Source organism: Cornus florida, unplaced genomic scaffold, assembly GCF_030987335.1.
Source record: "Cornus florida cultivar Cherokee Brave unplaced genomic scaffold, ASM3098733v1 CherokeeBrave_3.0.0_Hap2_Chr07, whole genome shotgun sequence".
NCBI lineage: Eukaryota > Viridiplantae > Streptophyta > Magnoliopsida > Cornales > Cornaceae > Cornus > Cornus florida.
Genome location: NW_026775577.1, coordinates 20,076,957 through 20,221,135, shown reverse-complemented (window position 1 = coordinate 20,221,135; position 144,179 = coordinate 20,076,957). Strand labels below are relative to the sequence as shown.

At 35.0% G+C, this 144,179-nt stretch overlaps 8 protein-coding genes and 2 pseudogenes across 22 annotated transcripts in view; 5 read left to right on the top strand and 5 right to left on the bottom strand.

The window, feature by feature from the left end:
• Positions 1-14,625: 14,625 nt before the first annotated feature.
• On the bottom strand, positions 14,626-16,300 carry LOC132267548 (transcription repressor OFP7-like). The gene has a single exon (XM_059768698.1). It carries the CDS (start codon positions 16,261-16,263, stop codon positions 15,205-15,207), a length of 1,059 nt encoding a protein of 352 aa, XP_059624681.1. The 5' UTR covers positions 16,264-16,300; the 3' UTR covers positions 14,626-15,204.
• Positions 16,301-30,180: 13,880 nt separating this feature from the next.
• Positions 30,181-32,322, top strand: LOC132266729 (probable polyol transporter 6). Its single transcript, XM_059767716.1, has 2 exons — positions 30,181-30,472; positions 30,822-32,322. Exons 1-2 carry the CDS (start codon positions 30,367-30,369, stop codon positions 32,189-32,191), a joined length of 1,476 nt encoding a protein of 491 aa, XP_059623699.1. The 5' UTR covers positions 30,181-30,366; the 3' UTR covers positions 32,192-32,322.
• Positions 32,323-52,026: 19,704 nt separating this feature from the next.
• LOC132266730 (uncharacterized) lies at positions 52,027-60,736 on the top strand. 2 transcript variants are annotated; one of them, XM_059767717.1, is made up of 3 exons: positions 52,027-52,449; positions 52,566-52,781; positions 57,078-57,663. In XM_059767717.1, exons 1-3 carry the CDS (start codon positions 52,189-52,191, stop codon positions 57,141-57,143), a joined length of 543 nt encoding a protein of 180 aa, XP_059623700.1. In that variant the 5' UTR covers positions 52,027-52,188; the 3' UTR covers positions 57,144-57,663. The 2 variants fall into 2 exon arrangements, with proteins under 2 accessions (XP_059623700.1, XP_059623701.1); XM_059767718.1 differs by lacking the exon at positions 57,078-57,663 and adding an exon at positions 60,237-60,736 and having other exon boundaries at positions 52,029-52,449.
• Positions 60,737-62,290: 1,554 nt separating this feature from the next.
• On the top strand, positions 62,291-68,421 carry LOC132266727 (plant-specific TFIIB-related protein 1). The gene is made up of 3 exons (XM_059767715.1): positions 62,291-62,980; positions 66,881-67,039; positions 67,468-68,421. Exons 1-3 carry the CDS (start codon positions 62,378-62,380, stop codon positions 68,290-68,292), a joined length of 1,587 nt encoding a protein of 528 aa, XP_059623698.1. The 5' UTR covers positions 62,291-62,377; the 3' UTR covers positions 68,293-68,421.
• A 1,364-nt stretch (positions 68,422-69,785) lies between these two features.
• LOC132266725 (pentatricopeptide repeat-containing protein At1g73400, mitochondrial-like) lies at positions 69,786-82,331 on the bottom strand. 12 transcript variants are annotated; one of them, XM_059767704.1, is made up of 16 exons: positions 82,054-82,331; positions 79,549-81,676; positions 79,332-79,452; positions 76,463-76,505; positions 76,248-76,344; positions 76,058-76,107; positions 75,825-75,935; positions 75,376-75,441; positions 74,717-74,790; positions 74,128-74,179; positions 73,917-74,008; positions 73,710-73,754; positions 73,458-73,570; positions 72,372-72,445; positions 70,707-71,085; positions 69,786-70,622 (listed from the first exon to the last, which is right to left on the bottom strand). In XM_059767704.1, exon 2 carries the CDS (start codon positions 81,488-81,490, stop codon positions 79,754-79,756), a length of 1,737 nt encoding a protein of 578 aa, XP_059623687.1. In that variant the 5' UTR covers positions 81,491-81,676; positions 82,054-82,331; the 3' UTR covers positions 69,786-70,622; positions 70,707-71,085; positions 72,372-72,445; positions 73,458-73,570; positions 73,710-73,754; positions 73,917-74,008; positions 74,128-74,179; positions 74,717-74,790; positions 75,376-75,441; positions 75,825-75,935; positions 76,058-76,107; positions 76,248-76,344; positions 76,463-76,505; positions 79,332-79,452; positions 79,549-79,753. The 12 variants fall into 12 exon arrangements, with proteins under 12 accessions (XP_059623687.1, XP_059623686.1, XP_059623685.1 ...); XM_059767703.1 differs by lacking the exon at positions 75,376-75,441 and adding an exon at positions 71,803-71,851; XM_059767702.1 differs by lacking the exon at positions 75,376-75,441.
• A 2,683-nt stretch (positions 82,332-85,014) lies between these two features.
• Positions 85,015-85,872, bottom strand: LOC132316370 (pentatricopeptide repeat-containing protein At1g73400, mitochondrial-like; annotated as a pseudogene).
• A 6,646-nt stretch (positions 85,873-92,518) lies between these two features.
• LOC132316369 (glutamate decarboxylase-like) lies at positions 92,519-94,913 on the bottom strand (annotated as a pseudogene).
• An 11,371-nt stretch (positions 94,914-106,284) lies between these two features.
• LOC132266724 (DEAD-box ATP-dependent RNA helicase 1) lies at positions 106,285-121,335 on the bottom strand. Of its 3 annotated transcripts, XM_059767699.1 has the most exons (12): positions 121,057-121,334; positions 120,411-120,549; positions 118,315-118,549; positions 114,575-114,829; positions 113,783-113,937; positions 112,818-112,995; positions 111,949-112,011; positions 111,014-111,201; positions 109,624-109,828; positions 109,157-109,262; positions 108,150-108,321; positions 106,285-106,559 (listed from the first exon to the last, which is right to left on the bottom strand). In XM_059767699.1, the coding sequence occupies exons 2-11, from the start codon at positions 120,533-120,535 to the stop codon at positions 108,212-108,214; spliced, it is 1,620 nt and encodes a 539-aa protein (XP_059623682.1). In that variant the 5' UTR covers positions 120,536-120,549; positions 121,057-121,334; the 3' UTR covers positions 106,285-106,559; positions 108,150-108,211. The 3 variants fall into 3 exon arrangements, with proteins under 3 accessions (XP_059623682.1, XP_059623683.1, XP_059623684.1); XM_059767700.1 differs by lacking the exon at positions 111,949-112,011 and having other exon boundaries at positions 121,057-121,333; XM_059767701.1 differs by lacking the exon at positions 106,285-106,559 and having other exon boundaries at positions 108,283-108,321; positions 109,170-109,262; positions 121,057-121,335.
• Positions 121,336-122,381: 1,046 nt separating this feature from the next.
• On the top strand, positions 122,382-128,799 carry LOC132266723 (proline-rich receptor-like protein kinase PERK15). Its single transcript, XM_059767698.1, has 9 exons — positions 122,382-122,610; positions 123,199-124,053; positions 125,167-125,616; positions 125,801-125,887; positions 125,975-126,045; positions 126,152-126,228; positions 127,164-127,311; positions 127,428-127,589; positions 127,783-128,799. The coding sequence occupies exons 2-9, from the start codon at positions 123,288-123,290 to the stop codon at positions 128,125-128,127; spliced, it is 2,106 nt and encodes a 701-aa protein (XP_059623681.1). The 5' UTR covers positions 122,382-122,610; positions 123,199-123,287; the 3' UTR covers positions 128,128-128,799.
• An 11,654-nt stretch (positions 128,800-140,453) lies between these two features.
• Positions 140,454-144,179, top strand: part of LOC132266722 (U1 small nuclear ribonucleoprotein 70 kDa-like) — a 6,775-nt gene continuing 3,049 nt past the window's right edge. Inside the window, exons 1-6 of the mRNA XM_059767697.1 lie at positions 140,454-140,785; positions 141,320-141,434; positions 141,542-141,621; positions 142,804-142,879; positions 142,966-143,030; positions 143,116-143,178. Coding sequence (XP_059623680.1) covers positions 140,690-140,785; positions 141,320-141,434; positions 141,542-141,621; positions 142,804-142,879; positions 142,966-143,030; positions 143,116-143,178 — 495 coding nt within the window. The 5' untranslated portion in view covers positions 140,454-140,689. The remainder of the gene's footprint in view (positions 140,786-141,319; positions 141,435-141,541; positions 141,622-142,803; positions 142,880-142,965; positions 143,031-143,115; positions 143,179-144,179) is intronic.

Below are 144,179 nucleotides of genomic sequence, written 5' to 3'. Positions count from 1 at the left end.
TGTCTTTCACTTTTGCTGCTTTGGTCAGTCAGTCGCACAGTGAGTTGAACACAGAGAGCAAGAGAGAGAGAGATTCAGACTGATAGATAATACATTCAGACTGATAGATATATTACAGTACATTAGATGATAGCTGTGATGTGTTTTTAGTTGAACTCTGAAAAGGTGCCCTAATCCAACATGATGAAGACAATTTTGTCATGGATATTGATTCTCGTACAGGTGACGAGTCTGATTGAGAATCCCATGGATCCCATAAAAATTCTTGGATTATAATTTTCGATTAAATTATTAAGTCTAAATGGAGTGTAATTACAAAAGAATCAAACCGACTCCCGTGTGCAGGGACGGAACCAGGGGGACAACAATGTACTTGGGGAGCAATAGTGTAATTTAAAAAAAAATTTTAAAAAGGAATGTAATATTTAATAGGTATATTACTGAAAATAAACAAAATTCAATGGGGGCCATTGCCCCCACTGCCATGAATGTATATCCGTTCATGCCCGTGTGAATTGTAAAATGAACAATTGAGTCGAGTGGCGTCAAGTATTGAATGGTTTGAGTTGGACTAGCATTTGAATATTTAAATTTGGTCTTAGAATTGTAAGTGTTTGACGATAATTCAAATTTTGAATTTAGCTTGAATATGGACGCATTTAGCTTAATTCACCATAATGAGTAACGAGAATCCAATGCAATAGGACACTGGTGTTGTAATGCAAGTAATTTCAACTCGATTAGGTGAGCTCATTCTTGGGAACCTGAATTATTCTATTGTTATAAGACATGCTTTAGTCATTTCATTCTTACAAGATGGATAAGAAAACACAGAGTCACACACACATTAGATGACAGTGTCTGTTGGATGAAAAGTTACGCAATGGAGAGGTCATTATTCGTGTTGTCACCTTGTGGACTTGGAGAGCAACGTTGGAAGCCAAATGTTAGAGGGGCTAGCCCCAAAACAAACGAAAAGGATTAGTAACACTGCTGACATGTGGACCAACCTGGTTGGGTTAATTCTTAATTCTCATGTTCTAGAGAATAATTATGATCTATATATATTTTATTTCTTTCAACCTTCTGAGAATTGCACTATCATTGGAATGGTCAACGAGGTGGGGTCCTAATCCACTATAGTGATGCACGTGCTAGTCACGCCTACAGGAAAACAAAAAAAAACAAAAAATTTGGCAATTGATTAAATTTGCTCATTCATTCCACCAACCTGGGTCCCACTGGATCTTTGAATGGTTTACATTTTTTATTTTTTTATGGCGGGAGATAAATACATTTTCTAATATTGATATTTCATTCACATAATTTTCTATCTTCTATATATAACTCCTATAACGCGAGATCATAAATATGTGCATGTCAACTCGACTATTTTCTAAATTTTTTGTTTTTTTTTTGAAAGTTTTCTACTGGGAGTTGAATTGCATGTTATAGACTTTTCAGTTGAGTTGATTAATTATTCGGGTTTTTTTTTAATATTTTTTTTTATATATAATAATAATGCATTCTTTTAGTAGAATGCAAATGAAAATTTCTTCTCTTCCCGTACTCTTACAAGGAGTAAATATTAAAAATGTGAGAACTACTCAGTTGTCATTAGGCACGGACCATGAAGAGTTTAGTGGGGAAAGCTGCCCCACTGAATTTTTTTTTTAATTTACAAATTAAAATCATAACTTAGCCGGACCGGCTATGTTGTGATGATTATCTATAAAATAATTATTCTAAATATTATGAATAATTATCTTTTTATTGAATCATCTGCGCTGGACTAATTAAATAATTTAAGTGGACCAAGTTTGAACCAATTAAATAATTTAATTAAACATGAGACCTATATTTGATGGGTCAATTTATCAAAACAAAAGTCCATAAAATTTTAGTGTCTACAAATTGTCCCCACTTCGAGTTCCATGTTTGACAGGACTTGTCTCCTTTTTCAAGTAGGACTTGAAGTGTCCAACTTGGTCTTTGAATTGTAAAAGACTTTCCTATCCAACTTTGGATTATAATTTTACTTTCCCATTTGAACTGAATTATACAATCCCAGTACAAATAGAAGATATTTTATTGTCTATATATATCTATCCATACTATAGAGTTAGACATTAATTCCAAAACCTCCGAAGACTTGTTAAATTGCGGTATCTGCTCGAACAAATAATGAGTATTACTTTTCTCTCTTCTTTTTTTTTTTTTTTTTTTTTTTTCTTTTCTTTTCTTTTCTCTCTCTCTCTCTCTTTTCACGCATTTTTTTTTCTTTCTTTTTTTTTTCTCTTTTTTTTTCACTCATTTTTTTCTTTCCTTTTTTTTTTTTTTTTTTTTTTTTTTTTTTCACTGGATCCACTGTTCCGTTGGAATACATCTTTACTAGTCCCTCTGGGACCCATTGTTCAGTTGGAACGCATCTAGTCCGCCAGGACTCATTCTTCCGTTGGAAGACATCTTCATTTGCCCTTTTAGGACTCATTGTTCCGTTGGAAGACATCTTCATTTGTCCTTTCAGGAGTCATTGTTCTGTTGGAACACATCTTCATTTGTCTTTCGAGGACCCTCAGTTCGCTGTTTTTTTTTTTTTTATTTTGTATTTTGTATTTCTTATTTTATTGCTAGGCAATCAAATTTTGACCAAGATCCCAAATAAAGTAAACTTGACAAATTTTTTAGCAAAATTCCATCAAAATCTTGACATGTTGCACAAACATGCTTATGCATCTGCCTTTGCATACAAAAACTCCACCAAAAAGTTGACTTCATGTTCTTGTGAATCTAGACATCACTCTCGAATGTGAAATTTGACTTGAAGTTAACAACTTACGCAAGTGGGCTTGAACATAATCTTCATAAGAACTTAACTATGTACAAGTGCACTTATGCATAAGTTTCGAAGACAAAGCTTGATTTGGAGTTGACGGCTTGTACTAGTGTAATTCTCTTTAAAGATGGAGCTTCACTTTATCTTGGCAAAGCCTTATATAATCCAAGCTTGAGTTCGGTGTGGACTGGCCTGAAATTTGAAGATAATATAAGCTCATATCAAGGAGCGTTGTTGATTTTACCTTCTTCAAATTTTTTTTTTTTTTTGAAGGCTTGGAAGTAGTCCAAGTTTGAGTTTGACATGGATCAATTTGAAAATTGAAGATAGTTTATGCTCGTATCAAGGAGCATTGTTGAGATTTTTTTTTATTATTATTATTTTTTTTCAGATTAATAGTTTATACTCATATCGGGGAACACTTCAACTTTAATCATTCTTCAACTTTGCAAGAATCAGACGACAATCTAAGTTTATACTGGAGGGCACGGACTATCTCGTCGTCACTTTGAGGATTTTCTTCTTGGTTTCCTTGACTTAATGCCCTTTGTGATTTTGCAGTTTCGATTGAAGTCATTGTTATAGCATGGTACATTTCTTAATGCAAGTCTTTCGAGATGATGCTTATAATGAAAGATGAAGTTATTTCGTCATCCGAGTTAGGAAGTATATTATCTTCTTCTTTGGACTCACTTCTCTCATCTTCTTGAAGGTTGTCGAATATATCAGGAACATCTTCTCTAGCACCATGATTTTCCATGTTAAGCTCCATGTTGTGGGCTCGAGTAATAAGCTCTTCCAATGTGAGGGGTTTAATCCCTTGTAGGATGTAAAGAAGCTCCCAGCGCATGCCTTGCATACATGCTTCAACTGCAGAATATTCAGACAAACAATCCTTGCAGTCAAGACTTAGAACTTGCCAACGGTTGATGTAGTTAACCACGGGTTCACCCTTCATCTATTTTGTGTTTGTAAGCTCCAGCATACTTACAGTACGACGAGTGCTGTAGAAACAGTTGAGAAATTCTCGTTCTATCTGCTCCCAACTGTCAATACCTCTAGCTTTGAGGTCTGTACATCAATCAAATGCATTCCCTTTAAGGGAACGAACGAATTGCTTGACAAAGAGATCTTCGTTTGTACCAACATTGCCGCAAGTTTCTACAAAGTGTGCGATATGTTGCTTGGGATTGCCTTTTCCATCAAATTGTTGAAGCTTTGGAGGTTGATACCCAACCGATATTTTTAAGATGTCAATTTTTTCCTTGTAAGGCTTTGAGTACATGCGAGCACTTTGAGAAAAACCACTATATTGTTCTCTTATGCAATTCACTATCATGTCTTGAAGTTGTTGAACAGAAAGTGAGGTGACGGAGGCAGTATCAATTGTTGGATTGGCGGACACGTCATTTTGATCATTAATTGGAGTGTTCACTGGCATGGAATTAGAATGAGGAATTTGGCATTTGCTTAACTCAGCATTGTCGTCACGCAATTTTAGCTTTTCTGTCAGCAAGGCAATTTTCAAATCTTGCTCCTTGAAAGAGTGTTGTAATCTTTCAATTGTACGGGCCATAGTCATCAATTGTTCTTCGTACGAGGTAGTACTCGTCATTATGACTGGCATAGTGATGGAGTTCGAAAAAATCTTTGGCCTTGGGTGGACCACCCTTGAACTTGAACTTGTGACTGGAGCAACCTTTGAGGTTGTAGGAACTTTCCTCCTTGCCCCCAGCGAGGTGAAGACAGTATGCGTTTAAGTTGTTACTTTGACATATTTGGCGTAATCTACTCTTATTGCATCGTGCTGTCTTTTGGCAGGAACAGATGTTTTGACTATGCTCCATATCATTGAACTTGCAGAGTTGTTTGTATCACTTGACGAAGTTGTAACCTTCTTGCCACCTTTTGTGGTGGTGATGATGTTGTTTGTCATGACTGTAATGTCCGTAGTGGTATTCTTACTCTTCGTCCGAATCTTGTTGGAAGTTATACAATCTGACGATGAATTTGTCGAGCATTTGATGTAGAAGAAAGATATGAGAGGCAGAGTATGTCCCACCGGGCGTGCTAAAAATTTGTACATATAAATTTCGTAGTCTGCAAATTAAAGATAGAAATAGGGAGCAAATAGTAATTTATTAATTTATGAAATTTGAGTACAATCATCTGAGATATTCTTTACAAAAGAAAGAAAATATCCTCTGATTTGATTTCATTTGTTGGTTGGATGCAAGGATTGTTGGAGCTTGATCTTGAATCGAGGTGTTGACAATTTTCTTCAAGTATTTGTAATTGAAGAAGATCGCCGATGATTTCTAATCGATAGCAGACGAAGCTTGATCTCGGATAGTGTTATGTGGTGATTCGTCAAACTTGTTGAATTACAGAGAAAAAATGGCACGATTTTGATATGCTTGTTGTTCTTTGTTGAATTTGAGGAAAAAGGGCACGGCTTTGGATGTGCTTGTTATTCTTCGCTTTCAGAGAGAATTTGTTGAATTTGATGAAGAATGGCACGGTTTTGGATGTGCTTGTTGATGATCACCGTGGCATATAGATGAAGAACGACACGATTTGATGTGCTTGTTGCTCTTCGCCTTCAGATTTGGATGTTTGGGATGAGTATTGGCAGAACTTCTGTATTTCCCTTTGGAATTCTAGATTTCTAGAATTCTCAATTTCTCTCCCTTTGGATTTCTGAGTCTCTCAATTTTTGGACCTCTTTCCTCCATCTTCCAGGCCTTTATTTATAAACTTCTTAAATTAATAGAATGATGACATGTGTCCTCTCCTGATAAGGACAAAATCATAACTGGGCCGGGTCGGCTTTGTTGCAATGATTATCTATAAAATAATTATTCCAAATATATTTTATTAGAAATAATTATCTTTTTATTGAATCATCTCGGCTGGGCTAATTAAATAACTTAAGTGGATTAAGTTTGGGCCAATTAAATAATTTAATTAAACATTAGACCCATATTTGATTGGTCAATTTGTCAAAACGAAAGCCTATAAAATTTTAGTGTCTACACATCCAATCTAATCCCATTTTACTAGACTTTGCAAATCTAATAATTTTTTTCTCTGACTCTTTTTTTGTTTTTTTAAAAAAAATAGTCAAGTAAATTCTTAAGCTTTTGCTTCACAAAGTTCAAAAAGACAGAGACACTTTTTCTTTCTTTCTTTTTCTTTTTTGTTTTTTTCTTTTTTAACAAAGTGCCATTAGACCATCAGCTTTACCACTTTATCATGACTCTTTCTTTTTGTGACAATTATTATTAACTTTCAGTGTCTCAGGCTCCCTGTCTGTTTGAGTATAAATTTTTTTTCGAATAATATATTTTTTGTGTTTGTTTAGTATTTAATTATCGTAAAATATTTAAAAAGAAAAAAATATTAAAACATAACAAAATAATTTATTTAGCAATTTATTACAAATTATTACACTACAGCGAACTAAACCATTTTCAAATTTATTGAAAAGTGCAAGGACGACATACTGAGGCATGCTGATTTATTTGATTGATTTAGTGCAGAACTATTTTGATAATGGTGTTGTAATCATGGAACTCTGCCAGTGTATGGAAGATTAGGGTTCCTTTCATTGTTTTGAATAAATTGGAAAATAAATTTTTAGTGTACCAATAACGAGATAATCATGTAGATATAAAGTTTAATTATTTTCTTATCTACTAGTTTAATATAATCTCATATCAAACCTTCGCTTGCAACATTTGGTTGTTGCTTGGTGAGTATATATAACCGTAAGGATGGCTAGGATATATATAAGTGTCAACCATCTAATAGTTGGGAGAATTTTAGAATGTGACTCTACAACATTCTCAAAATAATATATATACAATGTTAAATTACTTCATAGAGTTCTACTTCTCTACGGAAATCTATAAAATTCCAAACATGTTGAAAAATCTAAAATTTCAAATTCTCAATTGTATAGACAAACTCAATTGTGTAAAAAAAAAGGTCCAGAATGTTCACACTCAGACAAATTCTGATTACTCATGTACCTATCTAGATTTAGCAAAAAGTAGGTGATTGAAAGGGTTTCACATTGTCAAAACAAAGAAAACAGACCAAGCATCTAAAATCACAGTGAATCATCACCAATTTCGTGTGTATCTCTATACTCAAATTGGGTATTTTTTGTGCAAGACGTATCATATTTACAAAGATGACGTGTCAAATATTGCATTCAAAAAATAACAAAAAAATCAGTAACTGCCAAGCGCATGTCCCATTTTATTTCGCATATCAAAACATTAGGGGAGGCAAATGAGTGGGTTGGGCAAGTTTAGATTAAGTTGAAAATAGGCGAGTCAACATGGATCAAGACACATATTCAATCCACTCAAAATGGATTAAAAATGACGCGGGTAAAAAATTTATAGAGTCAACCCATGGACCCATTAATTATTATTATTATTATTAATTATTTTGTTAAAATTATATTTAAAAAATGTAAAGGGTCAATTCGTTAAGACCCATATTGATGTTTAAAAAAAAAAAAAATTGACCCGCGAAACCCATTGACCCCCCCAAAATATTGATGTTTAAAAAAAAAAAAATCTTAAAAATTTTGATATTTACAAACATGGTGAAACCTGCACGACCTGCCCAAAATATTGATGTTTACAAACATGGAAAAGGAAAATGTAATTTGCATATTTGAAAAAAAAAAAAAAAAAAAAAAAAAAAAACACTGACCCATGAAACTCGACCGACTCGCCGAAAATATTGAAGTTTAAAAGATAAATTTTTCTTAAAATTTTCGATGTTTACAAACATGGAAAATGAAAATGTAATGTGTATAAAAAAATAAAAAAAATAAAAAAATGACCCGTGAAACTCGCACAACCCGCCCAAAATACTGATGTTTTAAAAATAAAATTTTCTTAAAATTTTTTATGTTTACAAATATGGAAAAAGAAAATATAATTTGCATATTTGAAAAAAAAAAGACCCTTGAAACTCGACCGACCGCCCAAAATATTGATGCTTTAAAAATAAAATTTTCTTAAAAATTTTGATGTTTACAAACATGGAAAAAGAAAATGTAATTTGCATATTTGGGGGCAAAAAAAAAAAAAAAAAAATTGACCTTGAAACCTGCCCAAAAAATTCAGACTGGGTTATAGACATAACCCATTTTGGGTAGAATTCGAGCTGGCCCAACCTAACCCAACTCAATTTCGGGTTGAGGTTGGGTTGGGACTGGGCTGCGTTAGGCCAACCCAACTTGCAGCCCCTTATTCAACCCATCTTGACCCTCAAATTAAGTGGTTAAAAATTACCTAATCCATTTTTGACCCATCTTAAATATGATTCACCTATAATTATTAAAAAGCGGACGAATATGGGCAAGTTGATGGGTTGTGACCTATTTTGCTACACCTACAAAACACTAGGGATGCACAAAAGAACAAGAACCGAAATCATGAGAACCGGAACCGTTTTTTCTAGTTCTCATGGCTCCGGTTCTTAATTTCGGAACAGTGAGTGTACGGTTCTGGTTCCAGCCCGTGGGAACCGGTAAGAACCGGAACCGTATGTATATATATATATATATATATATATATATAATTAGTTATTTTAAACTAAAGGCCTACAAGCAGCCACGTGTCAAAAACCTCATCTAACCATCTAAAGATTCTAGACCAATCGCCTCCATCTCTATTCTCTCAGATCTGAATTTGCCCCTCTTTCTATTTTCGTTCTTAGATCTGAACTTGCCCCCCCCCCCCCCCCCTCGCTCTCTCTTTCTCTCTAACAAGTTTAACAGAGAAACCTTCAGGACAAGTTGAAATAATGTTGAATCTTGGCAAATTTGGAACCCAAGGGTCTGTCCATACATTAACACCATCACCTGTACCCACCCTCCATTGCAAACCTCTCTTGAGATCGTCTCTGCAACTACACATGCTGTTCCAAGCCCAGCTGGAGCTCTTTCTTACTTTAGCCTCCAAAAAAGAGGTCTCTGAAAAATATTTACCTTTCAAAACCCATATATTTCAGATTTGTTTGCAAGAATCAAAAGTTCAAAACATATATCGGCATATCATTTCATATTGTTCAAAAGCATCAAAACCCATATCTTTCAGTTTCCATTGCTGCTGTTCCAATTCGGGTTCGCAAGCTTCAAGCGCTCTCAACTCATGGTTAACGGTTCTCATCTACGGTTCGATTCTAGTTCAGTTCTAATATATACGATTCTGGTTCTGGTTCCGGTTCCGTTTTTTAGGAACCATTGTAAACTGTTCCGATTCCGGTTCCGGTTCCGACCGAAACCATGAGAACCAGAACCGTGTGCACCCCTACAAAACACACACACACAAAGATTGGACCCATCACCCATGCTAACTTTTAACTTTCCATAAAGACAAAAATGAAACCTTCCTCTTTCAATAGCACTCTTGGGAGTACTTCTCATGAATCTCTCGTACAAATCTCTGGGTCGTCACTGCTCATCATCATGTGGCACGCACTTAATCCATCATCAAATGTTTAATTTTTTTTTTTCTTTTTAAAATTAATGAAAGTTTTCGACTAGGGGTTCAATTGCATGCTATAGACTTTCGGTTGAGTATTGTAATACCCCGTATTTTATTAAAGAGTTCAGTTTATTTAAATTCAATTATGTGTGGATTCCTTTACCTATTATTGTGCATGCTTCATTGTTATATTAAGTTCATTTAATGGTGCATGTAAATTAATTGTGTATGTTAAAATAGTAAATTTATTCATTTAAATTGTGCATGTATTATTATAATTAATTTTATTTGTTGATTATGTTTAATTAAGCAATATTAGTTAATTAAAGTATTATATTTGTGTTATAAAGTATTATGATGATATAATGTATTATTATGTAATAATAATAATAATAATTATATTAGTTTAATAATAATAATAATAATAATATAATAATAATAATTATAAAAGTTTATTAATAATAATATTAGTAATAATAATAATAATAGTTATAATAATAATAATAGTATTAAAACCAATGTAATGATGAAATTAGAGATTAGGATAGGATTTCATCAATGTTTATGGGTGGAATTGAAGCCATATGGTTGGGAAGGTGGTTAGTAAATGTAAAAATTAGATATTTGTAATATTTATATTATATAATTTGTATATAAATTAGCTAGCCTACCTTAGAAGGAAAGAAAGGGAGTTAGAAACAAATTATAAATTCTAGTGAGCCATTGTAAGAGTGTGGAAAGGAAGAGAAAGAAAGAAAGGAGCTTGGACCGGTGTAGGGAATTTACCCGACTACGCGCAACCGGCGGATTTATTTTAAATCCAAAAAGGCAAGTTATTATCTATTTTTCCCCTTTGAATCCATAAATTAATTGTTTAAATTATTTAGATTATGATGGAGCATTGAGAGCATGCTTAGATTTTAATAAATGATTTTTTTTAGTTTATTAAATTAATGAATTTTTAATTATTTAGGATGGTAGATAATTAGTTATTATCCTATGAAGTTAAAAATAGCTAAAATATTTCCTTAAGGCGTTAGGGATTTTTTTTAGAATTTTTAGGAATTTTTCGGGCATTTTCTGCAATTTCCGGCGAGCCTCCGGCGAGGTTTCCGGCCACCGGCAGTGGAGAAGATGACCGGAGTGATCCGGTGTGATGCGGCGCATGGTAGGTTAGTGCGCGCGTGCATCCTGGCCATTAGTAGAGTCTGATTGATCCGGTGCATCGCGGTCCATGTTACCGCGGTACACCCGGATCCGTGAGCGTTGGATGGAGGGAAGGTAGATGGATCAATCCAGTGTAGCGCGCCCACATAGAAATGGTACAACCGACCAACCAGCACACGCCGCGTCATCAGGATGCATTAGTGCGCGCGTGGCAGCGCGTGTGCGCGCGTGGGAGGTTCTAGACGCGCGTGAAGGCGCGTGTAAGCGCGTGCGCGTGTGAGAAAAGTGGCGGCGCGTGTGGGAAGCTCTAGGAGGCGCGTGAGGGCGCGTGTGGGGTCTCTACAGCTGCTGAAAATTACCAGAATACCCCTAGGGCCTGTTTTGTAAATTCCAGAACCTTAAACGTGGATTTTTAGGTACTGTGTTGGTATTTACGGTTTTAACGGGCCACGAAATTATTATTTTAATACCCGTTAATTATTCGTATGGCCAATTAATCTCTTCTAAGCATCTATTGGCTCGTTTACGGTACGGATATTAATGTGATTTATTTAATGACATTGTTAAATATAAATAGTGTTAATATCTTACTAAATGGAATCAAACATTACTGTTAAATTAAATAATGCCATGTTTTAGTCATATAAATTATCCAATATATATTATGGGATATTTATACTGTTAATCATATATCAACCATGATTATTATGCTGTGTGCATTTCAGGAAATAAATGGACTGCTTAAATTATGTCGCATTTATATTATATGGATGTGTTGCCATATAGAACCATGTGAGCTGGCTAATAAGTTTAGACTCATTTATACCTTATGCATTCGTTGCGATAGACAGATGTGTAGCTGTCGGGGTATGTGGTTTAATATTATTGGCATGTGTTGCCTAATTAACATACTCGGTATATTTATTAATATTGCTGGCATGTGTTGCCTAACTTATATGCTCAGTATATTCATCAGTACTTTGCGAGGTGTTATCATTGTGTAGTTCGTTATAGTCTGTGTTGTCAGGACCGTGCACCATGTATAATAGCTGATTTCCCGGGTGGGGAAAGGCGACACTTAACCACCTAGTGTGAGTCTAAGTGATCACCGTCTATTCTGGTTGAGGTCATGTTATACATGGGATAGTTTCCTTAGGATGTATACAGATATAGTACGCAACCGATTCATAATGATTAATTTATTTGATTCTCTGATTCGGGTCATAGTAGAGAGGACTTGCTCGTGGGGTTTACCCACTATTGTTGTTATTTCAGGATACGGTCAGTACCCGTTCCAAGGTTGAGGTTAGCAGTGTGGGACCACCATCCGAACTCATCTACTCTTACGATCCAGTTCAGGGTAGAAGTTTTATGTATTACTTCAGTTTCAGTTTTTATTTACTTTTGACGTTGAACTCTCAGGGTTATATTTAGGGATCCTTGACATAGGATTTCCAAGTTGTAATGAAGTACTGTATTAAATAAAGGATGGATGGATGTTGTATTATTTAGTGTTCCTTTCTTGTCTAAATTCTTTTATTATCATCATTTTGTATTCCATGCTTGTATATTGCCAATTGTTTTTAATATCCCTCGTTTTTCGTGTATAAGCCTGATCAACTTATGCGTGGAAAATGTGGGGGTGTTACAAGTATTATTCGTTTTATTTATTTATATATATAATAAAAATGCATTCTTTCAGTAGAATGAAAATGAAAATTTCTTCTCTTCCCATACTCTTACTAGGTGTAGAAATGTGATAACCATCCAGTCGTCATCTGGCACGGACCCATGAAAGGCTTAGTGGGGGTAGCTACCCCACTGAATTTTTTTTTAAAATATTTTTTATTTTTACAAATTACCTATAGATTTTGTAAAAATCTTTAAAATGTACCTATTTTTTGTGAAAATTTTAAAAACACCCACATTCAATTTCTAAAGATTTCCCACCATACATTTATTATAGTTCAACGCAGCCCCCTCTCACACAAATCTCTGGATTGTCAATGGTCATCATCAGATGGCATGCACTTGATCCACCATCAAATTTTAATTATTAATTCGTCCATTTACTCGTGTTAATTTATTCATTTATTTGTTCATTTCATTTTATACTTATTACAAACTTCCTCTACTTGATCTTATCAATGAATGTATCAAACTACACGAGGCCCTCGCCACACCCAACCTATGGCATTGATCCAGGGCCAAAGGGTGTTCTTATAGTATGTCGGGACTCACATTCATATCCTTAGTGAAATTTGCAGGTGCACTCGTTATGAAAGATAAAGCTCCATGGGAACTGCGACACCTTCATAAGCAGATTTCTTATAACTGAGCACGAATAAGTCTCAGAACTGGCTAATCTTTTCAAGGAGTTCTTCTTTGCGGATAAACCTCTTTTTGAGTTCGGGAGTTCCTCCCTACGTATAAAACCAGATTGGAGACACCCATCCGGGAGGATCATTGTCTACGAGTAAGCCTATTCCTGATGGACCTCAACGGGTCGAAATGGAGCATAATCCCATGGATGGGAACAAGTTAGGAATGTGAATGAGCTGGATCCAATTTTACAGGTGAATGTTTCACGATTTGATTCAAAAGCCTAAGCTATTTGGTGGGCTAACATTTAACCCATATATACCTAATTACTCTTCCATTCAAATTCAACATGGATAAATTCTCCTTATTACACTAACCATTTAGAGTGTGACAACTTATATATTAATCAAATATTATTAACCATCAGGTAATCACTTGGACCAGCTGTCTTTGTCCAATCATGGACTAGTGCTGAACCCCACCCCATCTTCCTCGCTCCTCCACATGAGGACCCTTGGGACAACTTAGTGCTCCAATTAGACCTCTATTTATTGATTTTCTCATTGCCATTGAAGTAATTCCACATATCTTATAACCTGACACTCGTTTTATGCGCTGGCACATCAGTAATGCAATGCGTTGCATTACAATGCAACAAAATAGTTACATTACAAAGTACAACATGTATGCAACAATGACGTAACAAGCGTGCAACACCTTTATATAAAAAGTACAATATCTATACAATTCATTACATAGTACGTTATAATATTATTAAATTAAGAACTTAATAAATTTATATAGTTCATTTGCATTAATAATTTGAAGTTAGTGTGGTATAAATGTAAAATTATTGCATTACCCCCCCCCCCCCCCCCCCCCCCCCTTCTCTCTCTCCTCTTTGTCTTTCATGGTGCTAATAACAGTAGCTCTCGATCCAACATGCATGTTTGATATAGACTAAACAACCTATAACAAAAGGTACATCTATGACTCGTTTCACAAGTTTTGCATGGTCCGTGTTTCCTGGGATTGCATTCATTCATGGTATTTTTATTATTTTTTTATTGAACAGGATTGTAGATGAGGTTGAGGAGTACTATTCAGGATTGATCGATTCCAAGAGCCATTAACAGCCATGATGTTAGCGATCTCCACATATATTGACTCCCTTTGAAGCTATAACTAGGATCCTATGACAAGAGACCTATAACTAGGATCCTATGACATGAGAGATCGAGAAAATATTATTGAATTGAGATTCAAGGTATACGTACATAGTACATACTCGATCAATATTTGATTGAGAAGTTCTGTACGGTTTAGATCGTTAGAAGGCCAAATCACAAGGCAAACGCGTGTTTTCTGTGTAATTTTTCAATATCATAAAAAGATTGTAGATTTTTTCATAATTTTGTTGGACGTAGGAATGGACTCGAATTATTCGATTGACAAGTTGTGTACCTTTTCGATCTTTTTTTTTTTTTTTTTTTTGGTGAATAAGCAATTTGATCATCGAATATATATATATATATATATATTATACTTTTTATGTTGTTTTCAAAAACCTATCAAGGACGCTCTTATTACAAGTACTATGTTTAGTCGTTGGATCTAGAGACTTTATTCTATTGGATTGAATCAATACTTCAAATAAAGTCTCTTCATCTAGCTGTTTACGTATAACTGTATAAGGACGAGTGATAATTAAGTAAAGTGTTGAGAAGTACAAATTCTTCATAAAACTGCAACTCGTTCAAGCGGCCATTCTGTATTAATTCATCTGTGTATATATATATATATATATATCCTATATGTGTGCACCTACCATGCTACCAGTGAACTAAGAGTAAAACCATGAATGAGTGGAGATAGTATGATCCCTTCAAAGAGAGGTTGAGTGTCCCCCCTTTTTTAAGGCCAATCTCCTCTATGAGGAGGTTGAATATTGTGTAATTCGTATTCATTTATTTGAACTTTTGAAAATAAATAAATATAAAAAAAACTAAAAAAAAAATTCCTGATAGGTTAATATCGTGAAATATCCACTTGCCTAATTACTAGAGTATTTCATTCTCCAAAAGAGTATGTCTTTATTCAAGTCTCAAGTCCCGGGAGAAATGGCTAGTTTATAATTTGTTTGAATTTTTTGAAATAAATAAATAAAATTACTTAGAAAAACCTTTTTACTCAATTAATTTTTTTTTTCTTCATAAACATAGATGAAATCACCATCAATCCATTAATATTCTACATATCAACTTACAATAACTAACTATTACTACAAATAAAATTACAAAAAAAGAAAGAAAAAAAAAAAAAGGGTACATTATTATTTCAGTTTCACCATTTGCAACCACAGAGCTAGCTCAAAGAAACAACACGCTGGTGACGACGACGACTGGAACTGTTTCTGCAAAACATGGCCTCCCAAATCTCAGCGAAAGCCTCAACGATGACACCATGGTGTTGCCGAGAGTTCAGCGACAAGAAGCACTGCAAAAGCTGCTCCAATTCTCTCTCCTCGAAAATCTGCTTCTCCAACACCATCTCCATCATCGACCTCTTGAAATCCTCAAATGGGTCCTCCGATTTCTTCACCACCGCGTAGCTCTCCCTCACTTTTCCGTCCACCGTGCACGGTATCAGCTTCTTGAACACCGACAGCCTCGCCGGCGACGACCCCTCCGGCGAGCACCCGGACGACCTGCACAGCATCTTCACCTTGTAGTCGCTCTTAACATGTCGTTTCGATCTCTTCGATTTTTTGGTGATTTTTTTCTTTTGAGGCCTTGAAATGGGGGTTTCAATGATGGGTTTCAACTGGGGGTTGAATTCGGTGGACGAGTCGGTGGAGAAGCTTCTGGAAGATGAGTATGACATTAGGGTTTCGCTCTCTTCGTCGACTTCTCTCTCATCGCCTCCTTCGCTGCTGAAGAGTCCAGAATCAGCCGACGAAGTACTGGTTCGGAGTCTGGGTGTCGTTCTCTTCTTCTTGCTTCGTCGTTTTTTCTTCTCCGGCGGCGGCGGACGAGCCAATGAGGATTTGTTGTCGTCGGACTCACCGGAAACTGATGAGTTGTAGATTTTCCGGCGAGGCGTGTGGTCGTCGTGGACCATCGCGACCACGTGCCATTTCTCCTCCTTCTGCCACTGAACTTCCGGGTCGGAGTCGGACTTGAACCCGAACCCGCATCCGACGGAGTTGAATGCAGAGGACACGTGGCGCTTGAAGGAGGAGCGATGATGGTGGGCGGGTTTGGGGGTCGCCGGAGGATCAACGGCGGGAAAGTTTTGGTTGGCCGGAGAGAGTCTGAGGAAGGAAGGGACGGGTTCTTGTGGGAGAGTGGAGGGGTCTTTGGAACGACAAGAATGGAAGGAGGTGATGACTCTGGAGATCCGAAGCTTGAAGGGTTTGGACATTGTGTGTGTGACTGTGTGAGAGAGAGAGAGAGGAGTGAGAAAGTGTCAAATGTGTGAACTGTTGGTGTGAGCAATGTGAGTTTATATAGGGAGCCTGAGATGTTAATGAAGAGATATTCTCCTGATCCAACTAAATAGCTGCTGTGATCAGTGGACATTAATTAATATGGACATTAGATTTGACTATAATTGATTGAAATATGATACTCCATAATTAACACCAATTAGGAATTTCAACTTTTAATCATTTGTTATTAACTAAAAAAAGAGAAAACTTTTAATCATTTGTTCAAGTTTTTGCTTTATGAATAAAATGGTTATATAAGTAGCTGTATTAATTCATTGGACTTGTATATAAGATTGTTAAAAGTAATTTTATATGCAATTGGAGTTTAATGTATAATGTAATTCTAAGAACTACAGTAGTTCATTCAAATAAGTACTTTCTCTTTCTATATCAGTTTAATGGATTTATTTGCATTGAGAAAATTTCTAGATATATAGATATATATATATATGGACACACACGTCCAAACATAGCGAAGTGATAAGCAAGAAATATAAAAAAAAGGGTGCTATTACCATCGCATCCAACGGCTAGAAACTTCAGGGTATGCGGTATCTTTGAGATATTATAGATTTTTATCAAGTTTGGAGTAAGTCTATAATACCTGGGGGTACGGTACCCTAGTGCCTTTCAGTCATTGGATTATCTATTAGGTAGGTCTTATCACCATATCCAACGGATGAGAACTTTGAGAGTACGGTATTCCTGGTGCCTCTTTACTGTTGGATCATCTATCAGGTGGGTCCCACCACTGTCACATTCAACAGTTGAATACGTTATTCTGAAGTATTGTAGACTTTCACCGAGTTTTGAATGATCATTATCATGCTAATTATGTTGATGATATAAATATTAAAGTTATACTTTATATAACAACTTAAATTTTAGAGTAAAAAGTTGTCAACATGGAAAAATTGTTATATGTCCAAGGGAACATTTGAGCAAATTCAGTTTTATGTCGCTTCAATTAATTTTTTACTTATGTTTTGCTTTGCTATTGGCCGGGTCCATTAATATATAGTTTCAGAATTAAAGGTCTCAAAATATACGTTGGACCAAAAGAAACAAAATGACCTCCCTGTGTATATATGGCCTCTCTGTGTGTATGTATGTACATAATAATATATATATATATACACAGAGGTATGGAAAAATAAATTATAATGAGCCGTCTTCAAAGGAAACCAGGGTAGAATTTCTAAGAGAGACCAGATTATATCCAATAATCCCAGGTGTATCCAGAGGGAGGCTGACGGATTCTTTTGCCATACGACAAAATCATTTGACCACTAAAAATCTTGAGGACTGAATAGCGGAGGTTACCACTTGGAGCTTTCATGACCTTTGCCACATTAATATTATACATCTATAAACAGGTATGAATGTGTGTGTATTTATGTGATGATATTTGCAATCATTTTTTTCTCTATACACACACCTGTGTCGCACAATGCCACTGTACTTTTGAAGGGTGATTTGGTCCTTTCAATCATTTAAAAAATTCAAATAGAGTTAAGCAGTGAAAACTGGACTGTGGGCAATTTTTTTTTTTTTAATTACATTCTTCATTTCTTTTCGAAAACTACTACAATATATGTGATGAGGTGTTCAACCGAAGTGTGTGGCTACATTAATAAAGGAGAAACAATTTTGCAAAAAGAACAAAAAAAAAATAAAATAAAATAAAATAAAAGAATAAAAGTTTCACAAATTCTGGTTCAATCATGAATATTCAATATGTATATATATAATTGTCTTATAAACGTGTTAAGACACAGTACACAAGTAGTAGTAGCACATCTTTTGATCAAGAAAGAACAATATTCTCCTCCAATCTCCATATGGTACCCTGTGCCTAAGGCTATGAAATATATATATATATATATATATATATATATATATATATGTATATAAGAGAAAAAGTGCACCATATTTCAATTTGAAATACAAAACTGTTCATCTGCATAAACAATTCAACAGATTTATTGGGAAATGCAAAATTGCAATTTTGTCAAAAGGGTACGAACATGCAGAGGAGCCTAACATACTGTCCTCTCAAATTCACAGTGTCATTCTTGAGATTGCAAAGAATAACATTGACTACTCTTTTTAAGTTATCTAATTATTCCAATACAAATTTATTTATTTATTTTAATGGATGTCTAAAAAGCCTAAGTTTTCATTTCTCATTAGGTCCGACTATGATACCAACTACAACAACCATGATACCAACTACAACAACCATCTGAATTCAACGTGGGACAAATTCCCCTTTGTAACACTAGTTGTAACAGGTGGACATTTACTCATTTACCCAAAAGTTCAAGCTGTTGTGTACTACTGCATACCTATCAATTTATACACAATCACTTTCCCATTCAGATCTGATGTGGGACAAATGACCCCTTGTTACATTCTCCCCCACCTAAATTCGTAATGCCCTCGTTACGGCTTGGGCCACCCTGCCTACTCGGGTGAGTCACTTGAATGACTTCTGGACTGAGCGCTTGACGTGGCATCAGACCAATGATTGGATTGTGCTCTGATACCAACTATAACGGATGAAAGTTTGTCCATTTACCAAAAAATTCAAATTATTGGGTAGTATTGTATACCCGCCCATACCCAATCACTTTTCCATTCGAATCCGATGTAGGATAAATGACCCTTGTTACACTAGTCCAGTACACGAGTCCCATCCCTATAATTTTAGGAGGGTTTGATGTACTCAGGTTTATCTTTTGAGAACTAGTGACCTCCAGATGATGATTGAGTAATTTTACCATTATGCCAAGACTAACAAAAGACGATGAATATTACGTGTTGCAAATACTGTATAACCGATGACATTATTCAAGTAAAATGGAATGTATTTCCACCCTTAGTGGTCCAAAAGTTCCAAACATTATCATTGCACAAAGGGACACACCTACATACAAGTCAATTCAAATGGACTAAGATAGCCCTAGACAGTCAATAAAAAAGTGCAATAAGTAAATAAAAGCAACTTTTTGTCCTGACCATGTTTTGGCATTTACATTGTTACACTTGCAAAGCATGGGATTAAAAAGGAGACTAGCTTTGTAATGTAAAATTACAACTTTTAGCCTATAGTAAAACAAAACCCTAAAAAAAGAAAAGACAATCCAAAGAAGCATCCTTTGAAAGCACAAGGTGGGGATCCAAGGGAACAAAATCATCTATGCATGCAAATGTCTTCTCTTTCTTTCTCTCTCTCTCTCTCTCTATACACACACACACACACACACACACACACACATATATATATATCTCCTTTTTAGGGACACACTCATTTGGCTAAAGTTAAAGCTCCTTTCTACACTCAATTGTCCCAAACATGGTGCGCTCTGCAATAGCTAGTAAGTGAGATTACTTACCCTATTCCCATCCTGTCCTTTTGAGTTGCTTTTAAAATTTGAATCTTTATCATCTTGGGTTGGGTGAAAAAGTTTACATGTTGAAAAACATGGGTTTAAAAAAGCCCATAATTGATCTAATATTTTATTTTCCAAACAAGGAAATAATCTCATGGGCCGACCCAAGTATATTCTTTTAATGGGCCTAATGGCCCATCCTATGGTCCTAACCTATTCTCAGTGAGCCCACTTGGTTTAGTTTTTTCTTCTAGGCCCAAATCCTCCTTTGGATGACTTTCGGATCTATGGATTTAAAATTCACTTTTTATAATAGTCAAGTGGTAAATCCAGGATTTGGAGACATAAAATTTGAACTGCGGCATGTGGTTAAGTGGTATCTCATCTTCTTTTAAAGTAAGAAAAAAAAAATGAGGGTTTTGAGTCTTTTAAAAAATTTTGAGAGAAATTTTTATTTCCGAATCCATCCATCGTCCCATTCCCCCTCCCATCTTATTTAGTTTATATATCCATCCCTGTTTTCATTCTATTTGGTAAAATAATATATTATTAGCTAATATACATTTTTTAATAAATAATTAAATTCAATAATTATTAATTTATTTTTATTATTTGCATTTTTATAAATGTGTATATAAATATATCTAAAGAATTGAATAAACTAGTGGAGTCCACTTTCATTTCAAAATAAGTAGTCCATATGCCAACAAACTTGATATTTAAGGCAAAAATTTGAAGTTGTGGATTCGAATATTGCATCAAATTCTCCGTCTCAATCACCATGTCATCACTTTCTTATCCTGAAAATTGCGTCACTTTGAGTGCAACCCCTTTGTTTAATTGTGTTTTGGACTCCACAGAGTTGACTATTTTTTATTCAACAATTCCCCAAATTCTACTCCACGTGCGTGACTTTAAATGTCTATTTCAACATCAATGTGAAATGAGTTTTAAATTGTGATACATGCACACAATAAATTAGCCGAAATGCAAGACTGATAATTACAAAAATATGTGAATTTAACGTCCTAACTTTTAATTCATAAAAATTTCGTTATGCGAAGAATGATATTTAACATCGAATTCGAATAGAAAGTAAAATAAATATATATAAATTATTGTTAAAACGTTGTGATTTGTACAATTTTTATTTTATTTTTCTTTCTTTCCTTCTCTCTTGAAACCAACACTGTATCTATAATTAATTACTAGCATATAGTGGTTCTAAAATTTTATAATGGAAAAAATAAAAATAATAAAAACTGGCCACCTCATGAACCAAATACAGTAAACAAATGAGCATGTGCGGCAGTCTCAGAATTATTTTGAGGTGGCAAATCTCAAGTTGATCTTTACATTTAAGTAGGCAATCTCATTTTGATCTTTACTATATATATATATATATATATATATATATTAGTTACCTTTTCCAAATCTGAAGCAGCCGACGAATTTGAATTTTTATACATACCTTCAATTTGGCCACTAGTAATAGGATTCCCTTGGGCCTTGGTCTTGTGCTACGTGTTGATGATTAAAGCAATACACTATCTCGTGATGCAAGAGATATATACAGAGGTGGTAGTTGTTATGTAAGTGATATATACAGAGGTGGTAGTTGTTATATAAGTTATATAATGTAAATTTGTTATTAGCATTGTTTGTAGTTGGGGTATTGGTGTAACGAATTTGGACCAATATCAATATAAATTAATTTATTTATAAAAATATGTAACAATATCAAATTTTTGAAATTTTTTTACAAATAGACTGATATGACAAACCACAATTACTAACACAAAAAGCAACCCAAAATGAAGAGAGGATTTGAGATCCTACTAATTGAATATATTGATAGTAATATACTAATAATATGTATGTTAATTTTCAGTAACTTTGAACATCAACTTAATAGATATTGATTGTGAAAGGAAAAAAATATATTTTTGTTCATAGAGCTGTCAAAAATTGTAGTAAAAAATATCTTAAGTATTATTAGTATCAACAAGTGTAATCTAGTAGTAGATGGTGATGTGCAATTATTTAAAATAATTTAAATGGTTGAAAAGCAATCTCAAAATATTAGGTTTACTAAGATGTGTCACCTCCTATTCAACAATAGAAATGATTGGTCGCATATTGTTGGTGGAAAAAAAAAAAGTGATGATGAAAACCTAACTTGATCAAGATTTCAAGCCCACCCACAATGTGGTGTGTTTCCCAAATATATATATATCCTTTAAAATTGGTTTTCCAAATACTTAAATTAATTATTTTGAATAGGATTAATTGATGTCATCCACTACCGCAGTGGTAATGTATATATATATATATATATATTCACACACACACATACAATATTTTGATAACATTTTTTTTTTTTGCTTCAAGTAAAAGTTAAAAATGCAAAGTAGTGAGATTTTAGAGAGAATGATGTTGAATTGAGGGATGGATCTAGAAATTCATATGATGGGGGACAAATTTATATAGAAGAGTTTTTTCATAATTTTATTGAGGGCAATTTCAAAATTTTTTGAGTATAAATGCAAAAAATTACAAATTTAGTGATATAAAATGAAATAACAAAAAATTTCAGTAGGGGTGGAAAATGTTATGATTAAAAAAAAGGTAATTTTGTAATTACTTAAGCGTTGGCTGCATCTGAATAATAGAATAAGTATCACCGAATACTTGCAGTCAAAGTAAATACTAATAATTTTTAATTGGTTATTTATACTAAATACAAGTAAGTGGTGGATTCCACTTCTTTCTTTTGTTACATAATTAATCAATTAAAAGAGTATATTTAGTAATTTCACTGCAATTATTAGGTACAAGAATCATTTTATTTTATTTTATCCATATATACTAGTCTCTATTTTATTAATCCAACTAAACCCAAAGTCCAAACAAATTTAGGATTTTTGCCTATTTATTACAGTATTTATTTATTTTTTATTATTTCTTATTTATTTATTTTTATATTTTTTAATTAGGGTATCCTATTCTGAAGGGTTACTTCAAACCCTCCCATGAGAAGAAATCGTTATTGTCAGTTGTCAATGTGCCGACTTACCCTTATAATATTTGTAAGGCCACATAAATGGCACTAATGTAGTGGTCAAATAAATGGCATTATCTCAAGTTGATCATTACAATTAAGTAGGCTATCTCATATTGATCTTTACATATATATATATATTAGTTATCGTTTCCCAAATCTGAAACAGCCGACGAATTCGAATTTTTATATATTCAATTTGGCACTACTAATAATATATTTGCACTACTAATAAGATTCCCTTGTTCCTTGTTCTTGTGTTATATTCGCAATGGAAGAGATACGTACAAAGGTGATTGTTGTTACATAAGTTATATAACGTAAAGTTGTTACTAGCATTGTTGCCGTATCAGTTTAATGAATTCAAAATAATATCGGTATAAATTAATCGAATCGGTCTGTTTATGAAATTGTGTAATGGTATCGAATGTTTAAAAAAATGTTATGAATATATAACGAACCATGATTGCAAGCATAAAAAGTAACACATGATGAAGTGGCATCGAAAAAAAAAGTGAGCATTCGAGATCCTACTAATTGAACATATTGATAGTAATATGTATATTAATTTCCGGTAACTTTGAACATCAATTTAATAGATATTTATTGTGAAAAAAAAGTTTGGCATTGTTATTAAAATGAAAAATATATATATTTTTTTGTTCATAGAGTTGTCAAAAATTGTAGTAAAAAATATCTTAAATATTATAATCAACAGCGGTAATATTGTTGTAGTATATGGTGAGAATTTGAATCCTTGTAAAATTGTACTGAGCTAAAATTATAAGATTGTAGTCATTAAAAATATTTTTAATAGTTATTAAATATATTTAAATGCAATTATTTAAAATAAAAATTATTTTAAATGGTTGAAAAGCAATCTCAAAATATTAGGTTTACTTGGATATGTCACCTCCATTCAACTAAGGCCAACCAAGGACAAGAATGATTGGTCGCATTTTGGTGGTGAAAAAAAAAAAAAAAAAAAAAATTGTGAATGATGAAAACCTAACTTAATTAAGATTTCAAGCCGACCCACAATGTGATTTGTTTCCTTAACAACTGGGGAATGTGTTAAACACCTTTGCAAATCGAAAAGACAAAAGTATCCATTTAAAAAACTAACCACTGCGTTAGTGAATGACATCAGATTAATCATATTCAAAATAATTAATCTAAGTATTTGGAAAACCAATTTTAAAGGATATATATATATATATATATTATATTGTGATAACAATTTTTTTTTTTTTTTTTTTTTTTTTTTTTTTTTTTTGCTTCAAGTAAAAGTTAAATATGCAAAGGAGTGAGATTTGAGAGAGAACTGTTTCTTGCAATGGTACCGAAAATTTAAACCAGACCTAATTGAATCGGACAATTTGGTTCGGTTTATGAACGGTTTGGTTCGGTTACGGTTTCAAATTTGTGAAACTATAAAAATATGATTTAGTCACAGTTTGAGATTCTTTAAGTTCGAACCTTATCAAACCGAACTGTTAAGTCATGTGTGTGTATATATATATGTATGTATAATAAATTATACATATAATATAATTCTAGTGATTAAATATTGTTAGTTTTCTAAATGCAGTGTTTGTTGTTGAATTAGTAATTTTAAATGTATTTGACTATTATCGGTTCCGAAGGTATTCAATCATTCACTTTTTAAATTTGACAGAGAAAAATGAATTAAAATTTTAAAATTTATTAGTAATTTTGAATGTATTAAGTTATGTTCTAGTATTAGATTAACTAGATTTATTGTTTGAATTTTGAAATATAAATATTTCTATTACAGTAAAAAAAAAAAAACGTGAAACCGAACCCAACTGAACCTGTGTTTCGTGGTTTGACTTGTTTCGATTTTTTTGGTCAAATTTTTTGGCTTGCTTCTTGATTTTTTGAAACCGTTATAAATAATTTGGTTCCAAAAAATTTTAAAATCGGTTCAAATCGAACCATATGCACCCCATGTGTGGCGAATTCCATGATCCACATTTTGGTTGTAATTGAAATTGATAACATCAAGTTATAGAAGGAAATAAGAGATTGATAAGGAGATTAAATATCTTAATTCAAGTGCAAAGATAAATATCCATTCCGATTTACAGAAAATTTACCGAGAAAAGGTTACGACTGAGGAAAAGGTATTTTTGTAATTACTTAAGCGTTGGCTACATGTGAATGCATTTCATAAGTTCTGCAAATCATTTTATCATGATGATTCACGTTTCTTGCATTTATTTTATCGATATATAGTAGTCTCTATTTTTCTGTTAATTAATAGTAGCACTACAATTCAAATTTATTATTTTTATTTTTATTTTATTTTACTGTTTGGAGATGATTTTTAAACTTCTAAGTACAAAACGTAAGGTATTGGAGAAAACTAAAAGTAAATCACCTTGTAACCAAGAAAGAGTATATCACAACAGAAATTGCAGTTATTATGTAACCAAGATTGAAGAGCAGATAATATTATATCATTAAAAATTAGAATTGATTATATAAAATATAAATATAAGTTGAGGTAGATACATACCACTTTTAATATATTTATTGTTTAGCGTGTCAAAAGAGAATTATTCCTAGAATTCAATTAAATCTATTCAGTTAAATTTACAAATTCTTTCAAAATTTCAAAACCAAAAATAATACTAGTAATCAAATGTTATTAGAAGAAAAGTGTTGGTGAAATTGTCAATTGCTTACCAAAATGTTACAGAAATACATATATAGAGACGTGTGGAGAAATTTTTTTGCAGTTGTAATAGAGGGTGAACATAAGGATAATGTTTAGCTACTCATAGGTGAGTAGTTTCACCCTACCCACCCCTCGTGTGTTCCAATAACAATTTACCACGTCTAAAGAAATAACCCACGTTTATTCAATAATTGATCCGAGAAAATACAGGAAGACATGGGTTATTTTTTCTATTAAAACTGATGTGGTAAATTATTATTGGAATACAAGAGGTGAGTAGGGTGAAACTACTCACCGGTGAGTAATTAAGCATTATCCCGAACATAATGGGCCTATAAAGAAGTAATTTAAAGAGATTGCATGCGACAGGAAAAATGGAACATATTGAAAAGGTTTATTGTATAATTTTACAGATTCATTACAGATTTTTTTTTACCAGATATAGATTATTTTATAGACTGTGTGATAACATTTGTTCAATTTTCTCCAGCTTAAGATAAGTTCCACTGTCCTGAAGTAGAAATATAATGCAAGAGAGAGTGGAAAATAATAAAAATAAAAAAATTAGCTATTATAGGCTAACCCAAAAAAGTATTCAAAATTCTTATTTAGATGAAAAAAAGAAATTTGAAACTTCATATCCCATGTAACCATTCATCACAAAATATTTCTAGATAGTAGAACATCTAGATAGGTCCCCGACAAGCATAAGCCAAAAAAACATGATATTTGCACCTTCATAACTCCAAATATTCGGAATGGTTATAGTCGCTCATGTAATGCTTCAACCAACTCATGAATTAGTTATTCCTAATCGAGTCATGAAAGATATAACGAGCAAATCATGTTTTCACATTGGATTGAGAATAAGGTGAAAGGGATCAAGGAACACGATATTTGCCCTGACCACACATTTCATAATTCCAAACACTCAAATTGGTTGTATCGTGTGATGTTCCAACCATTCTACACGAATTAGTTATTCCTAAATGAGTTATGGGTTACGGTACAACGAACATACCCTGTCTCTACATTAGAACAAGAAAGGCTAAGAGGAATCCAAAACTACTAATTCATATGAAGCCATTGAATCGACAATATATGTTAAGTAAGAAGAAACTTATTGTTAAAAGGAAGATTTGTTCCACATCAAATCCGGATAGAAAAGTGAATGGTATATATAAATTGTGTATTTATCTCACATAATAGTTTAGGTTTTTTTTGGATCAAATTATAAAACCCTCAACCCAAGTGTCTCCGGGTAGACAGAGTCACCAACCCCAAGGTACCCAAGGTGTCCACGTGCATTCTCTTTATTAAAAGGAAAAATAATTGTTATTATCCTCGAGCACTACGTTATTATCATCGTATCAATCATCATACTATTGTTATTATTGCTTAATAGTTAATACAATAAACACAAAGCTAATAAAAAAAATTAATATAGCAGACGGTTTTATGGGAATGGAGAAGATATTATCTCTTGCTCTCATAAATGCGACAAGCATTTGATTTTTGAATAATGTATCATAACTCATCTCAAATGTATTTGATTTTCAAACAATGTATCATAACTTATCTCAAATGAGAGATAAATTAAAAATACAAATTCGGAGTACATATATAATATGATATGTACGGATACTATAATATGATAAAATAAAAAACAGAATACGGATATTACGGGGTATGACAAAGAATAAAAACAAAATTATATACAAAAATTGCAATGTAATATTATGCATTTAAATAAAATCATTAATTTAATTAATATAAGAATTCATTTCACAACACATAAAATAAACATTCTTAGATATCGCTTAATAAATTTTGAACTTGTTAAAAATATATTGTGAAGTATCCGACGACAAGTAGTGAAAGTATCTAAAGAGTATAGAGATATGGAGATTTGCTGTGTATATATATACACACGGGAGATGGAGAATTGCTGTGTGTGTGTGTGTATATATGTGTGTGTGTGTGTACGGGAGATGGAGATTTGCTGTGTGCATATGTTATACATATGTTTGTTTGTGTGTGTGTGTGTTGTGATATCCTCTGTATGTTGCGCTCGTAGTAGTTGGGAGAAGATAGGATCCACCTCACAAATTGGGCAAGAAGATAGGATCCACCTTACAAATTGGGCAATAAGGTCAGAATGGCGTTGTCTTCAGTGAGATTAAAATGGCATACATATATATATATATATATGTTATATTTTTAAAACCCAAGGAGAAAAAATTGACCAATGACCGTGCTTTTATTGGGCCACTTTTTGTGGGCCTCGATCGTCTCGTGACTTAGTAGTCCACTTTATGAGTGAGCCCATATGACGTGGTTTAGTCAAACATTTGATTCGTTTAGAACCCAAGTTGAGTATATAATATAATACTACATGATAGACTTGATTTGTTTTGCTAATTAATTTCTTTGTTCTTAAGAAAAGGAATAGTTTGATTGAGAAATTTTATTTACTGCCGACACAGTTGTCAACTTGTCACTTTTGAAAATGAAAGGTATGGTTTAGATTTCAACATTATATTAAAAAAAATAAGTAAAAAATTTAAACTTGCCAGCTTAAAATTTAGGTGAGTTTTATAACTTATATGATTAACTTGATTATATTGCCAAGGAATAAAAAGGACTAAGTTTGATTGAATTTTTTTTTTTTTTTCACTCCCGACATAATTGCTACTTTGAAAAACAATAATGCTTCCAAAATATAACAAGCGGATCCCACAATAAAACATCTTACGGATACAAGTTACTCGGCAGAAAAACAAAAATGTTTTTGTGTTAAACACGCAAACATAATCTTAAAATAATAATAATAATAAAGTTGTGTTTAAATTTTTTTTTTTTTTTTTCTACACCTTTAAGGAGGACTAATCTAGTTTTATCTTGTAGGCAAAATGAGTTGTGATTTTTAAGGTAGACTAATCTAGTAATCTCCTCCTGACAAAAAAAAAAAAAAAAAAAAAAAAGATTTAATTAAGGTTGTATTTATTAATTTTCTTTTCACATGCTTAAAGAAGACTAATTTCATATGAACGTACCGATGTCTTGATAGCTCAGTGGTTAGTGTCTCCGGTGAATTTTGGAAGTGAGCAACGAAGACTAATCTCGCACAGTCTAGTCCAAACATTTTATTCATAGGAACATGATGCAATTGTATACTTGTCACTTTACCTAACTCTTAGTTGAAAGTAAAAATCCAAATGTTTATTATGAAAAATAATTCTTAGACGATTTCTCAATATGGTTCGCAGTGTATTAGTCACAATCACGATATAACAGATTTACTTTATTAAATCGATAAAAACATTTTCAATTAGGCAAGGAAGTAAATAACATTAATTACTCATTTATTATTAGTCATAACTTAGATGTACTATCTCGTAGTATTAGGCATACTAGTTAAGCTTAATTATAGTCATGATGGTCTATAATGGGACCACGTTTTAAGCCCCATTTCATGTCATACCTTTATTATTTTATTTTGATAGTCAACTAAATGAATATAGCGTATAAACAGGCTGAACTAGCTGATATATCATGTATGGTTGATAAGGCGAACCTATTTGTGAGATCCTAAAGGTTTATATTATAGTGAATGGGATCCACGTTTGAATTTATCCACGGCATTAAATGGATAAAAACATTTTTCATCAGGCAAGTAAGTTAAATAATATTAATTACTCATTTATTATTAATCATAACTTAGATGTACTCCTATCACCTCTACCTTCTAAGGAAAATGATATTAGGCATACTTAGTTAAGCTTAATTATAGTCCTGATGGTATGCAATGGGACCCTCTTTTAAGTCCCACTTCATGTCATCAATGACCTTAATTATTTTATTTTGATAAACAAGCCTAACTAGTCATCTAAATGAGTATCATGATTTTTTATTTAGACTCAATTTCAAAATTATTTAGATTCAATTTCATTCTTATTTCTAGTTATATTAAAACCCTAACTTGATACGAAAACAAAAGAATATATGAGAGTCTGGGAAGGTTGTTCAGAATTCTATTGAGAGTTGAACTTTTTTAAATGAGAGTTCAAATATCTTTATAAACTCTTTTATTCCTCAATTTTGAGATTAAATGGAAATCACTTTCCTTTTAAAATAAGGATCAAATTGTAATTAAAATTTGTTACTTAAAATTAGTCAGATTTTTTGAGAAATAAGTCATATGTAAAATTCAATCTCAAGTCAAGATTTTGGTATGAACCCTTGAATATTATATGCAGTTGTGTGTATATATATATATTGCTCCCTCCATCCCAATTTAAGTATTCTGTTTTAAAAAGTATGACTCATATACATTTTCAAAACAAGACACTTAAATTAGAACGGAAGTAATAATATATATATATATATAAATGTTTGGCACACGTCCAAGTTCAAAGAGGTAGGTAGAAGCGGCGTCTAATACGGATATTATTAGGTAATTAATACTCTATTTGTCCTCGTTCTTATCCATATTGTTCAAGCCATTAAAGATAATGGCTATTAATATCCCGAAAATATGGATATAAAATTTTCAAAAAATGTTTTTTAAAATAATAAATAAAAGCACCTTATTATTTAATTTTCTTGTCTGTCATATTATCTATACTTGATCCCTCATACATGCAGATGTAGAAAAGGAAGATAAAGAAAAATCTCTCCCATATTTATCATATCATATTCCGTAGTGGGCACCACGAGAGTTGTACATACTTTAAAGCGTTTACTTCCTTTTTTTGAGTGCGTATAGATATAGGCCTAGGCTATCTCTCTATATATATATAAGTGTGTGTTGAATTAATAGATTAATTCGCAGTTGAAGGATTGAGGATAGAGAGAGACAGTTTCTGGATTAACAATGGTTTCATTGGAGGGTGGCAATGGAGAACCTGATAAGAAACTCAACAAATATTCTGCTGGCTGTGCTATTGTTGCCTCTATTATAACCATCATATTTGGTTATGGTATGTATATCTCTACATATATATTTCTCTTATTCTACACACACACACACATAATTACACATCTTGTAATTAATTCATCTTTTGAGATGATGAAATGAACCAAATTGATGCATGACATAGAAATCTGTCTTCAAATTGAAAACTTCAAAAATTAGTTTTAATCACTACAGTTTTTTTTTTTTTGTGAGTTGGAACTTACGAATAAGGAATTTTGTTACCTTGTACCTTTGCCAAGTAGGCAAGTATTAGTCCCAAATCAACTAATTTGTTATCAATTTCAAAACATCAATTTCATGCAACAAAAAATGGGAAAAATAATTTTTTCTCCGTCTATGTATAATTTTTGCAGACACTGGTGTTATGAGTGGAGCTATGATCTTCATAAAAGAGGAGCTCGATATCAGCGAAGTCAACGTAGAACTCATCGCCGGAATTCTCAACCTGTGCGCTCTGGTGGGTTCCCTTTGCGCCGGGAGGCTTTCGGACTTCATCGGACGGCGATACACCATCGTCCTAGCGTCCATCATCTTCATGACAGGCTCAATTCTAATGGGATACGGACCAAACTACCCCGTCTTGTTGGCCGGCCGATGCGTCGCAGGCGTCGGAGTAGGCTTTGCACTGATGATTGCACCGGTCTACTCCGCGGAGATCTCAGCCACCGAACACCGAGGCCTCCTGACATGCCTACCGGAGCTGGGCATCGCCATCGGAATCTTACTCGGCTACTTATCAAACTACTTCTTCGCAAAACTAACCCTCAAGCTCGGGTGGAGGCTGATGCTGGGCATTGCAGCCATACCATCACTCGGCTTGGCAATCGGAATACTCAAAATGCCCGAATCTCCCAGATGGCTGATCATGCAAGGCCGACTCGGAGAGGCGAAAAAGATCCTATACCTAGTATCAAACACAGAAGAGGAGGCCTTAACAAGATTCCGGGACATAAAGATAGCGGCCGGGATCGACGAGAACTGCGACGACGACGTAGTCAAGCTCCCCCGGAAGAAACAGGGGCAGGAAGCGTGGAAGCAGCTGATTCTGAGGCCGTCCCCCACCGTGCGCTGGATGTTACTCGCCGGCGTCGGCATCCATTTCTTCGAGCACGCCACCGGAATCGAAGCCGTCATCTTATACGGCCCAAGAATCTTCAAGAAAGCGGGAGTCCACAAGAAGAGCAAGCTCTTACTAGCGACCATCTTTGTTGGAGTGACGAAATTGTCCTTCATAGTGGTGGCCACATTTCTGCTGGACAAAGTAGGGAGGAGGAAGCTGTTGTTGACAAGCGCCGGGGGTATGATCGTCTCACTATTGGCGTTAGGGACAGGTTTGACCGTCGTGCAAAACTCCAAAGAGGAGCTGTTTTGGGCTCTGTGTCTTTGCATTGGGTCCACCTATGCCTACGTGGCCTTCTTCAACTTTGGGTTGGCTCCTGTAACGTGGGTCTATAGTTCTGAGATATATCCCTTGGAGTTAAGGGCACAGGGTCATAGTATAGGGGTGGCTGTGAATAGGATCATGAATGCTGCCGTCTCCATGAGCTTTATTTCGATCTATGAGGCTATTACTATTGGTGGGACCTTCTATATGTTTGCTGGTGTATCTGCGGTGGCCTTTGTGTTCTTCTACTTCTTCTTGCCTGAGACTAGGGGAAAGTCATTGGAAGAGATGGAGAGCATCTTTAGTAGGGCGAAGAAGCCAAAGAATGTAGGCAGTTAGAGGGCAAAACAAGTTGGAAGAGATTTGCTGGCGGCAACAGACTCGCACCATCATTTTTATGCGGAATTTGAACCCGATGTAATTAGTGTTAATTTTCATTGTAATTAATGAAAAAAAAGTTATTTTCTTAATAGCACTGATTTCATGTAACCGAATATAAACAAAATATTTAGTAATTTTTTTTGTTTTTTTTTTGGATTAGAAAAAAAGAAAAGAAAAATGGAAGGAATACCAGAGAAAAAAAAAATACCAGAGAAACTAAGGTGGGAATGGAGAAAAATTAACAGAGAGAGGGAAGAAAAAAGTCACTAATTATCTTCGGATCCAATAAAAAAAAAAAAATATCTTTTTAAAAGTTGGAGGATTGAAGATGGAAAACATTTCCCCTTATTTTCCTGACATTTTCAACTTTAAAAAATATTTTTAAGTTACAAAATGGTACAACCTTCGTCCTTTTTTAATGGTCCATTTTTTATTTTATAACTTTTTTAAGGAGACTTATCAAATTATTATTTTTAATTTAAATATATATAGTTATAAATTTTAAAATTTTTTAAAAAGATAAAGAATAATGATGAAAATATAAAAGAAAAAAATTTTGACTTTTTAAAAAAGATAATTAACTTGAAATATGTAAAAGAAAAAAAATAGACGAGAAAGTACGAATCTAAGGGATCCCTACTTGGGTTGCGTTCACACATCAAATCAATATTAGACGTTTACGTTTGACACTTCAACACCAACACACATCATGCATTATTTAGTCATTTCTTTGTTTTATTTAATTTGACTTAACCAAACAATACAACAACCTATTAAATAATGCAACCATAGCTTTCCTTTCCATCTTTTTCTGTTTTTCAGCTTTAATAAATATCTACGAAATACACTATATGATACAAAACAACACCAACACAGTCATTTTTGTACACTATACGATACAACACCACAACACTACCAACATTTTTATAAAATTAGGGCATGAACGCCGCGGGTCACAATTTTCAAATCGAGATATTTTTTTTTTTGGGACAGATAGTAATAAATAAAAATATTTATATATATAATATTATATTTAAAAAAAAAAAAAAGTAATATTATTTTTTATCAATTTAACAATGAAAAAAAAATTGTGCTAAGATTAAGAAAGATGAGAAAACAAAGAAACATAAATATGTAAGCTTTTGAACTAAATATAAGTATATGATTGTTTAATATAAAATTATTTTATAAAACAACATCTTTTAAATAATTATATAATGACCATCATATTATTAAAAACTATTAAAATCCTCAAATGCCTTACTTATCAAAATAAAAAATAAAATATCAGTGTTTGTGCCATCTGAATATCTATGATGTGTCCACACCGTGTCCGAATATCTATGGCATGTCAATTTTGTATTCACGCGAATATTAAAAAGACAAATATTTTTTTTTGACGTCTTCGACTCATATCAATATGTTCCTGTCGTGTATATGTGTCCGACACAAATTATTTAACATTCTAATTAAATGTGTTCGCGCTACCAAACTAAATATTAAAGCATCTAAGGACCACGTATGTTACAAGTTCAAACTAGAGAAGGGTGGGGCTGCATTTATGGATGTGACATGGGTTTCAATGCGTGTAAAATTTAATAGGCACCAAAACTATGCAGGCTCCATTAATATGAGGACACCAACTTCTCAGTTTAGCTATACATGAGTGATACATACAATCCTGTGTTTTTCTTCTTTTCTTTTTCTTTTTTTTTTTTTTTTTTTTTTGAAAGGTTAAGCACAAACGAATTCTCATGCCTCTTCGAACACTCGAACTCCCCTTTCGGGGAGGAGGACTGGGCTATTGCGAGTTCGTTTGACATTAACTTTTTAAGCAATCAAATTAAGAAAGGCATATTTCTAAGGATTAAGGAATGTATACATTCAAAAAGTTCAGGAATTGAATTCGATCTCTCAGCTTTTCATTTTTCCAAAATACTTATACTGTAATAAGTATTGTTTGAGGAATGTTGTCTAGTTCAGCAATTAAACCCTTAAAAATAGAGCCCATGACCGGAGAGAATTCGAGACTAGCCTGTCAGAGTAATTTTCAGATAATAGTTTTTGAGAATATATATATATATATATATATATATTTCAAGAGAGACTCGAATGCGGACACATTCAGTTGGGGGGCCTCGACCAACTAGACCATTGCGTAATGTTCGAGAATTTTATTGTTGACCAAGAACTTGTAACCATGTCCTCTAAACAGTGGACAATGGTGTTCGGGCAGGTCCATAAAATTTATTGAATTGTGCTAATCGACATGAACCAGTTGATGGTTTTGGGCATATTGGAAATTTTATTGATCCAAAAGCCCAGATTGTAATCCAAAGAAAATTTTACGGCCCATATCCAAGCCCATACATAATCTGCTTAAGATTGTCTACCCAAATCTAAACTAATTCGAAATTCAATTTTAAGATAAATAAACATCAAGCTCAAACGGCAAAACATATATTTAAGCTATAAATAACCTTATTTCTTTTATTTTAAGAGATATATATAACATTAGTATTAATTAAAATACGAAAATTATAGCATATTTTTAATTTTTAAAGAAATGTAACGTGAGAAAACTATATACTGTTTATTTTAATTTTTTAAAAAAGAGATTGTTTAAATTTTGTATATCAAATGATTAATTTAAAGAATTATAAAATAATAAACTTCTTAATTAAATAAAGTAAAACTAAAAAGTATTTAGGCTATGTTTGGTGCGCAGGAATGGAATGAGGCAGAAATGGAATGTAAGTGGGAATGGAATGATGATTCTCATTCCACTGTTTGGCCGCAAACAGAGAATAATGCAGTAATGGAATGACCATTCCCATTCCCCTGTTTGGTTAGATCAATTAATAAGTTGGAATAGAATAACTTTTAAATTAGTTTCTCCAAAATACCCTTACTTATAATATATCAATTATATTAACAAAATGGCATATTTTATTATTTTAAAATGAAATAAAATATAACTAGCTTATACCAACTAATGCATTTTTGTAAAATCTATGAAAATTATAATTATATTACAAAATGTAAGAAAATCTTCATTCAAGAAAATTTATTAAAAATTTAAGAAAAAACTAACAATTTGTTGTGAACCCAAGACCTCACAAATAATTGCTTTTATTTATTGTGAACCCATCGTATTAGAGCCCTAAAAAGTAATTAACTTTTTTATAAGTAATGAAATTTGTAGCAATTTTGAAAGGCTTTGAGAGAGCAATTACCTTTTTTTAAAGAAAAATACTAAGCAATAATAAAAGACAAAACTAAACTTCTTGTTGTCTAAACTTAACTAGTATTCTATAAATATTATATTAAAGTAAAAAAGACATATCAAATATTGTACAATTTCACTTAAAATATGGGTGCTGATAAAAAATGTTTAGCGGTGGTATTCATTAGAAAATAAAAATTATGTAGAAGATCCTTAAACAATAAATATATCATTGATAACTAAAATGCATAAGCTGGGAGTCAACAATATTTTTAAATAGCTGCTAAACAAAATGTCCTCCTGGCAATTCAATATTACACAAACTGTCAAACACCACTAACATGCATCAAAAACCATATTCAAGCTTGGGCTAGAGATCAAGTCTTGACAAGTTGGTACATTTTTTGGAACATAAGACCAAATTAATGGCATTTGTAGATTCAAAAGTGTAGCACTACCAAACACCACAAGCATGAATCCGAAACAAGGAACCATAGTTTACTTAACACCATAAAACTAAATCCAAAAGTCTAAGTAGCATTTATAGAACAACAAATAAGTACATGGAACACAAACACATACTAACATTTCAAGTAACATTACATTTCTTAAAGTGCAACTCAAAATCTAAAATGAGATAAGAAAACACAAGTTTTTTTTTTTAAAAAAAAAAAAAAATCATCTCCCTTGTCTCCTCGCCCTCCATTCATCAAACATATGAGTAGCTAAGTTATCTCTCCAAGTACTCCATTCATTTGATGTTTCGATCGTTGTAATAGTTTCTCCATGTGCTTCAGTTATCACTTGTTCCTGAGCTTCTAAACTTTCTTCCAATGGGTCTATTGGCATCTCTTGTCTTATAAGATTATGTAAAAGACAACAAGCTAGAATAACCCGAACTTGTATCTTAATTGGATAAAACGAGGGACTCCTTAGAATTGCCCAACGTAACTTGAGAAGTCCAAAACATCTCTCTATTACATTTCTAGCTGCCGAATGCTTCATGTTGAAAAATTCACGAGGGGTAGTAGGTTGGTGACCCTCCTTCCAATCATTCAAGTGATACCGTTGTCCTCTATATGGTGCAAGAAATCCTTGACAATTTGTATATTCAGCATCAACAAGATAGTAGTAACCTTAATAATAACATAAGTTTTAGTGATAATTTTTTATACTTAAGCATAAACTAAAGTGTAAACATTGTTGTATAAACAAGTTTCTTACCTTGAGGGACATTGAATCCATTTCTCTTATCCATTGCCTCTCGAAGCACTCTAGAATCTCTTATGTAGAGAACGCTTTTGGATATAAAACACCATTAAGTAATAAATTAGTTGAAGCCACCAACTCACTGCATACTCTATGTTTGACCATATTGTTCCTAGTGCCATAACTTTCTTTTTTCTTGTCAACTTCATTGTTGCTAAATTGAGTCGTGCCATTGCTGCATTAAAAAAAAAAAATTATAACTTGTAAACTTTACATATAACAGTCAAATTATAATTTTTTGAAGATAATATCTAACAAAATTTGAATGCGTAAAAGGATTAAAATATAGTAGTATTCACTATAATTCTGCAATTATACTGGAAAAATTGGAATGACACACACTAGTCAAATGACATTAACAATTTCCTGAGTAACCATTTATATAGAAAACAGCAGCACAATAGACACTAGAATGTTGCAGAAATACCTTTATCTTCTAAGCAAACACATCAAACATATAGAGATTAGAGCACATCCTTTTCCATTCATTTATTCAAAGTTATGTTCCCAGATTTTTTATTTTTATTTATTAGCCTCTGAGTCTGAAATGATGGTTACACCTCTGAGTTATATCTATATATGGATATTTATGTTCCATATTGTATTGTACCTTTACTTTCAATTTTGTGTTTCTGTTGTATATATCTTGTGATTGAATCTACATGGTTGCCAAAAGTTAGAAGAAAAGAACACTGGGAATAAAAAACACCTAATTTGCCAAAAATTTCTTTTCTTTTCCTCTCCTTTTAGCAATCATACAGCTGAGGATTCAAAATTTTCTCCCATTTTTTTCATGTTGTCTCCTCCATGAAAGAATTTACTTTGTCTAATTATATATTGTTGATAAATTGGGTTATGTTTCTCATGTACCCTCTTTGATAATTGAAAATTATTTCTTATGAAGATTTTATATGCTTTGTTGTTCTACAGTTACTGCAGTTTCGGCATATATTGGAGTTCCACTGTCGTTCTGTCTTTGAGTCAATTTCCCAAACAAATAGAATACTAAATGAAGCATAATCTAGTTTCTAGACTTCCATGGCAGAAGATAAAATCTATACTAAAGATGGACCGTAATCGCGGCCGAAGATGACATCTATACGAAAGATGGAACAGTGGATTACAAAAATAATCCAGCTGAAGCAATTTATACACACAAACACACAATCAAAAAGTAGATCATAATCAACTAATCAAACTCGACTAACCACAAATCAATCATTAAAATCATCAAACTGCGAAATTTCACAGATATAGAATTAGAAAATCATAGCATATCTAGAAATTCAACACCTAAACCCTAGTGAAAGAATCAGATCTCGTGTTTTCTTCTATCAAAATGATTCACAAAAACACAAAATGAAACTACTCGGATATATAGAAAGATATATAAATAAATGTATATATATGTGTAAAGAAAGTAATTGAACGTGCCTTGATCTTGAAAGAGAGAGGGGGAAGAATGATGGTGCCCTTCCTTTGGAGGATTTTGACGATGTTGTTACTGGCAGTAGCCGTAAGCGTTAGGCAGATCGACTCCCACAAAGAGAAAGAGAAAGAGAAAGAGAAGGTGTCGTAGAGAAAGAGAGATCAACCTTGTAGATATATTTGTCTGAAATAAATCCAAAAGGATTTTTGGTATAGCAGAGAGAGAGAGAGATCTTGGTGGTAGATCTTGCTTGAAACGAAGCAAAAAAAAAGAGGGTATTTTTTGTCTTTGATTTTTTTAATTATTTTATTATTGGGAATGTAATGGCTATTCCATGTCTTAGAAAGAGGAATTGGCATTCCACCTTTTTGATGGAATGGGCATTCTCTGGGAATGCCTTAGAATGGCCATTCCACTTTAATGTGACACACCAAACAAGGAAATGGGAATCAGAAAGTGGAATGGTCATTCCATTCCAGCCACTTCCATCACACCAAACTAGGCCTTATATGCTCTGTAATTTGTTTGCAAATATTTATGCGCCTATTTAATTAATATTTTTAAACTTAAATAACAAAACAAAAGTGTTCAATATTAAAGCTAACAATATGACAATGATGTGTCATAGGTTCATTCTTAGTTATGCACATTTCAAACTGTTTTTATTTAGTATTAGGTGCATTCGGATAATGCCATCAATAATAAATGTTACGTTTAGTTGTCAATAATTTTAAAGAATGTGAATTGTTGCAAATTCAATGATTCACAAATTGAATTCAAGGATTCACAAAATTAAATTTGCAAATTACGGAAGAATTCATAAAATTGAATTTGCGAATTACGGAAGGATTTGTCCTATGTTGATTCTCTTGTGGCGTGCGAGAATTACTCCACTTTGAAAGAATTGCACAACTTAATTCAAGTTTTCATAGAAACTGTCATGCCCCTAGACCGTAGTCAGGATTGTGAACACAACACGTAAACAATTACAGTCTCACAATCACTAATATCCCTGTAACCTGTCTCAACCACACATCCACCTATCTAATTCTTTTTTTACAAAACCAAGACTGAAAGTAAATAGGTAAGACGCACATATTTCAACTTTAAAGTTTTAATGTCTGAAATAACATTTATTGCATGCCAGGAATACTCTAAAGAAATATAAACCAAAACATAGTCTATCATGCGGAACAAAACACAACAACACCAGCCCCGACTCTGTCTACAGCTGAGGAGGAACACCCTCCACACCATCCATGCCATGACCTGAAAAGATGTGTATAAAATAGGAATGAGCAACTACAGCTCAGCGGGAGTTACTTAAAACGCACTCCTTAATACCTCCGTGAATTCAGACAAAGAATAGACAAAGGGTAATGGGATCATACAAGCTCGGGAAAAACAGAATATAATATGAGATAATAAAATGAAGTGTCATGCAATGCCAATGCCAATGCTAATGCCACTAACACTTCTCACTTTCCAAAAATCCCATTTTCATTACAAAACAAGTTAATGTAATCCGCCTAGGGCTGCTTCCCAGTACCACGAGAAGAGAGTTGATCATCTATCCCTGATATAAGGCCACTCCTTGTGATCATTTGGGGCTCTAGTGACACAACTACACGTAGAGCCACTCCCTACGTCTCTTCTAGATTCCCATTAACTACACAGACAAGGCAACTCCTTATCCAGTTTTCAAATCATTGATTCAAATCCTTTTTCCAAATTCACAGATACAAGACACCTTCTTGTTATCCAGTTTTCAAAACCATTTAGTGAAACATTTTCACTTCCCTTTTCATTTCAACATCATCCCCATGCTTATGTGAGATGCATGTACATTTGTATAATACGATATACAAGTAATGAAATAAATATGGAAATCTAAACTCATTTACAATATCATGGTTGTAGGTGCAAAATTTCGCCCAACCAATAATGATTGAGAAAAATAAAACAACTCACTCAAAAACAATAAAAATAAATAAGAACAGTGTGTAGAGAAGCGTAGAATTGCTTGATCCTTTATTGGAGGTCTTAGCCTCTATTTATATACAAACGATTGCAAAATTATGGTAGGACTCGCGTTGCTTGCCCTCCAATTCTTTCTATATAACCATTCTTTTCTAATAGAGTTCTTTCCATTGTCGAATTTTCCATACATAGAAATTGCCTTGTACAGAACTTCCTATCCGAATTTTCCTTCTACAGCAAATCCTTCAAATAGTAGGATTTGTGCATTTTTGGGCTGAATATATTTTGATCCGGCTGGGCTTGGGTAACAGGTCGGATGTTAAATATTCATACGCTGGACTGACGACAAGCTGGGCTGATGACTTCTTGATTAGGCCTTGATGGAAGTTGGAGGACAAATAACAATGGTCTTGGGCTGTAAATACCCTCAACTTGGGCTTGAGCATGATGGGCCTTATATGTCCTTGGAATGTAGATATGGGTAGTGGTGACGTGTGCGCTTTTTATTGGAGGGAGTTTTTTTCCCTCCACAATGGTATTGCATTTTAATCCACACACAAGCATGTTGAAATAACAGGCTAACAAATCCATGGTTGCATAACATAGGAAATATGTTTTCTATCTCACATTTACCATATAAAAACTTCTACAGTGCTTTATAATATTAATAAAACAAGTACAAAACTTCCCATTTCAAGAAATATTATAACTACCAATATTGTAATTTTCAGGTAGCAGCTTATGTTTACAGGGTCATAACTTTTTCCAAAGTTGGAATCTAAGGCTAAAATTGGTATCATTGGAAATCTTGTTTCGAGCTAATCAATTTAGACTCAAAAATTGCTCAATTTGGATGTAAAATGAGGAAGTTATGGTCAGTTGAAATTCAGGTTGCTGTGCAGAAAATTCTGTAGATTAAGGCGCGAACCTGGCAGCATATGTTTGAAGGGTCATAACTTTTTGCACAGTTGGAATCTAAGGCTGAAATTGGTATCATTGGAAATCTTATTTTGAGCTAATCAGTGTAGACTCAAAAATCGCTCAATTTGGATTTTAAATGAGGAAGTTATGGTCAGTTGAAATTCAGGTTGCTGTGTAGAAATTAAGGTTGGCAGGTTCGTTTTTCAACAATGTTTTAAGCACAAAACACACAGAATTGATTCCTTAAAGGTAAAGGATGTGAGAGTTAAGTAATCTAACCTCAAAGAAGCTTGAAAATCCTTGCAAGAACAATTTAAAAGCCCAATGATTGAATCAAAGTTACCAACTTTGTAAACAAAATGAAGAACACCCTCTTTGAAATACAACCACCTCTTCTCTTTTTTTAAATCAAATTTTGATAACCCCATAGGTGGAAAATGCTCATAACTTCAACATAAAAAAGGAAGTCTATGATCTTATGAATCTTTTTCATTCACAAACCCTCCCCAAATTCTCAACACAAGCATCCCAAATTAAGCTTACAAAGAAGATAACTAGGGAAAAAAAAACAAAGGCACGAAATGGTTCTGCAGAATATTTCTTTTGTGTATATCTATTGTACTAGATGACACATATCATAGATTTACATGAGGGAAGCCACCAAGTACTAAGGTGTTAAGCCCACACAATAGTCAAAATCTAGACCATGCACAAAGACTAAAACACCCCTCAACAAACACAAAATCCTATTCATGCCATTTGTATGAAAATGTCCACAACACCCTTTCACAACTAACCAAATGCCAATTATGCTATTTTGCATAATAAAATTATACTTTTCCATTTATATCCTATTTGCAAAACAAAAAGTCCATAATACCCTTTATGAAACAAATAATGACATTTAAATTATTTAACCACATTTGCAACTTAAATCATAATTTCTAATAATAATAAAAAATAAAAATAAAAAAACTAAAATGTATGAATGCCACCATGTGCGGAAAATAATAAAAATGCAAAACTGCAAGTCCTCACAGTCTCCCCAACATACAAGGATTTCGTCCCCGAAATCAAGTCGTACCTGGGGAAGAAAACAAACTCGGATACGCAGAACGAACATCCTATTCCCGTTCCCACGTAGCCTCCTCAACACCGTGATGTCGCCATAAAACCTTCACAAGAGTCACCGTTTTACGCCTTAACACTTTGTTCCGAGTGTTAAGAATCTGAACGGGTCCCTCCTCATAAAAAACATCCTCATCAATGTCAATATCAACCCAACTCAATACATGTGATGGATCCGGCTCATACTTCCGCAACATCAAAACATGAAACACATTATGGACCCGGTCCATCTGTGGTGGCAATGCCAATCTGTAAGCAACCTCGCCCACTCGATCCAAAATCTCAAATGGCCCAATGAAACGGGGTGACAACTTGCCACTCTTTCCGAATCGTATCAATCCTTTTCACGAAGAAACCTTGAGAAACACGTGGTCTCCCACCTCAAAGGATAATGGTCTTCTCCGTCTATCTGCGTAACTTTTCTGTCGGCTCTGAGCAGTCAACAACCGCTGCCGAATCAACTTAATCTTTTCTGTGGTTTCCAATATAATATCTGGCCCTATGGTGGCTGTCTCACCCACCTCAGTCCAACAAACAGGAGAACGACAAGGCCTACCATACAATGCCTCAAAAGGAGCCATCTCAATGCTCGACTGATAGCTATTGTTGTAGGCAAACTCGACAAGAGGTAAATGATCCTCCCAACTACCACCAAAATCAAGTACACAGGCCCGAAGCATATCTTCTAAGATCTGGATAGTACGCTCCGATTGGCCGTCCGTCTGCGGATAGAATGCTGTACTGAAATGCAACGGTGAACCAAACGCTGCATGAAGCCCTTCCCAGAACTTTGATGTGAACTTAGCATCCCTATCCGAGACAATGGACAATGGAACCCCATGTAATCTGACGATCTCCCTAACATACAATCTGCCCAGTGCCTCAGCAGAATCTGTCACCTTAACAGGCAAAAAGTGAGCGGTCTTAGTTAATTTGTCAATAATGACCCAAACAGACTCATTCCCTCTCGGTGACGTCGGAAGTCCGGTCACAAAATCCATAGCAATACACTCCCATTTCCACTGTGCTACTGGCAATGGTTGCAATAAACCTGCAGGTCTCTGATGCTCTGCCTTTTCTTGCTGACAGGTAAGACATCTAGCAACAAATTGTGCTACATCTGCCTTCATCCTATTCCACCAATACTGGCGTCTCAATTTATGATACATTTTAGTACCACCTGGATGCATAGTAAAACGAGAAGTGTGAAACTCCCGTAACACATCCTCCCGACAAACTGTAGGAACCACAAGCAAACCTCTGAACCGTAAACCACCATCCGTATGCAAGGTCCAGTCCTTTACTGTGTCCCCACCTGAAATCAACTGATGAATGGCAGCTAAATCTGAATCCTGTCTCTGTGACTCAATCACCCGTGTAACAAGAGTAGGTTGAACCACAAGACTAAACAGAAAAGCTGATTCATATCTAACACTGTCATCACAACACTGCAGTCCCATCTCTGCCAAATCCTCCAACATCTTCCATTTCCGAATGGCTAACCCAGCCATAACTCCACGAGATTTTCGGCTTAAAGCATCTGCTACCACATTCGCCTTACCTGGATGATACTGTAAATCAAGATTATAGTCTTTCAAATACTCAACCCATCGCCTCTGTCTATTGTTCAAGTCCTTCTAAAAGAAAAAGTACTTGAGACTTTTGTGATCTGAGAACACCTCAAATCTCTCACCATACAAATAATGCCTTTAGCTTTTCAAAGCAAAAACAACTGTTGTTAACTCCAAGTCATGAGTGGGATAGTTAAGCTCGTGAATCTTCAATTGTTTAGATCCATAAGCCACTACCTTGCCACCCTATATCAACACACAACCCAAACCATCCCGAAAAGTATCACAAAAGACATCATAACCCAAGCCACGCTCAGGTATCACCAGTACTGGAGCTGTAGTCAATCTCATTTTCAATTCCTGACAAGATGACTCACAAGCTTCAGTCCAATCGAATCTGATCCCCTTTCGGGTCATCCGAGTCATAGGAGCGGCTAAGTGAGAAAAGTCCCTCACAAACCTGCGGTAATAACTCGCTAAGCTAAGAAAACTCCGAATCTCATACACATTTTTTGGACGTTCCCAAACCAGAACTGCTTCAATCTTCGAAAGATCAACTGAAACCGCACTGCCTGAAACAACATGTCCCAAAAACTTTACCTTTTGGAGCCAAAATTCACACTTTGAATACTTGGCATACAAACGGTGCTCTCAGAGCATCTGTAACACTATCCTCAGATGAATCTCGTGATCCTCTCGAGATCGTGAATACACAAGAATGCCATCCACAAACACTACCACAAACTGATCCAGATATTTGTGGAAGACACGGTGCATCAGGTCCATGAATGCCGCTGGCGCATTCGTCAACCCAAAAGGCATTACAATGAGCTCATAATGACCATACCGCGTACGAAAAGCTGTCTTCGGAATATCCTCATCCCGAACTCGTAACTGGTAGTACCCAGATCTCAGATCAATCTTGGAAAAGCAAATAGCTCCCCTCAACTGATCAAATAAATCATCAATCCGCGGTAAAAGATACTTGTTCTTGATGGTTGCATGATTCAATTTCCGATAATCAATGCACAACTTCATAGAACCATCATTTTTCTTTGCAAATAACACTGGTGCGCCCCATGGTGAAACACTAGGCCGAATAAAACCCTTCAGCCTTAAATCATCCAACTGCTTCTTTAATTCCTCCAACTCTGCTGGTGCCATACAATACGGAGCCACAGAAATCGGTGCAGTACCAAACATCAAGTCAATCACAAACTCAACCTCTCTTCTAGGAGGTAAATCCAGTAAGTCATCCGGAAACACATCCAAGAACTCACAAACAACTGACGGATAAACTGTTTCCACATCACCATATTCTTCAGCTAAAATGCTAGCTAAGAAAAAATCACAACGGTCCCGACCACGAACACCATAACAAGCTGAAACCAAGGAATCACTTCGATCTCCTACAAACACAAAACAATCTCCCTCCAGCGTACACACTGAAACTCTCCCACTGAAGCAATCAATGGTGGCACGAAATGATGATAACCAATCCATTCCAAGAATGACGTCAAACCCTGTCATCTTAAGAAAGATAAAATCAAAAACCAAAGTCCACCCGGCAATCACAATGGTGCAATCCCGCACCACTCTGCTCACAACTAATGAACCACTGAACGGCGTTTCAACACACAATGCTCGGTCCAAGCAGCCAACCTCCAATCCCGATTCAAATGCAAATGTGCATGAAATAAATGAATGAGATACACCGTAATCAAATAAAATGCGAGCCCAAAATTCAAAGACTGGAAACATACCCCTCACCACTGACGGTCCCGAAGATGACTCAGGAAGTGCATACACTCGGCCCTGGGATATCTGAGCCAGTGAACCTCCAGCCTGAACCCCGGACTGCTGACCAGTCCTTGAAGAAGTACCCCTCCCAGCTGGTCTAGATCCCTGTGAAGATACAGCTGGCTATGGTGGTCTAAACTCAGACTGTACTGCAGCAGTCTGAGATGGTCTCTATTGTGTACCACGACCACTCCCAGAACCTTTGCCTGAGCTACCAGTCCTCCTTGGACAGTCTCTAACCCTATGGCCTTGCTGCCCACATCCAAAGCAAGCTCCCGTAGAAAAAGACTGTGGACAATCAGACACATAATGACCAGGCTACTGACATCCGAAACATATAACCTCACTCCTACCTGCTCTGGATGGTACGGAAGTAGAAGGAGTAGGTCGGCCTGACTGCTGTCCTCCAGACCTAGATGAACTCCCTTTCTGCCTCTTGTTAGACTGACCCTCAACCCCTGAATCACTGGCTCGTCTTTGCTTCCACTGTTCCCAAGTCTGATTTTTATCATTCAGCTCAGCTTCAACAATTAATGCCCTTTCTACAGCCTCAGGATAAGTTTGTAGGCACTGTGCTGCCACAAAAGTCCTAATCCGATTATGGAGTCCCTCTACAAACTTATGGACTTTATCTGATTCCTTACTTACAATCTCTGGAGCAAAACGAGAAAGAGAAGTGAATTTATTCTCGTAATCTGTCACTGTCATAGAGCTGTTCTGAAACAAAGAGATAAACTCCTTGTGCAACTCTCATCTTTTAGTCGCAGGAAAGAACTTATTGTAAAATAACTCTTTGTAAGCATCCCACGACAATGTCTTCACATCCATTCTGTTAGACACTGACTTCCACCACAATTTGGCATCCCTAGTAAAGTTGTAGGTAGCCAACAAAATCATCATAGAATCATTTTCAACTGCCAGAGCATTAGTATGCTTTTCCACCTAGTCAAACCAATCATCTGCTAACAACGGGTCAGTCCCACCCTCAAACAGTGTAGGCATAAGTTTAACAAATGTAGAAATAAGTTTGAGACTTCTTTTTGTCTCATCTTCCCCTGCAGACATCACTGGCAATGGCAAACCTCCCTGTCCCATAGTGTGAGATGCAGAACTTTCCCCAGATCGTCCAACTGCAAGCCCAATCTCTTGGCCTCTCGGTGCCTTGTCCTTCCTACGAGGCGGCATACTACAATGAAATGCAAGTCAATAACAATGTCACTATCCACAGTCCCAAACTGACTCATATGAATAAAAATCATTAAACACATAGCATGCTTACAAGACAAATACCAGATAAACATGTAAGCACATAGGACAATGCAAACCCCTACACACACAGCTGTAGACAGACCTCTACCCGTCGTCCCTAGGTTATAGGAACCATACTCTGATACCACAACTGTCACGCCCCTAGACCGTAGTCAGGATTGTGAACACAACATGTAAACAATTACTGTCTCACAATCACTAATATCCCTGTAACTTGTCTCAACCACACATCCACCTATCTAATTCCTTTTTTACAAAACCAAGACTGAAAGTAAATAGGTAAGACGCACATATTACAACTTTAAAGTTTTAAAGTTTGAAATAACATTTATTACATGCCAGGAATACTCTAAAGAAATATAAACCAAAACATAGTCTATTATGCGGAACAAAACACAACAACACCAGCCCCGACTCTGTCTACAGCTGAGGAAGAACACCCTCCACACCATCCATGCCATGACCTGAAAATATGTGTATAAAATAGGAATGAGCAACCACAGCTCAGCGGGAGTTACTTAAAACGCACTCCTTAATACCTCCGTGAATTCAGACAAAGAATAGACAAAGGGTAATGGGATCATACAAGCTCGGGAAAAACAGAATATAATATGAGATAATAAAATGAAGTGTCATGCAATGCCAATGCCAATGCTAATGCCACTGACACTTCTCACTTCCCAAAAATCCCATTTCCATTACAAAACAAGTTAATGTAATCCGCCCAGGGCTGCTCCCCAGTACCACGAGAAGAGAGTTGGTCATCTATCCCTGATACAAGGCCACTCCTTGTGATCATTTGGGGCTCTAGTGACACAACTACGCGCAGAGCCACTCCCTACGTCTCCTCTAGATTCCCATTAACTACACAGACAAGGCAACTCCTTATTCGGTTTTCAAATCATTGATTCAAATCCCTTTTCCAAATTCACAGATACAAGGTACCTCCTTGTTATCCGGTTTTCAAAACCATTTAGTGAAATATTTTCACTTCCCTTTTCATTTCAACATCATCCCCATGCTTATTTGAGATGCATGTACATTTGTATAACACGATATACAAGTAATGAAATAAATATGGAAATCTCAACTCATATACAATATCATGGTATTGCATTTTAATCCACACACAAATATGTTGAAATAACAGGCTAACTAATCCATGGTTGCATAACATAGGAAATATGTTTTCTATCTCACATTTACCATATAACAACTTCTACAGTGCTTTATAACATTAATAAAATAAGTACAAAACTTCCCATTTCAAGAAATATTATAACTACCAATATTGTAATTTTTAGGAAGCAGCTTATGTCTACAGGGTCATAACTTTTTTCACAGTTGGAATCTAAGTCTAAAATTGGTATCATTGGAAAGCTTGTTTCGAGCTAATCAATTTAGACTCAAAAATCGCTCAATTTGGATGTAAAATGAGGAAGTTATGGTCAGTTGAAATTCAAGTTGCTGTGCAGAAAATTCTGCAGATTAAGGCGCGAACCTGACAGCCTATGTTTGAAGGGTCATAACTTTTTGCACAGTTGGAATCTAAGGCTGAAATTGGTATCACTGGAAAGCTTGTTTTGAGCTAATCAATGTAAACTTAAAAATCTCTCAATTTGGATTTTAAATGAGGAAGTTATGGTCAATTGAAATTCAGGTTGCTGTGCAGAAATTAAGGTTGACAGATTCATTTTTCAGCAATGTTTTAAGCACAAAACAAACAGAATTAATTCCTTAAAGGTAAATGATGTGAGAGTTAAGAAATCCTACCTCAAAGAAGCTTGAAAATCCTTGCAAGAACAATTTAAAAGCCCAAGGATTGAATCAAAGCCACCAACTTTGTAAACAAAATGAAGAACACCCTCTTTGAAATACAACCACTTCTTCTCTTTTTTTAAATCAGATTTTGACAACCCTACAGGTGGAAAATGCTCACAACTTCAACATCAAAAAGGAAGTCTATGATCTTATGAATCTTTTTCATTCACAAACCCTCCCCAAATTCTCAACACAAGCATCCCAAATTAAGCTTGCAAAGAAGATAACTAGGGAAAAGAAAACAAAGGCACGAAATGGTTCTGCAGAATATTTCTTTTGTGTATATCTATTGTACTAGATGACACATATCATAGATTTGCATGAGGGCAGCCACCAAGTACTAAGGTGTCAAGCCCACACAATAGTCAAAATCTAGACCATGCATAAAGACTAAAACACCCCTCAACAAACACAAAATCCCATTCATGCCATTTGTATGAAAATGTCCACAACACCCTTTCATAACTAACCAAATGCCAATTATGCTATTTTGCATAATAAAAGTCTACTTTTTCATTTATATCCTATTTGCAAAACAGAAAGTCCATAATGCCCTTTATGAAACAAATAATGACATTTAAATTATTTAACCACATTTGCAACTTAAATCATAATTTCTAATAATAATAATAAAAAAAAAAACTAAAATGTATGAAGGCCACCATGTGCGGAAAATAATAAAAATGCAAAAATGCAAGTCCTCACAGGAACAAACAAATGCATAAATTTCTTTCCAATGATAAAGAAAAAAATTCATATATACGAACGAGAGATATGTTCAGGGTGACAAAATCTAACTTAAATTTGGGTTAATTTAGTTTCATTGCACTTTATTTTGAATTGTGTTCAGTTAAACTATTCAACTTCCTTAAAATTTAAAAATATAAAAAGAATTCCTTTATATTAAAATAAATAAAAAACCGTTAGAATAAAATGAAAGTGTTGTGGGGTACTATCTATTGTCATTTTAGTCTTTTGTCTTTGTTATGTATAATGTATCAATTTTAAATTGTCTAATTATACAAGTACATTAAATTCTTAATTTAGTTTAGTAGTACTATAATGCTAAAGTAATATATTGAATGTGTGTAATGTATCTTTAATAAAAATGTGTTGCATCATTGTTATATAGTGCAAAATGGGTGCACATGATTCTATTTAAATTTTGAATTGGATTCAAATCCGTGAAAAAATAAAAAGAATTTTATATTTGTCCGTTCAATCCTAATTCACACGATTGTTACTCTTATGCTCCGACGCACTTTAAGCGTTATATTTTTTTTACATAAATATGAGGACCCCAACTTCTCAGTTTAGCTATCATACAATCCTTTTTTTTCTTTTTTGAAAGGTTAAGCACAAAGGAACGCTCATGCTTATGGAGGCTCGAACACCCTACCTTTCTTTTTGAGAAGGAGGACTGGGCTATTGTGAATTCAATCGACATTAACTTTTTAAGCAATCAAATTAAGGAACGCATACTTCTAAGGATTAAGGAACGTATACATTCAAAAAGTTAAGGAATTGAATTCGATCTCTCTCAGCTTTTCATTTTTCCAAAATACTTATTCTGTAATAAGTAATGTCTGATGAATGTTGTCTAGTTCGACAATTAGACCCTTAAAAATAGAGCACAGGACCGGAGAGAATGCTTGAGTCGGTTTTCAGATAATAATTTTTGAGAATATATATTTCAGGAGAGACTCGAACGCAGACACACTCGTTTGGAGGTTAGAGAGCCTCGATCAACTAGGTCACCGGACAATGCTCAAGAATTATTATTGTTGACCAAAAACTTCTAACCATGTCCTCTAAACGGTAAGGGCACCAGTGTTTGGGCAGGTCCATAAATTCGTATTGGATCAGTTGATGGTTTTGGGCGTATTGGAAATTTTATTGATCCAAAAGCCCATATTGTAATCCAAATAAAATTTTACAGCCCATATCCAAGCCCATACATAATCTTCTTAAGATTATCAACCCAAATCCAAACTAAAATTGATCACTTTAAAGAATTATAAAATAATAAACTTCTTAATTAAATAAAGTAAAACTAAAAAGTATTTATATACTCTATAATTTGTCTGCAAATATTTATGTGCCTATGAATACATTTAATATTTTTAAACTTAAATAACAAAACAAAAATGATCAATATTAAAGCCAACAATATGACAATGATGTGTCATTCTATAGGTTCATTATTAGTTATGCACATTTCAAACTTTTTTTTATTTAGTATTAGGTGCATTTTGATAATGTCATCAATAATAAATGTCACATGTAGTTATCAATAATTTTTTTTTTTTTTTTTTTTACAAGGCAAGAAGGGTTAGAAATTAGATGAGTAGGTGCAAAGAGTCGAAACCTGGCACTCCCAAAATTCACCGAACGCACTAATCACTGGGCTATCAATAATTATTAATAATTTAATGAATGTGAATTGTTACGAATTAGATGATTCACAATTTGAATTCAAGGATTTACAAAATTGAATTTGCGAATTATAGAAGGATTTGTCCTCGGAATTACTTTATTTTGAAAGAATTGTGCGACTTAATTCAAGTTTTCATAGAAATAAACCAGTGTATGAGTTTCTTATCAATGATTAATAATAATAATAATAATAAAAACCTCATATATACGAACATGAGATATGTTCATTGTACAAGTACATTAAATTCTTAATTTAGTTTAGTAGAACTATAATGCTAAAGTAATATATTGAATGTGTGTAATGTATCTTTAATACAAATGTGTTGCATCATTGTTATATAGTGCAAAATGGGTGCACTGGATTCTATTTTAGATTTTGAATTGGATTCAAACCCCTGAAAAAGATAAAAAGAATTTTATATTTATCTGTTCATCCTAATTCACACGATTTTTTTAAACAAGTGTTACTTACATAGTTTGACCCACCTTAGATGTTATGTTTTTTTGCAATATCAAAACAACTGTTTTGTTGTAAGAGTATTTTGGGTATAAATAGGAACCATGTTTGATAACAAAATTTTATTTTGAAAAATTCAAAAATTTGCTTTTAGTTTCTCGTTACAATACCAAAAATACAATATTACCAAGTCGATGATATAAGTTTTGACTAAAAAAATCTGATATGTTATGAACTATTTCAAACTAATATCATTCATTCCAAACATAATATAAACCTAAATTTAAATATTAATATTAAAAAAATAATATGATAACACTTCCCAAACATACCTTTAAATTTTGTCATGGACTTCCCAGATGTGACTTAGATCCAATCTGCGGACCTAGTCCAAATAAAGTGATCCACTTATCCCCATGGACCATCCAAACCCGAATGTGGAACTTTGGCCTAATGTTCCGACCCGCAAAAGAAAGAATTCCACTTCGTAAAACTGCGAATCTCTGTGCGTGAATCGAATCTCTCTCTCTCTCTCTAAATCGACTCTTCTTCCGAAGTCCAAACCCATCAGAGTTTCTGAGAGTGAGAGAGCTTAATTCAACCCCTAAACAGATTCAAAACACTCTCTCCCTCTCTCTGGAAATCAAAATGAGGGATGATGATGTCTTACCAATATCGACACAGACCACAACATCATCATCTTCTTCGTCAACAATTTCAAAGAAAGAGACCTCAGATTCGAACCTATTATTTGGCCGAGGCCGATACAAGTTCTGGGCATTGGCCGCCATTTTGCTCCTCGCCTTCTGGTCCATGCTCACCGGCACCGTCACCCTCCGCTGGTCCGGCAACCTCAACAATTTCTCCGACCACTTTGACACCCCCTTCCACGACGATCTCGACGTCCTCGTCCGTCTCTCTCTCTTTCTCTCTCTATATATCTATATTCAAACACACACACACATGCATATATATATGTGTGTGTATTCAATATTGTGACTGGTTTGAGATGTTGATTGGGATAGGAAATGGAGGAGAGAGAGAAGTTGGTGAAGCACATGTGGGATGTGTATACGAACAGTCGACGGATCAGATTGCCGCGATTCTGGCGAGAGGCTTTTGAGGCTGCCTACGAGGACTTGACCAGCGACGATTCTGGCGTTCGAGAGGCTGCAATCTCTGAGATCGCTAAGATGTCTATTCGATCGATTGATATCGAACCGCCTCCTCTTCAATCAACGGTTCGTACCACATTCTTTGATTTTGGGTTTATGATTAAATTTCATTTCATCAATGTTTGTGGATTTGTGTTGGGAGGAATTTTAGCTTGCTGTTTCAGAGCATTGTGTGAATTAGGGTTAACTTATAACTTATTTCTATAAGCATTAATAGTTCTAATTTATCAACTTGTGTACATAGTATGTGTTGAGTTTTGTTGATGTGTTAATGAGTTAATAGGGATTTACAGTTCTGTAGAAGGACTTGATAACATACATATATTTAAAGGCATGAATAACTTTGGAAATGTAAGAATTGAATGACGACCAAATTTATTATTAAATAAAATTCTAAAAGAGACATGATTCAAAATGAATGGAGAAAAGGAACTGTAGTAATGGAATATTCAAAAACTGCGAGAATTATAGAAGTACTAATTTAATGGATCATATACAATGAAATTATGAAAAAGGAGTTGTGATGGGGATAAAGCGCTGGGTCCAGATGGTTTTACCACTGCCTTTTTTCGAAAGAACTGGGAGGTATTGAGGATGGATGTTATGAGAACATTGGACACTTTCTTCGTGAATGGCTCTTTCGAAAGAAGTTTGAATGCAACGTTCATTACCCTAATCCCTAAGAAGGGAGGTGCTGTGGAGGCCAAGGATTTTCGCCCCATAAGCTTGGTGGGATCAGTGTATAAAATTATAGCTAAAGTTCTATCCATTAGGTTGAGGAAGGTATTGGATGGAGTGATATCGGAATCCCAAAATGCCTTTGTAGGAGGAAGGCAGATTCTTGACCCGGTACTTATTGCAGGTGAATGTATTGATGCTAGAATGAAGAGTGGGGAGCTGGGGATTATATGCAAATTGGATATTCATAAAGCTTTTGACCATGTCAACTGGCAATTCTTAATGTATTTGTTGGAGAGGCTGGGATTTGGTTGGATCTTTCACTGTATTGCTACAGCCTGCTTTTCCATTTTAGTAAATGGGACTCCAGCAGGCTTCTTTGCAAGCTCAAGAGGGTTACGTCAAGGGGACCCTCTTTCCCTTTTTCTTTTTATTACTGTTATGGAAGCATTTAGTAGAATAATGAAAAGGGCTGAACAGCTGGGTTTTATTCAAGGCTTTTCAGTTGGGAGCATCTCACACCAGATTACTACATCACACCTTCTATTTGCAGATGACACTATAGTTTTTTGTGATGCAAATGTAACTCAGATGAGACATTTGAGATGTGTTTTGGCATGCTTTCAAGTGGTCTCAGGACTGAAAATTAATGTCGGGAAAAGTGTAATTGTACCAGTAGGGGAGGTGCCGAATATCCAAGAACTTGCAGACATCTTGGGATGCGGGGTGGAGTCTTTGCCGATTTCTTATCTACGATTGCCTTTGGGAGCTTCTATGAGGAGGGTGACTATATGGGATCCTGTTATTGAGAGATTCCAGAAGAGGCTTTCTGGGTGGAAGAAACAATACTTGTCAAAAGGAGGCAAACTTGTCTTATTGAAAAGCACTCTCTCCAATTTGCCTACGTATTTTATGTCTTTGTTTCCGATTCCCAGCATTGTGGCAAAAACACTTAACCGTATTCAAGCGAATTTTCTGTGGGGTGGCATGGGGGAGGAGTTTAAATGTCACCTTGTAAATTGGGAGAAAGTCTGCACCCCTATTGTTAAAGGGGGGTTGGGGATTCGTAAGCTGGTTTGGGCAAACAAAGCTCTCCTGGGTAAGTGGTTGTGGAGATTTGGGAACGAGAGGCATGTGTTGTGGAGGAGGATTATTGCTTGCCGTTATAGAGAAGAGGGGGGTGGATGGAAGTCTAGTGAGGTGACTCATTCAGCGGGTGTAGGTGTTTGGAAAGGAATTCGGAGAGGATGGGATGAGTTTTCAAAACGAGCGATTTACCCTTTGTCTCTTGGTACTATGGATAATCTAAGGAAAAGGCGCCAGATTGCTATTAATTGGTGCTTGTGCAAAGATGCAGGGGAATCTGTGAATCATCTTTTATTACATTGTCCTGTTGCATTGGAAATCTGGGCCTTGTTCTTGGTTTTATTCGGTGTGGATTGGGTTGTTTCCAAGGACACAAAAGGGATGATAGAGGCTTGGCATGGTCGGCAAGTGCCTAAGAGATTTAGAGATATTTGGAGGATTACTCCTCTATGATTGTGCTGGGGTATGTGGTGTGAGAGAAATAGGAGAGCTTTTGATGGAGTTGAATCTCCTATTGGGGTGATTAAATCAAACATTTTGCACTCTATTTATTTCTGGGTGATCGGGAGAAGCTGTTCATCAACGACTTCTTTGATGGACTTTATGGACAACTTCTCACTATTGTAGTGTCCTTGCTATCTTTATTTTTTGTAAAGGGTTCGCTCCCCTTTTTCTGCTGAGCGATTTTCTTAATAATAATAATATTGCTTGTGTTTACCTATCAAAAAAGAAAAGAAAAAGGGTAATGGAACAGATGTTAAGGAAATAATCAATTTGAATTAAGCTAGGAAATCCACTATGGAGGCGATTCACTTAATAAGACAAACAGTAGAAAATTGTAAAATGAACCAAAGGATCTGCACATGATTTTCATAGACTTAAAAAAAAGGCATATATAAATTGCTACACTTTACAAAGAAAACGGATTGCCATAGAACTTGCAAAAATCATTTAAGAGATGTATGCCAACTAAATGTGGAAGGTTTAATAATTTTTCTATAATAGCAAGATTACACCAAAGATTAGTGCTGAGTCCATATCTATTTACAATGTTAAATAGGACTCAGTTTGGATTGAAGGATTTGAAATAATGATTTTTTTTTTTTTTGGATAAATAATCACTTTATTCAAGAAGAAAAACCAAGACAAGCATAAGAGGGGCATACCCCAATCAAGAACAAAGCAAGCCCTGCTAACTACCCTAGGGACAGCAAGGGGAAGCAGGGACAAACAAAAGCCAAAGAAATAGAACATAAGAAAGACGCTGCCAGGGCATTGCCCATACAAAGTATTATTGGCGTTCTTCAATCTCTAACCATTTTATGTGTTTTTGTGTTCATTACTTTACATTTACTTGAAACTGGACACACACACACGAATCTACCATGTGTCTCAGATCCTATCTCCAAATTGGAGACAGTGCGTTGGGCTTGTGCAGTTGACGATATATATATATATGTATGTATGTGGGTCAATTTTACAAAGTATCTATGTGTATTTATGTGGCCTAGTTGATAGAGTGCCCAGCTCCCCGAGCGGGTGTGCCTGTGTTCGAGTTCCCCTTCCTCTAGTTTGCCAGGATAAAAAAAGAAAAAAAGAAGAAGAAAGACTCTGCTGCTGGACTAAGAACAACATGGCATAAAAAGAACTAAAAAATTCCAAAATGGAAGATACCTAATAGAGCTGCCATGAGTGATTATAGAATAAACTTGAATGAGTGATTTAGTTTAAAGTTTTAACAATGATTTGAGCCTTATGTGTATGGATTTTAAATAACAACATGGAAAGGAGTTACTTGAAATCCACGCCAACAACGATCTAAACCTCATTATGATTGCAATAAATATGTCTCTCCTACCTTAATTTAATAATTTTTTTGAGTTTTGGGATCCAACCTCAATAAACAATCTTCTGTTTAAAATCATTCTCATTTATTAAAATGGAATCTAACTATAGACATCTCGTAATGTGCGTTGTTTTCATTGACATACTAGAAATTTAAAGAAATACATTGGAGTCAAAACTCAAAATGGTTAAAAATTAGTAGTACTAAAACAAATGTATAGAATGTTCAAGGAAGTTATAAAAAATAACAATATACTGATAACAATTTAAGATCAAAGGATTACTCAAAATATACATTCGATATTTATGGTTAATAAACAAAGACAGGGAGATAGATAATGATGGAATTAGTAGGATTGAATCAGTTTGACTAAATAGATGCATGTTAATGGTATCTCACGTGATAAAAATTTTACAGGACGGTCATTAGGTCAGCTATCTTATATGGATTGGAGTACAAAATGATAAATAAAAAAAACAATAAAGCACAATGCTTTTATGTTGTTGGAATGATAATGCTGAAACGGATGATAGGAGTAATAAAAACTTATCAGGTGAATCAGGTTAATAATAAACTTTGTGAGGAAGAAAATAGAAGTGGCACATATTGTTGATAAAATAAAAGGGGTGGTCTTTACTCTTAAGTCTTAAGTAATATGGACATATATAATGTAGACACTTAAATGTATCCGTCAGAAAGGAAGAAATATGAGATTAAGTAATTGGAATTGATCACCTCCTTTTACATTGCAGCATGGCCAGGGAGGATTTGATGCTTTGTTTATTTGGGGTACATTGGGCCATGCCTTTTTCCTGTAGAGGGTTGATCGAGGTTTGGAGAGGCGTCTCTGTTGGGGCTGGCATTAGGGATGCTTGGAGGGCTACGCCGCTCTGTATCTGGTGGTGTATTTGGCTTGAGAGAAATAGGAGATATTTTGACGGGAAAAAGAAGCCTGTTTCTATGCTTAAGTTCTCTGTTATTTCTACTTTTTTTTGTTGGGTTTCAGGGAGAGATTATAGATCTATGGAGGAAATTATTGTTTTTTTGGCCTCTCTGAAGGTCTAAGGTGCCCTTTGGCCCTTGTGTTCCTTTTGTCTCTATGGGCTTCGCTCCCCTTTTTGAGCGTTTTTAATAAAATCGTACTTATCAAAAAAAAAAAGTAATTGGAATTGACTTTAAAAGATTGAATATATTTGGAGAAATGACTTCTAATAGAAAAGAATGAACAAATATACATTACATATGTGGTTGGCCCCATTCATATGGGAGAAACACTAATTACGATTAGTATTAATAAACAATTATAAGTCCCAAAGAGACTGTGTGAAAATAGATCTAATGCTCTACTTAATATTTATTTTCTATGTTAAACTTCTTTTGAAGTTTAATGTTGTTTTAACTTGCAATTTATGTACGTACAGTTGTAATCTCCTTATTCAATAAAGCTTACGTTTTAACTTTTTGTAAATAGAAAAGAGGAGGAAAAAAAACAAGTTAAATTGCCTGCGTATATTTTTTTTTTTCCCCTTTATGTTGGGTTATTTTATTATAGTTTTATTTTAATTTACCCTTTTTTAGATACCAAAATTAGTTTTTTGATTTCTTGATTTAGTCAATATTAATTAGTTTTTTGATTTCTTTGAGAAATTTCCATCTAGTGCTCTTTGAATGTAAAACACATCACTTCCCACCTTAAAAATCACCTTGCAAATATAACTGCTCTTTCAGTAGTAAAGTGTGTCTCGGTATATCCAATTTTAGTTTTCTTAAACTGAGGATATGGAATTATGGAATTTTGTCCCTAAAATCTTTTACCAAATATGAAGAGGAAGAGTAGTAGTTGTTGTAGTGTAGGCACCTTTGTTGTATCACCATTCTGTGGCAATGAAGTAAAACATCCACGGTCTTCAGTAGAACCCCATTTTCTTAGTTCCAAGTCCTAATGGCTTTGGAAACTTTAAAGCATGCTTTTTTTTGTGCCATAGAAATTAAGTTTCTTTTGAATGAACTACTGAACCTAGTAAGATCTTGGTAAAGTTTAGTAACAAAAGAATCCAATTTAAACAGGAAAGCTCGTCACTATCTTAATCTGACGAAGCTTGACTGATCCACAGTTTTAGTTGAATCAATCCATAAATTTCTGCTCTAAACTTATCAGTTGAAAGTAATCTTGATTAGTCGAATAGTTATTTACTGGTCACATCTTAAACCATTAATCCTTTACTCATTGGTCAAATAGCTACTGAGAAACCTTGTATCTATTAATAATTTTACTCGATCTATCCAAGGTCAATTTCTTTTGATATTAACTCGCCAAACACACTTAAAATTCATTAATTCTTTATCTGGGTTTCCACTATGTCTTTCCGAGGTCCGCTAAATAAACTATCGATGATCCTAACACGTATTTATTTATGTCACTTCTTATTGAGCTGGGATCAGGTGCAGTACAGCACATCTGACAATTGACATCACACGTGTGAGTGTTGAGGACCCTCGGATGCAGAACAGCACTTGTGCTGTACTGCAGAGGATCCGGACTCCTCATTATTACCTATGTGCGAGTCAAATTGTTGAAGAATTAACCATTGAAGCACCCTAAAAGTCCATCTTTGACTTTGATCAGGCCTCTTTAATCTAAAACTATCATGCAGTGACTTAGTCCTGATCCCTAATTTCACTAGTTTTCGTTATAACTTTGTTCATGATTTTGATCGTGGAGTAGCCAATATGTGTTACTAAGGACATCTATGCCATGTATCCTCCTTGTGTACCTTTTACCCTAGAATATATCTTATGATGAATATACTTGAGGTTGGTAATTATGTTACATCAAATAATTTAGTTATGTTTATCTCCAATGCGTTGGCTACATCTCCTTTGAATTGGCTTCCAGAAATTTAGTGTCATCTTACTTCTAAAAAAAAAAAAAAAAATTTGTGTCATCATGGAAATGTTGACAAAAATAATCAATATAGGGGTCATGGCAATGAAGATGAAAGTAGTTTTGTTTTTTTTTGTTTTTTTGTTTTCTTGTTTTTTTAGGATAAGTAAATATGAAAGTAGTTGATATGGATATGCCCATTCAGACACATTGATAATACATTGTCAAACAGCTTAACATGATTACTTTCTCGCTGATGCATAGGCTTCCTTTGAAGCATGTTGGCCTTTTGCAGCCTATACTAGGATAGACTATTGTGTGCCAAAATCTGTTCCTAGAGGTGTGCTTGCTCTTCCAATTTTCTCATTAATGCACAATTTAAGTGGGAATTGCCAGATGCTCCAATCTGAGGCATTTGTGCTTATTGCATTGTTGGTTCTACCGATGAAGGAAATGTCTCTCCTTTTATCATAATTACAAGTCTCAATTTGGAAGAAACAAAGTGTTCAAAATTAGATAATTTATGTAATGCTTTTTTAAACTGTATCTTTCGAAGTTGATACCAGAAGCAAGAGGAAAGAATTGTTTTATTGTTAAAAAATTGAATTAAAAGGGGTTCTAAGCGGCAGACATTCTAGCTCCCTGTAGACTACAGTATCACTTGGTCAGATATAATATACACGACCAATAAACTGGTGAAATTATTATGTGTGGTGCCACTGCTCCTTCTTCTGTGTCTGGGGTTTGGTATTCCCCCAGCCATATGGTTTCTTCTTGTTATTTTCTGGTTAAACTCTTAATATAAATGAAATTGCTCTGATATATATATATATTTTTTTCTTAAGCCTTGTGCTATGAATTTAGTAAATGTACCTATGGAGGGAAGACCAAGAAAAAATGTATTTTTTGAGATACATACACGTTGTCCAATTCTTGTGTTTGATGTTTCTTTTTATATGGTTTGCACCAAACATCTAGGTGATACTAATAAAGTATTGTGGGCTTTACTTTGTGTACCTACTTTCAGAGTGTGGGAGAATTCAATATGATGCAATCGGAGAAAGGCAAGATGGCCGTGACTTGATGATAAGCAACTGAGGGAGTAGGCTATGACTTGTGTACAAAGTTCAGGATTGAAGCCTGCGAGTTGCTGCTCTTTAATACTTGATCCCACAATTGTTGATGTGTGCTGCCCAAATTTAGTAAAAGGTAGTGTTGCAAAATCATACTTGGTTCCTCTTGTTTCTGCAACAGGGACAATGTATTTATTTAGGTTCTCATTCTTCCATTTTTGCTATCATAACTTCACAAATGTGGGTGGTAAATTGAAATGACCTTTTTAGTTGATGAATTCGATTGAGATTTTCTTAGTGAGGCTTCATAAGTGAATTTTTTTTTTTTTTTTTTTTTTTTTTTTTTTTTTTTCTCTCTCATGTATTGAATTTCCGTGCTGTACATTGAGGGCATTCACGAGGATAGTCGAGATTATTTTTTTTTCTACAACAGAAAAGCACATTTTCGTTTTTCCTTCTTTCTCCAATGACTATCTTACTACATTGCTTTGTTGTTAACTTTCAGCAGTGACTGTTAATAAGTGACACATTTTTTTAGCCATGCTGAAAATATGCCTTGATAGAGGGGTTTGATCTTTTTTTTTTTTTTATTATTTATTTTTAATTTTAATTTTAATTTTTTTTTCCTGCAATTCAAGCACCTGTTTATAAGTCGTATCTTCTTCTTCTTCTTCCTCTCTTCCTTCTTTTCCTGAAGTAGGGTTTATCGTTTTCAAATTTTCTTGTATCAGATAGGTGTGTGAATGTTGTTCGTATCAATTGTGAATTTATAATCACATTGCCCATATCATATCATAAGTAACTGAAATATAAATGTATTTCGGTTATGTTCGGTTGTATAGAATTGAAGTCTTGGAATTGGAATTGAAGCTTTAGAATTGGAAAAAAGCAATTTAGAAAATTGAATCAAATTTTTTTCCAATTCTACCAATTTCAATTTCAAGGCTCTTATTCCATGTAGCCGAACACAACCTTATTTTTTTTTTATCACTTAAGAGCCGTGTGAGATGAAAGTGTCATACACGGTTTTGAATGAGAGGGGTGTAATAATCCACAATGGTAAATCTCAGGTCCCACCTCCAGTCTAACTAATCTCCGAAATTTAATTTTATCCCGATTACAAAGGCGCATTATTTTAGGTTATATGCATATATAAAATGAGTTACAAATAGGCCAACTCATATGAATTCCCTTGTTTGATCCGGTGACCTTAGTTTAATGCATAATTGAACTGGAAATGGGGATTGCTTTACCATGAAATTAACATAGTACTACTGCACAAAGATTAACCTGGTGAAATGGCCGTTCTTGGAGAGCTTCAAATTGTAACCCTAATTTTATTTTTTTTTTTCAACAGGAATTTCATTACAAATATAAACCGACTCCATCATAAGTTCGATCTTTTTTGGTGTTAATTGAAAAAAGAAATGTAAGATTAACAGAGAAAATACTTTTTAATTTGCCCATGAAGATTCAATTTTAATACACAAAGCAACTTGAATTATTACTTGAAAGTGGTATGTCATAGATAAGACAACTTAAAAACGATTTGGAATTGAAATAAATTGATGTTTTTTTAGAAGTATTGAATCGGTGCAATGAATTTGGAATCGAAGGAAATTTACAAATTTTGTCTAAAAATTCTTCTAATTCCAAATTTAAGGCACATATTCAGTACTACCAATTATAGTACTGAAATTAAAATTTTATTAGGAAACTACTTTTGCGTGATCCATATTGAAATTAAAAATTGATTAGGAAACAATTTTTGGGTAATCCATATTTGTGAGCTAAGATTTTCAAACTACCCATCCTCTTGACTTAAATAATACTGTGTTATGAGACCGATATATATATATATGTCATAAGAGTTGCACCTTTACATTACAAATTATTTCAATAAACACTTAACTATGTTAACATTATATCGAATTATATAATGGAATATTAATTTATAATTTCACCTTTGTTACACTTTTTTAAATTTACTACGTGCATATCATCCAATAGTATCCATGGACTCATTCGGATCACAAAAACCATACCATTCCCCAAATAAAATCCACCCACCACAATCCCCACCGAACTAAACGACATGCGGTGCACATACTGCTCGGCGGCGCAGGGGCGGTGCGCCACCACCTCCTCCGGCCGATCCGTGACGGAGTGCACCTCCTGCGGCCGGGTCGTCGAGGAACGCCAATCCCAACCGCACCACCTCTTCCACCTCCGATCCCAAGACTCCCCTCTCTGCCTCGTCACCTCCGACCTCCCCACCCTCCCCACCGCTGCCGCCACCACCGCCGCCGCCGACCCATCATACAAAGCCGACGAAGACCCATTCGAACCCACCGGCTTCATCACCGCCTTCTCCACCTGGTCCCTCGAGCCCTACCCACTATTCGCCCAATCCTCCTTCTCCTTCGCCGGCCATCTCGCCGAGCTCGAACGCGTCCTGGAGACCACCTCCTCCTCTTCTTCTGGTTCGTCGGTGGTTGTGGATAATCTGAGAGCGTACCTTCAGATCATCGATGTGTCGTCGATACTGGGACTGGACTACGACATAACAGACCACGCGTTTCAGCTCTTCAGGGATTGCTCTTCGGCCACTTGCTTGAGAAATCGGAGCGTCGAAGCACTTGCCACTGCTGCTCTTGTTCAGGCGATTAGGGAAGCCCAAGAACCCAGAACCCTCCAGGTACATATATATTTGCTTAGTATTTCATATGTGTCTATATAGATATAAATTTTTGGATTTTAAAGGGCTTTTGGGTGGCAGTGATGCAAATGTTTAGATGTAAGTTAGGGTTTTTATTTTTGAGTTGAGTATAATTCTTAATTGATCATAAGGATTCCTTAATTTTTTAATGTTTTACAGTATATGATTCTTGCATATTGAGGTATATGCTTATTTGAAATGTGAGACCGTTGTTTGTATTTTCCTTAGAGGAGTGTAATTTTGAATGAATTAAGCTGTTGGTTATTAGATGGCCAAAATAGAGGAAGCAAGAACAAAAAATTTCAAGTAAATGAAGCAATCATGTAACATTCAACCTATCAGAAAAAGTTCTCATTGGAATGGCATAAAGAGCAGAACCTGCATATTATCTCTCCTCATATAATTTTAGTCGTTGTCTTTGTTTAGTGCATCGGAAATGGAAGAAGGGAGCATTGCCTCCACACTAACTGCCAGCATCTAGACCGCCACTAATGTTGTAGTAGGATTGTCACTGAACTAAAGGCAAGAGGTTGAAGGTTATTTACGACTTGATGAAGTGTCTAGGAGCACAATGTTTTTGGTGAACCTGAACAAGTCCGACTTCTCATGTGCTTGGCAGCATTTGTAAAACTCAGGTGGAGACTGGGTTAAAGAATTTCAACCCAAATTTAATTTGGATTGAGCTTGGGTTGAAGTATCATTTTAAATGAACCCAACCTTTCCACCTAATTCTAAACCGACTAATGTGTTTCTATTAAGCTTGTGTTTCCTCACTCAAGCCATCCGGACACAACTCCTGTACAACTTGGGCGAGTTTGGGTTGGAAACTGACCCCCACTTGTAGTTCTACCTACCTTGCATATGAAACCACTGCAATATGGCAAATAGCTATTCTTAGATACTTATTCATTATTTCTTGTATTCTTTACCTTATATACAGTATGTTTCAACGGAAGTCTTCTTCTAAAAAGAAAAATCATTTCAAAATTGATTATTTACTACTACTTTATTCTGTGTGAAATTCTTGCAGTAAACAGAAACCGTTTACGGTGAAACTCATCCACTATTAAGTAACAGATAATAATGCAGTCACTGACTTCTTAGATGAGCATCCAAGTAGCTCAAGTCTTGTCTTGTTTTAGGCTGAGATTCATTGTTAATTGCATCCCCTTGTAACCTTAATCAACTTATTTCTGTGGTCATTCCTACAGGATCTGAATATAGCTTGTGCATTTTATTGTAGATCATTATAGCACTTATCAAGGATGAGATTGTGTTCTCTTTTCATTGAATGCTCTTTTCTTTTTTCTTTATTTATTTATTTATTTATTTTTTTGAGGGGGTGTGTTTGGTTGGTGGGTTGGGGGCTGCTGTGTGCTTAACATTATGAAGTTCTTTGCGCAACTTCATGACATTGCAAAAGATAGAAAAAATGAGCTCTTCAATATAGAAGTATAGAACAAGAGGACTGGTGTTGAGCTCAAGCATTGCCTAACCAATTTCATCAGGCTAGATACAAGGGACTCAGGCAAAGAGGTTGTTAGGGCAGCCATATGACTATGCTTCTCTTGAGTCGTGGGCTTCCCCCGTGGTGATAGTCAGCCATTCTGTCTTAGGTTATGATTTAAATTTTTAGTTTACTGTTCCTTTTTTCTTCCTCTTATGAGTGTGTGCTAAGAAGAAATTTTTAAGTATGTTGGTTGATATGCATTGTCCTTAGCTGTAGGCTTTATCTGTTGTGGTAATCACCCACACTTTCTGAAGTATCTCTAACTTAACATTTCTGAAATTCAATTTTGCAAATTTCTGATTGTAAGCGAACAAGCAAGCTATTTTAGCCAAAAACATGGACCAGAAAATTACACAAAAAAAAGAGGCAGATCGAGATACAGAAGATATCAATGGAACAATCGATCAAGATCCCGATTCGCTGCGATATGAGATGCTAGCAATTTGGGGGCGTGTGAAGGTCACACAGCTAAAACGCGTGTCGTTCAACCTCCCCCAAACTCCCAAGTCCCAAATCTGATACCCCAAATGAGCCCACGTCAATTTGTTGAAAAACAAACCAATTGGTGAGGACGTCACTCAACTGGGTCTCAAACCAATCTCATGGGCTGGAATGGTGAAAAACAACAGAAAATCTAAGCATATTCTTAGGTCGAATAGCCGTGAAGCCTCCAACAACGATTCCAGAGTGAGGTAAACCTTATCGGTCTGCATGTCTGGTTGGATATTTCATTGACAAGAGGCTCCCGTTTCCAAAGCAAACTATGAAAACTGATGGACCACAGTTCTTAATTTTGGACATTGAGCAGCCTGACCACAAACTATGGACAACATTGTAGCATTATTTGTGTTGTCATGCCAAGTGTCTTGCTTTGCATGGAAATGATGCAGGGGAGAGCTCTATTGCTTTCATTATTCAAGAAGCTTCTGTTTTCTTCCAATGAGGCTATTCAGACTTCTAGCAGCTTGGCTATATCTTCAAGATTCTTATTTCATTCATTTCCAAAGCAAACTATAATAGGTACAGATGATGTAATGGAGAGTGTAGCATCTGCTCCTGTGCCTTCTAATATTACACTGGTGGGAAAACTCAGGTCATGGTTGAAGAAGTGGCACAGTACTGTCCAATGCATGCAATCGCAAAAATCAATCCGTGTCCACTGAATGCACACCATCAAAGTTCAATCCATGGACAAACAGTTGACCAGGTCCAAGACTCCAAGTTAGTCTTGGGTCCAACCCATCAATCCATTATTTTTTTAGGGTAAACAGTGGACCAGGTTCAAGTTAGTCTTGGGTCAATCCATTATATTCATTAATCTTTTGGGATAAACAGTGGACTTTTCACTAGCATAATCATTAATCTTGGTCTATAGATTGCTATCCATTAATCTTTTGCTATAAATAGTCCTTTCTTATTGCTGAAATCATGAATGCGAGGGTAGTGATCTTGACTGATTTATTATAGTCAAGATCTCGTGAAGTTGACAGCAAGACAAGTTCAAAGGCGTTCTGCCCTTCCAAGGAACTATTATACCAACCGAAACAATGAAATACAGTACCAGGGTATAGGCAAATGGCTGTCAAGAGAACCCTTAACCAATTTCATCAGGCTAGATATGAGGGACTCAGGCAAAGAGGTTGTTGGGGCAGCCATATGACTATGCTTCTCTAGAGTCGTGGGCTTCCCCCGTGGTGGTAGTCATCCCTTCTGTCTGAGGTTATGAATTAAGTTTTTAGTTTACTGTTCCTTTTTTCTTCCTCTTATGAGTGTGTGCTGGGAAGAAATTTTTGAGTATGTTAGCTGATATGCAATGTCTTTAGCTGTAGGCTTTATCTGTGGTGGTAATCACCCATGCTTTCTGAAGTATCTCTAACGTAACATTTCTGAAATTCAATTTCGCAAAATTTTGACTTTGTAAGAAATAGAACAAACAAGTTCTCCCAGTATTGTTTCAGCCATTAGGGAATGTATGATTGTTTGCTTCTTCCATATGTGAGAATGGAGGTTGTCAAATTGTGCTTCATTGCGATGGAAGCAGACTGGTGTTAAGCTCCAATATTTCCTATGCAATGTCATTTGACCAGATATAAGAAACTCTAGCAATGCGTTTGTTAGGCAGCTATATGAAAAGGCTTCTGTTGAGTTGTAGGCTTCTGTGGTGGTAGTCAACCATTCTTTCCGAAGTTTAAAGTATATTTTACTTTTTATTCTCCTTCTGTTTTCATGCGTGTGTGAAGAGAGGAAAATTTTAGTATCTTAGCTGATATTGCAACGTCTTGAGTAGTAAACTTCACCTACAGTGGTAATCACCCGTACTTCCTGAAGTTTTAAGTGTCTCTAACTCAGTATCTTCTTTAATATAACAGGAAATCTCAATTGCAGCCAATTTACCCCAGAAGGAGATTGGGAAGTACATCAAGATACTGGGAGAAGCTCTACAACTAAGTCAGCCCATTAATAGCAATTCCATATCAGTTCATATGCCGAGATTTTGCACACTTCTCCAACTCAACAAATCTGCTCAGGTACCTTTTTTGTAAAACTAGAATGTTTGGTCGGTCTCACAATGAAAATGGCATCTTAACCTTGTCGTACAAGCGGCTAAAAGTTTTGCGACTTCAAATAAATTCAATATTCTAAAATTTATTGTGAAGACCTTCTAAAATCCTATTCCGGGGACAATCTTGTTCATGAATGTTTTTAGAGCTCTTCAACATTTCTGAAAGAATTAGTGGTTCCCAGATGTTTCTTAAACTTATGCATACTTTTTAGCTGTCTTAGAAATAAAATTTTAATATGTGTTATCCTCCTGTAGAAGTTTTCTACCAACTTTTTATGACTGATTAAATTGTTCTATTCTTAAGTTATAGTACTGCATGTGGTCTAAAGGGTGATGCTGTTTGTTTTCTTTTGATTAAATGTTATTATAACGAACACCTAGTAACTTGTTCAGGAGCTGGCAACTCACATTGGAGAAGTTGTGATCAACAAATGCTTCTGCACACGCAGGAATCCTATTAGCATCTCTGCAGCTGCTATATATTTGGCGTGCCAACTCGAAGACAAGCGCAAGACCCAGGCAGAGATATGTAAAGTAACGGGACTCACTGAGGTCACTCTCCGTAAAGTTTACAAGGAGCTATTGGAGAATTGGGATGATCTGCTTCCGTCTAATTATACTCCAGCTGTCCCTCCAGAGAAAGCATTTCCTACAACTTCAATTACCTCGGGCCGTTCTTCAACAACAACCAGAGCTGATCTAGTTGAAGGAACTTCTTCGGATAGAGAGAAGCAGTGTGAAATTAAGCCTACTAAGCCTAATGATGTTTTGGACACAGACCATCAGACCAGAGGAAAAGAAGAGACAGAAGACAAAGGAAATTCACGTGGAACCCTAACCCCTGCGTTGAATCAGGCACCAACTTTCTGGCAGCCCCAGCTTCCGTTTGGGTCTTCTGGTACTAGGTTTGCTGGAGAGAAGAATCAGAATGTCAGTCAAGAAATGGAAATTGACGCGAAGATTCTCTCTCAAGAGCAAGCGAAACAGGTAGATAAAGACACGAAGTTTGCTACTAGCTCTCAAAGACCAAGCCAGTTTTTAGTTCCTCCAACTTCAAATGCGAGTTCCACAGCGTGGCCATTTCGGTCCTCGGTTTCATCAGTACCTTCACCTGTTCGATTTGTGCAACCACCGAAGGTGGCGTCAGGTATTGCAGATCTTAAAAGAACTGGAAATCAGAATGCGAGTAAAAATGCTGATCAGTTTGGAGATGCATAGAGGCAGAGCCAAAATGGTTGTGTTTTTTTTTTTTTTTTTTTTTTTCTTTTCTGATGTATATAATTGTAAAATACTCCATCTGAACTTATTGTTTGTTGCAATTTCTTTTAAATGTTCTTTTCATGTCTTTGTTTAGTCCTAAAACTTCCTTTATGTTATATATATATATATATATATTTCAAAAAGTTTAAGTAACTGATATAAATAGTTCATTTAGTCTCAGTTGTTCAAATCTGACGGGATTCGTTCAAATATGTAACCCACTTGTATTTCTTATTAAATTTGATGTAATATTCCTAAATTTAAATAAATTTGTTTGAATAATAATAATAATAACAGCACCTTGCTATTGTATATATATATTGATTTTTTTATTCCTGTATATATATTGATTTTTTTTTATATATTGCTTAATGGATGAAATTATCACTACCTGACTTGTGATAATTTCAGATCATTCATCTAAAACCTCTTTGTGACCCAAGTGGCAACAATAGAGAGGGCTATTCCATTAGTGGGCTATTGCTAATTTGGGCTTTCTTTGTAAGGTCACAAGGCCCATCACTTAATTGTCATCTATAATGAAGAGCGTCACCACTATCATCTGATTTCATTATATTTTTCAAATTTTGTAGTTAATAAAAATTAATGTCATTTAATAAAGAAGAAGAAGAAGAAAAAAAAGGAATCCATGAACATAGTTTTAATAAAATTAATTGTAAAAAAAAAATTAATAAGGGGGAGATGTGATTGAAAGGAGAACTATGGTGATCCAAGGGCGGATCCTGGAATTATCAATAAGGTGGGCTAATATTTTTTTGGGTGGCCTAATACTAGTAATACCTTCTTGGTTTTTTGGGCTAGGCTAAAATTACCTTAAAAAAAAAAAAAAAATTGGGGTGGGCACCCTTAGAACTACCTCATGTCAAAGGAGATTTTGGAGTGGATACTTATGGGATTGTTTTTATTTAGTGTCTTGTACCCTAAGTCACATGAAGCAGAAACGAAAGCAATAGTGGCAATTTAAGTCATGCATAGAAAAAAAGGGAGTAAGAACGTGTGTGTTTTTTTAGTATCTCATACCCTAAGTTATATAAAGCGAGAACGGAGGCGAGAGGAAAAATTTAAGTCACGCATAATGAGAAGGAGAACAAGAACGTTCACAAAGTATAAGAACGAAAGCGTGAAAGTAACACCAATTGAATATAACTGTAACTTCTAACTTATACTGATATTCATTGGACATATATGTTTTTCTTTTTCTTTTTTTAATTAAAAGGCATTTACTTTGTATTTTTTATTTTAATAAAGTCGAGTCTCTCTCTCTCTCTCTCTCTCTCTCACTCATCATCTACTTAGAGACGATGGGTAGATAATGCTTATATATATATATATATATATATATACATATACAATGACTAACACAAAGGAAAGGGAGAGATTTTGACTCGGTCTTCAATCTTCAGTAACAATTTTGACAGAAGCCAAGCTAGTTGAGTTACAAACAACCTAGACTTCAATTCAAAAACCATGTTAACACATTCTACACAGCCCTGACGGACCAAAACAATTAGCAACCAAACTGCCACTTATATTAAAAATGTCACGCATTGGCATATATGTGTTACAACGACATACTGAGAAAACTAAAAACCAGCAGCAATACAGTGACAGAAAAAGCCTGTTTCAAACAGCATATATATATATATATATATATATCCGGCTCTGTAATTATAAGAAAAAGTGCCAACTCCTTAAAAACTTTACGAAATGAATATCTTGATCAATTCTTCTTGTCATCCTCATCAAGTGCGAACAAAATTTGGATCAAGTCACGATCACAACCAATTTGAACCAAAGCTTTCAATCGATCAGTTATGTTTTAACCTTGATAACTTCTTCAATTCTTCATTTAGTCTAATTTTCAACTCAGTAGTTGAAGCATCTTCAATGGCTCGACTAAGGCGTTCAGCACTTGATTTTATAGCTGAACCAATCAAACTTGAAGACTGTTTCACCGCTTCACATAAAGATTATGCGACACTTGGAGTTTTCTTTTTTCTTTTATTTTTAGAACTCACTTCAACAGTTTTCCCGACTGTGCGAGATTGAAGAAATGACATTGATGCATCAATATCATCTAAATCGTCTCCAATATCGTCATTTTCACTCTCTTTTTCCTTGTCCACGTGTTCTTTATCCAATTTTCCCACAACATCAGCAGCCGTTTCAAAATCATTCCCAGTAGCATGGTCCTTTCCAAATATGGTGCATAGCTCCTTGTAATACGGAAATGGTTTGTCCTTAAATTTTGCAGCATTCTTGTGACTCTATAAAACAAAACAAAATGACAATTATTGCTACATCAAAATACAAACTAGACAGAAATAAATTTATGAAGGCTTAGCAAATACCTGCAAGTAGGTATCCCACACAGATTTCTCAGCAACCACACAATGCTTCAGATCATCGTAACCAAACCCACTAGTGTTAGGCCCATGTAGCATATCATGCACAGCATCAAAATGGGTTTTCAACGTCTTCATTCTTGATTTAATATGTGGTTCTGCCTTTAAACCCGAATTTGGTAAAGTAACTGCAAGTAGTTTCTCCACAGCTGCAATATGGTGTGGTTTGAATCCACACTCGATGTTTTAGAGGCCTGTGTTGTGTAAGTCAACAAGAGCATTGTTTAAGTCAACGACAGCCTCAATAAGCTTCATATCTTCTTCATCTGTCCACATCCGTTTATCTTTACCCCTTCCTCTTATCTGATCTTGTGTAAACTCCATCCTAACAACACAAAATATAGATAACATATATTTTGAATCAACTAGTAAATGCATGCCTCACATGCAAAATCTGAAAGAGGAAAAAGAAACCAATATATCAACCAAGCCATATAAAAAATAATAAAAAACTGATTATATATAGTAACCAATGCATAAAAAGTAACATGTCACATTAAAAAACACTTCTTAAAATAGAACTTATTATATAATTTTAAAAAGAAAGATACAATCCCAGTTCCGCAATGCAACAACTGGCATAGTACTGGCAATTACATTGTTGCCAATGCCATTCCGCTTTTTTAATATATTCTACATGAAAAATCTGAGTTGAGGTCACACTAGATAGACCAAAGAACAAGGCTTATTGATGAAACAAAAAAAAAAAAAAAAAGGTACAAGGCTTTGTAACAGGGACACTTGTTATTGAAGTACAGGTTTTGGACACAACACAATGTAGTTATAAAAAAAATATATCTGTTCGACGCATTTATTGTTGAACACGAGAATCTTATTAATTACATATGACACTTTATCCCTGGTAGATTAGTTACATATGACATTTTTCCCAGATAATCGTTTCTTTTCGTTTTTAATTTCATGACATTGAGTTAGATCAAATCCCAACCTAAACCATGGTTTGAGTATGCACCAAGGCTAAAACAGCTAGATACATCAAAAAAGGCTACAAAGGACTAGCAACAGTATGCAATGCCCTTACCTTATGATTCTTTTTAACAGAATCAAAAGAAACAACACCTTCAAAAAACCTGAAATTAGTAAACTCAACATTAGCAAGTATGAGCAGAACGTGTTTTGCATCCTTAAGAAGGTTCCTTGATTGATTACAAACTTCAACAGACAATAATTTAAAGATGCAAAAAATTATCTTAATTATTCAGGTAGTCAATGCAGAGGCTGAAATTTAATTGAGATTATCCAAATCATTTATTGATGCAGAGTTCAGAGCAAAAACAAAGGAGGATTCTAAGTTTCTAACCACTGTGCAAAAATCAACGAGAGAGGGGATGCATTGCAGATGGGATTATTAGATAATAGAGTAGGGAACATATTGCAATTACTAAACATAACCACGCATTAAAGCTAATAAAAGAGAACAAATGTTGCACAACAGAAAACAATGTATCATATAACTGAAACATTAAAAAAAACAAAAATGGAGAACCATCACCCACTCCATTAGAAAAGCACTCTCCATACTTATCGAAAAAATAAAAGGAAAAAGAAGAACAAGAAGAAGAAGAAGAACTATAGAGCATAGATACTTACATTTGGTCTTCCGGCCGCCAAACTTTAATCTTTGAGCCAACCAGGTTCTCACCAATTTTTTGTGTATCAGATGCCTGACACGAAAGAAGAGTCGCTTTAATAGAAATTGATGAAAGAGAGAGAGAGAGGAATTAGGCAAGAGATGCAATGTAATCATTTAACAATGGTCAGTGACCAACCTAAATGCAACCTCAAGTACAAGCACCACAATCAGCAACCACAAAACCGTGCTGCTCAAGTCAAGCTCAACAAGCACTTACTGTGCTTGGTATAAAATTGATTACACCAAGCAGGGTCAAGTCTTAATAAAGTTCAAGCTTGTTGGTGAACTTCTCTTATGTTTATTCAATCTCTTCTCTCTGACTCCCTTTTCACTTTCTACTCTGCTTTTATCATTTTCACTAATATTTTGTTAAGGACCATGTTCTGAAATCCTTATCCTTTCTTTACTATGAACTTAAAATACTTGGCAAATCCACCTTGAAAAATCTAAACCCTCCTAATTCCTAGAAGCTCGAGAGAGAGAGAAGAAAAAAAAATTGAACGAAGAGAAGTTGCCGGACGTTCTGCAGTAGAGAAATACTCTGCAACCAGAGGCAACAGCTAAAGGTTATAGGAGAAAACATAAATTTTGGAGGTTTTCGGAGAGTAACCCATGACATGGCACTGTGTCACAAATTCACAATCAGCCAGCCAGGACAGGTTGCCTGGCAGGTCAACCTGAAACCAGCACATATCGGAGCCAAGTTGAGATGTTTGAAGAATATCCAAAAAGCAAAATTTCATCAAGAGTGTTGAGAAAATATTTTAGTAGGCCAATGGTAAACAGAATGAACAAGCAAGATAATGTGAAAGATACATGCAAAAATGCAAATACTTTTGACCCCACCAAAATCACTTTGTTGCTTCAAAAACACTTAAATGTGGGTACTGAAAATTTAACATAGGAACAGAAAAACAAGGAAACAAGGAAACAAGAACAATTTTAAGCCGGTAATCAGCTAGATTTGCTAGGAACAGTTTGTCCTTGTCTTATATCTAAAAAAAATGAGGATACAATCCAACACAATTATCACCATTCATTACTTTGTAAATTCGTAGAGTACGCTTTCTCTTTGAATTCGTTGTCTTGGGGATTTCCTCAAAGTGGGCTTCAGCTTTAGCAAACTTTTTTTAGACCTCGGAGAAGAAACAGTTTTCTATAAAAATTCATAACAAGAATTATTTTAGAAAGTGGATTCAAGGAGAAAAAAAAAAAAAAAAAAAAAAAAAAAAAAGGTGAGCTCAAACATCAAAAGAATCATAAAAGAACAATTCACAAGCTAATAGAAAAAGTACTTTGTCATCAGAGGAAGCAGGATTCAGAAGTTCTGTTCCTTGTTCCTGTCAAACAAACACCACATATATATTTACACTAGACAAAGTAACGGTAGGAAAATTGAGGAGAAAAATATATCAGGATAAAATAAATATAGAAAATCATGAGATAGAGGTTACAACAACCAAATATATATATATATATATATATATTAACGGATAACCTACCCCATCTTCCACAGAGTCAGAATCACCACCGATAAACTGCCACCGTTCCTCTGTAAGATTACTATTTCTTCATCACCGTCAATATATCAAACCTGATTGATAATGGCAGTAATGTCAGGTAAAAATTGGCTCTATGTAACCAAAAAAGGTTACAAAGCCTGCACGAACAGTAGAACTTGAAAGGACCAGCATCAGTATGGAACGCCCTTACCTTATGTTTCTTTTTAACAGAATCAAAAGAAACAATAACACCTTCATAAAACCTGAAATTAGTAAACTCAACAGTCAACATTAGCAACTATGAGCAGAACATGTTTTACTGATAAGCAACTATGAGTAGAACATTTTCATCTTGCATCCTTGCGAAGTTTCGTTGATGGATTACAAACTTCAACAGACAATAATTTAAAGTCGTAGTAAAATTATCTTCATTTTTCAGGTAGCCAATGCAGAAGCTGAAATTTAACTGAGATTATCCAAATCATTTATTGATGCAGAGTTCAGAGCAACAACAAGAAAAGGCTTCTAACCACTGTGCAGAAATCAATGACAGAGGGGATGCGCAGGTGGAATTATTAGATAATAGAGTAGGGAACATATTGCAATTACTAAACATAACCACACATTGAAGCAACTAAAAGAGGACAAATGTTGCACAACTGAAAACAATGTATCATGTAACTGAAACATAAAAATACCAAAAATGGATAACCATCACCCATTCCATGAGCAAAACACATCACTACTTCTTGAAAAAATAAAAGAAAGAAGAAGAAGAACTATAGAGCCTAAGTACTTACATTTGGTCTCCCTGCCACCAAACTTTAACCTTTGAACCAACCAGGTTCTCACCAAATTCTAGTGTCTCAGATGCCTGACATGAAAGAAGAGTCGATTGAATAGAAGTTGATGAGAGAGATAGAGAGAGGAATTAGGCAAGAGATGAAATGTAACTCAAAACATTTAACAATGATCAGTGACCATCCTAAATGCAACCTTAAGTACAGGCACCACAACCGCCAACCACAAAACCGTGCTACTCAACTCAAGCTCAACAAGCACTTACGGTGCTTGGTATAAGATTGATTACACCAAGCAGGGTTAAGCTTTAATAAAGTTCAAACTTGTTGGCGAACTTCTCTTATGTTTATTCAATCTCTTCTATCTGACTCCTTTTTCACATTCTATTCTGCTTTTATGATTTTCACTAATATTTTGTTAAGGACCATGTTCTGAAATCCTTATAATTTCTTTTCTATGAACTAACAATAACTTGGCAAATCCACCTAGAAAAATCTAAACCCTTCTAATTCCTTGAAGCTTGAGAGAGATTGAAGAAACAAAATTGAATGAAGATAAGTTGCCGGACGTTCTGCAGCAGAGAAATACTCTGCAACCACGGACAACAGCTAAAGGTTATAGGAGAAAACATGCATTTTGGAGGTTTTCAGGGAGTAACCTATGACTTGGCACGATGTCCCAAATTCACAATCCACGGGCCAGACAGGCTGCCTGGCTGCTCAACCTGAGACCAGCACATATCGGAGCCAAGTTGAGATGTTTAAGAAATATCCAAAAAGCAAAATTTCATGAAAAATGTTGAGAAAATATTTTAGTGGGCCAACGGTAAACTGAATGAACAAGAAGATAATGTGAAAGATACATGACAAAAAAGTAAATACTATTGACCCCACCCCAATCACTTTGTTGCTACAAAAATACTTTAAAATGGGAAATGACAATTTAACATAGGAATAGAAAAACAAGGATACAAGAACAATTTTAAGCCAATAATCAGCTAGATTTGGTAGGAAACAGTTTGTCTTTGTATTATATCTATAAAAATGAGGATACAATCCAAGGCAATCACCACCATTCAACAGAATTATACATAATGCAATTACTTACTTTGTAAATTCGTGGAGTACGCTTTCTCTTTGAATTCGTCTTAGGGGTTTCCTCAAAGTGGCGTTCAGCTTTAGCAAACTTTCTTGTAGACCTCGGAGAAGAAACAACTTTCTATAAAAATTCATAACAAGAATTGTTTTAGAAAGTGGATTCAAGGAGAGGGCAAAAAAAAGGTGAGCTCGAGTATGAAAAGAATCATAAAAGAACAATTCACAAGCTAATAGAAAAAGTACTTTGTCATCGGAGGAAGCAGCAGAGGACTTGGAAGTTTAGTTCCTTGTTCCTGTCAAACATACACCACATATAGAGAACATTAGACAAAGTAAAGGAAGAAAAATTGTGGAGAAAAATATCTCAGAATAAAATAAATACAGAAAAACATGAGACAGGTTACAAAAACAAATAAAAAATTCAACTGATAACCTATCCCATCTTCCACAAAGTCAGAATCACCACCAATAAACTCCCACCGTTCCTCTTTAAGAATTACTATTTCTTCATCACCGTCAATATATAAAACCTGATTGATAATGGCAGTAATGTCAGGTAAAATCAGTTCTATGTAACCCCAAAAGGCTACAAAGCCTGCACGAACACTAGAACTTGAAAGGACTAGCATCAGTATGCAATGCCCTTACCTTATGTTTCTTTTTAACAGAATCAATAACACCTTCATAAAACCTGAAATTAGTAAACTCAACATTAGCAACTATGAGCAGAACATGTTTAATTGATAAGCTACTATGAGTAGAACATTTTCATCTTGCATCCTTAAGAAGGTTCCTTGATGGATTACAAACTTCAACAGACAATAATTTAAAACTCGCAAGTGGCACCAAGTAAAATTATTTCTGCTAATTTACTAACAAACTTCTGTGGTGTATTTTTTTTATAATATAAAAAATAAAAAAATAAAAGGTATTTGCAAAATGCAAGTAGTCTAAAATTGATAACCAAAATGAAGTCTCTCTCTTTGGAGAGAGTAGTTGTAACAATAGAAGGTGATACCCCTACTCCCATACCCAAAAGAGAGTTCAAAGAAGTGGAAGAAGAAGCAAGATCAAAGTGGAAGCCGTAGATAAGAAGCCAAAAAAAAAAAACTTGACCTCAAATACAACACAGTTTCCGTTTAATGTATTGAAATTAAAGAAAAAACCACTCATTACTTGACCACCTAAGGAGCACGGACACAGATACGACACGGACACAAACACGGCGACACAACAAATCCTAAAAAAATTGGATACAGAAATAGCGGAGACACGGCGAATAAATAGATATTTATAAATATATATATATGATATTGTACTTTAAGAAATTAAGAGTAATATTATTTTTTTATCAAACTAATAGTGAAAAGAAAGAAAGAAAAAAAATTGTGCTTTGGCGGGAAAAAGAGAGAATGATACAAAGAGGGTTAAGAAAGAAAAGAAAACAAAGAAACAAAGAGGATTAGGGTTTGTTAGAAAAAGAATTAGGGCTTAGTTAGGAAGAACCCATAGAAGAGAAAAAGTTCATGGAAACAAGAGGAAAAAAGGAAAAAGAGACACAAAGGATTTTGTTGTGAAAGGAAAAAAAAAAAAAAGTATCTAGGGTTTGTGAAGATGAAGAAGAAGAAGAAACAAAGAAAGAAAAGAGGGAGACAAAGAAGAAGAGGAAAAAGAAGAGAGAGAGAGATTGACCATCCACCGGGAGCAAAGCTTGGTCGGTGGGACAACAAGAGAGAGTCAAAGCTGATCATGCAAGAGTTTGAACATTTGAACTAAAATATAAGCTGATCGTGGCCTTCTTTGCTTGGACGTCTGTTTTAGGGAAGATTTTGACACAGGATAATTTGAGAAGAAGGAATCAGGTCGGGGTCAACTGTTGTTGCATGTGCCTTCGTGCTGAGGAGACGGTGGATCACCTCCTTTTGCACTACACCATGGCTAGGGACTGTTGAGATTTGATGCTTGGTTTGTTTGGGGTTCAGTGGGTCATGTCCAAATCCTCCAAAGGGTTAATTGAGGCTTGGAGAGGTTGTACAGTGAGGGTCCAAGTCTAGGATGCTTGGAGGGTTACACCTTTCTGTATCTGGTGGTATATTTGGCTTGAGAGGAACAAGAGATCTTTCGAAAGAAAGAATCCTATTTCTATGCTTAAGTTCTCTATTATCTCCACTCTTTTTGTTAGGTTATAGGGAGAAATTACAGCTTTAGAGGAGATTGTTGATTTTTTGGACTCTTTGAAAGTTTGGAGGCCCTTTTTGGCCTTGTGTAGTTCTATTGCCTTTTGAGGGGTTCTATTATATTGTCTTACTTATCAAAAAAAAAAAAAAAAATGTTAACTTTTAAGTAATTATGTAATAAGCATCATATTATTGAAAGCTATTAAACAACTCCTTATATTTACACTTCAACCTAGCTTTCTTTCTAAAACTTTTCTTAAAATCCCTAAGTGCTTTACTTTAAAATAAAAAATAAAAAATAAAAATGGGACAAGCGTTTCGGACACTTATACATGTCGTGTCCGATGCATGTACACGGAGTGTCCATGCCGGGTCTGCGCTGTGTCTGAATAATAAAAAAAATAAAAAATTAGATACATTTTTTGGCGTGTCCGACACGGATTCTTTGCCCTTTAGGCGTGTCCATGCTTCCTAGTTGACTACTATATTATTTCAGAGCATTCCAACAAGCCTACTGACCAAATTTTTTGCAAAAGCTACTAGGAATAGTAGCTTCAATGAACCCAAAAGCCATGCCAACTGTTGGCACAAGCGCCCTTAATTCACCTCTTACTATTTTGATGATAACAAACAAAGATAATAAGTGCTTTTAACATATTTCCATTTGAGATGCAGTTAAAAAGGAGCACCAATAAAGAACTAGGCATGGATTCATCAAGAAATGGATGACAAATGGAAAGCCTCTCTTCTCATCTGTGACCGATCAAATGGCTTTATAAAATGACAAATCATAACTGACGTGACCGATCACTTCAGCAATGTGATCGATCAGATTGATTCATTTGACCAAACAAATGGCCTCATATTATCGATAGGATGCAAAAAACAGTGAGTTTTGAAGTTGTAAAAAATTATCATGTGACCGAACACCTATCCTCAAAGCGTGTAGAAACATTGCTTTCACTTCATTGTCATATGTAACAAACAGTGACTAAAATATGCTACTTTTGATATCCACTATAAGATTTCAAAGTGCTCAAAGCAAAATAACAATGAAGATCAACTAAATCTTTATTCTTAACTGAAAAACAAAATAACATCAGCAGTAACAAAAGAAACCCTCTAAATATCTGTTGCCACATGCATTGAACAGAGTATCCAAGATTCAAGCCACAGTTTAGGCTGCATCACTATCAGTTTTCATGGTCCCATAATAGCACATCAACACCCTCAAAAAAGACCTTGAATATCATATACGAACAGGTGGAGCATTAGACGTGAGAAGTGAGTTCATATACAGTAAATTTTAAAAAGAAAAATCAAGGATGCTCGTTATCTACCTGGCCAAACACATGAAAGAAATTCAAGTGCACCAAAACAGAGGTAGCAGCTTTTTGAAGGTGCTGCCATAAAATCAAGAAAACATGCATTGGTCTTCCTTCTATGATGACATTCCACCTCCTAAATACAAATGAGAATACACTTCATCAATATCAAGTTTAAAATTCAACTGCAAATGCTTTATCCAAATTATGATGGGATCATTTAGGGAGTTACCTAGTCATGAGGAAATACCATATAAGTTCAAGAGATCACGCATCATTTGCAACCAAGGCATTGGTCTAGAGTTGTGGTAATAAGGCCTCATTTCTTGTTCCCATTCAGATTTCTCAAACAGCTAGAAATAGTGTAGCAGGGAGCTAGAGACACTTGTCATTCAACATTTCAGAACATATAACAAAAATTATTACTTTTGCATCTACTACTTTCCTCTTAAGCTCGTGCTCTTCCGCTTCTGACTCACTGCAAAACGACGTGCCATAGCAGGATTGTAGAATTTCCTCATATGCTCGGATAGCCTATGGATGGCTTGGAGATTACCAATCGCAGAAAGCTGCATTAGGAAGGAGTCAAAATTTCGATATGGCAATTTCATTCCCCTATTTACAACTTCTTCCAAAAGAAAACAGGCATCCTTTGTATTATTGGAACCAAAAAGTCCTTCAATCATCACACAATAACTATTTGTATCCCGTGCACAGCGCCTCTTATCCATCTCATTCCATGTCTCAAAGGCCCCATCTGGATCACTCATCTCAAAAAACATTGTAATTAGCATATTAAAAGTATGCACGCTGGGCACACAACCCACCTCAATCATTCTTCCATAAAGCCTAAGCGCTTCATCACTGTTTCTATTGTCACAAAGAACCTTGAGAAAACAGTTGTAAGTAACTATATCGGGAGGGTAACCTTTGTTTCCCATCTCTTCCAAGAATTTGTAAGCTGCATCAACATCCCTGGCCAAATACAAGCCTTCAATCAAATCCTTGTACGTTGAAACATCAGGGAGACATCCACTGTCTATCATGTCCCCTAGAAGTTTAAAGCATTCTTCCATTTTGTTGCTTTGGGCAAATGCCACTATCATGATTGCATATGTTTTTGAAGTGGGAGAAGAAAAGGTTGAGCCTTTCTTTCTCATGAACTCCAACAGTTCAGCAGCCTCAGTCACCATCCCAGCTTTGCAGAAGGTATCAATGGCAGTATTGTAAGTGAAATTGTCGGTTGTATGACCCATTTTGATCATATCTTCAAGTATCATCATCCCTCTGGCTGGGTTTCTGACCCTACACCACCCAAAAAACAAAATATTGTACGTGTTAGCATCCGGTTTGACCTTATTTTTAATCCTCTTAAACATCGCTTCCGCATCCTCAACAAGACTGCACTTGCACAAAGCATCCAAGAGCAAGTTAAAGGCATTGATCTCCGGCTGCGTCTTCACCCTTATTTTTTTCTTCTTGGCGAATTTCTGAAGATGGGTCAGATGCTTTTCGGTGTATTGTCTCAAAATGGTTAACAGAACTTCGACAGGAACAGAATTTTTTTTTCTTCTCTTCATGTAATCAAGAAGGTCACAAACAATCCGAAATTGCTTAACCTTGTATTTCGTACTAGATAGTATGTCAATTATCTCATTAAACACCCGAGATTCAATAGAAAAACATTCCTGATGTCCCACCCAAGTAAAGAATCTAAAGGCTAATTTCTCCTGGAAACGAAGCCTCCCGAGGACTTCCATGACCAATGCAGTGGTCAGTTTTATGCCAACTTGGTCAAGTGCTCCCTCCATATTATGCTCAGGACTGGAGTGATCTATAATAGTTTCGTAGAGCTTATTGCCATCATCTGTATCTAATGCCTCAGCTTCCAAAGGAGGCGAGGAAAGTAAGGAATTAACAGCTAAATTTGAACAAGAACGAAAACCAAAAGGCAAATTGATTTTCCAAAGACGAGGACCAAATCTAGGTGATAATGGTGTTGGATGGTGATGGTGATGGTGATTAAATGAAAATTGAAAGATTGCAAAACTTGGAAATTGATATGTAGATGTTGGTGAAGTTACGATTCTGGAGAAATTGTAAATAAGAAATCGACTAGTAGAAGCATATGAATATGAATACGCAATAGCCGAAAGAACTGAAATTCGCGACATTGCACAATCAAGAAAGAGCAAATGAGAGAGACGCCGTCGAAATAACCTTTGCAACTCCAATATCTTCTCCTCCCAGGACCCTGACACGATGAAACGGAAGAGATCCGAATGAATGGAAAGGAAAATATAACGAATGAATTCCTTCTACCTTTCACTTTAAATAGCCCAATTTCTGAGACTCCTTATCTGGATGGGAATCAACAAAATAGCCCAATTGAATCAACAAAATTCCAAAATAAAGAAAATTCTATACAAGAAAATAAATACACTACATATAATAAAAATGGATACGCTCGATCCACAATTTAACTCAAAAATTGAAAATCTTAGGGTAGAATTAAAATATCACTAACTCTTGACGCAGTTCAGAAATTATACTGGGCCGTCGTTTTGTTGATGACCTTGACACGAGACACGATGAAACGGAAGAGATCCGAATGAATGGAAAGGAAAATAAAACCTATGAATTTCACTTTAAATTGCCCAATTTCTGTGACTCCTTATCTGGATGGAATCAACAAAATAGTAATAATATAGAGAGAGAACAGAGAAAGAGGAGGCACCTCAATGAATCCGTGATGAGACGACGGCGACAATCAAAAACAGCAAGATGATGCGTTACTCAGTAAGCAAATTGTTTGATTCCGTAGTCCAAACTTATGAGAGAGAAAACTATAGATATATTGATACAGAGTACAATGCACAGTGAGAATGGGAAATATCTAAGGGCTGTCCGCCACGTATCCATTTTTGGTACTGCATTAAAAGTAGAGAAAAAACGTATCACCATAGTTCTCAAAATTACTTTTCTTTTTTTTCTTTTCTTTTTTTTCTTTTTTTTCGGACTCACGGAGTAATTATCGAAATAAATAGAAATATTTTAGAAGGAAAAAATATTTAAGTCACACAATTATTGTTCGGCTTAGCACGAGGTAAGTCAAAAATTTCTTTATGTGAAGTCAATCTTTAATAGCAATAATATATATATATATATATATATATAATAATTATTATTAAAACAATATATGTAAAACATTGACAACTATTCTCTTAATAATTATTTTGTCAAGTTACTCATAATAAAAATTCATTCATATTAAAAATAAAATAAAATAAGCAAAATAGGAAGATAACTAACCTTATAAGTTAGAGTCATAATACTCAAACAGAAAGATTATGCTGATTTTGTTAGGCAGAATGTAAGTGGCACAAAAAGACAAATTAATATGACAATCAAATGGTCCAGCTAACATGTCCATTAAAATAACTTGAATGTTCAAAAACAAAATTACCTTTTTATTGTCTTCTTGTATCCATCCTCTCTTTTTTAGGGTCACTTAAGTGAGATTATCGTTTCAAAAATAACTATAATTAAAAATCTCATTAAATTTCTTTTATAAATTTTATCAAAACACTATCTCTCTAGATAGATGTATAATAATATATAAATTTCTAGAATAATTTTGTTTTTAAAATTTTATCAAAACACTCTTCCCCTCCTTTAGATATATATATAAAAATAATAATAATAATAAGTGATGGTAATGGAGAAAAGAGTGAGAAAATAAAATAAAGAATGGTTTGACTATGGAATATAGCTGGACGAAGAGATATATTATTGGTAATTGAAATTCTTTGCTAATTCAGATTTTATAAAGACAGTTTTTTCTTTAAAATTTTAATCCTTTCAAGTGTAGTGAGAGGGTGATTTTTTTTATTTTTTTTCCCTGTACAATCGAAAGAGATATTTTTTAAACAAAATTGACTTTTTTTCAATTTTGTCAAAAGAAGTAACTTTATTTTTTGGTAATTTTTTATGGGTTCGGGTCAAATAAAATAATTTATTCAATAAAAATAACTTTTCTTTTTTTTTTTTGGTCTTATCAAAAGAGATAATTTATTCAATAGAGTTAATTTTTTTTAATCATCTTCCTTTTGTACTTTTTATTATTACTAATTTTTGGGATCTTGACGACAAATATAATTTATTCAATAAATATATTTTTTTGGGTTTTTTTTTTTTCTTCATGTCAAAAGAGATAATTTTTTAAATGATTACTTTTTATTTTTTTATCCGGCCAAAAGAGGCCATTTATTCAACATAACAAAATTTTATTTTTTTTGGTCCCTTAAAAAAAATTATTCTATTTTATTTTATTTTATTTGTGTTGTCAAAAGATACTTAAAATGTTAAAGATTAGAGACAAGGAGAGAAAATATGAAAGGGCAGTTGTGTTATTTAAAAAGTAATAATTATTTATTTGTAAATGTAAGATTTGAATTGTCAATTTCATTTAAGATTATAATGCAAAGGTTGAAAAGTAGAGTGCAGATATCGCTTCCCTTTATAAAATAATGAATGGGCTTTTGGTTATATGTGTGTGTGTGCAGTGTTAAATTTTAGATGGAGCAATTATACAAATATAAAAAAAATTCAATATAAAATTAAAAGTTCAGTGGGGGCAACTTGTCCCTATGTGACTAAGCCCTCCACTCTCATGTTTCGCATGCAAAAAAATGGATTCAAAAAATTATATGAGAAGGGCGGTCTTGAACAACAATACTCCCTTCGTCCCAAAATAAGTGCCATGCTTTCCTTTTTTGTCCGTCCCAAAATAAGTGTCCACTTTCTTTTTTCAAACAATATATTTCACATCATTCCAAAAATGTCCTTTGAGTTTAAATTTCAAACTTCAATATTTAAAACTTAAAAAAGCAACATAGTAATTGTTCAGGCAGACAATACATGGTCCCACATGTCCCTTTAAAAATTACTACTCACTTATATTGGGACGGAGGGAGTGATATATAATGGAGTATCATTATAATTTAAGTAGAGCATTAATCTTAAATTTTTTAATAAAAAAGTAGGGATATTTTTTAAAAAAATATAGGTAATTTTATAAACAAAAAAAAAAATTAGTGGGACAACTTCATGGCCTATGCATGTTCATACATACTCACACTTACTCCCATTATTTGTGATTTCGATCATAATGTACTCTCACTTACTCCCTATATGTATAACTTAGATCATAATGCACCATCATAGAATAAAAATATAGACTACATCCATAACGTAAAATAGATCATAGATGTATATTTATAATATATAAAAGAGGACAATTTAGTGGTTAAGTTTTTAACATTAAACGGAGGGGAAAAAAAATAGTTCTCATAAAAATACAAATTTCGTTCACTACTTTCAATATTAAATACTATTTGATATCAAAATTAATTCTGCTATAATATTTTAAATTCAATTTCAGTAGTACAATTATGAAAAATAAATAAATTATTGCCATTTCTTTTAAAAATCTCACGAATCAATGTCAAATCTCTATAAAAAAAAATGTGCATCAATAAAGAGATTCGCGGGAAGGATGTCCAAACTCCACGAGATCCTAGTTACTAATTCGTTTTCATAAAACAGCTGTCACTAGTTACAAATCCAAAATTAATGGTTGGGTGAAACCAAGTGGATGTCCAAAATTAATGGTTGAACAAAAGGTTGCTAAATTGACTTATTTCTTTATCATGTCCCCTAGAAGTTTAAAGCATTCTTTCATTTTGCTACTTTGGGCAAATGCCACAATCATGATTGCATATGTTTTTGAAAATGGGAGAAGAAAAGGTTGAGCCTTTCTTTCACATGAACTCCAACAGTTCAGTAGCCTCAGTCACCATCCCAGCTTTGCAGTAGGTATCAATGGCAATATTGTAAGTGAAATTGTCGGTTGTATGACCCATTTTGATCATCTCTTCAAGTACCATCACACCTCTGGTTCGGTTTCTGACCTTACACCACCCAAAAAAACAAAATATTGTACGTGTTAGCATCCAGTTTGACCTTATTTTTTATCCTCTTGAACATCGCTTCCACATCCTCAACAAGACTGCACTTACACAAAGCATCCAAAAGCAAGTTAAAGGCATTGATCTCCGGCTACGTCTTCACCCTAATTTTTTTTTTCTTGGTGAATTTCTGAAGATGGGTAAGATGTTTTTCGGTGTATTGTCTCAAAATGGTTAACAGAACTTCGACAGGAACCGAATCCTTGTTTTTTCTCTTCATGTAATCAAGAAGGTCACAAATAATCCGAAATTGTTTAACCTTGTATTTCGTACTAGATAGTATGTCAATCATCTCATTAAACACCTGAGATTCGATAGAAAAAAATTTCTTGATGCCCTACCCAAGTAAAGAATCTAAAGGCTAATTTCTCCTGGAAATGAAGCCTCCCTAGGACTTCCATGAGCAATGCAATGGTCAGTTTTATGCCAACTTGGTCAAATGCTCTCTCCATATTATGCTCAGGACTGGAGTGATCTATAATAGTTTGGTAGAGCTTATTGCCATCATCTGTACAACTATCAGGTGTTTAATCTAATGCCTGGTAAGTGGGGAATTAATAACTAAATTCGAACAAGAACAAAAAGCAAAAGGCAAATTGATATTCCAAAGACGAAGACTAAATATAAGTGATGATGGTGTTGGACGATGGTGGTAATGAAATGAAAATTGTAAGATTGCAAAACTTGGAAATTGATATGTAGATGTTGGTGAAGTTATGATTCTGGAGAAATTGTAAATAAGAAAACAACTAGTAGAAGCATGTGAATGCGCAATAGTCGAAAGAACTGAAATTCTCAACATTGCACAATCAAGAAAGAGCAAATGAGATATATATATGTATAGAGAGAGAGAGAGAGAGAGATGATGCACCTCAATGAATCCGTGATGGCACCTCAATGAATCCGTGAGAGACGTCGAGAATCAAAAACAGCGAGAAATGTGTTATTGAGCAGCACAAACGATGCGATACCCAGTAATCCTTGAGCAAATTGTTTTATTCCGAACTCTAAACCTATAAGAGAGAAAACTATATATATATATATATATATATATATATATATATATATATATATATTTCACCTATTAGACACAATTTAGGTCTAGTCGGGCCAGGATACACACTATCAATGGGGACAATAACGGTTTATTTATTTATATTTTTATAATAAATTGAAATCAGGAAATTTCGATTGATTAGTAAAAATACAATATAAATAATTTTTTTGGGTAATTATATATATATATATAAACTATGAAAAGGCACTTGCGATGCACGTGGTGAATGTTTTGTAACTTGAATTTTTGTTTTCATATTTTTTTTTTTTTCTAATTGTTCATTTGTAACTTGGAACAATAATTTTTTGTAACTCTTTTTATATTAATTAATAAATATTTTTTTATATTAATAAATAAATACTGAAATATTTTGAAATTGGTGGTAGAGTTTAAGTTTTGTAAAGTAATAAATTATTTTAAGTTTTTATATTAATACTGAAATATTTATAGTGTGATAGAGTTTTATTGAAAATAAAATAGGTAATTTGTGATAGAGTTTTATAGAAATTATTTTTATTTTCTTTAAATATATCATTTTCTAATTAGATTTCCTTTTAATAATAAACTCATAATAAATAGATAAATACAGGTTATATGTAATAGAGTTTTTTTAAAAAAAAATAATAATTAATTTGTGATAGAGTTTAGGTAATTTGTGTTACAGTTTTATAGAAACTCTTTAAATATATTCTTTTCTAATGTGATAGAGTTTCATTAAAAATAAAAATAAGTAATTTGTGATAGAATTTTATATAAATTATTTATTTTCTTTATATATATATATATATATATATATATATATATATATATATATCCTTGTCTAATTAGATTTTCTTTTATTAAAAAAAAACTCATAATAAAAGGTAATTTGTGGTAGAGTTTTAAAAAAATATTTTATTTTTATATCAATTATTAAATATTTTTTATATTAATAATTCTTGTCTAGTTAGATTTTCTTTTATTAAAAAACTCATGATAAATAGATAAATAGGTAATTTGTGTTAGAATTTTATAAAAACTCTTTAAATATATCTTTATCTAGTGTGATAGAGTTTTATTAAAAATAAAATAGGTAATTTACGATAGAGTTTTATAGAAATTATTTTATTTTCTTTAAATATATCCTTGTCTAATTAGATTTAATTTTATTAAGAAATTCCTAAAAAAAAGCTAATTTGTGCCATACTTTTAGAATTTTTTTTATTTTTTATATATCAATTAATAAATATTTTTTATATTAATAATTCTTGTCTAATTAGATTTTCTTTTATCAAAAAATTCATAAAATAAATAGATAAATCGGCTAATTTAAATTTTATTAGTTAGATTTTAGATTTTTTTTTTAAAAAAAACTCTTTTCATATCAATTAAAATACTGAAATTCTTTGCACATTTAATAATTGTATAGATAAAAACTCTTTTTATATCAATTAATAAATATTTTTTTATATAAATAAATAAACTCTTTGGCAGAACTTCTATACTTTACTCTGAAATTCTGGGTTTTTAGAATTTCTCAATTTCTACTGCTTCCTCCTTCCTCCATGCCTCTATTTATAGGTTTCTTGGATTAATAAGATGATGACATGTATCATCTTCTGATAATGACATAATCACAACTGGGCCGGGTCGGTTATATTGTGATATTATCCATAAAAAATAACTATTCTTTTTATATCAATTAATAAATATTTTATTGCGATTGATTTTATTAGGTAACTTTACAATTTTATAGAAACTATTTTTATAAAAACTATTAATATGAAAAAATTTATTTCATCATCTTCCTAAGCCCTTTTTATTGATAAAATGAGAAATGATACATATACAATCATATTTAGTGCCGAATTTTTAACAAAAACAACATATCATATCCTAATATATCTATATTTGTAGTTTTTCTTTTTCTTTTTTTTTTTTCGAATTTTTCAACTAGAGTTTTTTTTTTTATTGGAAATAAAATAGGTAATTTGTGATAGACTTTTATAGAAATTATTTTATTTTTTATAAATATATCATTGTCTAATTAGATTTAATTTTATTAAGAAACTCATAACAAAAGCTAATTTGTGGTTGAGTTTTAGAAAAATTATTTTATTTTATATATCAATTAATAAATATTTTTTATATTAATAATTCTTGTCTAATTAGATTTACTTTTATTAAAAATTCATAATAATAAATAGATAAATAGGTTAATTTAAATTTTATTGGTTAGATATTAGAGTTTCATAGGGTGTTTTTTTTATATATATAAAATATTTTTTATTAAAAAAACTCATAATAAATAGATAAATAGATTTCCTTTTATTAAAAAACACATAATAAATAGATAAATAGATAATTTGTGTTAGAGTTTTATATAAACTCTTTTAAAACCTCTTTTTATATCAATTAATAAATAATAGTTTATATTAATAATACTTGACTAATTAGATTTTCTTTTATTAAAAAACTCATAATAAATAGATAAATATGTAATTTGTATTAGAGTTTTATTGAAACTCTTTAAAATAGAGTTTTATTGAAAATAAAATAGATAATTTGATAGGGTTTTATAGAAATTATTTTATTTTTTACAAATATATCCTTGTCCAGTTAGATTTAATTTTATTAAGGAACTCATAATAAAAGCTAATTTGTGGTAGAGTTTTAGGAAAATTATTTTATTTTATATATCAATTAATAAATATTTTATATATTAATAATTCTTGTCTAATTATATTTTCTTTTATTAAGAGTTTTATAGAGGTTTTTTTTTTTTTTTTTTTTTTTTGTATAAAAACTTTTTTCATATCAATTAATATATTTTTTACATAAATAAATACTCTTTGCACATTTAATAATTGTATAGATAAAAACTCTTTTTATATCAATTAATAAATATTTTTTTTATATAAATAAATAAATATTGAACATAATCATAAACGGGCCGGGCCGGTTATATTGTGATAATTATTCATAAAAAATAACTATTCTTTTTATATCTATTTTTTAATATAAATAAATAAATATTGAAACTATATATAAATAAATAAATAAATAGTATAAATATTTTTTTATATAAATAAATACTGAAACTCTTTGGCAAAGTTTTTGTATTTTACTCTGGAATTCTGGATTTTTAGAATTCTCAATTTATGTACCTCTTCCTCCATACCTCTATTTATAGGCTTCTTGGATTAATAGCATGATCACATGTGTCCTCTCCTAATAATGACATAATCATAATTGAGTCGGGTCGATTATATTGTAATAATTATCCATAAAAAATAATTATTTTTTTTATATCTATTTTTTAATATAAATAAATAAATTATGAAATACTGAAATACTAAAACACTGAAACTCTTTTTGGCAGATTCGGATAAAATTTATTTTTATGGTTTTCAATATTTTGGACGAAATCCTTCCAGATTTACCAAATTAAGCAGATATATGGAGGGATTTTGGGTGTTTGGGTTTCTTTACTTGCTCTGATATATGATTTTTTTCACCTTGTTCAGGTCGTCTGATTGCTTCTCTTTGGGTTGGCCCATGCGTGATGACGGTGATTTCTTCAAATCAACACGTGACATGGCACAAGTACTCTTAGATGCAGATATTATTTCTTTATTTTGATTTTAATCTGTTGATTCTTTTCTTGATATAGCTGATAAGACAGGGAAAGCAGGCAAATCGTAGAACGTCTAGAAGCGCAGGCAAATCATATTTTGTTGAGATCCGAACATTTTGGCATACTTTTCGCAGTTTTGATCGTTTGTGGACATTCTCTATATTGGCTTTACAGGTATTTAAGTGCAACAGATAAGTTACTAACAGACAATCATCTTCACTCCTTATTTTGGATGTTTGTGTCAAAAATTAAGTGTCTGAACTGTTCTGTTGCAGGCTATGGTTATTGTCGGATGGAATGATATTTCTCCAACGAACATTTTAAAGGAGGATGCCTTATACTATCTAGCAAGTATTTTTATCACAGCTGCTTGTCTTCGCCTTTTGCAAAGTTTGTAATTCTAATTTCATAGCTGACATAGTCAAATTTTAGCATAATCCATTTAACATTGTCAATTTTTATGGTAGAATGTTGCTTAAACTTTTGACATTATAACAAGAAGCTATGTGCCACAAGAGGCTGTAGTTATCTCATTTGTGGTTTTTGTTTGACAACAGGCCATTTGTGACAAGGGTCTACCATGCAGATGCTAAGCTCTACTGCGAAGAATTCATTCAAATCAGATTTATTGGAAGGGATAGCATGGCCGTCCAAAGAAGGCTACAATAAGGCAAACTCTCATAGAAAAAGATGTAAATGAGCTATTTCAAGGAACACCCAGGACAATAATGTTATTAAAGGCTGGTGTTCAATGCTACATCTCAAACGAAAGTTTTTATGGAAGGGAAACTTTAAGAAGATAGAGTTTTTGGCCAGGTGGTCAATTGTTGCCTGGCCAGGTTGAAGGCATACCTAGCCGAATTATGGCTGGAAAGAAGTGAAGCTGCCAATGCCTCATTTTCCACAAATGTTTTAGAAATTATATAGGAATCTGAAGATAAGTTGGATGTTATTCAATTGACAGACTTGAAGGCAACACCAATAAAGCAGGATGATCTCAAGGCCGAAGTGCAAGATCTACTATTGGAAGTTAATCTTGGAATGGAGCAAGAACCACGTCTACTTATATAAGTAAGCTATTGGAACCAATCTTTAGAGAAGAACTAATTTCTTTACTTTAGGAATAAAAAGATTGCTTTGCATGGACATATGAAGTGATAGTATATAAACTGCCAGAGGATTAGTAGAGCATAAACTACCAATCAAGTGATATTCAATTTTTTTGGATAGCCAACATTCAACAAATTTTTAATTTTTAATTTGATAAATGGGCGCTCTGGATTAGTATTTTTGTTTACTAAAAATCTAACCTGGAATAGATTATTAACTAAGGGATTGCCCTGAATTGTAAGCCATTCGTGGCTGAGTCTTATGAAATATCATTTCTAAAATTTGACTCTTATTTAGTGCAAACAATTCCTTGAGTTCACACTCATGGGTGAAAACTCCAATTTTATCCGACCCATGTGCACGGAATGCCTTCCACAGTATCCCAACAAATAATGGGACTAAGCCTAGGGTATCCAGAAATTTTTTTTTTTTTTCTTTTAAAAATAATAATAATAATTCACAATTTGAGACTATTAAAAAAATTAACGAATTTTGAGTTAACTTTGGACCATATTAAAAAAGGGTAAGTAAAAGCTGCCTCATATTTAAAATTGGAAGAAACTTAACTTAAATTTAAAATAAAAAATAAAAAATAAAAATTTTAAATTTTAAATCAAATTTTTTTGCAATTTAAAATTAAAAACAATGATTTGATGCTCACAAACATAGAGTTATAGCTATGTTAGGGGCTTGACTGACCTACTGTTTATGCACTTTATTAATAATAGAACAACCCAAAGGTTCTGCATTTAATTCTGTATTTGAAGGGATTAGGCTGATTAGCACTTTCGGATGCAATACAAAATACGGAGTATACAATACAGTAGGAATATCCAGACCAATCAAACTGCCTCCCGGAGTACCCAATAATATTTTTTTGGGTGCTTCTCTAGTGTCTTGTAGCAGAGTTTTTAACTTGTCTAGCAAGAGAAAACTTCACCAACCAAATATTTCACAAACCAAATGTTGATGCGGAAATCCTCACGACTCGGAACTACGGTATTAACCTGCAAAATAAAGGGACGTCATCTCGAATGACACCAGTGGGGTGCCCGTCGAGGACCCTCCGACAATCAAGTTAGTACTTGTAATCGTATCACATAATAATTATGTATATTCTGTTTAAACGTTTTTTCTCGTACCTTCTTTAACGGCTTGGTGCCCTATTTATGGCTGTCGATTGGATTCAGATTGATTCCACGGGAGATTAGCTTGTGCGAGATCAGAGGAGATCGATTGTTGCTAGATTTATCGGGATAAGATTTACTCCTTTGACTTCCTCAAATTGTGCCAAGGTTAGTAGGTTATTTTTTCCTATCACCAAATATATAGCAAATAGTACTCTCATGAGTTAGTATTGTTCACCTGATTTTGAAAGGTACCATGCACATTTTCAAGAGAAAATCATACTACTACAAAGGTAACGGCAGTGCAATCCACACAAAAACAAGGGTAGAGAAGGACCAAGCAAAAGCTTGCTCAATGGCGACTTACTGAGACTTAGCAGGGTCCATTAGTCTTCTTACCCTCTGCAATTCTTCTCCAATGCCCAATTACTTCTTCTTCAGTCTCTTTAGTGCTCCTTTTCACATGATGCCCGCTACCCTTGCTGTCCTGTGTTTCATCCACAACCGCGGTGACATGGGCAGCTTTAGTAGTACCAAACACTCGGGGAGGCAACATGTCCATCTCCTTCATGACTTTCTCAATGTCTGAGAGAAGTCTCTCTGCCAGGCTGCGGCTGAAGTCCTCTCTAATCACAATTCACAGGACTGCGATGTCTTGGGCATTGGGTGGCATTGTGTATGCTGGAACAATCCATCCAAACTTTCTCAGGCTCTCGGATATTTCAAACACAGTGTGATTGCTGCTGTCTTTGAGAGCGAATGCCACCAAGGGTACCCCCGCATCTATGGAGACAATCTCAAACCGCCCCGTCTTTAGTATCCCTTCTTTCAGCACCTTTGCATTCTCCATGCAATTCTCCATTATGTTCTTGTAGCCCTATTGACAAGAAAGAAAGAAAATTGTGGTATACTAGAAATTGAACATCCACAATAAAACCAACAGATATTGAGCAAGATATGCTCCAATAGAGTAGTAAAACGAAAAACAAAGTTTCAAAATAAAATTTTCAATCAAATCGATTCGACGATGATATCAGTTTTTTTTCTAGTATCCTTCTTTAATTGCATTTAAATAACATGGTCTCTCTCAATGCATCAAATCTGATATTGCAGGACAGTGGAGAGATGTCAAAATGTCAAGACACAATGTGATCAGAAGAATTACCTCAAAGCCAAGCCTTATGAACCGATAGTATTGGGCAATTATTTGGCTGGAGCCTGCCAATTTTAAAAGGAGTAAAAATCAGAAAGTAATCAATAAAAAGCGAGCTTGCACAGTAACCACAATAGCAATCACTACCCACATTTAGCACAATCAAAAATCACTCGATCATCACAAGCCAACATCTGTTGAATGGAATGTGTTCCAAGTCTTGAATGTTAAAAACTAAACATGCATTCTGAATAATAACTTGTTTTCAGTGTCATACTAGGGAGAAAAAATATGGGGATGACACAGTTTTTGCTCGACCATAGGAACAAGAAGGTGAATAGTTTGACCCAATTCTGCAGGTTAAATAGGTTGGTTTTTTTTCTGGCGCAATTCCTCTGAATCCAATGCCAATATTAGATTTGTGATATAGTTTCAAAAATTGTAAAATTAATCTTTATGCTTATGAATCATCATCGTGATGAACAGGCAAAAGGCGGTCCCAAATTCTTTGTTAGGACTTATGGCTAGAAAGGAGTAACTTTAGAGAAGTTGAGGGTGAAAGTGGGTTGATCAAATCCATGGTTGTTGATATGAAAGACAAGCACATCTGGCAGGTCCTCCTTGCTCCTCCACACAACCCAGCCAACACCAGCGTACACGAGGCCATACTTGTGACCACTGACATTGATGCTCTTCACTAATGGCAAACGGAAATCCCAATCGAGATTTAAACAAGTACGTGTTACTACTAAATATAACCTGATTATATTCTGTTTATAACCGGAGATTCATGATAATGAAATGAGAGAATATTGTATCAGTAGGCTGTGTTCACTTGGGGAAACAAGTGGTAGGCATGTTAAAGTAAACAAATACGCAGGTGCCCGTATATGGCATCATCATGTGTATTTGACATTATGTTGCACAAAATAGCAGCTCTCATACTCCAATCGACATCATCATGTCTATTGGTCCAAGCTGTTACCACTGCACCGGGCAATGACATTTAGGTGCCTAACTCAAGCAACTGCAAAAAAATATTAGCCCTAATTTTCTAGTCTTCGGTCACAACTGTAATGGTCAGAATGACCAATTGGTTAGAACAACATCTATCACAAAAGAAAGGTTCATGGAACATTGAACAAGGCATAACATTGATGTCTTATACACTATGAAAACAAAGCCAGAGAAACTAAAACCTTTTTAAGAGAATATCTTACTGATCATGCATGACAATTAGATGATTAGACAATGCGAATTTATTTCCAAGAATTATAATGAAATACATATATATAAAAGAAGCAAATGCATTAATTTAGCTGCACGTTTGCTCCAGTGACAATGTTGGGCTTGTCATAGGGTTTGCCTTCTGATTGTCTCTTATGCTGCCACTTTCTTTTGAAGGCAAGACCAGCCAGCATTATGGCCTCCGATGAACCCACAGACGCCACACCTATAGCCGTTTCACCGTCCTCAAGAGGGGCATGGAACAGACGGGCTATCATATTAACGCATCGGTTCTGCATGATTGAGATTATTTGATTATAGAGAACAAAGAGCGAGTATAATCAAAATTAAGTTGTACGGTTTTGAAATCCAAAATTCTATTCATCACATGAAAGCCATAGATGTTATATGACAACCAATGCCTGCAATCCTTTGTATCAGATATATATATATATATATATATATATACTTTGCGCCGACTAAATCCCTTGACAAAAGAGCATTCAAATAGTTGGGCCCTTCTAATGCCATTACCTTTCTTTATTTCTTACTGAATATAAAAAAGGAGTATCTTGAAGAAATGCTAGTTCAGTAAAATGCCTCTATTTGTATAAAATGATTAGGCAATTCAAATACTTTCTAATTCGTTTAAGAAAAAAAAAAAAAAAAATGAGTATTGCAAAGATATTGTAGATCAATGAAATTCGTCGGATAATGATGATTACAAGAAGCAAAATATAAAGATTGGTCACATTGCAAATTCAACGCAAAAAGTTATACCAACTCATCTGCAGAATAACTAGGTGAAAGTGAAACAATGTTACTGAATTTTATATGATATCATTGTAAGGCCGTATAAATTTGACTCTCTCTGGATCTAACATTGACGGGTCCTTGTGCATTGTGCTCACCGTCTTTAAAATTTATTTAGTCTCCGAGTGAATAATGACAAGTATGGAACAGTTGTCATGACATTTGTATTTCCTAAAAAAAAAAACTTTAGAATAAAAAAATTCTTCAATTTTTTATTTTTATTTTTCTCTTTTTATGATCAAGACCTGTGTTAGGAGCTGATAAAAATATATAATAAACCGGGTAGTGGTTGTTGGATCCGGGTAGTGGTTGTTGGATGTCCTGGCCAATAAAAAAAACAAACTGGATCTTCTGTTCCTAAATTCCTAATTCTACAAATGCCCCATTTTTGGTTAACACATGTTTTTTTCATCTAGGAAACTTCCTGCCACATCCAACGTAATGATGGATAGTTGTTGAGTACAAATGTTGCTCTGCTAAAGCCGACTAAAACTTCAATTTCAAACGGTAGACACAATTATGAGAGTATTGGATGAGAGAGACTAGTGACTATTTTGGGAATTGTAACTCATATTTTGTGAGGAAACTTAATTTCGAACTTGTTTTGGAACCGTGACTCACATTTTGTGAGAACACTTAATTGTGAGATGTTGAAATGCAGTGAGTTGATGCATCCCATAGGGCAGTGATGTCAATTTGGGGCAGTAATAAATGCTCAGCCGTCGAAGTGAAGTGAGGCTTAGAAACTGAATAAGAAAAGTTTGAAAACTGTAGAATATTCATTTTTGGTGTACAGTTTTCAAACTTTCTTTAAATTAGTTAATGTGATTTAACACAGATAGATTTTAAATGTCACGTGTCAATCTATAACAAATTCAAGATAACTTAGAGAATATTTAACTTAAAAGATCAAAGTCCTTGTAAAATCGTGAATGGACTTTTGGTTATATATATATATATATATATATATATATATATATATATATATGTGAATTGTCAAATTTTAGAAGAGGCAATTGTACAAATATAAAAATCTTTCCATATAAAATAATAAATAAATAAAAAATTAAAAGTTCAGTAGAGACAATTACCCCCACTTGTCCCTATGTGGCTACACCCTCCACTCTCATGTTTTGCACGCAAAAATTAGATTCAAAAAATTATATGAGAAGGGACGGTCTTGAACAATAATAATATATAGTGGAGAATCATTAGAATTTAAGTAGAGCACTGATTTTAAACTTTTTTATAAAAAAAGTAAGAATATTTTTAAAAAATTTATAGGTAATTTTATAAATAAATAAATAAATAAAAATTCAGTGGGATAGCTTCATGGGTCTATGCATGTTCATACATACTCCACTTACTCCCATTATTAGTGATTCTCCCATTATTTGTGATTTCGATCATAATGCACTCTCACTTACTCCCTATATGTATGACTTAGATCATAATACACTGTCATAAAAAAATAAATAAACACTAAATCCACAACGTAAAATGGATGTGTATTTATAATATGTAAAAGAGGACAATTTAGTGGTTAAGTTTTTAACATTAAACGGAAAAATAAATAAATAAATAAATACAACAATTCTCATAAAAATACAAATTTTGTTCACTACTTTCAATATTAAATACTATTTGATATCAAAATTAATAGTGCTAAAATATTTAAAATTTTATTTTAAATTCAATTTCATTATTACATTTATGAATAATAAATAAATTATTGCCATTACTTTTGAAATTTTCACATCATATTTCTTCTAAAAATCTCACGAATCAATGTCAAATCTCTATAAATAAATTTAAAAAATTGTACATTAATAAAGAGATTCGCGGGAAGGTATATTGAGTTCTTCCTTCTCTTTAATAGGGGAAAAGAGATTCGCGGAAAGCATTCCAAACCAGTTGGACGGGGCTGAACATGATTCGAAAACCCCGGCCCAAAACTCTTTTATCTACAATCCGCACAGATTTGGACTTTATTCAGATTCAGGACTATTCGACCTTAATTGTAGGCTCCTAAAGAGCTTGTCTGAGTAAATTAGGAATGACAATTTAACCCACCCCCGCGGTTACCCTCCCCACCCCGTCCCGCCCAGTTTTTGGTGGTTTTGGGGGATCGTTTTGCTTATTTGAGTGGGGATAGTTTGATACAATAAAAATCCGCACGAGTTTGGTACAGGGACAGGGGGAGGTTGCCTCGCACCACCCCGCCCCGTTTAGATAGGTAAATTACTTAATTATTCCATATAACAATATTAAAGTAACAAATGAATTTTATTAAAAGGAAAGTTGCAATGGTGAATAATTGAAGATGAAAAAAATAAAATAAAATAAGAGCAAATCAATTTCAACAATAAATAAATTATGGTCTTAAACGGTGCGGGACGGATACCCACGGAGATAAAAATGTTAAACAGTTACGGGGATGGGATAGAAAGTCCCCCCGTTTTTGTGGTTTTGGGCGGGAACGGGGGCGGAGTTTTTAAACGGTTGTGAGGGCAAGGGTACACCCGCCCAAACCCGCCCCCATTGCCATCCCTAGAGCAAATATATATTATAGTTAAATTATAATTACTTATATAAATACTCCGTAAATTATTGTATACATAAATTATCAATTACCTATACAAGTATTACAAATTGTAAATCATTAATTAAATATATTGACAATTTTTTTTAGAGTCTCTAAATTTAACTACTGAATTAGTAATACATCTTTCAATTTAGTATTTAAATATAAAGAGCTTATGACTCTTGTCAGAAGAATCTCTCTTGATAGTATTACTCTAATACTTCGTATTAATTATATGTTTCAAAATACTACATTTCAAATTAAAAATATAATGAAAATACTGATAAGTATAATAGCTACTTAGCATACTAAAAAATTACTTAGTGACACTCCATTAAATTTCTAATAGCTAACGTGGGGAAGAATCGGAAGATTGATGTTTAATAGATAACAAAAATTAAATCGAAACTTCTATCATTTTCCGAGAAATAGAACAGCAGAAGATGACTTTTTATGATTGTTAGGACGATAGTTGTGACAATATTATGTAATATACAAAGCATAAATGTATATTTATTCACTATGACCATATGACGTATTGAAAAATAATTGGGCTAGACCAAATTATTTATTCACTATGACCATATAATGTTAAACTTGGTGACCAACACAGACACCAAGTTAGCTTGGCTGGTGATACAGAGTTCAAAAGTCGAGCACGTCTGAATTTATATGCCATCTTTTTCAATGACAACGCAAGGCAGTGAGCAATAAACCACAATACTTTTGAGACCATGTTACCAAAGCCTGCTACTTAAATTACGCGACCCATGTTACCAAACACATCAACACCATGTTGGCTCCAATGGTAGTAGTAGTAAATTAGTAATGACCAATGTACGGTAGTTAGCAATAAACTGGCGTTTCAAATATTCATAACTTCGAACCATCAGACCAATCCTCTGTTCAATTTCAACGATAAAAACTTGAAATGTTGTTACAGAAAGCAAAAACATGTCTACCAAGTACGACACATTCAACACTCTATTTCCCCGCCAAAAAATCCTTTGCTTCATTGATCTTAGAAGCAAGATAGTGGCTCCCACCACCCTGATCACCACCATCAGGGTGGTTGGCCACCATCACCCTCCTATGAGCCTCCTTAATCTTCTCCATCACAGCATGTTCTCTGAAATGGAGGAGATCCATCAAAGGAATTTAACAACTCACAAGTTGCAGTGAAAAAATATATTAAATTTTGTATAATGACAAAAAAGAGAAAAACAAGAGCAGGAAAATTATGTGCATAAAAATTATAGGTGCTATTTTAATTTTTTGAAAGTTCAAGCAAATGCACACACTCGCTATATTTTGCCCCTATAGGGACTTGAAAACTCAAGTGAGGAGGTGGTGTGGGAAACGTCCCGCAGCAGTGTCGATATCCGACAATATTATGTATAAAATTAGATGAAAAAATGAAAAGAGAATTGGAATCTTATGTGCTCAACTGTGAAAGCACCAAAGAGAATTGGAATCTTATGTGCTCAACTGTCAAAGCACCAACGACGATGAAGGTAGCATAGACAAGGGTTCGGTGCATGCAGAGCCTGTAGAGGCCCTTCGAGAATTATACATGTTTCTTCTTTCTTTCTCAACTGGAAAGTGCTCTCTTTTTAACAAAATTATGATTGCTCTTTTTGGCAACTACTATGTCAAAAAATTTAAGTCCAGTGTCATAAAATAGTGCGTAATTTCATTATCACACCTGTGAGCTCTATATGTCAAATATTAATCCTCATTTCAATAATGAGCTAGAGACATTTACGTGGGAAGGTTGCGCTAGACTGATTGAATATGAGTCAAAATCAAAATTAAAAATTTTTGTCACAATAAAAATTACTATACATTATAAAAAGTTTTCTAGAAGTTTTTTCTTTTATTTAATACAAATTTTCGAATGCTAGATGATAAATGACGCAATAATTGAAATTATTATGTTTTAATAGCAGGTCATAATTTTTTTTAAGCAGGGTCTGGGTTGAACGGAATTCTGATTGTTGGGTCATATATAAATTGACCCAATTGCTAAAAAACCAAACCATTTGTGCCTAAAAAATTATTCATTTCATCGGTTTTGATGTAGTTTGACCCGCCCATTTATTCTTGACCTGTTTATAACCCGCCCCAAACATTTTGTTAACGGATAATGACCATTTACCGCCCCGCCCCTTTATGACCCGTTACTAACCCATCCATTTGCCACCCCTAACAAAATAGTACATAATTAATCATGTTTATAAAGTTAAATAATTCAGATCACTCAATAGCCTAATTTTGAGTTGGCAAACACGTTAGTTGAAACCACCAAATGCAAATTTAATAATTCATAATCTAAGGCAAAGAAATGAACAGAACATTTGGTGGTCACATATAATTCCCTCGTAGGATGCCAATTATTCAGGAATATATTCTAGAAGTGACAAAAAAATAATAATACTAATTAATAAAAAATAAAAATAAAAACTGCATATATATTACCTGACTCCAAGAATTAATGCTGCTTCTCGCCTTGTCATAACCTTCTCAAATCAACCAGGATAAAATCTTCTGAGTGCGAGGAATTGCTCTGAGTGCTTTCCATGCACCTATCGCATATCTACCTCCCAAGGCAGCAGTTGCAACAGTAAAGCAACCTAATACTAGAGGAGCTTCCTGACAAGTGACCAAAGAAAAAATGTAATGCTCTGTAATCCACAATATCATTTAAATGAATCTAGAAATACAGTACTTCTCCAAATTCAAATACCGATTATAGTAAATTTGCAAAAGCTTGAGACTAGCAAATTATTTGGCCACACCTTATTGAAAAGCTACCAGTACATATACATGCGATGGACAAAGAAATTGATGACCAAACTAGGATAATTTCGTATAATAATGTTTTGACTTACAACATTGAATAAAAAACAACCTCCTACGTTATTGCATTCTTTTTTGGGTGATTGTGTTTGGTGTAAATGGTTAAAAGAGCAAGATTGAATCAATAACTGATCACGAGTCCAAACTAGCAGAAATGAAGGATATGTGTGTTTCCACCCCATTTAAAAATGGACAACCAAAATTAAAATGCATGAAAACTTGCTGTAATGATATGTCTTTATATCAAGGCTTAGCATCTTCGTTTTTCGGGTAGCCAATGCAGAAGCTGAAATTTACTTGAGATTATCCAAATCATTTATTGAGTAGGGATGCGTTGCAAATGGGATTCTTAGATAATAGAGTAGCGAACAAATTGCAATTACTAAACATAACCACACATTAAAGCTAATATAAGAGGACAAATGTTTTACAACTGAAAACAATGTATCATATAACTGAAACATAGAAAGAACAAAAATGGAGAATCATCGCTCATTCGATGAGCAAAACACTCACTACTTCTTGAAAAAATGAGAAAAAGGAAGAAGTATAGAGCATAGAGTACTTACATTTGCTCATTCTTACTCTTATTCATATATTTTTTCATTCTCTTCAGAAAAAATTGCATTCCCTTTATTCAATCAAACTCTCTTTTTTCTCTTTTTTTCTTTTTTTCCCTTCAAAGTTTTCTCATATTTTTTTATATAAAAAAAAAAAAAAAAACCATATAATGTAAATACCATTTTAAAAAATAATTCAAACATTTTTTTATGAAACATTGTGCAATAAATTAGTTAACAAACATGTTTTAATTTCAGAATAAATCATACCACCAAAAAAAAGTTACTGTTTTTGCTTCATATGAAATAGAAGATGCAAAATAGAACTTGTTGCCAAAAGGACCCTTAACATCCGTTTTCAAATTTTTTCACAACAATTGTTTTTTGAATTATTAAATACTATTTAAATTTTGATTATTGTATTGTCACTACACTTCTATTTTTCAGCTTGTTGTCTTGCTGCATCTTTGGCTGGAAAAAATACGATGCCCCTGGCTCCATCACTGATCAACCACCTTCCCTGAATTAAACCCATTGTGTTTTGAGGGTGAAGTATTTTCCAAACGATCACCAAATTCCATAAACAACATGCTATTGGATAAATAATAATAAAAATCCTCAAAACCCACATAAAGGCGTTAAATAATTCAAATTTGAAGACAAGTTCCAGGAAAAAAATCAGAAATGCACTCAATATCTAACTGAAAACAAGGATATGCTCTATAGAAAACAAACCACCAATATGAAGAACCTATCAAAGTTCAACCGATCAAAATAAAAAAGGACATTAGGGCTTACGTCAAGCAAAAGGAAGGAGTTCGTAGACCGAAGGAGGAGGTTGAAGAAGCTACGCCCAGCATACATGAGCAACACTTCCAAGCTCTCTGTCTGCGGATGCCATTGTTTCTGTGTCTAGAATCTAGTTGCTCCCAAAAAACCCTCGATTCCAACTCAAATTCACACCATCCTTAACCTAGAAAGAAAGAAACCAAAGGAAAAACTCACAAACACGGCCCCCAAACCGAACGATCGTGCGAGAGAGAAACCCTGAAGCGTTTTGAGAGGGAAATCAGATATGTGAAAATCGTATAAAATATTACTAAAAATATAAATAAATAAATAATACATTTTGTGTGTATATATATATATATATTTTTTTAAAAAAAAAAAAAAATTATATTCCCAGCATTATCCAAATGGTAAATTAGTAATGTAGGGCAAAAATAATAATAACAAAAAATAAAAAATAAAGGCTATATAGAATAATAATACTTGCACCATAGGCCTACTATATATTATATATTATTAGTCATAAATTCGTTAGATATGGAAGTGGAGGATTCTAATTTTTATATTTGACGTGCATTGATGTAATAATTCTGTCTAAATAATTAACACAAATATCATTACTCTTATGAATATTATCCGGACTCAGAAGGTCACATAGAGATTATATAGTGATTAGCGGATTACACCTCTATATAAAATTCCCTTCATAAATCATAAAAAATAAATATAAATATGTGAAAATAGTATAAAATGTTACTAAAAGTAAATATAAAAAAATATATGATATATAGTCCTATGTGATTTTTTCCAAAAAAAATATAAAAAATAAATTTAATAATAGACTATTACCAAAACAAACTAAGGGCCTTTGTGTTTCAGTAATATTTCTTGTACGTAATTAACATGCAAGTAAAAAAAAAAAAAAAAAGAATAAAATTAATTAGCCAAGATCAAATGATCTCGCCCCATATAATATTTTCTGAATCAATGACACTCTCATATTATATAATAGAATAGGATTATAGGAGCTCATTCCTTCTTGTTTAATCCTCATGAATCTAGACAATGGACAAAAATTCAACCACAAGTTTTTGTTTAGGATTTGTACTGTGTAGTTTATTTAATTATTCATTTGTTCCTGGAGTACCAGCTATTGCTCTCCATGTAATTATTACAGATGCATCACTAGTAAATTTGAAGGTATTTGTTGTTGTGTTCTCAAGTTTCTCTTATATCGGATTTGAATGAAAAAATAATTAAATATAAATAGGTAAATATATAGTATCACTCAACAATTTAAATTTTTGAATAAATAGACAAGAAAAATTATTAGATGATCGTAAACCATTCATACTTGGTAAACTAATTAAATATATATTCCTGTCCATTTCAATAAGTCACTGGGATTGGGAGAACTTTGAAAGACAAAAAAATAAAATAATAATAAAAAAAATCAGAGTCTAATTGAAGAAGGAACATTTAGGTCTTTTTTAAAAAATTAAATTTGAGCGTGGTGAAAAAATGTTATTTACTACCCGTGCAAACAAAGAAATTTAAGGGGAAAATAAAATAAAATCTAATTGGAAAAAAAGAAAAAATTAGATTTTTTAAAAGGAAATTAAAGGAATCTAAAGACTAAAAGAGAAAGAAAAAAAAAAATTACAAAGTTCAGAGATAATTTTAGAAATTTAAAAATTTAGGGGGAAATTATATAGAATTTTTTTTTTCTAGATATTGAAGAAAAAAAAAAAATTACCATATATGTATAGATGGTGGGCCAAGTTAGTTGGGCTTGTGTCCACTCTAGGCCTTAACTGGCTCCGCCTCTGGACACAAATTTGGGAGACAATTGACTTCCTTTCTTAATACAATAGTAAAGTTTGCTCCATTGTGAAACAATTTTTTTCTTATACGAAGGTGACACTATAGACACATACTATCTCTAAATATGACCATAACAAAAATCTCATGCACTAAACTAAACTTTATGTAATTCTTAAAATTTCTTTTGTAACGTGGCTTATGGCTATTAAAGTCTGCCAATTCACTAAGCACATGTTATCCATTAACTCACCTGTGATGCACTATGTAAAGTAAGTTGAGGTTTTTGGTGGAGGTATGCAAGCCCTATATATATGTAATTTAGAAAGGGCGTAAAAGTATGGTTTGATCCAATTTGCAAAATACTAGCTAACTCACTGCATATTTAGGCTGCGCTTGTTTCGACATGAAATATTTTTTTCGAAAAAGATTTTCTCTTTTTAGGTAAAATATTATTTTTATTTTTACTTATTCGGTGTTTGATTCTTGGTCAAGGTTAAAGAACTAAGGTCGAGTCCATCGGACCCAACATGTAAAATAATTTGTTAAAAATTGATGAGTAAATTATTTTTGTTATGTTTTAATATTTTTTTCCTTCGTAAATATTTTACAACAACCAAACACCAAAAAAATAAAAAATAAAAATATTTTCTAAATTTTTTTTTACATCCAACCAAAGCCATAATAATAATAATAATATTTTAATGAAAAATTATTATCTATAGCCAGCAATAATAATAATAATAATAATAATAATAATAATAAATTGCAAAAATCATTTGTGCCGGTCGATATCACATTCAAGTTTATCTCAAGTATTTGTTTGTTCAAAATCCCTCACTATCCCAAACACCATAACCAAAACACTTTCTTCACATTTATTCCAACCAGTGGGTCCTTTCTTACATTTTCATGGCAACTAAAATATTTAAATATTTTGATTCTACTTAAAAATAAGAATAACAATTAAAAAATAATGTTGAATGTTTCATTTTCCTTCTAGAAAGAAAGCAACTCATCTCATATGATGACTCCCTATCACCTAAATTTCACAACTATGATATTGTAAGGCAAATAATTTGTGTTTGAATAAAAGTTGTCACACATCTATCATGAATCTCATGAATTTTCTTTTTAACATGGTTGCTTTCTATAAATTAAGCTAAATAATAAATTTAATTCTATTATAAAGAATACAATTAATTATTTATTTATTTTTTTCAACATCAATATATAGAACTCATGGAATTTTTTTTTGTCCTATATTAGATAAATATGGAATTTTTTTTTTCCTAGATAAATTAAAATATTGGAGGAAATTAAATAAATTGATTTTACGAGTTTACATGCTTAGAGTAAATCGAGATGTATAAAATATGGCAAAGAGTAGATAAAGCTACAAAAAAGCACTCTCTATACACTTCACACCACCTATCTCTTTGAACTCTCACTATTGGTTTTTCATTCATTTGGGTAGTTAGGAGCGGAGGATTCTCTCCTTGGAATGCTAAAAGAAAGAAATAAAGTGGGTGTGTTAATGGTGTTTTTTTTTTCAATAAACAAATAAATAAAACTATTACCAAAACACTCTTTTATACATACTCGGTCAAGTGGTCTGGTTGAGAATTGGAGCATACCACATTATTTGCATGCGTACTCAATCAGAAAACACCATTCAAATAAATTTTTTTTTTTAAATTTATTTAAATAAAACATATTTCATTGAATAGTATATTTTAATTGAATGTGCATATAGGACACTTCCTTCACTTGGCTCAATTGGACTATCATTCTGATTAATTGACACTTGGAAGCAGATAGTACAACTGCATTGACATTTTATCAAAATTTACACACATACATACACAGACATCGCGATAAAATGCAATAATTGTAGAATGAAGATTAGAGGGAGAAAGAGGGTCCTGGCTTCTCTACCTTCTCCCGTCAAAACCCACAATCACCTCGATGCCAGCAACTACCACCCATCCAACCGTATCTAACAAATTTATTGGAGAAGTCATTTGACAATTTAAATATAAATAAATAATTTAAAGACTATTTTATGTATTCCATGTTTATAAATTAATTTTCACATTACAGGGGGCTGAGAAAATTATCTCAATACCAAAGATTATGAATTAATGAAGTTCTTCAAATTAACTCAGCAAATTCATATGACCAGCATACCTTTGACACAAATTGAAAACCTACAACAATTAATAGCCAAACACAAAATACTAAAAGAAAAATTACATAAATAAAAATTGTATTTAAAATAAAAACACTGATCCCGATTTTTCAGGATGTTGCTCTGTTCAACTTCAAAGTGCTCTTTAATTTATCACATTTGATACTCGATAAGATGACCTAATTTTAATCGTTTTATTAGGTCCATTCCCGCTCTTCAGCCCATAGACAAGAATTTCCAGTAACATCCGCTTCGTTGGTTGTCCACCAAAACTTTTTGGTCTTAACTTCTCCTCTTTTCCCCAAATCTGTTCAATATAAGACACACAACAATATGAGCATATCAAATATATATATATATATATATATATATATATACATATTAACATGACTTGTCAGGATAAAAACATCCAAATTCAATTCATTGATTTGCTCACACCCATTCAACCTACTATTTTGTCCAATGAGAGCTTTGATGAGGTCTCAGCAATATAAGTATTACTACAAAACAGATTCATATGAATTTATGCAGACTAGAATGAGGTCTTAGGCTCTCAGCAAATACAAGTATTACTACAAAACAGTTTCATAGGAATATATGCAGTCTAGAATGATTGTTATAATAAGAAAAAAGGTAATATAACAAAGAAATTTTGAAAGAGACACAAAATTTGTTCAACAGATACTATCTAAAAGCCTAAACTAAGGACCCTGTAAGATCATCGAACCTCCAACTCCTAAAGCTCACCGAAGGATCTTTGGGCCAGCATTTTCAGCCTTGCAATTTAGCGACCTTAAGATATATACAATAGCCTTAAGTTCATGCAAGCAATTAATAAAGAATTCAAAGCTAGGCGTGAAACGAAAAGAAAGGCACAGGTCCTTTGCACCATGCTGACATAAGAATTCAAAGCTTGGTATGGTGACTATGGCATATAGGATAGATAAATACTGGACCTAAATGTCTCCTCTTCATTCAAATCATACATAGAAGCGGCCAAAAAGATAGACCTTATATCCTATTATGAAGATTTCCGGGGATCGAAGCTTACATTTTTATGTAATTTACTCCCACAAAAGCTGCATCTACAGTATGCTAGAACCAATTTATTGATTTATATATTTTTTCTACACAACTTACCTTTTCTTATAAATCTATAATCACAAACTTAGACATCTCTAACATGTAGATTAAAATGCTAACACCAACACATAAAAGAAAGGAAAATTCCCATACACAAAAATACACTGAAATTAAAGCACCTGCGGTACTGCAACAGTGGCTCTATATAAGGGAACAATCAAATATGGTTCCTAGTCGGGAATAGATGCAATTGCATCTTGTTTGACGGGAGAAAGTTTCAGCATCCAGACTGGAAAAAAGGAACAAATTTGCAAATTGCCCTCGATGTGACGGTAATTGAAAAGTCGTAACTTATTTTCTGGTAGTTTGGGCCATTATACTCAATAAAGCGCGTCATAAATGGGAATTGAATGCATATTTATCTACATGAATTAAGGGAACACCACATGAATTCATAAAATGAGAATTGACTACAATGTGAAAATCAATAATAACATTCATGGAAGCAACAAGAAAGCACAAAGAAAAGCAAGAAGTGAACACAAATAATACCAACCCAGCTTTACAACATAGTTGTATATACACAAGAAGGTGCTTCTGGTCAGATCAATTGGATAAAATGAATTGAGCAATGATGCAATAGATATCCTTCTCAAGAAGATATTTTGTAACAAAATAGCAAAAGGTTTAATTTCTTCCGCATGACATTCTATTAAAAACTAGTTACTACGCAGACATTTTCGGTGCAGAATGATATTAAATCAATGAACATTGATAATACAAGATAAAGCAACATGGAAACACTAGCACTCACCTCATATACATTGCAAAATTGAACTCAAGATCGGCAAAAATTAGTGCTAGAAAGATAATAAATTATTCCTTCAAATTGTTCAACTTCTTCACCCTGACCATACTTGAAGACTTAACACTTATCTTGCGCTTCCGGGTTTCTGATTCTACACACTCCTTCAGTTTTTTCAAAGCTGACACATTGAAAACAACAAGGCTTATCATTGGCACAACATCTTTAATTAACACTTATGGAAACGTAAGGTACAAATGACGCAAGTATAAGGATCTCCCGCAAGAATTGCACAGGAAAAGAAGATCTTCATTCAACAATATAACTCCAAAAACATTTAAATGTTTTCAAACATTTAAAAGTCAATGCACTAAGTTGGTATTTCCAAACAGCTTTGCTCGATTTGGCTGTTATCAGATTTTCCATAACAAGTTAGTCACGCCATCAGTTCAAAATTTTGAGAGGAGAAGCCCAAATCAATTATCTGGATTGTCCATCCATTCATATGGAAAGTGAGAAATTCAAGACAAATAGGTTGAATGATCTATAGACAGTCCATAATATTTAAGGTAATTCTAATTCTGTTGTGAAGTGATTAATGATCAGGTCTCTCATCTCCAAGGGCTATGCACATCTCTTGAGGGAGACTCCTGAATTATTCTTCAATCTTCAAGTGGTTAAACTACCTTGCAGTCCTTCAGAACAAATTTTCACCTTTCTTTCAGTTCTTTTAGGGGGCCTCTGGTTTTGAAATATAATTGTTATAAATTAATTTTTTTATTCTTGTTGTGGCATTTGAGTTTTTCTTTTTATCATTTTAGCTTATATAATTTATTATCCTTCTTTTCATTGTTTTTCTTTCTGTTCTTAATAATATTCTCTTGTTTCTATTTATCAAAACTAAATTTTTGAAGATCCATTTCAGTTGTCAGATCTAAAAGCATTTCCAAGTAAAAACGATTGAAGCCATGAATAATTTTACTCCCTCTAGTCAACAAAAAAAATAAAGAAAATACCAGAGGTATATACAGGACGAAGTGGTTCTATTGAATCTGAAGGAACAGAGTGAACAGGACAAGAGTTATTGTCAGCTTTCCGTAACAGCTTCTCGAATCTCTTAACCTGAAACAAGTGAAATAATGGATAAATTGCCCATTTTATCTTGAAGTTAAATATAAAGAGGATAACTCATAACATTGAGACGAAACTTAAACTGCTTCTATTTCTACTCTTACTAAAAAGTTTCATTTCATCAAAGTGTTGATACTAAGTAGCATAATTGCATCATTTGTTTGTTATCTACTTTAAGGGCTGATGTGCATGCAAATATGACCTACTAATTGATCTAGACGTCAATACGAATGAAGGCCTGTGAAGCAATCAAGGGAGCTAAAATGTTTAATCTATAGTATTTATGATATAAAAAAGTTTTAAAGATGGGAATTGAAGTGATAAAATGTTAATATACAATCTGGCAACAAACCTCATCTTTACGCAACAGAGTAAAGCAACGACCAGTCTGCCCCGCTCTTGCAGTCCTACCAGCCCGATGAACAAATGTCTTAATATATGCAGGCATATCATAGTTAATAACATTTCTCACCCCTTCAACATCCATTCCTCGAGTCATTGCATCAGAGGAGACAAGTACTTGTATTTCTCCAGATCGGAATGCCTTCAGTATCTTGCTGCAGGGAAAAAAAATTCAGCATCATAGAAGTCCAATCCGATCAAAGTAATTTATAATCAACCTAAAAAAAATTCTGCTGGCAAATTAAAATTGTCAATTGGAAATAAAGCAACAGATGGAAATTTATAAAAAAAACAGGAAACCAGTATTTCAAAATCATTTTTACCCATACAGGCAGGACCAACATTTTTGATGGCCTTTTCAAATTTTACCTCCAGTTTGTCATGATACCAAAAATGAAGCATTCCCATTACAGCATAATCAAAATGCTTTATGATACATGTAATTCTTGTGTTCTTTCTCCCTTGCTTAGCCGGTTTCTCTTAACAAACAGAAACAAAAGTTGACTCCCATGGAGACAATATAGATCAGTTACTTCCCCAGTCCCAATGACATCTTCTATTACAAGGATGGAAGTAATTCAAAGTCAATGGGGTCACATCCAAAGCCCACTTGAAGACCTTTCATCTTCCATTAGTAAACAAATGAATCGAAGATGTGATATTCACTCCACAAAAGCACTCTTGAACTCCACTTGATGTTCTTAAAATAAAAAAATAAACAAAAAAAGGGAAATGGCACAATCACCACTCAAAAGTGTGCAAAGTACTTTCTAGAAGGGGGAAAAAAAAGCAGGGTTTGACTGCTTTGGGGGGACAATTGTGTAATTTCATTTTTAAAAAAAGAGGGTGCAATAATAAATTTGTGTAGTGCGAATATCATTTCCCCTAAAATAAAGGAAAACACCAAAGCACCTCTCGAAAGAATTCTTCTGTACCAAAAATTCAAAATACTCTGTCCATCCAAAAGGCATTTTCCTTTCTTGTATACAAAGATACAATAAAATTCCCAGTAAGAACAAACCAAATTTCTTGTGTCTAGTTTGTAGATTAAGTGCTTGCAGAAATTACAGATTTCATAGCCACTGGCACCTAATAAAACGTACAGCTGCCCATATAATTTGTTTGTCGCAAATTCCAACTGTACGGAGACATTTCTAGCATCAGATCCCATGTTTTCTTTAAAGAGAGATACAAATTAAAAAATTGTAGAATCCATTTTGCCCTGTGGCTTTGACTATCCTATATTATTGTAAACAAGAATGCATGATATCAGGACATGGATTTCATCTTTTATCTGATTAAATAAATCAATAGGAACTGCAATAAGAATTATCAATTACCTCCTTACTGACTGACGTTGAAGACCAGAATACTCCTTAATCTTGATTTGCAAATCGCCAAAAAATTTTAGCAAGGTACATAGTCTATGAGTTGACTCCACGGATGACGTGAACACAATGCTCTTTTCCCCTTGCAATGTTAGTAAAAGGGCTACCAAATACAGGGGCTTTTGATTTGATTCATAAAGCTGCACAAAAGATGGTGGCAAGAATGAATATTAAACATCAATGCATTAATTTCTCTGGGATGGATATCTGTTTTTGCGCTAAGGAGCATACATCAATCAGATAAAATCATCTAATGTCAAGTTAGCACATTGAGGATACAGCATAAACAAAAGGTGATAAATCTCCCTGTGGCGCAACCAGATAATCCTAAAACCCTAAAAAAGAGAGAAAGAAGGGAGAAGGAGCCAAAAAGGCGCATGTCAAAATCAACTCATCCATATGTCAACTTGTGCACTGATTTACCTTCATTCCAAAATTATAATTATTGGCATTGCAAGTAGATTGCAGAAGAAGACAACTAAATGATGCACACCCTTGTAGGAAATAACCTAGAACCATGAAAGTCTGAAGCCAACCCCTTGAGGATCAACGGTATTTCCTCTCTCTCTCTCTCTCACACACACACACTCTCTCTCTCTCACTCTCTCTCTCTCTCTGAGACACACACACACCCAAAAGTTAGCCTTGACATCCATCTAGCCTAATCTACCCAAGATTCTCAACATACCACATCTAATAGCCCCATAATCCTGACCATCACTTTGAACCTATGAAACTTAGTTTGTGGTAGGAAATGGAAAAAATAAATCAAAACCATGAAATAATGAAGTTCTTTAATGCCTTAAAGCGGAAATGGAATCTAAAAAATTATAAGTCCAAAGTAAACAAGACTTATGGACACCCATTTTGTCCCAATTGAGACTTACGTACTCAACTTCCATCCTCAAAGTTGAAGGAGATGCCACCAAAACTGATAGTAAATCCATGCCCTACAGATTAACGTACAAATCCATATTAATCATTCAGATGAATCTAAAGCAAAATGTTATTTTTGGCCAACAAAATTTTGAGATTTTTTCACACCAAATTCATGTTTTTAACTAGCTTTTAAGAATGCAAGTAATCTTGTCTCTCTTCAGACAAACTTTACAGTTTTTTTGTAATAAACATGGATGTTCCACTTCCAATGGATTTATGTAAGCATCAAAATTGGTACCAAAATAGGGATTCAAGATGTTGTCAAGTAAAAATAATATATCTTCTCATTTCATTTGGATCTCAACTTATACCAACATTTTTCATAATTTATTTTTTGATACTTATCAAAAAAAATAATAATCATAATTTAGTTTTTGAAGAATTCCTGCCTTTTTCAACTAACAACCTTCAAAAATTTACAATGTTCTCTACTATTTCAACATGATTAGAACCAAATAAAAGAGTGCTCTGAAACATGGCATAACTGACATTTCGACACCTAACACATTAATTTAATAAACCAAATATACACCGGCAGACATGAGTGAAATATTGTAAAAGGCAAAGTTGATAGAAGGAGACAATTGTCGGAGTTTGAAAGATAGCTTTTGGTGCAGCTGGTACCTCTGCCATTTCTTTGTTTCTCACATCCAATAAATGACTTACCCACATGAAAAATAATGACCATATTATCTCTCAGCCAAATCATGAATGCAATAAAGAGCACAACGTAACGACCAATAGAAATTGAAACAGATTAAAAGAGAAGTATTTTACATAGTTCGGCGTACTTAATAAAATGTATTCATGGTCATACCAACTTGAAGGATTGTAGTTGTTCAGGTAACTGATAACGCCTTTGCCCAGTTGTCAAGAATAAAGGGTGATGCAGCTCTAGCTGGGCAAGCTTGCTCGGATCTTGGGTTAGTGTGGCAGATAGAACCATCTTCACAAGTCTAGGGTGAGATTTACCCTTAAATCCTCTTTCAATGCCACTGTAATTATTTCAAGCTACTGTCAGACACAAGCTAGTGGCAATATAGGATATATATATATATATATCACTGAATTTTTCAAATGAAAGCTAATAGGGGAAGTTCAAGAGAAAGTAAATATCGACAAACTCAAAAAAGCCTACTACGTAAAAGGATGTGAAATTCTCCTCATCTAATCCAGTAATACAATTCAAAATGTATTCATTGGTCTCAAAGATCCCTTTCAGACATGGTAGAAAGTAAATCTTGACAAAAGCTTACTACATAAAAGGATGTGAAATTCTCCTCATCTAATCCGGTAATACAATTCAAAATGTATTCATTGGTCTCAAAGATCCCTTTCAGACATGGTTTAGCAGTGTCAGATTCAGCATCAGTGGGTTCCACTACAATTAGCATCAACCAAATGCCATGACACTCAAAAAGGAGAGAAAAAAATTAGAAAAAATAAAACAAATAATTTCCACAATACCTCCTTAAAATGAAACATAACAAATACTTAGCATGCTGTTCAAAATATATATTCTTACGCACAGCCGGCATTAAAAGCTTCTAAACACCTCTAATTTATGAGTCAAACGACAGTGCCAATACATAAAACATGGTGACACAGAAAGACTTGATACTTGACTGCAGTTTCATCCGCATGTACATCTATTGTATCCAGCGCATGAGAAAGCAATACATATCGATTATGACCAAAACTAGAAGCCATGCTTGTGGGAAACAAGCACCTAAAAATAACAATAATTATAACAATGGAAGGAAAAATGAACTCTGAACTCACAATCTCCTTATGGTTCTTAGGGAACCAAATGCAGAACTTAGAAAAGTATTATCATGAGGGAAGAGACATTCATCACTGGAGTGTGTCAGTTGAAGCACGGTAGGAAGCCAGGATTGATATGCCTCCCTGAGCAATCGATCTGTTTCGTCAACCACCTGATATATGTACCATGTCAGGAGAGTCTTTACAATAGAAGATCTAACTCAAAATCGATTATATCGACCCAAAAAAATAAAGTTATTTTTAAATTGTGCTGGTTCAACGATTCAATTGTCAATTTTGATGTTCTCATTTGATGAGCCAACAATTCCAAAGAACCAGCGATTAATGATGACTGTCTTATTTGGGCAACCAACAAAGACGATTTGTGGTAAATTCAGATGTACAGTTCATAACAACTGACACATTGACATAGTAAGTCGTAACTCTACCAAAATTACAAAAGCAAAACAGATAAACCGATCTAGAATAACTCTGCCTGGTTACACATAGTTATGATCATAACAATTACAAGAAAATGTTAAACGGTCATGACCAAAATCCTGTGTGGGTGACAAGCTCAGTTTAAAAGCTGAAATACATTCAGATCCCAAAACATTCCCTTAACCACTCAACATATTAACATATTCCAGGAATAATGTAACAAACAAAGGAGCTTCACATATTCTGAGATCATCCCCACAAACATGGCAAAATTTTCAGGAGTTTTAGCATCAAAATAATGGGAAAGAGGATTAAGGAACAAGTTACAAATATGTGAATAAAGGTGCAACTAAATGATCTTGAACATACAAGATAACAAAGATGCTCAAGTGTAAAACCCTTTGTGTTATTAATATGGTCCATCAGCCTTCCAGGTGTTGCCACGAGTATGTCCACTGAACTTTGTAGATCCAGTGAAAGATCTTCTGGGTCATAACAGATCCCCACCTCATGCTTCGGTCTCTTAATAAGCTCTGTTATCTCATCTGCAATTGAAGATTGACCAACTGACAAACCAACAGATAAGCCCACTGCAGGTGCAATAGCCTCAAAGACTTCCTTAACCTGTAACAATAAGAAGAAAAAATGATACAGATATCTTCCATGAAAGCATTAAGACAGCACTGGAAATAATGTTTCTTTAATGATAGTCATCTATGTTACATGGACTCGGGTACTGGTGTCAGACATGGGTATGTATCCATGCGTCGGACGTGTCAAATCTCCAAATAGAAGGACACACGGACACTACTAAATATTCATTTTATTAATTATTTTATTTTATTTTCTAGAGTAAAGTAATGTTTTTATCTAATATAATGTTCAATATAGGCATTTAACTCATTTTAAAGTAATAATATAATGTAATTGAATGATTGCATATGCTTTTTAAGTACATGTCCAACTAAAAGTGTCGGACACATATCTCATACCCATGTCGGAGGGATATGTGTCCGACACGGGTACTTCACTACTTTTGAAAAGTCCATGTAACAGAGATAGTCGTAACTCTTTTTGGTAAGTTCAATATTCATAACTTCTAAAGAAGGTTACTTGGCTATTTCTTTTTCATATGACAGGAGTAATGAGTCTAAAAGGTTCTATAGCACTTACTTGGAAACCTCATTCTTATTATTTGGGACGGATGGATAAGAGAGTAGAAGAATATAGAACAATAAGCCACAACCAAGAGGAGGAGTTGGATAACAAGAGTTGTGCTCTATAATTTTATCATATATTATTCAGAAGTGACAAGTTCATTTTCCCCATCCATACATATACTGTATCATCTATCACTTAATTAAACTTGATTACAACTTTCAACTACAACACAAAACATAAAGATGACAAACAAGAAAATATCAAATTAAACACAACTTACTAGACACAAAATACTAGACAACTATATAGGTAGTTAAACAAAAGTCTTCCATTTCACGCCAATTTCCAAGATAACTCTTGGTCTCCCAGTAAGCAAACTTGCCATCCACATAAGCTCGACATGGCTGCCATGTTGGCACTACATCTTTTATCGTCATTTTGGCGTCAGTTATGACTACATCTGAAACCGAAAAAAGAACTGCTATAAGCTATGGACATCAAGTCATACGTTTCACTCAAACTGATGTCATAAACACTTCATGATACATAGAGCTATTTCCAAAACTGTCAGATTATTGTCTCCTCAAAAACAATGACACCATGAAAAATGGACTTATAGTTGCCTTCAGCAAAATATAAACAGTTACCTTCAACTCAGGTTTTATCATCTAAAGTGACCAAGTTGATTATTAGGATTAAACTTCAGACATACTTGTTGTGTATAGTAATAGTCTCTATGATATTAGTACAACTTAAAGAACCTCAATTTTCCTGCATCAGAAGTAACTTTGCCTAAATGGTGCATTTGCCTCAACAACCAAAAGCTGAGAGAGAATATTCCAGTCAACCTAGAAACTGACAGGTTCAACGTCCTACGGACTTTGAAAACCAACTTGTAAATATTCAATAGAGAGGCACAACAATCTTTTCAAAAACATCAGCAACAGTAGTTACCATTGTCAAAATATATATATATTCCAGACCGTCTGACTTGTAAAAAAAAAATTCCAGACTGTCTGACTTGCATCATTTTAGAGATATAAGCGACCAAGTTACAACATATCATGAACCATTGTGGGTAGACAAACTGGAGATAGAAAAAGCATATTTAATGACAGTCAACTTTATTATGTAAAAAAGAGATGACAAAACACTTCTACCGCTGCTTACAACATTATAAACAAATCCATAGGATTTCAGCTCCTATGATTAGGTTGACAAAAAACAAATGTTACTCAACAGAACATTCAAAAACTAGAAACCTTCTTTTGATACATAGAACAAGGAAGAAGTGGGTGAAAATCAGAATGATCTCAACATGGCCACTATTTACTATGCCATCCCATTTGCCATTTGAGTATTTAGTTTAAAAAATGTTTTCAACTGAGGTAATTCCCATATATCTTCCCAAGTCCCCATACCTTCCTCTCCCTTTTCTAAAGCCACCAACCATCACCTGATTTTCATTAGTGGCATTATAGATCTTCTTTGACATGTTTCAACCATCTTAATCGACCCTCCTCGGCTCTTCTGGAGATGATTCATGTACTCCTCATCCATTTTGCACAGACAATGCCAATTTATCACAATCTACACCTCTGTGTATGGCAGGGTTTGTGGCGAGAGAGGAACAAGAGGTCCTTTGATGGTTTGGAAGCTCATTTGGGTGCTAAAGCATTCTATTTTGAGCTTTCTTTTTCATTCTTTTTTTCTTTTTTGGGCTAAAGGGCAGTCCTGTAAATCCTTGGAGGACTTTGTAGATTTTGTGGATAGCTTGCAAGTATAGAGAGTATATAGAGCCGTGTAGTTGTTCTTGGGGGTGGGGGGCCTCCCTTTTGAGGCTCTTTAACGATTTTTTTTTTTTTTATCAAATAAATAAATAAAAATTAGACAGCCCAAGATTTGCTGAGTGCGTACTCTCATTGTTTTATTGAACATATCATTTTCAATGTAAGCTTTGTATGTTTTTCTTCCTACAACCATGCCAACATCCTCATCACAGCGAGAATTGTCTTAGAAATTACCATATTCAATTATATACCCATCAACTGTCATGGGAGTGTGCCAGTCTCACATCACCTTGTAAACATGTTTCGCCTTTTACAATCTAATTATAATTATATATGCCTAGACACCGAACATAGAGAAAATAATATAATTTTAATCATCAACATGTTTTGATCCCATCATGTTGTTAATCCAAATTACTCAATGTGAATTCAAGTACAAGTGCAAATTAAATGAGAAGGATAACCTTAAGTGCATACCATCTATCCCCCCAACACCTCAAATTGATGAGACCACAATTAATGAAGATAATCCATTTCTATAATCTCACATTTATCAATCTTAACCACTATCCACCTCAAATTAGTGATTTACTAAAATAGCACCCAATATATCATAAACACAAAAATCCTTAGTTTTTGCATGTAAAGCTCACTCTTCTCAATCTCATCAAACAACATCAGGTCTTTTAGAGATATAACAACCACAATGACCCTCATCTTAAATTTGAACACACAATTTATTTGTAGATGCTACTAGAATTGGAAGATTTTCATAAATGACCAAGGGAATGGATTATTAACATTTTTCTCTCTGGTGTAAATTCTATTATTTGGTTCCAGGGCTAAATAAATTAAACAATCGACAAAAATTGATATACATAAATAGGTTTAAACTCATGTGTAGCTCAATCATGCAGTGCACTACATGAATTCATCCGACTCTAGCTTAGTCACTGAAAAAAAAAAAAAAGATTAAAAAAATAAAAGAAAAAATAGCATATTGCTAAATGATATGATATTTTAATAGTTAATGCATCATGAAGAAAAAAAAGAGAATTACTAGTAGAAGCAATATCCCCTGTATGTAGAAGTGTAGAACCACACACACAAGAAGTACTATAGAAGTTGGAAAATGGTACATAGAGGTGTGTGTATAACCTGCAAGGCTAAATCACGAGTAGGCAACACCACTAAAGCACGAAGACATTTCACTGCACGAGTTGACAGCATCTGCACTATTGGCAAAGCATATGCTAGAGTTTTCCCACTTCCTGTAGGTGAATTTATACAAAGGTCTCGCTCAAATGACCCAGGTCCAACCGTCTCTTGCCATACTGCAACTTGCACAGGGAAGAGTGAAGTAATGCCCATATTCTGCAAAGCCACCTCCAACCTAATGTAGAAAAAGTTAACGACTTGAAGTACAAAAAGCAAATAAGCAACATCGTTCCAAATAAGTATACTGTAAGATGTGAAGCCCATTGTACAATTCTCAATTTGGACTCGTAGTTAAAGTTTGACCTCATGCTCAAGAAAAATACATTTCCGCTTCCTTCAAGCTTGAGCGAAATAACTAAATGTAACACCATTCCATAATTATTAATTACATGAATCTGTTTACAGTTTTAACCCTCATAACCGGGGTAGCGATTTGTCCCGACCTGGTGAGTTTTTAGTTGCATGACCTCTTGGACCAAATTTTAACTGACCCAAACACCAGCAAAACAGAAGCCACTCAGTTTGTTTCACAGTTTATTGATGTGTTGCCTAGATGCAAATTTAAATAGGCCATACCATGACTAAAAGAACATTGATAAGCAGAGAAACGGGATATAGACAATATAAGATAAGGATTATAAGAACAAGTTCTAGCTTTTACTTTAAAAATTAATACAACGAGATAACATAAATTATATGATCAATATAATTGGTATTTATGCATCCCAACAAGGATTATCAATATAATTGGTGTTTATGCATCCCAAGAATGATTAGAAATATAATCAAGGCACAATTTTAGGAACAAATTGATAAATTATTCAAGGACTACCTGAAAGAAGATGATGTTTATTGGATGAGACATTTTTTCCTTCTTGTCAAGTAGACCATGGAGAATGTGAGAAGATATATAAGGGATATGATTAAGAAAAGAATGGTGGTGGGAGACCATCTTAGGTTTTGTTGCTAAAGATGATTTTTTTTTTTTTTCTATTAATTAGGAAAATATACGCACATACCCACAAATGCCCAATGTGGTGCTCGAACCCTCACTTCCTTTTGGGGAAGGAGAGGTTATACCACCTCAGACAATGGCCCGGTGGTTGCTAGGGATTATTTCACAAAAGCAAATACTTTCAAGGAAAAAAAAATTTTCTTTAGAAGTACAGATGATAAAATTCATTTTTCTCTTATCTAGGAGAATAAATCAATTAATCAGCAAAAATGCAAAGATTTAAAGGTTATATCAACAGAGAGCTCGACCTCACAAGTTCACCTTTTCTTTTTCTTTTTTTTTGGGGAGGGGGTGAGAAATGAGACTATAATACCCAATAATTAAGTTATGGTAATTGAAAGAAGAAAGACTAAAATTACTGAAATGTAAAATGTCAAAATTAAATTTGAAAAACGAAGGTGACGTGATGTAGAATATGTTGGACAAATGCACTAGAACAATGGTAAAAGAGGTTCTTGGAGAATCAAAAGATAAATGATGGTTAAAACAAAAATATAAATTACAAAAGTTAACAAGAGAACTAGAAATAAAAAATGCTTTGGTAAAACATAAATACGCAAAGAAAGATGTTTGAATTAGATGTTTACATTAGGCTAGGTACAAAGGGTTGGGAGAAAAAATATGTATGAAAACATCTAGTTTTAGTAGTATAAAGTATACAATGAGTATTTAACCGAAAAAAGGTATACAAAGAGTGAGGATCTAAGAATCTTGGTTAAAGTGACAAAATTAAAGAGTGGGGCTAGAGTTTCTTTGACAAATTATTAAATAACAATGATACAGTCAGGTTAGGATACCTTGGCACAGTGGTAAAATCTGATTTTCGAGCATAATAAGAATGTTGTGCAGGTAGCCACTTTGGGCACATGATGTCAAAAGTTAAGCCTATATCCATTTTGTACCTCCCAAACACTTTTAGAGGATTTTATGATGGCCGCATTGATATAAATGGAAGTAAATAGACACCCCAATTTGATACATTGACATACAGTTAAGAGGATTTTATGATGCGTATAAGTACCTGGGATCAAGAAAAGGAAGGAGATTGAGAGCACATTCCTCGCATACACTAACATCAACAGGACTTCTCATCCATGGCAATACCGGCACACTCTTTTTCCTTTTAAACTCTGATGCTTCCTCCATATTTCCTTCTTAGCCTGCATTTAGTGATTAGCAAGGTTGTTAAAATCGGTAGAATCATTTTGGGTTCCGTAGAATCAGATAGTAAAATGTACGATTCTACCAATTTGTTAAAAAAAAAATCAAAATACTTTTTTAAACAATATTGTTTGTAAAATATAGCAATAATAAGGCCAAAACACAAAAAATTGAGACATAAACAGAACAGAAAAGAACACAAAACAGAAATCCTCAAAATTATCATCACCAAGTAGTCACAGACCCGCGTATGGACTATGGAGTATGGACCAAGTAGTTAGTAATATGTTTATGATTCGAAACAAATCACAACACAACAATATAATATGCTTCTGAAATTTCAATTGATATGAAATTGAAAACGCCAAACATAAATTATTGCAAATCACATTATTTAACCTCCTCAGCCAAATCAGATTCAAAACTTTGTCAACATAATTCTCAAAACAATACACCCTAGAATATAAGCCACTTGATTAGAGGAGTGAGGATTGAGGACTTCGAACCTGTTGAATTTGATAAGGCTTGATGTGTTCGCAATCGACCGTTTCTGAGAATCTTTGTTCGCGACTGTCGAAGAGCAAGTTGAGCAACCAAGCTTCGATATTATACTTGTCGCCGCCAATCAGAAAATTTTCTTGAAGTGGCGGATGGGGGCCACCAGCTTTGCTTTGAGCTTATACTTGTCGCCGCGAATCAGAATCGACTGTCACGGTGGGGAGGTTACCGGTGTCTGATGAGTGAGATAACTCAGAATGTGGGGAGAGAACATGAGAAAGGATTGCGCGCAAAGGATAGTCAATTGACTCAATTAGGGCAAGCCAAACGATACGGTGTCGTTTGGATTGTCTTTTTGGCCTTTCCTTTTTCCCTCCTCTTTTTTTTCTTTCATAATCTTCGATTGGTATTGTGAAGAAAATTTTCACAATCCATATTAGAAAAATATCTTATGAAACCTATTTAATATTGTGTTTGTAAACACGAATCCGCTCTTTGATTTAAACTAATTTTTTTTAAATTCAAAATTTAAAGCGTTAATGTAGTGCTCTTAAACATATAGTACAAGATCATTTCTACACGTGAACACAAAGCATTGTAAAAGGCACTTCATAAATTAAAATGATACAAAATTTGTTTTTGATTTCAAAGGGTGGAGCCTTTTCATATAAAAAGAAAATAAAAAGACAATATTAAAATTTGTGGTTAAATACTTAATAAAATAATATACTTCTTAAAAAAACTTATGAGATAATGCAGGAGCTGAATCATATCATATTCCATAAATATGCATATTATGAATGTTTATGTTATATTTGGGAGTATCGAATTAGTACCTTGAATTTGGGTTTGAGGTAAATTTAATTTAAAATTTGTACTAAAATTTTTTCAATCTCAAATTCAAAACATCGATTCAATACTGTTAAGTATAATTTTATATAAAAAAAAATGTAACAATCATACATATCATCGCAACAATACATAATTGTTGCATGCCATGTAAAATTACTACATTGTTAATTAAAAGTTGTTAAAAAAAATCCTAAAAAACACTAGAGGATCCTTATTCTTAAGACTATGTATATCCAGATTCTTCATGCTGTGATAAAAAAATGAGATCAAACGATGTCAAAAATATATATGTGTGTGTATATATATATATTCAGTGACAAGTACTCAGTATTATTTATATTTATTTCTGTTTAATGTTTTTTAATGGGTTGAGTGCATCTTGTTACAAACAAATGAAGTTTAATGACAAGTGTTGGGCCATCCAAGAAACAGATATATTTCGAGAAGGTCGCAAAACTGAAGGGTCCAATTAAAAGGCAATCCAACGAGGAACCAGTAAGATGAACAACTAACCCTTCCAAAACTAGAGGTTGCAAAGGCAAACGATTGGGGAGGAGAGAGAAAGAGAGAGAAGCAGAGAGAGAGAGAGAAGACAGCTTTGTAGGAGGCAGCTGAGGAAGGAAGGGGTCCACTTTCTAGGATGGAAAAACCAGAATGAAACAGCTTTTCTCCTCCTTTCCTTTGAGAACCCTATTAGGTTCTTCATTCAGGTACACCATCTAATTTGTCCACCATTTTCAATCTGTAAAAACAATAGCACCAAAACTTTGATAAATAAAAAAAAAACCCATTTACACAACATAACAATCATAACAACCCATGAACAAGAAATGCGCACAATGTGGTAATTAAACAGCTTTTTGTTAGCTTATGCTCTCAATGTCCCTGTGTTACTCAATTTTACAAGTAATACATTGATGTTATATGATATCACTGTGTATTTGATTCAATACCATGGATGAAATTTATATGTAATCTTGACATTCTCATCCTAAGTTCTGCATTCAGGTACACCTTCTAATCATCCCCATTTCCAATTTTTAATACAATAACACCAAAACATGATACAAACCCTATATATATATACACAACATATATAACAACTGTTATCATAAAACCCCATGAACAAGAAATGTATATAATGTGGTGATTAAACTGTGTTTTGTTAGCTCATGAACCACAATGGTCCCTTTGTTTTTCAAATTTTGAAGTACTTATTGATGTTATATGGTATCACATTGTATTTGATTCAATGCCTGAATGAAATATATATGTAATTTTGACATTTTCATCTTCAGGGTTGTGAATTGTTGCGTCGAGCAGTTAGCGGAGAGGTGGAGTCTCCGTCTGTTTTTGACAAAAATATTGGTCGAAAGTTGATCGGAAAATGGCTTCAGCCCCTGCAACTGCTCCGCCAAATTCTTCGGCACCACCTACTCTATCACCGCCACCATCCTCCGGCGATTCATCTCCCCCTCCTTCAGCTCCATCCACCAACTCTTCCTCACCATCACCGCCTTCTAACTCCTCCAACTCCTCCTCCTCACCACCACCATCTTCGCCGCCACCATCCTCCCCGCCACCCGCTTCGCCACCACCATCCTCTTCACCTCCTCCGTCATCCTCACCCCCCAAAGTAACCCCTTCCCCACCACCCCAATCAGAAACCCCTCCCCAAGAATCTCCTCCCCCCAAGACATCCCCTTCACCACCACCACAAAACCCTTCGCCACCGCCAACATCCGGCAGTGCTTCTCCACCTCCTTCGGGCGATGTTTCTCCACCACCACCAGTAAAAAAACCCACTCCCCAAGCGCCCACTTTCTCTCCTCCACCTCCCACACCAGCTTCTTCACACACGCCACCATCATCCTCCGCCGTTACATTGTCACCTCCACCTCCACGTGCACCAGCAGCCCCAAAAACGTCAACCAATTCATCGAATGCATCTTCAGACTCAGGCAGCACGCCACCGCCGCCGTCATCGTCATCAACAACATCGTCGTCATCGTCGTCATCCTCAAATGCGTCAGTGATTGCAGGATTATCCATTGCGGGTGTACTAATTATTGCCATGATCATCATTTGTGTGACATGTTTAACGAGAAAGAGGAAGAGAAGGTCTTATATGGATCATGGTCGTGGACCTAGAGGTGATAATCTATACCTTCGCCTTTTATTGCAAATAATCTCATACATTCCAATTAAAAGAATATGATGTGTGTTTGTGTGTATGTAAGTATATATATGGTGTTGCAGATGTATATAATTCTTGGAAGTTTTTGTCATTTTTGCACTAATGCCCTGTTTTATTGCCTATGGCTCCATTTGGAACTCAGAAGCATCATCTTCCTTGGATTGTTTCGGTTGCAGTGGAATGGAAAAGAAGAGATGAAGGGAAAAGAAGAGTAATTTTGGTTACTCTGAGAAACCATATTTACCTTATAGTTATTAGAACTGCGAGGAAAGATGAAAAAAAAAAAACCTAAAGAAAATAATAATAATAATTTTTTATTTCATAAACATGAGAATGTGTTTATTTCCTTATCCACTACCTTATATTTTCTCACTGTTTCTGTGAAACAACAGAGCCTCTAACTTGTGGGGAGGGGAAAAATTACTAGAATTTACTACTACTAGCTTGTCATTTATGTCCTATTATAAGATTCTTAGTTTTAATTTCATTTCCCATGTTTCTTTAGGCCATCTTTGCTACTTCAGAAAATTCAGGAGGTAATCCACGAAACACTTTTTATCCTTGTCAGTCTAGTGTTTGTATTGGCATTGCCACTGAAGCTGTGCATATAATATGAATGTGAGCATCTTGCCGGTTTAGCCGCTGTAGCCAGTTTATAACTTATCCAAATTAATAATAATAATAATAATAAAGTAAAAAATGGAGAAGAATAATGGTCTTTTTCATTCAAATTTGATGGTAAGGTGATCTCCGTTTCGAAAGTACTGACTGTCCCTAAAAACATCAGAGAACTGGGATAATTAATCATCTGTAATCCTGGATTGTTTGGGATTTGAGAAGAAAATAAATTAACACATTTTGCTACAACACCCGGGAGCATCAACAATAATCTAAAGAATATTGTGGCTGCCATCAACATATGTCCGACTTTGTTCTTAATAGACCAATTTTTGCACAAAATAGTATTTGAATTTGTACTTTTTTTTTTAATGTTAAAATACTGAATAGAAATACAAAAAAATTGAGGCCACCTCGTTAGTTACTTGTGCATTTTATGGTTTATGCGTAGGTGATTATATGTACAACACAATGACGCAGCAGTGGAACAACAATCCCCAAAATGTAGATCATATTGTTAAGCTTTCTCCACAAGGACCACAACAAGGTTTAATGGCGATGCCTCCTTCACCAACTATGGGGCTTGGGATGAACCAGGGTACCTTCACGTATGAAGAGCTAGCTGCTGCTACGGGTGGATTTTCTCAGGGCAATCTTCTGGGTCAAGGTGGGTTTGGGTATGTACACAAAGGTGTGTTGCCTAATGGAACAGTGATTGCGGTTAAGAGTTTGAAGTCAGGTAGCGGGCAAGGAGAGCGGGAGTTCCAGGCTGAGGTTGATATCATTAGCCGTGTCCATCATCGCCACCTTGTATCGCTTGTTGGATATTGCATTGCAGATGGGCAGCGGATGTTGGCATACGAATTTGTTCCCAATCAAACTTTGGAATTTCACCTTCACGGTAAGCCTTTTCTGGTCTATGTTAATCAACATTTTTTGCTGTACTAAGCAGCTTCTTGGAGAAGTGGTTTCCATTTATAAAGCATACCTGTAATTGGAAATTTATGAACAACCATGCATTCGAGTAGAGGTTAGTGTTGCTCATTACCTAAATTGTCCAACCTTAACAAATCTTTTGGATGCAGGAAAGGGGCAGCCTGTTATGGACTGGGCAACCAGGCTCCGTATTGCATTGGGATCAGCCAAAGGGCTTGCTTACCTTCACGAAGACTGTATGCAATCATCTCTATCAATCTCTCTCTCTCTCTCTCTCTCTCTCTCTCTCTCTCTGTGTCTCTCACATTGTTGATTACATGCAGGTCACCCTCGGATTATTCATCGTGACATCAAGGCTGCTAATATTCTCCTTGACAATAACTATGAAGCCATGGTATATATATTTCAGAATATGTATAGGACCATCATGTTGTCATAATACATACATGATACTTATGTTGCCCAAGCTAATTAATTATTTGGTGATACTTTCTTTTCAGGTGGCCGATTTTGGATTGGCTAAACTTACTACCGACAATCTAACTCATGTCTCTACACGTGTCATGGGAACGTTTGGGTAAATTATACTATCCCTTTGGTTGTAATTGTGCTAGATCAGTTTCATCATCGAGTGAGATGAATCAAGCATTAAATAGTTGAAGTGCTACCTAAAGAAAGAATTATATACAGGTGTAACCGAGAGAAGTTAAAGGGGGCATCTCGTTGTTGGAAATATTCTTAATTCACAGATTGTCCTAGTGATGAATCAAGCGATTACATAGTTGGAGTTATACTTAAAGAAACAATTAGAAATATATTTAATTGAGTGAAGTTAAAGGGGGCATTTGGATGTTGAAAAATGATAGTACTTCACAGATTGTTTGAATGGTCAAAAATATTCTAGGACTATCTCTATGTTTAAGTTAATAATTTATGTATATAGGGACGTGTGTTTAGGTAAATGGAAAGTTATGATAGGAAGGATGTAGACAAGTCTATAGTCCTAATTTATAGATGATTGGTTTTGAAATGTAAGTGTCAACTGAAAGTAGTGGAAGATATTGTACAAGAGAGTTGCATTAATCTTCTACGTTTCACAAGCAGTATCTCCTTGCCTCTTTTATTCTAATATTACAGTAGTCACGAAGCCATAAAACACACTTGGATTTACATTTCCCCCCGCTATTCTTCAGGTGTGAACTCCAATAATGGAGTTCCTGAGTTGTTTTATAGATAGGGATTGAATCGCCATATTGCTTCTCAATGAACTTTCAAAATCCGTGTTCGAGTTTGATGCCTAAAGGTTCCAGCTGCTGCTTAGATTTTACTTTTTTAATACCATCTAAAGTTTGGAACACTTCTGTAAGATATTCTTTACAATTGTTGCTTATACGGAGAGACATCTATATTGTACATTAATGATGTAGTCGGTTCAACACACACATTGTCTATCAAAACAGAGACATTTCAATAAATTTTGCTGATTCGAAAATATTTTGCACATAAATGCAGGTACTTGGCACCAGAGTATGCATCAAGCGGCAAGCTCACAGAGAAATCTGATGTTTTCTCATACGGGGTGATGCTGTTAGAACTCATAACTGGACGGAAACCTGTGGATCCTACCAGTAAATTCATGGAAGACAGCTTAGTGGACTGGGTTAGTACTTCTAACTTGTTTACAACAAAGCAGATATCTATTGTGGTGAAGAATTTTGTTTCATTCAGTTTTCATGTTCGTTCACTTTTAATTTTATGTTGGCATGTGATGAACAGGCTAGGCCTCTCTTAACACGCGCGTTGGAAGATGGCAACTATGATGAGCTGGTGGATCCACGCTTAGAAAATAACTTCGTTACCCATGAGATGGCACGCATGGTTGGCTGTGCTTCTGCCTCCTGTCGTCATTCTGCCAGAAGGCGGCCGAAAATGAGCCAGGTATGGAGGCCTAAGTTGCACCACACACGCACTTGGTAATGCCTTTTTACAGTGTGTATTATAAGATTGTTTAGAATCCTATAAAAGAGGGATAAAATGTGGTTAGAACAATTTATTCTGATCTTGTTTGAAGATTATTTTTGTTCAACTGAATTCGTTTGCTTAAATCTTAATTAATGAAATGTCACAACAGATTGTTCATGCACTAGAAGGAGATTCAACACTGGAGGACTTAAATGAGGGTGTAAAACCAGGCCAGAGCTCCGCCTATACCTCAACCGAGGGCTCATATGATACAGGTGCATACAATGCTGACATGTTGAAGTTCAGAAAAATGGTAATGTCAAGCCAGGATTTCGAAAGCAGCGAATATGGAGCAACAAGCGAGTATGGCCTCAACCCATCCTCTTCAAGCAGCGATTCCAGAGAGATGTCGGGTCATTCAGCTCAGGGAACCACAAGAAAAAAACCAAGCGGCGGTGACTCCCGAGAGATGGCAGGTCATTCAGTTCAGGGAACCACAGGAAGAAAACTATAGAACAACCTAACTACAGAACCTCAGGCATGAGATGACTATCTAGCCAAAAGAAGAAAAATGAAAAGAAAAAAAAAATGACAAAAAGAAAAAAAGAAAAAAAAAAAAAAAAGGATGTCTAAACACAATCCTTTTGGTGATTACACATTATTAATTTATTCATTATTCTTGACATGGTTATATTTAGAAAAATTCATTCTGAGGAGAAATGAACAATCCGGTGCACTTGATGTGTCGCGTGCATGAAATTTCTACATTCTGTACATCAAGATAACCCGGGATTATCGTTGAATTGGATTGGATTACTCTCCTTCAATTCTATGGATCAGTATTAATACATACATTTACATAAACTGCTTGTGTAATATACTTCTAATTTGTGTAAAATATTAGGAATTGCTCTCTTTTGCTCTTTCAAAACAATGAACAGCTTTAAGATTTAAGTTTATTATTGGTTAGTTTCAAATTTTAAATAGCATATCTGCAAGAATGCAAGGAATTTAATTAGATCAGCAGTTTCTGCTGATTCTGTCATTGTCTATATTGTAAGATTTGTGTTATAGAAACTGAACATATTCTCTGTAGGTGCAAAACTATACCATTTCACTGCTTTATCATTATGTTTGCACCGCTTTTTCTCTTTACTTTGATGGGATTAATATAAATTTTGGATTTGTTTGGGTGTAAAATATTTTTCAGAATTTTTATTTTTATTTTCTGGTGTTTGGTTGTCATAAAATATATATGAAGAAAAAAATATATATTAAAATTTAACAAAAATAATTTACTTATCAATTTTCGGCAAATTATTTTACACGCCATATGGACTCAATCTCAACCTCGACCTATATTTTTGCCAAATATTAAAAAATAAAAAATATATTTTACTAGAAAAAAAATATATTTTTTCCAAAAAAACATATTATACGTAAACAAACGGAGTCTTAGTGTAATAGTGTATTCAAGTTTCTTCATCATTCACTAATTAATTTTGAAATAAGCATTATCACATGACATGTAAGACCGGAAAAAGAAAAATAAAATCAATTGGAACACATGGGAATCAATTACAACGAAATTGTAATGTGTGAGTTCAAATTCAGTACTTGTTTTTGCATGTTAAAATTAAAATTCTTCAGGTGAATCAAGGCTTGCATGAAAGCTCATTTTGAATCTTAATTTTTAATCTAGTTAAATAAAAACAGAAAGAGAAAGGAAAACATGATTGTGGAGGGAAAAAAAACACTCCCTCCAATAAAAAGTGCACACGTCACCACTACTCATATCTACATTCCAAAGGCCCATCATGCTCAAGCCCAAATTGAGGGTTTTTACAGCCCAAGACCATTGTTATTTGTCCTCCAACTTCCAGCAAGGCCGAATCAAGAAGTCATCAGCCCAGCTTATGAATATTTAACATCCGGTCTGTTACTCAAGCCCAGCCGGATCAAAATATATTCAGCCCAGTTATTCAAGAATGCACAAGTCCTACCAGTTGAAGGATTTACTGTAGAAAGAAAACTCTGAGATAGGAAGTTCTGTACAAGGCAAGTTCTATGTATGGAAAATTCGACAATGGAAAGAACTCTATTAGAAAAGAATGTTTATATAGAAAGAATTGGAGGGCAAGCAACGCGAGTCCTACCATAATTTTGCAATCTTTTGTATATAAATAAAGGCTAAGACCTCCAATAAAACGATCAAGCAATTCTACGCTTCTCGATATACTATTCTTATTTATTTTTATTGTTTTTTGAGTGAGTTGTTTTATTTTACTCAATCATTACTGGTTGAGCGAAATTTTGCACCTACACTTTGGCGCCGTCTGTGGGAAACGTATAAAAATATACTCCTACTTGTTCTTCAAATCAAATCCTTAGTCGTGTCTGGAATGTCAAACGGAGAGTCAGCAATGACTCAACAGATAGAATTGATGCAAAAGATGCGAGAAGAGTTCTTGCACCAATTTGAGACACTCCGGTAAGCAAACGATACGAGTGTCGCCCAGATAGCTGCGCTTCAGCAGCAGACTCATACGCTGCATACGGCCATGGCCAGGCTAACGCCACAACCGCCACCAGGCGATGCTGCAGCACCACCCCCCACCCGGAATTTACCTCCGGTTCACGAGCCTCCAGCCAACGAAACACCACCTAACGGGGCTCGACTTAATGAGGTTCAGCAAAAGCAAGGGACGAGGTCCGAGGCGGTTGCTTCGGATAATCTCCCGCATCGCACACAGGACGAACTGGCCGAGTCCAGCCATAGGCTTACGGTATGGTCCAATGGCGTTCCAGATGGCGCACGCGTACAAGATGCCTTCGACGAAAAGAAGCTCTTAAGAGTTCAGACACCAGCCGAGATGGCTAGAGAGCACAAAAACTCCTTGGTCAAGACCCCCTTTACTGACGAGGTGTACCTTGTGGAGAGACCAAAGAAGTTCACTATGCCATCCTTCACCTAGTTCGATGGGGCAGGAGACCCCTCTCGGCATCTCGATCATTATGCGCAAAAGATGGCACTGGATGATTATAACGATCCGTGGATGTGTAAGGTTTTTCCTACCAGTTTAACCGAAGCAGCGTTAGAATGGTTCAGGAATAGGCCACACAAGTCTATCCTTGATTATGAGACCTTGTGCATTATGTTTTTAGCCCAGTATTGCGGAAATAAGAAGCAGAAGAAAAGTATCGCCAGCCTTTTCACCATAAGGCAAAGGAAGGGAGAAACTCTGCAAGATTTTTTATCCAGGTTGAACATGGAGGCTTCGGAGATAGCAGATTACCACCCTGCCACGGCAATCAAAACATTTAAGTTCGCAATGATCCAGGGAACCAAGTTTCACACATCCTTGGTCAAGTATTCCCCCCCGGATATGCAGACTTTGAACGCTAGGGCACAAATCTACATTCGGTTGGAGGAAAACGTAGCCCACCGTGCACAGCACGTTACCCTCGTCACAGTGGAGAACAAGTCTCGAGAGAAAGCTGCGAGCACAAGGATGCAGAAGGTTCCTCATACCGCCACGCAAGTCACCCAAGCGTCTGAGAAGAGGCGAAGGACAGAGGACAGGCTTACCCCTCTCCGTACTACCTTAGCGCGCCTATTCCAAGAGAATAAGACGAGGTTCGCGACTCCTCAGCCCATGAAACAACCCTTGGAGCAGAGGGACAAAAGCAAACATTGTGCCTACCATAGAGACTATGGGCATACCACCAATGACTGCAGGTCCCTACAGCGACAGGTAGAAAGCATGATAGCGAGAGGAGAGTTGGTGGAGTATCTCGCCACGAAGGAGCACGTAAAACCTCGGGAGGTTAACCCTCGACGGGTAGAGGGCGGTCAGGTAAAGGTTATCCATGCTATACACGGAAGGTCGGAGGATGATGAAGAGTCTGAAGAGTTGTACAGATCCAGGCTGAGAGAGGCTCATAAGTTACGAAGATTGTCTTCGGTAAACACGGTTGCACCAGGCAGCATCAACATTGGATTCGGTAACAATGATCTTTCTAGAATCCAGCGCCCGCATGGGGACCCCTTGGTCATCAGCCTCCTGGTAGCGAATTATATGATCAGGAGAGTGCTGATAGATCCGGGAAGTAGTGCCAACATCACTACAAAAACAGCTTTTGATCAGTTGGGGGTTTCACCATCGTCCATCAGGCCAACTTCCAGCCCCCTAATGGGATTTGATGGTACTAAGGTGAATCCGCTTGGGGTGATCGATCTATCCATTACTGCAGCAAAGAGGACTCTGAAGGAAAACTTTGTCGTGACGGAGATTCATCCATCTTATAACCTCATTATGGGGAGAGGTTGGATCCATCGTATGAACGGAGTCCCCTCTACCCTTTATCAAGTAATGAGGTGTTTATCCCCAGATGGCAGGGAAGTCATCGACCTCTGGGGAGACCAGGTGGCTGCAAAAGAATGTTACATGCTAACGCTACATGAAGCAAAAAAGGCGTCGAAATCACCTCAGTTAGAGCCGAACCCCAAAGGCGCAATCAAATAGCAATTACAATATCCTCTGCCCAAGTATCTCAAGGCAGAGGAAGAAGCCGAGGCTGAAGCACCTACCGAGGAGTCCCTCGAAGCTATAGAGGTAGTCCTCGGAGACCCTCAGAAGGGTCACCTACATTGGCTCATCTTGCACAGCCGAAGAGAAGGAAGCAGTGATCAGGGTTATTCGGGGCAATTCAGATGTTTTAACCTGGGATCACTCGGACATGGTGGGGATCAATCCTATGGTCTCATGCCATAGTTTGAGGGTTAACCCAGAATTTAGGCCGGTCAAGCAGAGGCACCGACGGTTCGCACCTGAACGGAATCGCATAATAGCCGAGGAAGTAAATAAGCTATTACAAGCAGGATTCATTCGAGAGGTGCAGTACCCAGAGTGGCTCTCAAATGTAGTAGTCGTTCAAAAGAAGAACGGGAAATGGAGGGTATGCGTAGATTATACCAACCTTAACAAAGCTTGCCCAAAAGATAGCTTCCCTCTGCCCAAAATTGATCAAATGGTGGATGCCACGACAGGTTATGAGAGGCTCACATTCCTCGATGCATGCTCCGGCTACAATCAGATTCCCATGAATCCTGAAGATGAGGAGAAAACCGCTTTCATTACAGAGACAGGCACTTACTGCTACAGAGTGATGCCCTTCGGCCTAAAGAACGCCGGAGCCACCTACCAGCGACTTGTCAATAAAATTTTCAATAATCTGCTGGGGAACACAGTTGAAGCCTATATCGATGATATGGTGGTCAAGAGTATACGGAAAGAGGACCACCCGAAGCACCTCCAGGAGGTCTTTGATACTCTCAAAAGGTACAGTATGAAGCTGAATCCCACCAAGTGCTCTTTCGCCGTCTCATCAGGACAGTTCCTCTGGCACGTCGTAAATAAAAGAGGAATAGAAGTAAGCCCAGCTCAGGCAAAGGCACTCATACAGAACCAAGAGCCAAAAACCCGCAAGGAAGTGCAAGTTCTAACCGGTCGAATTGCGGCTCTCAGCCGGTTCATATCCCGATTATCTGATAATTATAAACCTTTCTTTGATGCTATTCGATCCAAAAACAAAGATATGTGGGGACCTCAGCAGCAGGAAGCTCTCAATCAATTGAAAAGCTATATGACGAAACCTCCGATCCTTTCTGCTCCAACGCCCGGAGACACTCTCATCCTGTACTTAGCAGTATCAGCTGTAGCAACGAGCGCAGTGTTGATCAAAGAAGGAGGCAAGCTTCAGCACCCAATCTTTTACACAAGCAAAATGATGACGGATGCCGAGACACGATACAGCAAGACGGAAAAGGTAATCCTGGCGTTAATTTATGCCAAGAGGAAACTTCGACATTACTTCGAGTCTCACAGCATAGTGGTACTCACAAATCACCCTATACGAGCTATCCTAGCTAAACCAGACCTGTCTGGTCGAATTACAAAATGGGCTATTGAACTTAGCTCTTTTGACATCACCTATGCACCGAAGGTATCTCACAAGGGGCAATCAGTAGCGGATTTCCTACTAGAGTACGATGATCAACCTGAGGAACCAACACTTCAAGAGCCATACTGGGAGTTACGGGTTGATGGCTCTTCCAACCGGAAAAGGGCAGGGGCCGGGATTGACATCACAACACCCGAGGGTACCAAGCTGCAGCAGTCAATTTTACTAGATTTCCCATCTACTAATAACGAGGCCGAGTATGAGGCGTTGCTCGCCGGACTTCGGCTAGCTAAACAGCTACAGGTACGGTGTTTAAAAGTTTTTAGTGACTCACAGCTTGTGATCAATCAAGTGACAGGGCACTATTCTCCCAAGGAGGAACGTATGAAGTCGTACAAAGATGCTGTAGAGAGTGCTATCCGGGAGTTCGATCAAATCGAGTTCCATCAGGTACCACGAGATGAAAATGCCGAAGCAGATCGATTGGCCGCAGCCGCATCATCTTCAGATGAAGAGTTGATTCGGCTTATTCCAATCGATGTTCTCGAAGAACCCAGCATTAATCCCCGGCAAGAGGTGATGGTGATCCCAGAAGTACCACGCGAGCCCTGCTGAATTGATCCAATCGAGGCCTACCTCAAGGAAGGAGTTCTCCCGAATCAGAAAGCTGAGGCAAGGAAGCTTAGGCTTACCGCGGCTAAGTACGCAATTATCAATAACCAGTTGTACCGAAGGTCATTCTCCGGTCCCTATCTCAAGTGTTTAACCCCTACTGAGGCTCTCACAATTCTAAAACAAGTTCATGAAGGAGATTGTGGAAACCACTCTGGAGGAAGATCCCTTGCACACAAAATTCTAACCCAAGGTTATTTCTGGCCATACTTGGCTCGGAATGCCGAGGAATACTCAAGAAGATGTGACAAGTGCCAGCACCATGGTCCAATAAAGCACCAACCTGCCGAAGGTTTGCACGCCATGGCTAATCCATGGCCGTTCGCCCAATGGGGGATTGATATAGTAGGACCATTACCCAAAACCATGGAAAAAAAGGAGCATGTGCTTCTGGCTACGGATTACTTCACCAAGTGGGTGGAAGCTGAAGCCTTCTCTAGCGTCACCCACGAAGAAGTAAAGCATTTCATTTGGAGCAACATTATTTGCCGGTTTGGGGTACCAAAAGTCATCGTAATGGACAATGGTAAGAACCTCGATAACAAAAGTACAAGGAAGTTCTTTAGCGAACATGGAATCCTGCAAAAATTGGCTGCAGTTAGTCATCCACAGGGCAATGGGCAAGCTGAAATAACTAATCGCACGATATTCGGGTGCTTGAAGAAAAAATTGGAGAAATTGAAGACAAAGTGGTACGAGAATCTCCCTCAAGTGCTCTGGGCCTATCGAACCACTCCAAGACGACCTACGGGAGAAAGCCCATTTGCTATGGCATATGGATCCGAAGCTGTCATTCCTACCGAGTCCACAATCCCAACCCTTCGGACATCCTTGGTACTGGAGGGGAACAATGAGCAACAACTCGAACATAGCCTTGATCTGGTGGACGAAAGGAGAGATGCAGCAGCAATTCGTCTCGCGGCATACCAACAGCAGGTGTGTAACAGTTATAACAAACGCGTCAGATTCAGGAGCTTTGTGGTAGGCGATTGGGTTTTGAAGCAGGAGACAGCTCATGTAAAGAAACTGGAACCTAATTGGACCGGACCCTACAGGGTTACCGAAGTAGTGGGGAAAGGAGCATATCGTTTGGCCGAAGCTGGCGGACGTCCCATTGCGCGTCCTTGCAACGTAATACACCTGAAAAGGTATTTCTATTAGTTAAGTTTGTCCATTTTGCTACAACTTCTTCACAAATAAAGCTGCGTATGTCCACAGTCGGCCAAGCTTTTCTTTATTTTGCTTCTATATTCAGTATCACTTTCCTCTATTTTTGTTTCTTTTTATAAAAATGGGGGGTCATACTATGCATGGCATTCGTCTGATTTTTTCACAACAAAAAAAAAAAACAAAAAACAAAGGGAAAAAAGCAACAAAACATGAGTTATGGCCCACTGGTATTTAAGGCTGTCAAGCTCAATACCAGAGGCATTTCTTACACCGACCTTTTTGACAAAATTTAGTCTATGTCCCACATCGGATAGAAATAGAAAAGAAATGCGGTTCATATATGCGTGGTCCACAACATTTGGTTGCCAAGAAGGGAGTATCAGTGGAGGAGGCAGGTCTCTAAAGTCAACAAATGGAAAACTTCACCGCCACTGTTACTCGCTTTCTTGGCCTCCTATCATTTTTGAGTCCTTGGCCTCATGATAAGTGGTTTGAGGAAAAATATAAAACAAACCTCCCCTCAGGCTCAGCGCCGGGGAGTAGTTCATTCGCCTCGGACCTTAAGTATCCGGTTCGGCACAACCTCCCCTCAGGCTCAGCGCCGGGGAGTACTTCATTAAACCTCCCCTCAGGCTCAGCGCCGGGGAGTAGTTCATTCGCCTCGGACCTTGAGTGTCCGGCTCTGCAAAACCTACCCTTTGGCTTAGCGCCGGGGAGTGATTCATTTAAACCTCCCCTCAGGCTCAGCGCCGGAGAGTAGGTCATTCACCACAGACCCTAGGTGTCTGGCTTGGCAAAAATTTCGCCTCAGACCCTAGGTGTCTGGCTCGGCAAAAATCTCGCCTCGGACCCTAAGTGTTCGGCTCGGCGAAAATCTCGCCTCGGACTCTAAGTGTTCGGCGGCTCGGCGAAAATCTCGCCTCAGACCCTAAGTGTTCGGCTCGGCAAAACCCCCCTCCGGCTCCACGCCAGGGAATGTATAATTCGCATCGGATCCTAAGTATCCGAGACAGCTTCGGACTCTAAGTGTCCTATTCAGCACTAGTCCTCTACGACTCAGTGCCGAGGGATAATTCGCCTCGGATCCTAAGCATCCGAGACAGCTTCGGACCCTAAGTGTCCTATTCAGCACTAGTCCTCCACGACTCAGTGCTGAGGGATAATTCGCCTTAATCCTAAGTATCCGAGATAGATTTGGACCCTAAGTGTCCTATTCAGCAATATTCCTCCACACTCAGTGCCGAGGGGTAATTCGCTTTAGACCTCTGGTGCTCGGATCAGAACTCTTTCCTCCGGACTCCAAGTGTTTAATACCCTGTGGATGCGGATATATCATAAGTTCATCATAATCCACCCCACATTAGGAGCACACGAGAAGGAAAGAGTATGTATACGTCTACTACAAGGCAAGGAGGGTTCATTTAATAGTTAAATCATTGTCCATATGAATCATCCTGCGATATCAACTAAACTGTTAAAAGGATCTCCTTCTTCCCACAATCCTTGCGTTTTCACGGATAGCATAAATCCGAAGCATAAAGACAATGTTTATTGTTTAAACACATTACCAGTCAGAGAAATATGAACAGTAACAAGAGCATACAGCAAAAACAAGTCAGGTAAGCCTAGAACAAAAAGTTATATTCATTATCCCAAACAGGCTGTTCATAAAAACAAAATACATGGTTCTACTTCCTCTTCGGATCGAAGGGAGTAGATTCAAAAGCATCCACAACATTAGGACTTGAGGTAGGAGGAGTTGAAGCCGCAGGAGCAGGGGAGCTTGGAGTACCCTTCAGATGTGCCTTCACCATCTCGGCAAAGCGGATTTCAGCTTCCAAAGCCTCTGGCCCTTCATCGTATGGGAAGTGCACCCCCACCTGCTTGTCAAAAGCGTCCGGATCCATCGTCTTAGGGCCTGAGCCCTGATTATAGCCAGACCGGAACGCTTTAGCACTAGCCAGGTGTGCCAGACAGGAGTAGCGCCCCTGCATTTACTTCCCCGCCTTGAAGCAAGTAGTAAGAGTCTCGGTCAGGCGTTGAATTTCGGCCTGAAGAGAATCCACCTTAGCCTCAGAGGCTGACAACTGCCTCTTATACGCATCCTTGGCTTCAGAAGCTATCTTCAGATTGGTAGAGGCAGTAGTGGCTCTCTTCTCTGCATTGTCAAGATCCTTCTCCAGCTTCTTGATGGAGAGGGATTGAGCTTCAGCAGTGGCGCAGAGGGCCATGGTGTGGAATAGACTCTGTTTAACAGGGGAGCAAATATAAGCATAAGTAGAAGCATAAGCGAGCAAGAGTAACATAATTCTGAAAGGAGCAATGCGAACCTCTATGGCTCGGACCGGGGCAGAGGGGAGTAGTTGTTCCAACCCTATTTGGCTGATGGCTTCCTCATCCTTTGGGAGCCACATTCCTCGAGCCACCGCCAGTGCAGCTGAAGGGTCTGTAATCACAGAATCCCCCGAGTGCAGGACTGACCTGTCAGCCCTGGTGAAGGAAGGAGTCCAAGGAGCCCTAGTCTCAGCCAGAACAAAGGCCCGAACTTCATCTTCAGGTTCGGCCTCTCCAGCCTTTTTCCCTCTGTTCTTAGAAGTGACCTTGCCCTTGCCAGAGGATGAGGGGTTGAGGCAAGATTTCTTCATTGGTGGTTCCTCAACCTCCACCTCATCCTCAGTTGATCTAATAACAACCAAGGGTTGGGCGTCTTCGGCTTTCTTTTTTAAAGCCTCAGCCCTACGTATCTCCTCTTCAGTCATGGGGAAATTGTCAAAGGATGGTAGAGACAGATCCATGAGGTCTGCAGCAACAGCACTAGAGGCAATATCCTTGAGGTTTGAAGAAGTGAGCAGGTCCTCGATAGGCGAGGGGTCACTCCAGACTCGTTCCTCAAGAAAAGAAAGTCTGTTCCTTGCCGCGGAGGATGGGAATGTAGCTGAAAAAACACCAAGAAACTCATAAGTACGACGAAACATTAAGACTTGGCAAGGAAAACAGCCAGAACACTTGGTATGAAGGGAGGTTAAGTATTCTATACCTAATTTCCTGAACTTGCGCGGGATGGGGAGCATACTTGATTGGGACACGAACCATTTTCCTTTAACTATAACCATCATTTCTTTCCACTTCTTTTCGGATGAAGGAAGGTTCGTGCATATCCTTTGATGAAGGGGAGAGGTAAAAAAGAAGCGACCAGGCTCGGTCCCATGCTTAGATATATTGTAAGTAAGCAGAAGGTCGGCAAGGGTCAAATCCAGAGCCTCTAATTTCCGGCGCACCAACAGTGCCGAAAGGATGCGAAAGAAATTAGGGTTTACCTGAAGGGGGGCAAGACCCAGCTTATTAAACACTAAATGATAGAAGAGATGAAGAGGGAATCGGAGGGCATTAAGATACCCCACCGAAAGAAGCAACTCATCCTCCTCAATTCCCTTGCCGGAGGTAAAATCGGCACCCTAGGGATACTCTGCAATTTCTACTCCCTCAGGAATATCAAATTCTTCCATTACCGAAGCAATAGAGAACTTGATGCGGCGAATAGAGATGATTGCTTTCTTCTCTTCATGAGTAAGAACATAATCAGAGCCTGAGGTAGATATCCCGGTTGGAAGAAGGGAAGTACCTAATGGATTCGACAAAGGGCGATCTGTAGAAACCCTAGGAGGGGGAGCCCTAATGCGAACGGGGGAAGATGAAGGTGTGGATTCAGAATCCCCAAGGTCTATTCGTTCGGGAGTAGATGAAGTACTCATAATGAAAGATTGAAGAGAAAGATGCGAGACTAACCCGACAAAGCGATGGAATGAAGAACGCAGAAGTGCAGCAAGGGCAAATGTAACTCTTGCAAAATCTTGTATGACGGAGTAATAATGAAAGACCTCGAACCGTTTCTGAAGCAAAGTAAAAAACCGGTTTCAATTCCCTCTTTAATAGGAGCCGTCACTCAATTAAAAACGAAATTTGGGGCAAAGTGTGGAGGGAAAAAAAAAACTCCCTCCAATAAAAAGCGCACACGTCACCACTACCCATATCTACATTCCAAAGGCCCATCATGCTCAAGCCCAAATTGAGGGTATTTACAGCCCAAGACCATTGTTATTTGTCCTCCAACTTCCAGCAAGGCCGAATTAAGAAGTCATCAGCCCAGCTTATGAATATTTAACATCCGGCCTGTTACTCAAGCCCAGCCGGATCAAAATATATTCAGCCCAGTTATTCAAGAATGCACAAGTCCTACCAGTTGAAGGATTTACTGTAGAAAGAAAACTCTGAGATAGGAAGTTCTGTACGAGGTAAGTTCTATGTATGGAAAATTCGACAATGGAAAGAACTCTATTAGAAAAGAATGTTTATATAGAAAGAATTGGAGGGCAAGCAACGCGAGTCCTACCATAATTTTGCAATCTTTTGTATATAAATAGAGGCTAAGACCTCCAATAAAGCGATCAAGCAATTCTACGCTTCTCGATATACTGTTCTTATTTATTTTTATTGTTTTTTGAGTGAGTTGTTTTATTTTACTCAATCATTACTGGTTGAGCGAAATTTTGCACCTACAACTGTTCCAGTTCGGTCGCCGTTCTCAAAGCTTCAGCCGGCGCTCCCTTTCTGTCAAGGCTATTTTTGTCATTAGTTCCATTTCTCTCCAAGTCCATCCAAATCTTGTCAATTTTGGAGGGATTCCAAATGAGGAATTTGATCCCTTCAAATCCTTTCTTTTCTCGCTTATTCTTTCCATCCAAACATACTAATCTCTATTATTTTTTTTCTTTTCTCTTCAAATCCCTCTAAATCTCAAGCCAAATGTTTAAAAAGATGTATGTGGCTTGCTCGTAATTGCAGATGTTGGAGGCTTTAAGGGCTTGTGTAACAAAGGTTTTCATTTTTTTTTACGGAGTAAAAAGAAGTATGGAAGGATTTTTAATTATCCAAAATTTTTTGGACGCAATTGCAATTTAACTCTCTTTCCGGATTAGAAACTCGGTATCAACTCGGAGACCGAGTTACAAATCGAGCGTCGATATAAATGGGCAAACGAAAACCCTTCTAGCTCTATAGCTGCCGCAATCACTCTCCTCTGCTCCTTTCTCCACCTTACTACATAGATCCATCGACCATCACACCATATAACCGTTTGATCGCAACAGTAAGATTCGATAAGATCTCTGGAAACCATAATCTCTTCGTCAACAATCATCAGATGCATGCAAATTCAACAGTAAGATTCGTTGATCTCTGAAAAACCCTAGGCTCTTCCGATCCTTGCAAAGATGGGGGACTTCAACGATGCCTTCATGCGCAACAACACCGCCGTACAGGCTCGCGCGAAGGCGCAGAACCGCGCGAATGTTATGCAACTGAAACTGGTATTTTTCTGATCCAATTCATTCGTCGACTTTTTGTTGTAATTCTAGGGTTTATTTTGTTGACCTTGGAGTTAATTTACGGTTTAATTTCGGATTACGTGATATTGAGTTTGGTACAGATTGTTGTGGATTGAAATAGATGTGGATGCGAGGGAATTTAGTGGAATTTGATGAGGCTGTGTTTGGTTATCGAGAAAACGAGAATGAAAAATGAATCGATGGGTTGTGTTTTGTTCTATTGTTACATCTGAAAGCCAAAATTTCAATCCATTTTAAGCTAAATAGTTGTGCATGAATAAGCAAAATAATCACATACATATTGTTTCTTATTTATTTTTGTTTGATATCTTGGTAATCAATGTGAAGAATTCTTTTATGTCGAGTATTACGCATAGAAGTAAAGGCATATACTAGAAACCTTTATAGACTTGTTTGATGATTGATAAAGAGTATTATGTTACAGTTTTCAAATGGACTTTGACTTTTGCTGAGTAATTTTGCCAATTAATAATATGCATATTATTTTAAATACAGATTGGGCAAAGTCATCCCACTGGTTTGACATCTAACCTTTTGAAGCTATTTGAGCCTCGACCTCCATTGGAGTACAAACCACCTCCAGAGAAGAGAAAATGTCCTCCATATACAGGTTATATCTCCACTCATTTAATGAATTTTATCAACCTGGCATTAATTTGTTGCGTTAAAGCTCTAAATTTCGTTGCCCTTTTTCATTTTATATTTTTCATTTTGTAGGGATGGCGCAATTTGTTAGTAACTTTGCTGAGCCAGGAGATTCTGAATATGCTCCACCTGTCCAAGAGGCTGAAACCCCTGTAAGATACTGCCTTCAGTGTGGAACCTATTATTCTTATTGATTTATATCATATGTTGATCCAATTTTGATTTTTGATTGAATGACTTTTGCTCTCTAAAATGTAATATTTAAGGTTGTTTGTGAAGTGATTTTTATTCAGTTATATTCCATGTTTTTTTTATGCTTTTATGTAATGGCTGTTTGTCCAGAAGGTTGCCTTCTTATGTTGTTCATCATGATAATTACTATTGAACAAGTGTGGTTCTTTTATTGATTCCATTGATTTTCTAATACTTTACGAGTATATCTGTGTACTCAGTTATTATAAACACTACTAATACCACTACTAACAGATTTAATGTGTTTACTGACCAGTTGAAGCCTTTTAAATGTCAAATTTGATGCATCTTTGTTGAATTGGTGCTTACTAAATATTTTGATAATGTATTAATATCCATGTGGCATGTAAAATTTTTATTTGCTCTGGTGATTGCTGAGTCTAACTTGGCTTTCAAGGGACAAAATTTTTGGAGTTCAAAGAAGTTTGCAAACGAGTGCCTTTTTGTTTGATTGCAATGTAAAACTCGCCAGAGGTCATACTTTGAAAAAATTGTAGATGCTTCTAATAATTATATGGGATACTCATTGCTTTCATTATAGATGGTCTGTATTAATTTTGAAGTGCTACGTCGACTATGATCTGCATTAGCCAACTGTGAGGTGCGGTAAAAGGATATGCAATATCTGTAGTTTTACATCTAGTATACTTGCCTTTGGTGAATTTGTCAAGTCAGCAGTTAGATACATGATAGGATGGCTTACATCCTGACACAACAATCTTACCCTGTGCCACTAGAAGTTGCAGAGACGGAATTGATTCAAGTATTTAGATCAGCAATTTATATCAAAGAATTTGATTGTTCTTGTTTATGTGCTATACTGCACACAGTCAAGAAGATACTGCAATTTGGTATGTGGTTTACCTACCATATGTATATGATGTGAAATCAAAGTTGCAAGTGATGGGTGAGTGGGTGACAAATGATCTCGTTACACAATTACAGTAATTGTCTGCGGTTGTATGTTAAGAATTGTGGGCTATAACAGATTTATCCATTTATATTGTAATGCATTTTTGCATTCTTCTGCAACTTAATTCTGTTTTGTTTATATCTTTGTTGATTTTTTTTGGTGGATCAAGGTGCAAAGAAGGGCTAGAATACATCAGTTACGGCTAGAAGAGGGTGCGAAAAAAGCTGCTGAGGAGCTTGAGAAATGTGATAATGCTTTTTGCCTTTTTAGTTATCATAAACTTGTTGAAATTGCTATCTCTAATATTTATATTTTTTAATCTTCTATGCAGATGATCCGAGTAATGACCCAAATATATCTGGCGATCCATACAAGACATTGTTTGTGGCTAGGCTTGTGAGTGATATTCTCCAATTATCAGTTTTCAAGTGTGTAGTAAAAATTTGCTTGGTATTAATTGCTCGTATATTTTTGTTTGCAGAATTATGAAACGACAGAGAGTAGAATCAAAAGGGAGTTTGAGGCTTATGGGCCTATCAAACGGGTAGGTATTATAGAGCTTCCTAAAGGGGGCTCTGGTTATTACCTTTCGGTTCGGTAAGAGATTCACTTATGTGGTAGCTATATATATTTATATATTTAGGAGGCTGAGGTTAATATATATATTTATATATATTAATTTTATTTATATTTCGTACATAATGCTAAGTTTTTTACCTTATATTTACTCTATCATGACTTCAGGTAACTGTTTTTTATAATTATTATATCATATTAGTTTTTCTTATGATAAAATATCATATGATTGTTTTATAAATCATGTTTCAAAATTTTAAGAGTGGCAATAATCAAATTTTAATTTGTAGAGAAGAAATCAAGGCTAAATAGTTATTAAATCATGCTTGGGCTTAGTAGTGACACGACATATAGTGGTAGCTTGGAGGAAACAAAATCTTTTTCCTCTCTTTCTAATAGTGCATTAATCTTGCCAAGTAAACTTATATTTGCTATGCGAAGTACATAGCACATAGTGCACAACAGAGGAATATCTGGATACAAAGGTGTTTTCAAGATATGTCATGTACATTGAGTAAGACCTCTAAATAGTAGGCGTTATGGTTATTTTTGCAATGCTTGTTCTTTAAAATCTCATTTTTATCAACTTCATATCGAGGTTGCATCAAAGTTGTCAAGCTTTGTGCTTAGATGTCGAGCACACCTGGTGATACATTGTGCACGTTCTATTTGGCTTTTTCACCAAGTTTAAAACGGAGAATGTGCATATCTTTACCCTGAAATATATAACATTGAGCTGGTAATAAATTGCACAGGTATCATTGCTTATTTGCCTCTTCTAGTGTATGTGGGTTTCTGTCGTTTCTCTTTGATAAGTTCTAGGATATAGTTGGTTTTGAAATCTCCTTGGGGCTTGGGTGTTGTATTTTTTATAGTAAAAGGTATTTTTTTATAGCATTAAGGTTCAACGTTTAAGCCGTATCCCTGGTAAGGGGCGATCCGTTTGTTCCACAAAAAGTATTTTTGGTA

Coding starts and splice junctions, on each gene's coding strand:
- LOC132266723 (XM_059767698.1), top strand. CDS start 123,288: ATGGCTTCAGCCCCTGCAACTGCTCCGCCAAATTCTTCGGCACCACCT. Junction 125,617..125,800: donor TTTGGAATTTCACCTTCACG/GTAAGCCTTTTC, acceptor TTTTGGATGCAG/GAAAGGGGCAGCCTGTTATG. Junction 127,312..127,427: donor AAGACAGCTTAGTGGACTGG/GTTAGTACTTCT, acceptor TGTGATGAACAG/GCTAGGCCTCTCTTAACACG.
- LOC132267548 (XM_059768698.1), bottom strand. CDS start 16,263: ATGTCCAAACCCTTCAAGCTTCGGATCTCCAGAGTCATCACCTCCTTC.
- LOC132266724 (XM_059767699.1), bottom strand. CDS start 120,535: ATGGAGGAAGCATCAGAGTTTAAAAGGAAAAAGAGTGTGCCGGTATTG. Junction 113,938..114,574: donor TTGAGCATCTTTGTTATCTT/GTATGTTCAAGA, acceptor TACATATATCAG/GTGGTTGACGAAACAGATCG. Junction 108,322..109,156: donor TCGTCCTGTATATACCTCTG/GTATTTTCTTTA, acceptor TCAATGTGTCAG/CTTTGAAAAAACTGAAGGAG.
- LOC132266729 (XM_059767716.1), top strand. CDS start 30,367: ATGGTTTCATTGGAGGGTGGCAATGGAGAACCTGATAAGAAACTCAAC. Junction 30,473..30,821: donor AACCATCATATTTGGTTATG/GTATGTATATCT, acceptor TAATTTTTGCAG/ACACTGGTGTTATGAGTGGA.
- LOC132266727 (XM_059767715.1), top strand. CDS start 62,378: ATGCGGTGCACATACTGCTCGGCGGCGCAGGGGCGGTGCGCCACCACC. Junction 62,981..66,880: donor AAGAACCCAGAACCCTCCAG/GTACATATATAT, acceptor TTAATATAACAG/GAAATCTCAATTGCAGCCAA. Junction 67,040..67,467: donor AACTCAACAAATCTGCTCAG/GTACCTTTTTTG, acceptor TAACTTGTTCAG/GAGCTGGCAACTCACATTGG.
- LOC132266730 (XM_059767717.1), top strand. CDS start 52,189: ATGAGGGATGATGATGTCTTACCAATATCGACACAGACCACAACATCA. Junction 52,450..52,565: donor ACGACGATCTCGACGTCCTC/GTCCGTCTCTCT, acceptor TGATTGGGATAG/GAAATGGAGGAGAGAGAGAA. Junction 52,782..57,077: donor CGCCTCCTCTTCAATCAACG/GTTCGTACCACA, acceptor TTTACATTGCAG/CATGGCCAGGGAGGATTTGA.
- LOC132266725 (XM_059767706.1), bottom strand. CDS start 81,490: ATGTCGCGAATTTCAGTTCTTTCGGCTATTGCGTATTCATATTCATAT.